At 46.8% G+C, this 112589-nt stretch overlaps 1 protein-coding gene across 2 annotated transcripts; it reads left to right on the top strand.

Annotated features, from left to right (window-relative positions):
- The first annotated feature begins 44458 nt into the window (after positions 1 to 44458).
- Positions 44459 to 110059, top strand: KLF7 (Kruppel like factor 7). Of its 2 annotated transcripts, XR_005105764.1 has the most exons (5): positions 44459 to 44876; positions 75043 to 75655; positions 94007 to 94130; positions 101869 to 102263; positions 102907 to 110059. XR_005105764.1 is itself a non-coding variant. In XM_037397625.1 (4 exons), the coding sequence occupies exons 1-4, from the start codon at positions 44775 to 44777 to the stop codon at positions 101918 to 101920; spliced, it is 891 nt and encodes a 296-aa protein (XP_037253522.1). In that variant the 5' UTR covers positions 44459 to 44774; the 3' UTR covers positions 101921 to 110059. The 2 variants fall into 2 exon arrangements, 1 of the variants encoding a protein (XP_037253522.1); XM_037397625.1 differs by having other exon boundaries at positions 101869 to 110059.
- The last annotated feature ends 2530 nt before the right edge of the window (positions 110060 to 112589 follow it).

Raw genomic sequence — 112589 nt, 5'->3', positions numbered from 1 at the left:
AACTCCAGAATTGTCTTAAGCAAACATTTATCTTGCAAAGCAATGGCCGTTGTTAAAGACTCCGGGGATGGATGTTTAGGAAAACGAGCCCATTTGAGTGCGGTGCTGGAAATGAGGATGTTCTCAATAATTTTTTCCTCAGGTTAACAGTTTCCAAATAAGCAGGTGAAATGGTCTGAGGTGATTAAAGCAATAGAGAAGATTAGTTTTGTTATATATAATCACCTTTGCTTCTCTTTTATGTGTGGAGTGATTTTCTCAGCAGGATGTGTTATCTATTTTAGGGAACGCTAGCCTTTTTCCTTTTTACCTTTTTAAAAAATGTAAATCAGCTTTTTAATCTTTTTGTGTCGATTTGATAGACGGCAATAGCAACTCTGTCTGGTAGTAGTTTCCCCCTTCCCCAAGTACTTCTTTGCCTTTAATTGCCTTAATTGTTCTAATTTGAATAAATCTGGGATCACACCTTGGCTTGTGGAAATTTGTGGAGGACCTGCAGTGTCCTGCCAGGAGCTGCTCCTGCAGACCCCTGTCAGCTCCAGGCAGCCAGAGGGTACAAAAGCCGGAGCTCCTCTCGGATGGGTTACGGCTTCACCTCAGCTCTGTTTCACTCCTGCTCCTGCAGGGAGTGGGCACCTCCTCCTTCCCCCTGGCTGTCCCCATCTTCTCAAAGAGATGAAGTTTTGTGTTGAATGAGGCAACTCCCAGAATACACGTGTGGGTTTTTTCATCAATAAAACTTTTTCCAGAGGTAGATGCGGTGCTGGGACTCTCACTTCTGCAGGATTTCCTCTCCCTGTGCCCTAGAGGAGCTCACTGATTTAAAATCCTTATTTTAAGTGGTGCAAAGCAGCAGCAGCCTCTTTCAACAGCGCTTGGCTCCGCTGCCCTCAGCCCTCTCCCCACCTTGGGGGTAGGACGCGGCTGCCTGTACGGGGCCACTCCTGTCCAAACCCCTGCACTGCCGGCTGTCTCAAGGACCTGTGGATGCGGAGCTGCCGCTCCCCTTCGGATTACAGCCAGAAAGAAGGAAAAGTTGTAATTTGGCATCCTCATGCATTTTATTGGTGAGCCGAGATAATTTCACCCTGGTAAAATACGTCTCTCCAACAATCCCCGAGCCTCAGTGGGGCATCCTTGCTGAAAGACACAATGTAGAGAAATGCCTCCATCAATATGGGATGCGTTCATGATGGCACATGAGCTGATACAGCCTGTCAGGTACACGACGGGGTGGAGAAGAACCTGAGAAATTATTTCATATAGACCACTTGGAAAACAGTCCCTGGAGCAGCCCGGATGAGAAGGGCTCCCTTGGGAGAGCTGGGTAAAGAATATTCATCTGTCAGGGATGTCTTGAGGAGAAGGTGGAGATGGCCCCAGCCCTAACAGAGGGACCTGCGGACAGGGATGTATCCCTACGTGTGGGATGCTGCCCACACTGGGAAGCTCCGAAATCAAGGAAGAGGTAGAGAGGGAATTTATTTCCAAGGAAATTGTGCCCAGAAGGCACAGGGCAGCCCAGCAAGTCGGTCATCCTCACTCATCCCAACCCAAGAGCTGCCAGGGTGGAGGGGGGATGCTCTTTTGATTAAGCTGCCACAGAGGCACTTGCCAGCTCTGGGGTCACTGCCTGCTTTTATAGAAAAGTTAAGTGTTATTGGGAAATAAAGAAGGAAAATGCTAGATGATTATCAGGGAGGAAAAAAGGTTACAGTAAAAAAGGGAATTAAGAGGAGAATAACAAGTTGACCATTATTAGGGAGGGAGATGCAAAGAGATAAGGGGTGGGGGTGGGGGAACAAACATCTAGTACAGTATATTAGACTTCAGCGAGGATGTAAGTATAAAATGCTCCACAAGTCCTGTAATTGAGAAAATCCATCAAATGTCCTGACAGCTGTTCCAGCATTTCCAGAAGCGATAAAACTTGAATTTATTTCACTTCTGGAAAGGGGGCAGTATCACCTTCTGGCGGCTTTAATGAAATGCCATAAAATTTGAGGAAAAACTGTGCTGTAAAGTAATAAAAAAGGGCAGTCAGCAGTGGGTTGTTTGCTGAAATGCTGTTGGAGGGGCTGCGGCAGGGCTGACCTGCCCCAAGAGCCACGGCACCCACCGCGCAGCCCCAGCCCCAGCCCCGCGGCTGGCGTGCCCGCAGGCGGCCAGGGCAGAGCCGGCACGGCGGGGGCTTGGCCCGGGCTGGGGGGCACGGAGCCCACGGGGCATCCAGCCCGTGCCAAGGCGCAGGCAGGGCTGTAGGAGACCTGGAAGAGGCTCGTGCGGCTCCCACGCGCAGCCAGCCCGTGCTGGCACCCCTGCTCGGAGCAGAGGGCTGCAAAGTGTGGCCACCGAGGATATGGTTTTAATTTGGGTTTTTTTGTTTAACTGTAGCGTTGGGTGACAGGAGGAAAGGTCATCACTGCAGAATGTCTCCCCTCACGCGGGAGCTGCTAAGCGGTGAGCTTGTTTTCCTATTTAATTTGTTAATTGAAACTAAATTTGTAATACAACATTTAACTTATTCCAGACTCTGTAATTTAGCCCTAATTTGTTGGCAGGAGAGCATACCTTTCGCATACATTTTTCTTTCTGGCTCACCGTCATCTCTCACATAATTGCTGAGACGGTTTCCTTCCATTGCCTAATTTTGTGTAAATGCCGCAGGCACCCTGGGATCCAGCATTACTACCCCCAGCTGGCAAATATTATGGATCTAGGTAATATGTTTAAACAAGAGTGGGAGGAGACATCTAAAAATAGAAGAGAGGGAAGGAGCGGCACTGGCCGTGAGCGAGGAGCCCCCTCCTCCCCCCCGCTGCTGGCAGGTGCTGGGAGCTGGGGTTACTGGTGACACCTCGCTTCCCCGGAGTGACACAAGGGGAAAGCGGCCGTGAAAGCAGCGCAAGGGCCACCAGTTTGCTCCCAATTAGTGCTTAGTAATGTGAACTCCTCCATGCCAGACAAAAAGCTTGGGGTGAGGCCACAGGGACGATGTGGCTAACACGTGTCCCAGCCACCACAACCAGTAGGACACTCCGTAACGCTGGTCTGGGCTCCATCACCCCCAGTGCCGCTGACTGTGGCTGTGGCCGCTGCTGCATTTCTGCCAGCATCGCTCGCTCTCGGACACCTCCTGTGATTGATGACCTTTTTTGGGAGTAACTGGGACAGCTGTACAGGGTGAGAAGTCCATACTTTGGTCCGACTGTGGTTTCCAGCAGCTTGGCTGGAGGATGAACTACGGGAGTCACGTGGGAGTGGGAGACTGCAGGAGGGGGCTCAAAGCGAGGAAGCATCTAATGGCCAGAGTGCATGAGGGGGGGCTGCTCGTGCTTTGCAGCACGCCAAATGCTCCCCACTGCCAACCAGAAAATAAAGGAAGACAAAAAAGGGTGGTCTGTGAAAGGACTGTGAAATTCCTAAGCGGGCTTGTCTTTTCACACACACCGGTGCATACTGGCCAGATCAGAGAGGCTGAGCCCTGCTGATAACCTGCGTGCTTTATTCCGTGTTCTCTCCGCTGCTTGCAGAGGTGTTGAAATGAGCAAGGGAAACAACAGCTCCAGCCCACAACGAGAATCCCGACGGGCGACAGGCAGGCCAGCTCTCTCGCCGCGCACTAAAAGCCGCGCACTGTGTGAGGGGGACCAGGGCTGGCCCACGGCATCCGACCGGGCGTCACAGCTGCTGCCTGGATTGCTCGTGGAGAAGAGCTGTTTCCACAATAAGTACTCCGAGGCAGCCCATGACTTCCCGCGGGAGTTATTTGAGTGTAAGGGGGGATTTCTCCAGACTTCCGTGACGGTGCATTAGGGGCTGATAATAAAACACCCTTGGGCGTGAGCGGGGCAGAGCTCACCCCCTTCGGCGAGGGACGGCGCTGGCGTGGCACCGCACCAGGGGAAAATCTGGCTCCTGCCCAGCCGTGGGAAGGATCCTTCTGATTAACCCAAAGTCCAGATTTCTGCGTGAAGGTTCCCATGGCAACCGGGCTGCAAAGATTAAATATTTAAAAATATGGAAGCGATGCTGGCGTGCGAAGCAAATGCAAGAACTTTGGGACAAGCGGCATCTCCGTGCTCCATCCATGCGGCTGGGTTGTGGCCCACGCTGGTGTTTTGCAGCCCTGCCACTGCCACCAAGGCTTCCACAGGCTGGGAGCAGCCTCCCTGCCCATCACCCTGCCTGCTGGCATCTGTGGGACATTTCTCCCCTTTCCACATGATTTTCCACAACAGAAACTGCAGGGCATGAGGCTGGCCACTCCTGGCAATTGCTCCTGTGGCTACCAGTGCTCCTTAGCAAACGAGTGGGTGGGGAATGCAGTTTAAGTGAAAACCGAACGTTCCCCAGGCCAATGCCCAGTGAAATGTTATTTGTGGAGAACTTCAAAGCCATTCCCAGTAATGTGGGGTGGGGGGAGCCAACCAAAGAGCACTGCTGTTCATTTTACAACTGCTGGAAAGTGCAGTTTAGTGAAAAGCAAATGCTCTGTGGGAAGCGATCACTTTAATAATATTTTGATGGAAAGTTTTGAATCCACTAGACATGAGTAATCTGTTTTGACCTCCTTCTTTTGCTTCTGACATGCTGCTTTACCTGAAGTGCATCGCTCTGGTGGCGCTGGCACTGCTCGCTGCAGTAAGCTCACTCCAGCTCCAGCGGTACCCATCCTACAGCAAACCAAAAAAATACCGCTTACAGCAATGCAGGATCTTCACCAGGATTGCACATTTCAAGCTTAAGGTGGTCACCTCTTTTCCCACCCGTCATAATTGGTTGGTACAGCGACTGAGTAATAGCAGTAATACTAAAGAAAGGTGGTGCCGGCATCCGGGCATCCGCAGAGAGGTACAGATGGCCTCTCCAGACACAGCGGAGCTTTAACGGCATCACAGTTTCAGCTCCCATCTCTGGAAAAGAGATATCTAATTTCTGAAATCACTGGAAAGTTAGGGAAGTTGAGTTTTTAATGGCACCCACCATACCTATATCCATGTTTAACATTTCAGCCTTGTCTCTAAGGTAAAGTGAGGCTCATTAGAGCCCTTTTCTAATTAGCTGCTGCAAACAGATTTTCTTTTATAAATGCCTGAATGTAAAGTTATTTGTGTACCTAATTTCTTTTTTATGTTACATTTATTTTTAAGTGTAATTCACTACGGCTTAACATTTGTAATTCTTGCAGGGGCATTACAACCAACGATGCACATTTATTACAACCCCTTCAATTGCTACATTTTATTTCCATATGCTTTTGAATTGCTATTGAGCTTGTTTTGTGTTCTTCCCATCGTTAAAGTGTATTTTTTTATTGTACATAAATGGTAAATAATTGATACCTGCCATATGGTGCTAATCATCCTGCCAGCCCTATGTCTCCACCCTGTCCTTTCATTCTTTGCTAACTCTCCCCCATCAGCTTCTCTCCTTTCTTTCCCAGTTTTCTCCACAACTTCACCCCTTTGCACTCCAGAGGTGCGCCTGCAGTGATGCAGTGCTGAGAAACGCACTGCCCTTCACCTCCACTCAGCCCAAACCCTCCTCTTCCTCCCTGACACCTTTCAGGGGAGGTGATCCACCCGGGAATGCTCATCCTGCCCCCTCTCCCCAAGGCCCCCTCATCCCCACAGTCCCATCACCCCACTCATCCCAACTGGTCCTATCACCCAGGGACCAGAGCCCACTCTGCCCCAACACCTCTGGGCTTTGCTGCACGACTCCTGCTGTGCCTTGTTACTCTTGCAAGGGCAGCACCCTTGCCAGCTTTTCCTCCTGTGTTAGCAGTGTGTACAGACATACGAGATACGAACACTGAGCCGCAGGGCTGAGCTTCTCTCAGTATAGACTGTGCTGGAAAAAAGTACCCAGGGCATTACGGTAGTTAATGGCAGCAAACCTCAAGTGCTGGCAGCTCCAGAGAGAAGCAATGAGCTAGAAGCCACGGTGACATGACCACCTCCTGCCCTGTCAGGAAACAAAACAGAGTCCCTCCAACCCCTGAGGTTGCTCAGCAGTGAGTTACGTGGGCTACATAGGCTAAAAAACACATTTGCAAGTATCTGGTTGCCAAAGCCAAAGCAGGGAAAGCCCAGAGCTCCCTACAACCAGAGCAGGCTTTCCATGAGCACAGAAATGTCTTTCTCTTAGCCTGAATTAAATCTTTCTAGACATAAAAAAACCACCCTTGGAGACAGATCCTTGGGATGGAGAATTTCTGTCTAAATGGTTAAAAGGTCAGGTTGCTGAACTGTGAGTGACCAAAAGCAAGGTTTTGTAATGGGAAGTGCTGGGGAACATTAGTAGCCAGCATTATTACCAGTCCAGCCAACAATAAAAGCTTGTGCTGCGCAGATATGTGACCATCCGTGCTGAGCTAATTGTTGATAAAATCCTCGGAGTTATAATTAGCCCCGGAGGGACTCCTCATGCTGCTAAACTGAAGCGCATGCCCCCCTGTTTGCAGGGGGGAGCTGCAGGGCAGGGTGGTGGCCCAGCGTCCCCAGGGCGCAGGGTGGGACCGGTTGGTGCAGACCCTGTGGGGCAGCACCAGCCTTGGAGGAGGGGAGGATGGGGATGCTTGGCAGGGTTGGGAATAAACGAGCCAGGGCTTCACTCTGTCCCCTCTTTCCCACCTTTCCACGTGATGGCCAAAATGGGCTGTTATATGACAGTTTTGCCATTCTGCCCTTGCCAGAGCACAAGCCCTCCCACTGCCTTTAGAGCCTGCAGGACAAGGTTCTGGGATGCTGTGCCGGTCCATCTGCCCATCTGTCTGTCCTGAGAGCACTGTATGCTGGGCACAGCTGTGCAACTGCTCCTCTCTGCTCTGGGCAGCATCGTGGATGCAGATGTGTGGCTACATGTGGTGCCCAACCCCTCCAGCAGCCCTGGCACAGCCCTGGCAGTGTCCCTGGGGATGGAGCAGCCATGGCCTCAGTTCCCCGGTGGGGCAGGTACCAATGGCACTTCTGTGGATGATGGGCTTTTTGCCTCTCCCTCCATGCATACGTGTGGGCAAGCTGGGCTGATCTCCCTGCAAAACCAAAGTCTGCACGGCCGTGGCAGGTGCCAGCCTGGGGGAGCACCAGGGGATGGGGCTCTGCGGTGGCAAAGAGGGGCAGCAAAGGAGACATGGGTGGGAGGGAGGAGGTGCGAGGAGAGCAGTGGGATGTGGCAGAAGAAGGGGACAAAGGTGCGGAAGGTGTGTGTGCCAGTGCTGGGGCTCAGGTAACCCGAGTTCTGCGAAGGGGAGGTTGCTGCTGGCCGTGGGTCGGAGGCAGCGATGTTTGCCTCTGAATATTGATGAAAGATAGTTCTAGGAGATGGGAATTAGCTGAAGGCTAAAGGCATCCCTCCTGATGGACTGATGTCTGCAGCGTGTTTAGTAATGAACCCGAGCTCCCTTCCCTACGGCCTGTGTTGTAGTGCACAGGGAACAGCCCTACTGGATGTGCCTTGAGCAACTAATTCCCAGAGAGATGCAGATGGCCTTTGCTCTGTCCTGAAACCCCCTTTTTGGCAATCTTGCTTCACCGGGGGACTCACTGATCAATAATTAAAACAAGGGATAATTAAAAACTCATGAAAACCTTCTCTGAGACCTCGAAGTGAAATATATCAGCTTCTCCACTAGCTACACTGCTTGTCCTGATTTTGCAACTCTCCCAAGCATGGTGATCCGACCGTGACATCTTGCTGCTGCGGAAAGCCGGAGATGACAGCCTCTGGGAGCAGCAGTCGCCAGCAGCTCCCTCTGGGGCTCTGATGCATTTCCAGCATCGGTTGCATCATTTGCAGTGTGGCTGCATGCAGGGGTGTGCTCACGTGTGTGCTTGCCAGCTTTTGTTTGGAAGACAGGGCAGTTTTAGCTACTGGCATCCAGCAGAAACTGGAGGCCCTGGGTCCCCTTGCAGCTGAGCAAAGCACCCCCCAGATATGAGCAAGTAAATGTGACCGTAAGAGTTCAAAGTCTACTGAAATCCCACCATGAGGGAGGAAGACTAAAGGTGTTTTACCTGTTTGCTGCCAGGTAAAAGGTGACTGTTGTAAGAATTGAACCTGTGAGCTGGGCGTTTTTTTGTGCATTAATAAATCTAGGGGTGATAATAAAATGGCAGTTTTCCTACAGAAAACACAGACTTTTCCCAGGCACCTAAATGTTAAAACACGTCGAGCAGACTTTGAACCCGGAGTGCCACCCGCTCCCTCTGGCAGAGCTGAGCCCCTCTGCCTAGGGACACTTTCCTGGGTACATTCAGGCCTCTGAAACACTCCAGCTAAATGGCATTTGTTAGCTTGAGGGAATGTCTTTAGAGAAAAAAGCAGTGTGCTGGAACCAGGTGCCACCAACGTGTGATTAATAGCGAGTGGTGGGGTCTGCACTCGCCAGTGGGGGGACAGAAATGCTCTTTCCCTCCCAGATGTCTTTGGCACAAGCCTTGGCAGCTCTTTCTAAGCTTTTCCTGAAAACTAGCTGTCTTGTGGGACTAAAAACCACTGCTGCATCAACAGCTGCGCTTAGGGGAGCAGGTGAGACGCAGCCCTGACATTTCCAGTCTGTCCAAGCAAGACAGCTCCTGACCTTAGCTTTGCCTGGATGCTAATGCTGCCACCAGACCACATACCCCACATCCCCCGGCACACAGGGGAGCAAGATGCAGGGCAAGGGGGCTTCCACCCTCCTCCATCCACCTGGCCACAAGCCCATCCCCGCAGGTCCCTGCCATGGGAACCCGGGTCCCCGGGGACACATCTGTGCTGCCCTGCAGCCTCCGCATCCCTGCAGGCCACGAGCATCCGAGGAGATGGCTGCTGCTGCCAAGGCTGTCAGTGCCCAGAGCTGGCACCGCGGCCGTAGACGCGTCCAAATCCTCCCACGCTGCCAGCAAGGCGGCGAGGCTGGCAGCGGTACCCGCCGGCTTCGTGCGCGCCGCCACGGCGTTCGCGGGGGAAGAGCCTGGTGGCTCCCAGGCCTGAAATTTCTCACTCGTGTCTGATGGGCTAATTATTATTGATTGACATTTTTGGAGTTTTCAGGGCACTTTGGGGGAAGAGCAGAGTGTGGGAAGAGGAATATGTTGACAACTTTTTCACATAATCCTTTCCAGCCCCCTCATTTTTCAGTCAGTCATGGAATGTATCCAAGTATCTGGGATTTTAATGAAATTAAAAGCAAGCAGACCCAAAAAACCTTTGAAAAGCACAAGAAAAAACAAATGGCAGTTTCCCTCCTCTCCAGCCCCTGTGCCACATGGTGGGGATGGACATCTGAGGGGGCCTGGTGGTGATGCGGGGAGGCTGCCTTGGCCCTTGCTCCTGGCCCCACACCAGGGCAGCTCTCCCAGCCCCGTGGTGCCCTGTGGCCAACCTGCTTGGGTGGTCAAGTGGCATTTGGTGTGAGCACCTTCCCCTCCCTCCATGGCCTGCTACCAGGTCCTGCAAGAAGGAGCATTTATATGACTGTCCTCTGCGCACACCAAGAGATGCACGGCATCCTCAGTCCTTTTACAAGGGAGGGTGGTTTTGGTCCAGCATCCCTACGCACTGAGCTGTCTTAAGCAAGGTTTTGAGAGCCACAGCTGGTGGTGTGTATTTATCCTAAGCCCTGAGTGAAACCCCACTGGGAGCTGCACCTCAGCACATGCTGTTCAGGATCCCCAGAAGGCTTCAAGCAGGTTTATTGCAGGAAAAAAAAAGCTCTTTGTATTAATAAGTAACAATCTACTTTAGCTTAACTGAACTGAAGCAAGCAATTTGTATTGCACGTGCTATAACGATGCAGATAAAAGTGGTTACAAGGGACAAATGATTGCATACTGGATGCATGAGCATCGACACGTGCTACATCTACCTCAGCGGCTCTAAATGCATTCGCACAAGTTTAACCGTCGCTGCTGGAGGTAACTCTCAGATTATATTGTGTACGATGCAAATCAGTGTACAGTAAATACCTAATTAGCAAGCTGGATTTTAAAGTGGCATCAAATTTTCCTTGGAAATGGCAACCCAAACTGCCTGCGTGGCTGGGAGGCATCACTGCACCCTCACTGCCACGACTGCTGGTGCTGGGCAGAGCCGGCACGGCAATATCTCCGAAAGCCGCTCCCACTGCATGTTAATACTGCTAAGGTACAATCCAGACACAGCTGGAGCTCTGGCTCCTACGAGACATTCAAACCTCAGCCTGCAAACACATACTCTTTGTATTTTCCCCGGGCAGCTTGCTTAGCCTTTAGGCTTCCTGGGTTTTGAATTGACTCTGCCTTTTGAGTGGGAGTTTTAAGAAAAAAAACCCAGCAGGTTGAAAGCAAAGGACCCGGCTGTGCTGACTAACCATTTTGATTTAAGGCGAATGTGGGAAATACCGCGGGGAGAAGCGAAGCCTCCGCTTTGTGAGCGGCGCATCGGCAGTCAGCAGCGCCCGCTTAAAATGGATCCCAATACCTGCCGTCCTCAGTTTAAGATTATTAATGTTACTTAACCTAAACAAGACTGGACAGGAGGATTTTCCCCCAGCATGGATTAGTAAGTCAGGAGAAAAACGAAATTCAGCAGAAATCCTCTTAGTAATTTTTATCAGGCGTAGATTTTCACATCTGAATCTCAGCTGCCAATTTGCATGGATAATCTCAGATTAGCTTTACTCTGCCGTTCACTTATTTGTTCCCCCCTCCTAAATAAGCACACTTTTGCAGTGACAAAGGAGACAAACAATTCTTTAGGAGAACGGCTGTGACACCTAAATAATAATGTTAAGAAAGTCCATCTAAAAACGAGCAGCTCGGCACTTTTGGCTCCCCCCTCCTCACCATGCATTATTCATAGTAGACAACAGGACCGAATGTGTACGCTCCCTGTGCAATTACCAGGAGAACATATTCAAAGACATATGCTAGTGCTTCTTAGTGAAAGGAGATGTGCAAGCACCCATTATTTACTAGGCACTGTTACAAAATCTGCAAGTTTGACTCCAAGGTTGCAGCTTAATTGACTCCCCCTGGTAGCTCTTGTCATCCATCTAATTCAAGCCACGCAAAAGCCTGGCTGTTGTTTTGTGTGCGTAAAATACACTGGCTGCTTTGGCACATGCTGGTAAAAAAAATGTGGTTTGCATCAATTAACCTTTTTTCTAGCAAGGAGAGTGGCTGAATGACAGGGCATCTGAGAAGTATGTGAAACTTCAGCACTTCACTCAAAGCAAATCATCACTGAGGTCGTCTGTGTTATCATCATGGCTGCCTTTGGCCCTGCTCCTCCTGAGCACAGAAGCCTCGATAAGGATCATCTGCTCAGTTTATTGCCTTCTTGATCTAATAAATATATTTCCTGTGAGAAAACCCTTCTGTGGGATTTATTTAAATCAGCCTCCCAAAATTCATCTCTGCAAACTTCCTTCCTCTTCCTCCCACACTGGTTTTCTCTGCGTGCCATAAGCTGTAAGGATCCGTGCAGTGATTCCGTTCTGTATCCCCTTCCCAGGCAGGCAGTAACCTCTGTGCACATGGAAATAATTTTCCTCTGATCACCCAGACCAGTCTAGCTCTTCTTCTCCCCAACATGCATCCCCTGGCAACGCGTGCCCCTTTAGAAATGACGCACAGAGGGGCGGTGGGATAGAGGCACCACCAAAAGCACCAGAGCAGGGTACCTTACTCTGTCCCCTGTCACAGCCCAGATGAAGAGACGTGCAGTCAGTTATTGTCAGCAGAGGTGTTTGACACGGGTTGTACAACCACTGCCGGAACAAAGAGCCATGAGAGGGAGGGGGAGGCTGGCAGATAACTAATGGGGGTAAAAGCCACCTCCCCCAGTGCCTCAAAGCTTTGGTTTGCGGGCTCTGAACATTCCCAGGAAGCTGCCCCATGCCCCGGGGCTGCCGTGGGTGGGGGTGAGGGCTGCACCCCACCGGGCACCAGACCCCTCCTGCCCCAGCTGGCGATGGGGGGGTGACCAGTCAGCGATGCCCGGGCACAGGCACAGCCTGCCCCGAAGCGCATTGCTTTGGCACTGACCCACCGGCTGGGCAGGAGCTTGCGGGGCGTGGGTGGGTTGATATTAATAAACAGGGATGGCAAAACTTTCCTGGTAGGGGACTGGTGCTGACAGGCATCACTGAAACGAAAGAGAGCAGCCAAGTTATTGTAGGGCAGCTGCCTGTGCTGGGTGCTGGTGTGCTTTAGGCAGCTACTCCAGCCGGGAAAGGGCTCTGCAGCAGCGCAAGGACCAGACCTGACCGGGATGGGCTTTCCCATGTGCCGCTGAGGGATGTGCCGTGGCATCTTGAGGCTGGGAGCTGCAGCAGGGCCAGCAGCAAAGCGCACCATGTTTCACTGCTGCACCTTGCCGTAATTTACCCACAGCTTGTCTCCCCTTTGTCCCCCTGTTCAGTCTCACACCAAATGGAGTTTCCCCCAGGGCTGCCGTCTGCCAGGGAAGCCGTTCGCTGGTGGTGCCATCCCTGGTGGTGCCATCCACTGGCGATGCCAGTGCGGCAGAGGCCAGGCAGCACACAGCACCTGGCTGTCTCCACGCAGGACTCTGGAAAAAAGCAGCAGCAGACGATGTGCTGAGGATGTGCGGGCATGGGAACGCAGCACCTCTTTCCTTTCCAAGTGGGAATGCCCCAAGAAAAGAAGGTCAACAGTCATACCAAGGTTTGGGATGACAGTATCATACTGTTCCCTAACTAGTCAAATAAACATAAGAATCTGTATGGAAGCGCTCATCCTAATTTTGAATAAGTACAAGATCAATTAATTAGGCATGTTTTGGAGAACTTGTGTGAAATATATACACTTTTTTTACGCAGCCCTGTTCTGCAGCTCTTTGGGAGGTACAGCATCGCTTCCAGCTTGCCTAGACTGGGAGGAGCGACAGAAGTGACGATCTGGTGGGCTTTCCACGTAAATCCTTAATGTAGACGTGCTGCAGCACCGCAAAAGGGAATTGACTTCACTGCAAATGAAGGAAGGCCTTAAGTGCTTTGTTGAACAGCAGCCGAGCTCTTTGGTAATGAACAACAGTGACAAAAGAAATAAAGAAGCAAGCCGTGATAGCCTGATGTGGTTGCAGTGGAGTAGCTGTTCCGACGGTTGTTGGCGTGTGAGATGACAAGTGAATACAATCTATCTCTGCACATTGCTGCAGTCTTTCACCAGAGGCTACTTTAAAAACCTTGAAGACTTGGCAATTAAGAGGACCTCTAATTGAAACAGAACAACACTAGCATTTTAATTGCCATGCGGCTCCCCTCCAGAGCATCGTGGTCTAGCAGAAATCCAAGATTTCTACAAGCAGGTTTAAAAACAGGTTTTTCAAATCTTACAGAAGCCACGCCATGCATGTGCTTTGCCTCAAGAGTGGTTTGTGTCCATGGGGAAGGGATTAATTACTTCACAACACCAGGGCCACAGGTAGGGGTAGAAAAGACATGCTGCTGCAACGGGTGACACTTGCCCTGGAAACTGTCACGCTGGAGTACATGGAAACCAACTCCAAGCGGTGGGCAATTTAAAATGCATTAACATGCTCTGAAGCCCAGAGCTGAGCCTTCTTAAAACAAACCACTGGGTGCTAATGATTAGTGGCTGGACAGGGGCAGGGAAAACCCACCGGTGTTGCACAAACTGGGATGATGTTGCTCTGATGTGCCCTGTGGAGGTGTTGCAGAAGTTCAAGTTGTATCAAAGAACTGAACAGAACCAGTGTTCGGATATTCCTCCCCATTACCCTTCGGTTCGGTGGCACCGACACAGAGGTCGTCAAGGAAGGGGCATTCATTTCTCCTACAGCTGGGAAGATGCTTAGGGTGATAGTAAATGGGATTACAGCAGCAGCCTCACTCCAGCACAGAGCAACAGTAACACTGCGTGGACATGGACCCTTCGAGGGAAGGAGGGAGATGCTGGGCGTGCTGGGAGCCGTGGCAGCATCCCCTGTGGTGGGTGCCAGGGCCCGTGCTGGGCAGGAGCTGCTGGCATATGCATGTTGTAATATATTAATACACTTTTATAATTCCTTTCATTTCTGAGAGTCCCAAGACATGCCACAGCAGATAATCCTGCTGATTAGCCAAATCAAAGCTTTGTGAGCAAAACCTGCACACTATTCAGGGAGCTGCACAATATGAAATCGATGTATTGAAAGAGCACTCTCCACGGCAAGTGCTGCTCGTTCACAGCCCCCGTCCGCTTCCCATTTCAAGGTAAGTGACATCGAAAGAATGGTCGTGGTGTTGTTTTCCATTGCTAATTATCTGCTGGTCCTGGACTGGATGGCACTCGAGACATAAAAGATGCCATCTCTTTCCCAGGAAGATGAGAACCAATGCACAGAGGGAAAACCAAGGCCAGGAGACGAAGTTTCTGCTGCGCAGTCTGTGCCAGACACCAAACCTGGGCTGAAGCTGCAAATGGGTTTTAGGAACAAGTCTGCAAAAAATGGTGAGCAGGTGCCTGGCACGCGCGGGAGAGGAAACACAGAACAACGGATGAAGAATAAAGTTTTTTTCCTCTACCCAAAGCAGTATCCGGAATCTTAATCTAAAATCTGAAGCCAAACCCCATGCTGGGAGCTTGTGGTTCACCCCTTATTTTTGCAGAAAATCCCAGCATCAGGTGCTCCCGCCTGCAGTTGGTTTCCACTGCATGTTTCAAAACCAGGTCCTGGTCCTGCTCGAGGGGAAGCAGGCAGCAAGGGCGATGCCGTGGGAGCAGCATCCCCAGGCAGGACCCCTGACAGCCTCCCCTTTTCAGCACCCAGGGAGGGACACCACTAGCACCCTTGTTTTCATCCCCCTGGCCCTGGCAGCACCGCAGCAGCCTGATGCTCTGCCGTGGGCAGGGCTACCTACCTATTAGATAATTGACCGTATCCCCTGCCAAGGCAGGAGGCAGTCTCCTGACAGAGGCTGTAACAGATATTAAACGTACTGCTCTTGATCTCAGCAAAAAAAGGCCACTGGAGTAATTTTTTTTTAACCCGCTAAGTAAAAGCTTTCTAGCTAATATTAATAGGTTTTATCTGATGGAAATGGTACATTCATCATAGAAGGGCTTTTCTTTTTTTTTTCTCTCCCATTAAACTTTCGAAGAAATGTTTTAATTTTTTTAAGCTGTCATTGATTTTTTTTGTAAGCAAAAATGGACATGTTCAAGCAGAAAAAAAATCCATTTCATTGCAAACCAATCTTCATTTAGGAAAAGATTTCAACATACAATTTCCAATTTGGTGTCATCGCATCCTCCTTGTCCCACTATTACGCAGGTCAAATTACACAGGAGATTGATAAAAGTACAAAAAACTTGTTTTAGCGGTAATTGGAACTTTTATATTTATTTCCAGACAGTTTTGCCTTGCCGCTTTCCTCTTTTTCCATCAGCCCAAGAGACTAACAGCCCTAGGTAGCCGCATGTTCATGCCAAGCCCATCCCAGGGAGGTTTGTCCCTCTCCCTATTCCCATTTCTAAACGACCTTCTCAACCAGACACGGAGTAAGACCCACATTCAGGTCAGCAGGCACCAGCACCAGCACCACGGGTGACAGCCAGCAAGTAATGCCCCTGTTAAAACCAGTCCCCTTGCTGAAATGCTCCTTGTCCCATGCTCCCAAGAGCCTTGGTGCCCTCAGCTCCCACCTGCCCGGCTGGGGTTGTGCAAGGTGAGGAGTGGGACGGGGGCAGTGGGCAACAGACCTCCAGCAGGGTCCTGCTCTCTCCGGCATGGAAACACGGGGTCACCAGCATGGCAAGCTGCTCTGTTTGCCCAGATAATGTCACCTGCCAGGCTTTCGGACATTGCAACAGCCCCTTGGTGCCAGTAAATACTGGCATTGCCAGCGCTGCCAACACTGCACCTTTGAGCCCCGCGTGCCTTGTGGCCTCATTAGCCCCAAATTACGTACATCCAGGGCCATGCACCAGCCAGCTACCCCCTGCCAGCTCAGCACCTCTACCTGCAGCCTCGGGTGTATTTTGCAGTTGTCTCCGTTTGGTACAAACTGAAGGAAAAGAGGGAAAAGGTGAAAAGCAAGGAAACGGTCTCCCGCATTGTTCTGTCTCCAAAGGAGGGAGGGAAGCTGCTGCTACAGCCCGCAGGGGCACCGTCTGCCGTGAGTCAGCAACCAGCCAGATTTACTGCCAATTGATTAAATTAACATTTGTTATAAGCCAGGGAAGGGAGGAAGGGGGGGGGAGAAATCCTCTTCACAGCTCTTGAATTATTTATGCCCTGGAAGCCTCCATGCGGTGCTCAGGGCAGGCAGCAGCGACTCAAGGGTGGTACAGGGTGTGCAAGATGCACCGCTCCAGAAGGCATTTTCCTCACTTTCTTTTGGCTATTAGCTCTGTCTTCGCAATAAAGGCGTAACGGATGGTAGTAAAGCACCGCTGTACTTCTGATGCCCTCCAATAAGTCTTCGCTGACTGGTGCAGGAGCAAGGGCAGGTTTACGTGGACAGGGGCAGGCAGGACTGGCTTTGCTCTGCTCCCCTGGCAGGGAGCCAGGAACGGGAAAAAAAAAAAAACCAAACCAAGTTGAATTCCCACCAATTAGATGTGATATTTTTTTCCTAGGTGCTGATAATGAATCTGGATGGAGTCAGCTGGATGCTCTTAGATCTCAGCGAAACCTGCTCCCACGTGCAGTGCATGTGATGCGAGGCGCTCGGTTTGGGACTGGGCTCGTGTCGCTCCACAGGGGCTGTCTGGGCTCAGCGTGTGCCTGGCGGGGACAGGCAGAAAATGTGGTGGCACTGCTGAGAGACATGTTACATGGGCAACGCCGGAGTGGGCTGGACCTGCCAGGAGAAAACATCCACGCAAATCTGGGTACACAAGTTGCCAAGCCAGTGAGGAGCGGGAGCTTTCGTTCTTGTGGCTCACATTAGGTTTTGGAGGCAGCCAGCCCTGATGCAAGACCACAGCCTTGACCATGGTGGCCATCTATCTGCAGAGTTGGCAGCTGGCCCAAGTGAGAAATAAGGCGACTCTTCCCTTTCTCCTACAGCCCCATATCCTCACGCAAACACCGTCAGGATGCGTTCCCTTTCCGCTGGCTGACCTGCTGTATGGGGATGATGCCATCAGCCCCTCAAGCCCCCGTGGAGTGACAGGTGAGAAGTGCGCTCCCTGCAGGGATGGGGACACACGGGGGGACAGGATAGCAGAGGAAGGAAAGGAAAAGCCACCAAGGTGCGAGGGCAGCAGCAGGGGTGACCCCAGGAGCAGTGCCACCCCCTGTCCTCACCAAGCCTTCCCGAAGCCCAGCCATTGTGCCTTCACAGGGTCTCACCCCACAGCCCGTGCTGGCACATGGGGGCTCCCTGGCCCCCCATAGCTCTGCACAGTGTCCCCCACCCTCCTGAGCCCCAGGCTGCCGTGCAGCTCCCTGGCATCAGCAGGGCAGCCAGCGCGCCTGTACTAGGGAATAAATTTAGGTATTTAAATTTCTCGTTACAGTCTGCCATCAAATATTCATAGTAATAGATAAACGAGGAGAGGAGGGGCAAGCCTATTGCACAAGGGCTGAAAAGGGAAATAACTTTTTACAACCAGCCAATTAAGTTATAAATCCGGATACATCCAGGATTTATTTAACACGAGCTCTGGATGAGAGCGTGCTGCAGTCGCTGGGGGAAGCTGCAGCTGCGAGCAAGGGCAGGAGGTGTGCAGTTTGTCCAGCCCTGGAACGAGAGCTGGAGGAGGTGGTAAGAGGAGTGGGTGGTCAATGAGGAGGGGACCCTGGTGTCGGGGGTATGGGAAGAAGTCAGCAAGGAAATCGAGGAAAGGCCCCCCTGCACCACCTGCGAGGGGATACAGGAGTGCATGGCGGGGGGGGGTGGCAGCAGGGCTGATGCCCAGTGAGCCAGAGCACCAGGCAGGTCTCTCTCCTCTCACTGCCCAGCTTCGTCCAGCCTGCAGGATGCTGTCAACCTACCTGCTGGGATTTAAGCTGAGGGCTCTGGTTGCTACCACAGCACAAGATGAAGAAGGTAGCAAAAGCTGAGAGGTGGGCTCAGGCCACTGAGCACCTTTCCACAGGTGCCTGAAGGGCCATTGCCCGAGGACCATTTCCCACCACCATCTGCTGGGAGGCAATAGGTCTCTCTCCCCAATTCCTGCTGTGAGAAACAGCCCTGCTGTCCCAGTTTGCAATGATGTGGCTTGAAATATTGCAAGAAAAAAACCGCATCCTTGACATGAAGGGATGAGATGTGGCACTAGGGAGGGACCATGTCCCGGTTTTGACTGGGATACAGTTAATTTTCTTCTTAGTAGCTGGTACAATGCTGTGTTTTGCATTTAGTATGTGAATAATGTTGATAACACACTGATTTTTTAGTTGTGGCTAAGTAGGGCTTACCTTAAGTCAAGGACTTTTCAGTTCCCCGTGCTCTGCCAGTGAGGAGGTGCACAAGGAGCTGGGAGGGAGGCAGAGCCAGGACAGCTGGCCCCAACTAGCCACAGGGATATTCCACACCACAGAACGTCATGCTCAGTATATAATGTGGGGGCAGCTGGCCAGGAGGGGCTGACGGCTGCTCGGGGACTGGCTGGGCATCGGTCAGTGTGTGGTGAGCAATTGTATTGTGCTCTTTTGTTTTTCTTGGGTTTTATCCCTCTCTCCCTCTTCATTACCTCCCTTTTCATTACTACTACCACTACTACTACTACTGTTACTGCTACTACTACTACAATTATTATTATTATTTTAATTATTATTGTTATTATTATTATTATCCTTATTATTATAATATTTTACTCTATTTCAATTATCAAACTGTTCTTATCTCAACCCATGGGTTTTACCTTTTTTCCCCATTTTTCTCCCGGTCCCCCCAGAGGAGGGGAGGAGTGAGTGAGTGGCTGGTACTTAGTACCCAGCTGGAATTAAACCACTACAGACCACACCTGCTGGCACCAGCCATAAGATGCCTGGGCAGCCCCGCTGGTCCCAACTGCACCATGGGGATGGTTTGGGTTTTCCTTGCCCTCCAAGCGGCTGCTCAGTCTGAGCTCAGCCTCCAGTGCCTGGCGAGACACGGGCGAGGAGCTGTTTCAGCAAATTTCAGTTTCAGAGAGCAGGCGGCGCGCAGAGGGAGCTGCCTGCTGCCCTGCTTGCTGAACCGCTGGCAGGCACAGGTGCCCAGCAGGCTCACAGCAGCCCCAGAGGTCATCAGTAGATTTTCCCCATCACTGATAGGAAAGGGGGTGGGGGGTGGGAAGGCTGTTGTCTTGTTGCACACCCCTTCCCCAGAGCCCTCTCCCCATCCCTGCTTTCCCCCAGTGGCTATGCCTGCTGTGGGGGCACCGCCTGGTGCAGGAGTTCCGCAGCAAGGGGGGTGTCTTTGCAAAGCTTATTTCTGTGCAAGGATTTTCTCTCAGCCAGGCCAGGATTTTCCTAACCCCCAAAGGCCCGGCACCGTAAAGGTCAGGGCATATCTCAGCAGAGCAGCGCATCCGGCACGATGAGCGGATGCCTGGACCCCTCTCCCAGGAGCCGGTGCAGATTCCCAGACAATATCACTTTATGAAGCTCCAGGTTTTCTGCATCCCAGGGAGCAGAGCTGTCAGGGAGGGCCAGAGGCATGCCAAAGGGAGTTTGGTCGCTGATGAAGTTTCCAGTCATATTCTATTTTAATGCTGAGATCCTCCATTTGTTCAATTCTTAAAGGAGACCCACAAAGGAAAGCACAATTTGGGCTCATGCCCAGTGTTTGCTTCCCTGTGCTGAATAAAAAGACCTGGAAGTAGGTATTTTTATAAAGCTACTTTTTGGCATTGGAAATGTGGATCCTTGCTCTACCTCAAGACTCTGGGGAGGCAAAAGGACTCGCATATGGTGCGGTTACAGAAATGATAATGATGTGAGCTGAGCTGCTGAGAGGTGACTGGAGCAGGCTGTTTGCTGTCCAGTGTTTCTGTTTGTTTTGTTATTAACATTACTTAATTTCAATGACCAACTGACATTTTAGATAAAAAGCCCTTACTAAAGCCTCAGCATCATTCCCCCTGCTATGGTATACTTTCTGTGGCCTCATCCTCCATCTGCTTCTGCAAAACATAGACTATCACGTCCATCAGCTAAAACAGCAAACAGGAAAAATCTTTTAGGAAATATATTTTAGGAAAACAGCTTTTCCCCTTCCAGGACTTTTGTCATACAGAAAAGATACCTACAAGACAGCAATCTAAATAGGGAAACCCCAGTCCCAGGCCCCAGGTGCCCCCAGGCTGCCCTGGCTGCACAGGGCTCTTTGCTCTTCCACAAGCTGTGGGCGAAGGTGAGTGCTGTCCCCCCGTGAACACATCCCTTCCTCAGCACAGCCACCCCCTGCATCCCATTTTGGGGCAGGATTCGTGCTTGTCCCCCTATGGGAGTCCACTGCTGCGAAGCCTGTACATCTTTGTGCCAGCTTTTGTCTCAATCTGTGTGCATGTCTTTGGAGCTGCATCCCTGTCACCTCTGCACGGACACCCCCACCCCTCTCCTCCTTATTTCCAGAGTCACTGTTAACAGCTGGGGTCATTGCTGACCCCGGGCATGTGCCTATACAGCTGACAGTAAAAAACACTCAGGGAATTTAACCACTAATAGAAGACCACTCCCCATGGGGCTGACACCACTCTCCAACGCATTGAGGTTTTCCTTGTCATGCCCCTGCCTTTTCCAGTCCGTGCTGCTGGGCCAAGGCTCCTGCAGCCCTTGGCTCAGGGTGGAGCGTGCCAGGGGCTGGCAGGCAGGAGGGCAGTGGCGCAGGGCTGGGGACGCTGCTGCAGCTCTGCCTCTGCTGAGTCACGGCCGCCGGACGCTCTGCAAGTCCCTCTGTTTCCTACGCCGCTGGAAAGGTACCAAAAGCATTAGCATTGCGAGCCCAATCTCTGCAAGATAAGACAGCCTGATCCTCACGGTAGCTCCTGTTGCTGCCCATGGTTCCCTTCCCTGTGTCCTCCAGCCACCCGTCTTGCCCTGGTCAGGCAGACTCCCTTCTGTGCGCGCTGCATGCCCCATGTTGAAAGCAATATGTTTGGGCCTTCTCCAAAAAAAGCCTCCAGACCTGGTAAGCTGCTGCCATAGCTTATTTACAGGCTGCTGCTCCCCCCCCCCCCCCCGTGCCTCTGTCCTCCCGCAAGCACAGTGATGGCTCCCGCCTTTCTGCCCCATCCCATGGCACTGCCCAGCTGTGGGCATCACTATGTCCATGCAAGGGCCAGACAGACGCCAAAGTGGCCTTCAGCAATACGACAGACTCAGATGCTGGCCCTTTGTCAACACTTGCAAGCACAGGGGAGGCGAAGGCTGGGAGGTACTGGCCTGCCCTGCACCCTGGGAGGCTCACAGCCCATGAGCTCTCCTTCCCTTCAGCCACAGACAACTGATTTTTGGGCCCTGTGCCTCCATTTCCCTGCCTGGGACCCAGACATGCATCCCTTTCTCTCCAGGCTGCTGTGACAATGGCTGTGTTTAAAGACTGAGGTTCCTGGACACTATAGCAACGGGGCCATAAAAATACTTAGGGCTGAGCCACTCTTTGTTTGGGGTTTCTGGAGCTCTGGTATGACTGATGAGCTCTCACCAGACCAAAACCATCTTAAGCAGTCTCTGCCGGGGCCAGGCTCCTCTTGACGTCAGTAGGATTTGGACCAGGGCCCATCTTTCAGAGGAGGCGAAGCCAAAGCTGCTTTTAAACCATGCTGCTTCTGCTGACGGCAGTGAGGATGGAGCGGGGTGCAGGTCCACAGTGGCCCCGGCAGGGCCCTCCAGGGATACAGCTCAACCAGATCCACTCACTTTGGCTGGCTGGTCCCATCCACCTTGTTGCCCCTGAGACCTCAGGGCTCCTGGTGTGGGCAGCGGCCCTGCTGTGCTCCCTGGCCTGAGAGCCCCAGCTGTTGCATGGGAAGATGGGGCTTCCTCTACTCAGCTCCTCAAGCAACACCCATCATCCTTTCACATCTTCCTTCCCAGCAAGGTTTCCTGAGGGGACAATGTTATTGCTACCAGGATCTGTGGACACCTGGGGACTGAGGGGACCAGTTCTGGTTGACATTTGTGCTGTGGGAGAAGCTGGAGAGACTGATCACAAAACCCCATCATCCCAAAGATGTCTCAAAGGCAATACTGCAAATGCCAAATAACCAGGAGTTCAGGTTGTCCCAGGGGGTCTCCCCTCCCTTTTGGGCATCTCAGCATCTCCCTCCCAGGCTGGGTCCTTACTGCACCGTCAGAGACAAGGTGAAGGTCTGCAGAATAAAAGCAATTCCTTCATGGCCCATCACGTCTCCTCCCCAGCTTGCCCTCCCTGTGCCCTGGGGATCCTGCCTCCGGCTCCTGCTCTCCCATTTTTGGTTTATACAGGGGCCTCTCCGGGCTCTCCCTCACCCAGAGGCTCCCGGGGCCATCGGGCCACCAGCCAGTCCCCTGGGCTGCCAGAGGGGCAGCGGGTGTCTGGGAAGGGCCCCAGGCTGCAGCGGGGAGCCCAGCACCAGGTCCATGGGAAGGGAGCACTCCTCTCCCAGCAAGGCAGCATCCCCAAAGAGGCGTGTGTCCATATTCCCAGTGCTCACTTTTGCTGTCCCCAAGCAGCAGGACTGCCTGTCCCCCAGTCCCGAGGTGCTGGGGCTCAGAGCACCCCGGTCCCCCATCACCTGGGCAGAGACCATGCCAGCCGCAGTGTGCAAGGGGCCCGTGCCGCCCCTCTGCCCTGGCTGTCTTCCCCTGGGAAGGAGGGCACGATGGCAGGGGAAGGGGGCAGGGGGGCATGAGATGCCCATCCAAAGACAGGATCCAGCCAGGACAGGCGCTCGGAGCTGCGCTTCAGGCATGCTCCCCATGCCCGGGGACAGGCAGAGCCTTGCTGAGGCTCCAGCCCCGCTGCTCCAGGCACCCCGCGTGAACCGGCGCTTGCCAGCGGCAGAGCTCATCTGGGCACGGGTTCCCAGCACACACTGCCCAGGCTGCCGGCTTCGGCTCTGGGCTTGCCACCTGCCCGGGGTCCTGCTCCGGGCTGGAGGGTCCTGGGCAGGACGGCAGTGTAATTAACTGCTAATCTTCCTCCTCCCTGGATTTGTTCATCTCCGCCAAGTCTCCCTGCTGCTGCTTCCAGGCATTTCATTGTCTCCCGGCTCCTTCCTGCTCACCGGCTTCTGTCCCAGGGCTGCTCTCCGAATCCACCAAAGCTGCTTCTTGGGTCTTACACTAATTTTAAGAAAGGTTCTTCCTTACCCTGGCGATTTTGCTAGTGTCTCTGTCAAAGCTGCCTTTGAGAGCTTTGCTACTCGTGCTCACTAATAATTTAGTGTTTGGGTTCTGCATGGCTTCCTACTGTTCTGGCTCCACCGGTCTCCCTCTTGCTTCACTCATCTTCTTCCTCACACAGGTTGGGAGCAGGAGCCAGTTAATATTTGATTTCCCTCCTGACTGCTGTGTCTGGGAGGCATCGGGGGATCAGCTACAGCCACCCAAGGAGGGAGCAGGAGCCCCCCTAGAGCTACTCGCAGCCCTCCCAGATGTCTCACTTTGCTGCCTTTGTGCCTCATTATGCCCCATCCCCTCATCCCTCCCCACACCCACCCCCTGAAGGTCTGTTCTCCCTGTTGATAATCCATTATCTACATTTAATGCCTCGCTGACGTCCTCCCCTTTGTCTGATGGTGAAACCCTGACCAGATGTGAAGCTTCTTCTGTTACTAATGGCAAATCCTTTTGCAATGGCAGGTTGGAAAATGGGGAAACTGTTTTCATGAAATAAAAATTGAAACACTGGACTCATTTTCATTCTGTGGGCCTCACAAAGGAACAGGTTTTGTTTGGCATTATTTCTGCCTTTTTACAGAAAATCACTCCTTAGAACTGTGGCTCAGAAGATGGGTTTGGATTGTCAGCACTCGTGCTGCTAAGCCTCTCCTTTCCTGTTCTGGTGTAGTTACTATGGCTCTCATGGTCCACTTGCCTCTGATAAAAAAAAAATATATAAAAAATGCAAATGTTCTGTTATGTGTTCAGACCTCAGAAAACTGAGGTCACCAGTAACACTTCCAGAAACACGTCTGCCCTCTGTGCGTGCTGAGCATGCCTGTGTGGATGTGTAGATGGGCTCCAGGAAGGGGGTGAAGTGCGGCTCAGAGGAAGGTCTCCAGTTAACCCTCAAACTGTGTTTTTATCATTTGGCATCATTCCCAGAGTCCTTCTGCAAACTTTCTTGCTGCTATAGTAAGGCGCTAGGCTGTCCCATAGTGCCACCCCCATGCAAAGTCACCCTCATCCAAACTACTACTAAAATACAGCAGCACTGGCTGCTACGGAGCAGCAGAGCTTTACAGCAGCAGCAGAGCTGCGGTACCCAAACAAAGCCCTTGAGAGCCTGCAGACGGATCCATGCCACACCGGAGCAGCATCTGAATGGAGACCCTCAAGCTGGAGGGATGCAGCTAAGGCATCAGCACGTGCCCCTTTCTGGTGAGCCACCACTAGCACAGCACTTTGGCCTTGCATTTGGGCTGTGTGTGCTGGGATCTGCATTGTCTTTTTTTTTGCTGAGACAGGTGGTAAGAGGAGATCCTGGACCACAGGAACCCCAAGCACTGCCAGCAAGCTGGGAGAGAACTGTCCTCCTGACCAAATGCTTATTCCCATCACTACAGATGCGCCTGTCTATGTTTTTCCTTCAGATGCAAGCATTCATTTTTGCAGCTAGTCAGAAATTCACTGACAAATACCAGCCTGAAATGTTTCATCTCCTGTTCAATGAACTGTCACTGAACCAAAAAAAAAGGATCCACAAGGACATGCCTGGGCTCCTGGTGGGTCTGCCCAGAGCCAGGATTTGAGGAGCCTCCCAGATTCAGTCATGACATTCTTCCAGTTGAGGGGAAATCTAGCTAGTGTTTGTTTCAGCCTAATTCAGAAGGATTTTTTGCTCTTAATTTCTGGACGCAACAGCATACCCTGTGAACTGGAAAGCCTGTGCACCAGCAAAGCTGTGTGTTAGACCCATGGAGGTTCTTGTGTCTCGTCACTTGGGATGAAGAAGTCGATGAACTCATCTGACACCCCAAAGAGCTGAAATGATAAACAGAACATGCAAACCACAGACATGCAGGCAGCGTGAACACTGACGCTGCCCAAGAGATTCAAGCAGGAGCTGGTGCAGCAAAGGCGCCAGGTTGTGACTATGAAGATGTCCTAGGGCAAGAAGAGCAGGCAGACAGAAAAGCTGTGAGGGACAGCTGCGGGGAAGCACGAGAGCAAACTGGCAAAGTGGGCTGAGGAAAAGAGAAGAGAGGGAGAGGTGGGGGGCCACACACCAGCAAAACCAGCCTTGGAGTCAAAAGCAAAGACATTTTTCCCAACGCAATTTTTCCCAGGTGCAAGGAAACATTTCTTTGTGAAGGTAGAGGTCGGCAGCAGACGTGTTTCCCCTCACCACTGCTTTCTCTTTCCAGGGCTGGGAGCCGACCAGGCACCGCCTTTGGTGCTCCCCAGCACCACCAAGGAGACACGGCCATACAAAGAGAGACGGACTTCAGTGAAGCCATGGTTCACTGCCCCCCCAGCTAAACACTTTTGACCTGGGAGGAAAAAACGCTGGGAATGGTGACAGCACCTTTGCCTGGCTTTTACCCTGAAGCTGAAGGCAACAGCAACTAATGCAGTGATGGGAACAACCAGGGCAGCCCCTCCTTTGCCTGCCATCCCTTCAGTCCCCTCACCTTGGCTCACAGCTGTGTTTTGCCCTTAACAGCAGGGCTGGTGGGTCTCACAAGGGCAGACAGGCGCTGCTGGCTGCACAGTGTGAGCAGGAGATGCTCTTTGCTCCACTCATTTTTTTTTCCTTCCCGTGGTTTGTTCGTCGTTTTTTTTCCCCTGGAAGCTTTTGCTGCGGAGGTGCCCTCCCAGTCAACTGGAGCAGAGCCATCCTGCATGCAGCAGTGCCACCAGCTCAGGGCACACACTGGGCATTGCTCCACCACTGCAGAGTGAAATAAAAGTAGGGCAGGAAAGTAGGTTTGACAGAGCCAAGGACTGGACTTGTCACCTCATTTGCCATCGCTCTGGGAACCAAAAACTGCCAGCGCCAGCCAGCAAGTGGGACAGGCAGCTGCCGGCATGCCAGGCAGAGCGAGCAGCCCGTGCCCTCCCGAAGCCATGGCACTGTACGCAGCCTTGCTCTGCACCTGCCTCTGGCAAAGGCTGAAGATCTCCGTGGGGATGATTCAGGTCTTGCAGGTTCCCCAGCCACCGGCTGCACTCGCCTGATTGATAACTGAAGCAAACGCCAGAGGCCAGGGTGAAGGCACTAATTGCAAATACCCACTGCTTCCACTGGAGTGGCAGGACAGTGCTCTGCCAGCCAGCACGGTGCCTCTCCTCGCTGCAGGGGTCTGCCACCGGCACAGAAACCACCGCATGGGGCCCCCAAATACTTGACTTTGCCTTAAATTTGTGAGCCAGAAAATCACCCCCCATGCTGCTGCCTGCTGCAGCAGAAGGTGTGCTTCTTTGTTTAAGACGTTTTCTAATGGACGTGCTGCAGAGCCACCACATGCGTTTTTGCGATGCCCACTCCAAAAGTCCTCAGAACATTTGGGCACCCTGGTGCACTGACCTCTGGGATGGGACTAGACTCCAGGTCCGGGCAGCAGGAAGGATTTCTAATGGCCGAGGCAGAAGGGCTCGTGCTGGCACGCAGCAGCTTTCTGGGAAGCTGCCTGTGATAAACCCCATGTAAGGGTGGGAAGATTCAGGGCTTGCGACCTCCAAAGCAACTCAGCCCACAGAGACCACGGCTGTATTTTGGCAAGCAGATCGCTTCCGCCTGAGGTGGGGGTGGCAGCGGCTGGGGCTGGGCAGGCAGGAGCAGGATGAAGCCCTCACTCCCCACAGCAGCTGGGGCAGGCAGCCCAAGAAACAGGGATGTAACCGGCACCTATTGCAACCCCTGTCCCTGGCTGCCCCTCTGCCTGCGCGTCCCCCTGCGCAGCCGCTGGTGCAACTTTTCAGGGGCTAAAACCAGTGCTGCTCCCTCCTCGCTCCCAGCTAATTGCTTTAATGCATCCCGAGGTGCTTGCCCTGCCTCCCTCCCACCAGCGGCTCATCATTTATTCACAGGGCTGAAACACCCCGAGCAGCATCCCGCTGGCCGTCACGCTGCGGGGGGCTGATGCGGGGCGGCTGGCCGGCCACGGAGAAGAATGACATCATTTTCGTGTTGGAAGCCAGGCGCGCAGGGCTGGGGGAAAGGCTTAGCCCACTTATCTTCCGACATACACCTACAATTTTCCCTTTCAATCTCCTTCCAATCTGGCTACTCCCACGTGAGTTACTAATATAGGACACGCAACGGGGCTTCTCCCCGCCTGGCCTAACTTCATCTATTTGACTAATTAGCTTGGTTTCGCTGAGGGGGTGTGGGGGTAGAGAGGGGGAGAAGGGATGAAAAGGGAGGGGGGGGGGATCTTGTCCGAAATCCATCCATTGCTCCATCTTCCCTAACCCCTACGCTGGGCAAGCTGAGCACAGCTCCACTGACATTGGCTGGCAGGACCCGCTGCGGGGCTGGTGCTCGGTGGCTCTAACGCCACAGCCAATGCCCTGCAAAACCCTGGGGCACACTGGTCCCTTCCCACCTGCCCTGCCAAAATACCTGCCCACAGCAGCAGCCCCGCAGGTGCTGGGGCAATATTGCCCCTGCCCCGGGGAAACGAGAGTCCCCAGCTGGCTGGCAAGGCAGGGTGGGAGGGGAGAGGGGCAAGCAGCGGAGGGGTTACTAATTTGTTTTCCGCCTGCCCCGTCCTGCAGCAGGTCCGGGACAGACAGGGTGTTTGGGGGACACCTCTCCCTGGGAGGGAGTCCCTGACCTCCCAGCGCTGGGACCCACCAGCACCGTAACTACCTGCAGCCGGACCCATGGCATGTGAGAAGCTTTACGAGCTGTTTGGCGGGGAATGAGTGGTTAATTACCATGTGCCACCGCTGTTAACCTCTGCAAATAAGTCTAATTATCACAGATTAATGAACAGAGCCCAGGCACATCCGAGGAGCTGTCGCTGAGGGTCTTTCCGGGGCCACATTTCATTATCTTTCCGAGAGACACCATCCTGCCTCCCCCACTGCCCCCCCGCAGCCATGCACCCTACTGATGCTCCAGCTGGTCCCTGAAGAAACGCAGCCCCACAGCTCCTGCACTGCTGCAGCAGCAGAGGAACCCCGAGGGGTGCGCCAGGGAAGGCATGAAATCGGGGTCCCTGACAACTCACAGACCTCATCACACAGACATCAGCATCCTACAGGGATGCTCACACATCAGGGCCATCTCCTCACACAGGGTTGTGCCTACCCCAGAGGCTCTAGTTTTGCAGGTAAAAAATCATACAAGATCATCCAGTCTCATCTGAGAAATGAAATAAAATAAAATAAAATAGAATAGAATAAAATAAATTAGAATAAAATAAAATAAAATAGAATAAAATAAAATACCTAAAGCATGTCATTAGCTCTTGTGGTTGCAGGGAAAAGCTTGAGTGAATCTCACTGGCTGAGAAAGCAAAGGAAAAAGAAACCAGTTACTGATTATTTTTTTAAAAAGCCCACTCCTTCACCCTCACCACCTTATGAGAGCCCGTGGCTGGGCAGAGGGGAGCCCTGGCACCCACCGTGGGATGGACAGCAGCATAGGCAGCCACCTCGCCAGGCACAGCTGTGGGACCAGGCTGAAGATGGCAGGAATGGCAGGAGGCTGGGGATGGTACAGGATGCAGCCTCAAAGCAAGAAACATTAATAAATGATATGATTTTATGATCACGTCAGGAAAGCTTACACTTCCAGCATTAAAATAAATAATGAAATTTCTCTTTTTTTTAGCTATTCTGTCTCATTTTCAGCACTTGCTGAATGGCTGATGCTTTGCTATGGTTACTTACCCAGCACTCAAGAGCATCCTTTCAGATTTTAACCAATTAGCCCATGCTCACTTCGACGAGCACTGCTACAACACATGCACATGACTGCCGTACTGAGGCTCACATGCCAGCAAATCAATAGGGCTTTTTTTCACTACCCTGCCTGAATTTAAGAAGTTGCTAGCCCTGACTTTACATGGTTTGATGCTGGGAGGGGTTTGCCAGTGGAGGAAGGAAATTCTCACACGGGGATGTGCTACCTTTGCAACTTGTGTCTTGGTTGCAAAGACCCACCCTTGGCTACATCAGGATCAAATGTGTCCCATTGCCTGTCTCGTGGTGGTTTCGCTGCCAAGCAGCACAAACGCGTCCCCGGCTCTGACACGCTGTCATGGGGAGAAAACCAGCAGATGCAGAGGAAGCTGAATGGGCAAATGAATGTTAAAGTAATTGGAGCTACCATTTCAGACTTGATGAATATGTTGCTCAAATTACAGCTCTGCCTTGAAAACAAAACAAAACAAAAGCCCCAATGAATGTAACATTAATTTAATAATAGTGCAACTTGTAAATAATGTAACACTCATTTAAATGGTTGCTCATGCAAGATCTCTTGAGAGGAGAGTAAGGGACTTTATAATGTTGGAGCCGGGATGACACATGTTCCGTAAAACACGATGTTTTATTCATCAGCTCCCCCCCCCAAAGCTGGCAGGGCAGTGGGGTCGGGGTGGAGGTGCTTGCAGGCAGCCCCCAGCCCTGTCACTGGCCGTACATATGCCCCCTCCTCCTCACCAGTCTCTTGGCTTCCCCCAGCACTGTCCCACCTTGTGCCTGGGCACTAGCAGCTCCTCCGGGGCTTCGCCAGCCCACAGCCCATCTCCCCCATCCTGCAGACATCTGCGACACCCACATATCTCAGGCACCTGTCCTCCCTTCACTGCAGCATTCATTTAAATGTTCTCTTAACCCTCTACCATGAGGTGGAATTAAATTAACAGATGCAGTCCAGGGCCAAGCCAGTAATCACCATCAAACCCAGAGAAAACCAAAGCAGAGATACCCAATTCGACTCTTTGTCCCTTCCATTTTTTTAAGTTGCCCTTTTCCTCCCTCTTTTTACTGCTGTGAGAGCCTATTACCAGTGTCTACAACTTCCTTTCACCAAGGACCTCTGGGTTTTTCCCTGCTTGCTTCCTCTGCTTTATTTATTGACATATTCAATAATTCAGAGAAATCTTATTTTAAATGCACAGGGCAGAACTCGCCCCCAGGTTTAAAAAACAAATCCTGTCACGTTTGGCAAACAGCTGCATACAGAAGGCAGACATCAAACATATATATCCAAATACGTAAATTCAAAGAATCAATAGATACAGCATATTCTTTATTTTCATTCTTCATCCAGAAATAAAAGCTTGTGTATAACATTATCATAATATTGCCGTATTGATTTCCTTGCAGTAAGGAGCATCCTACGAGATGTGCCCCAGGAATAAGCTTTCCTCCTGGAGTGAAGGTCAGCTTGCTGCCACAGGGACTATTCTTACATGACCAAAAATGCTTGATGGAGAGCTGATTTGCAGGGCTGGGCTCTAACCCAGCACAACCACTCTTCCTGCTCCTCCTCGACCCAGGAGGCACCCAAGAGCCAGCTAAGGGAAGCCCTTACACATGGGGCTTTCAGAGTGAGTCCCATGGCACCTAAATGCTCCCCCAGCAAAGACCTGGGGTCTGAGCTGGTGACGCGAGGGCTGAAGCCTGCAGATTGGCACCCGCCATTCTTTTGCCCCCCCCGTCTATATTGATCCTGTGCACTACATTTATTCTGCTCCAACGTGCTATTTGGAAGGTTACCTCTCCTCTTTCACAACCTGTACTAGACTTATTTTTCGCTTCTCTGGTGCCCACCACATTACACAACCTCACAGCTGACCAGTGCTCCCCAGCCATCACCTGCCATGTAACTGCCCAGGTTTGTTTGTTGATAATTGAGAAAGAAATGTAAACGCACTGCGATGATTAAGATATACACAGCTGGTGTCACCAGAAACAGGAAAAAGGAGCAAACACAGAGCATGTATGAGAGAAGCCCGTGCTGTTTCATACTGACTTATCCAGGACCATTAGCCTCCTGATGATGCCAAAGGCAAAGAGGCTGCATCGCAAAACCGCTGGGCTGTGCCTCTGGGATTTCTTCATGCATTATCATTTTCATCTTGCTGCTGTTGGTTATAAAATAAATGTGTACATCGATACAGCAGTGGCAAGCAAGCATCTGTTTTGAAAAGACACTGGCATTGTCTTATAAATGTCAGCAGCTGAACAGCAGTGGGCTGTGTCACCTGCTACCGCTTCTATTGCTTCCCTTTTATTAAAAATACATATTGACAATAAAAGCTGCAGCTAAAAAAAAAAAAAAAAAAAGCCGCTCCCTCCCCAGAAGAAAGACCTTGCTCTGCTCTTCTTGAAAAATCTTTAAACATGTGCCCTGCGAAATGACCTTACACATCTTCTCCCCTCCTGTGAATGCCATTGAAGTACGCTTTGAAAATCAGGCAGTAAAAAGTGAGGCTCCTATAAGCGGTTTAATAGCGGTGCTTCTCGCAGCCACTGCAGCAGCAAACGTTTTGAGCTTTCTACGATACTGCATTTTGTCCAACCTGCCCTGCTCCCGGCCAGGCAGTGCCATGCATGCACGTGTGGTCAGTGCCCACAGCTGCACGGCACATGGCCCCCCGCTCTGTCCCTGCAAGCGCTGCAGGGGCGCTGGGTGCGCATGGGGCTCGTGCCACAGGTGGCCGGGATGGACACAGTCCGACACCAATGCCTGATGCTTCTTGCTGAAATCCAGGGGCACTGAGCGTGGAGGGCTTTACTACCATGGCAGGCAGGAGCCAGGCTGGAGCTGCTCCCAAAGGCTTTTGCTTAATGCTCTGGGTGCAGGTAGTAAGGAGAGGTCAGAAGCAGTGCAGATCTGGAGGGGATTTATCACAGCTGACTGGAGCACTGTGGACGGCACTGCTATAATTTTACTATGATATCAGCTTAAATTATTTTTTTCCTTTTTGGTAGATGGATTAACTCTTAATTGAGAATGATTTGTAAAAGTGGCAACGCCTTTCCTTTCTAAGTAATACAGGAGAGAGAATTTAGAAAAGTGTCCCATGAAAGCAAACGGGCTTTATTTCAACAGTCCTGGCTAAAACCTCACTGTTTGAGTTCCTGACTCTTTTTTTACTGCTTTCCTTCACCAGGCATCTCAAGGAAAAAAGAGCAGCGACGTTTTAGGAGGGTGACTTACTGTACACAGCCCACTGGGTGCTTCAGACTGTCACACATATTGTGGGCTTGCCATGGAGATGCTGTTAAACAGATAATAGTGATGCCTGCAGTTCACATCCTTTACACCTCTGTATCAGGGAACCAGAAAGGTGCAAGTCCCGACACCTTCACAGAAACCCCAAAGAAAATACATTATTCAGGAACACGAGCATGTGAACACCACCACATAAATGTCAATCGCTGCGCACCCTAAACATCGGCCATTTGTAAACTATCTGACTGCAAGTCAAATTGTTTTATGGTTAGAGGAGCATTTAATATACTATGAACAGTTTAAAGTTAGCATTTCATATTCAGAGTGATTAATGACACCATATTGTATTTCAATTACTATGAGATACTTCCCTGTAATAAACGATGACAATAATATTCACATTAAGTCAATAAAAAGCATCTTCAAAGTGTGATGTATAAATGCCATTATCGCAGCCCAATGTGAAAGCATCATACAACAAGTTAGCAACACTGATAACAGAAACCCTAGCACCCAAAGGTAGGTTCATGTGAGGCAGAGGTACTGCCCTCTTGCTCGGGAAGCGGTACCAGCTTCTCCACTACTTCTAGGTAAAACTTCATAAACTCCAGCCTGGGAGCTGATGAGATGGGGACTGCAAGCATGGACATCCTACGGCCAATTCCTAGGCACTACTGCTGATAAGAGCTACACAACAGGCCACACCAAAGCCTTTCATGTTCTCTTCTTCCACGTGAAACCTCATTAACTGAGATGGGAAATTATTTTTGCGCATACTGTTTTAACCTGCTTGCTTTCTTTTTAATTGCTAGCACTGATTAAACTTGAGTACCCTACAGACTAGAAACAGCTGCCTTCCACAGTCTCACACCTAGAATATAGTTGCATTCCCCATCAAGAAGTGGAAAAATGGGGGGGAGAGGGGAATTCAAACCAAGAAAATATTTCATTTCAATGAACAGTGAATTGTTATGCCTCGTCATTTAATTTAATTTTGTTTCATTTGACTAAAATAAAAAGACACTTGGCTTAGATGTCAAAACACAAAAGCATATCTAAAAATTGAGATACAGTATTAAATATCATCTTGAAAAAGATGTTAAATTAATAACTGCTATGAACAGTGTATTTATAGCTAGCAGAAAATATAGTAAAATGAGAAGGTGGAAGTAAAACATTTTTGCATCATGGAAATGACAACTCTGTCTGTCAAAACAAGACATTTCACCATTATCAAAACAAAACAGAAAAGCCCAAATGATTCACTTTGACTTTCCTGTTGAAATTTATGTCCAGATTGGCACATCCTCACAAAATGCCTCAATTTCAAAAAAAGCTGCATGTTCTTCAGACGAGAATTCACTTCTGCTGGAGACCCTTGCAGCTGCTCCTGCTGAAAGGCTTGGGAGAGCAGGTTCCTCTGGTCACACCTGGCACCACTGTCCCTCTGGTTAAGGATCTGGACCCCTTGCCTGAGACCCACACACTCCCTCTGACCAGTGGAGGCTGGACTCAACAGTCCCCATTTCTAAGGTAAAACATAAGTGATCTCGTCTCCCTGCTCCAGAAAAGGCAAGGCTCACCCTTTTGGTACTACCACAGAGAAGCAACGGGCAATAATATTCACATTAAGTCAATAACACTGGTATTTCACAAAACTCTACAAGATTTATTTTTTTTTTAAAAAAGAACAGAGATACAGAAAATAAAACTTTTGTTTTGCAAGTCAGTTTTAACCCACCTGATGTGGAGATTGCAGGAGAGTGAGGAGATCTTGCAGGGAACCATTATCCATAGATCACTGCCTGGGCAGACCATAATGTAACGGCCTCTCCCAAGATATTAGAGGCAACCGTTTCAATAAGCATTTGTCCTGCAATGGATTGCAAGACAAATGGTGATGCCCCTCCAGACTCCCACCGGTCTAGCAGGGAGGACACGGTCCTTGGGCAGCAGGCCCTGAGGGGACAGGAGCCCCTGGCCCCACTGTGGTGGCCTGGATGGTGAGGACCGTGATGGTGCTTGTCGCACAGGCTGGGCCTCGCCTTCCAGGGCTTCCCCATGCAGCTGTACCCATGGTGGCTGGTGCCCTTTTCAGGCTGGGTGGCTGTAGCTGCCCACCACGGCCATGGACATGTTGCTTCTGCAGTCCTGCATGGAGATGCCTCCACCAACATGCTCTGCAAAGCACTGCTGAGCTACCCGGTACCCTGCACCACAGCCACACAACTGCGGCCCTGCGCTCCAGACTGCCTCTGCACCATTTTATAAATCCCTGACTTTATGACCAGTGGCTTTTATTAAAACAAACACTTAGACCCAGCTAGAGACCCCAGCACTGCCTCCTGGTGCCACAGCAACCAAGGTCTGTGTTGGTCCTGCACAGGCACACGGGGTGTCCAAATGGGTTAAGCTGAGGACAGGCTGTATTGAAACTCTCCCATGATGCCTGCTCATTTGGGGGCTTGGAGGATCTTCACCCAGTTTCCTGCAGCTAGAGAGTGCTACACCTGGGGACATGCACCGTGACAGCCATAAGGATCATCTCACCACAGTAACGTCAATGTAATTTTATCAACTGTCTCCTCTGCTCTGAACAAGAAAAATACTAGCTGCTTCAACAAGCCTGTATTTAAGGTTTTGTTTCCAAAGATTGCTTTATTTTGTATTCCTGTGGAAATTACCGGTAGAAAACAAAGAAACTTCCATAGTTTATCAGTCCTAATCCAATTAATGCTAATAACATAGGTCACTAATAATACTAAGTAGCTCTCTTCCAACACAAATCAGACTTGTACTGCTTATTGTACAGCTGAGAGATGGAGGCAGATGTAGCAGTAAATCGCAAGCTGAGTCTCCAGGTCAAACCAGGCCATGCTCTGCCCCTCACTTTTGGAGTTTCATATTATTCATTTCTTTGAGACATGTGTTCTTACTTAAGCCAATGGGAAATTTGCCACTGACTTCAAAGGAACCCGGAGCGAGCTCCCGCAGCAGTCGCTCTCCTTACGAAGATGGACTGTGCATCCCCAGTTTTGCCACAGCACGAGCAATCCCACCAGCTTATAAAGTCACGGTCCCATTTAAAACACAAGTGCTGGGTGAAAGTTTTGGTAGGAATGCTCTGCTAACCTTCATCATGGCAACTTATGAAAAAAACACCCAAATTTGTGCAGAATACAGCAAATAGGTTCATAAAAATTATTAAAAAAATATACATGCGTACTGTAGTGGCTCTGCCCAGAAAGGGGTTAGTCATTGTTTCTCAGGGTGCTCTCTGCAGCAAGACTACATGCTTGAAAAATGCAAGAGGGCAGGGGTTCAGCTCCCACAGTCAGCCTGCCCAGGTGGCCCCTGGTGAGCTGGGGTCTACCTAGAGTGCAGGAGCCAAAGGATGGGAGGTTTGTGGCCAGGAGTTTTCCTTCTCATCTGAACAGAAGAGGGCTCATTCCCCAGCAGAGCTGACAGCAAGGGCAAGGCAGTGTTGTACATCACCTGTCCAGGCCATGCAAGCCCTTGCGACTCCCCTGTCAAAAAACCAGTAATGCCTTTGTGCATTGTCATGGAGAAAAACTGATGTCAGAGACCAAGGCAGATGCTGGCCCACACACCTGCTTCCAAGAATTTGCAAGAGTTTTGGAAGAGACATGTGTCTCCCTCTTTCTTTGTTCCTCCAAGGCTTCACCTGTCTCTCAACTCCTGGTTTCAGAAATCAGCAGGGATCCATCAGACACGACAGGCACCTGCCTTCTGCTTGGCAAAGCTCTGTCAGGAATGATGACACCCAGTACCTCTACCATCGGCCACCCACAAACCAGGTCTCAAGGCAGGGTGTTGCAGAGCAACACTTAGATCTTCTTAGCTGCCACTTGGCACTTGTGTGACCTCTTAATTTCTTTCTTCAGAAAGAACAACCTCCCAGTTCACCTCTGCAGGCAACCTCCACTTTATAAAATTATTCGCCCCCAAACCTTGTAAAAAATCCTGTAACATTCCCCGCGGCTTTAATAGCAATAACACTGTTGGCAGGAATTGCTATGGGTAGAAAGGGTAGGGATGACAAGCTGCTGGCCGCCCTGCTAAGCACTGCCCCAGCGGAAAGCACAGCTCAGTAGAGCTCCCTTGACTCCCAAATTGAGGTGGGCAGCTAGGAGTCTTCTCAAGCTACCAAGGGCTCGGAGGGAGCAGATATGATAGTCACAGGCCAATCCCTGCACATTAATGTGCAATTTCAGAGGAGATGGGTTTTATTCTGGGTTCTAACTTGCTTTGTGGCTTTGAGCTAAGCTTTATCTCTTTCACATTTAACCCATGAGCTTTTGTGTCGTGCAACCAACACCTCAAGATTAATGGAGCACTCTTGGTGCTAATGCCCTTCTACCAGCAGCTAGGTATCCTTCTGACCCAGTGATGCAGTGTGCAACACGAGCTGAACAGGTATGAGATGCTCTGCCGAGTGCTGCTCATGCTATAGACAGAGCCAGGTACACCCTCAAGGGGAATCAAAGCCAAAGAACAAAGACTGTGGTGGGAGAGAGGCCCCAAAGACTGACTGCCCCTCTTGAACAACATTCATTTTCCTTCAGCAGTCCACAGTTGCCGAACAGACAAGGGCTGAGGCCCCAGGAGAGCTCAGTGGTGAGCTATTTTGTTTTTTACAGCCTATGTCTGCAGGGCTCAGTTCAAAGGTCTGTCTTCAAGCAGGGTGAGGGCTTAAGAGAGAGAGAAGCCCTAGAGGTGCAGCCAGCATTGGCATGGGAACAGCAGTCCCCAAAGAGATGCTCTGTAGAGGGGGAAATGCTGTGATACCCAGGTGATGTCCCTGTGTCATGCCAGCAGAGCAAGCAGAGCCCAACTGATAAACCAGAGCAGGGACTCTGGCCTGCGGCTGAGTTGGCTCCAGTCTCTTTGTATGAAGCCTGGCCACTGCTGTGTGGTATGTGTGTGCTTGTGCCAAGCCAGGTATTTTATTCTTCATGCATCTCTGCTGGGGAACCTGAAAAGCTGGCCAGCAGGCAAGCAGCACAGCCAGGACACACACATGCACCCATCATGACTTGTTCTGACAAGTGAGCTCAGAGCCTCAGCTTGCTTCCCTGCACTCCATCATTTCCTTATTAATTCACACATCTGTACCTGACTGTGAGAGCCACGTCTTCAGCAGCTTCTCATAAGTAACAGGACTAACAGAGAACCCCCAAGACAATGTGAAAACAGCACAGCGAGAGAGTCTTGCAGCTTCCAGCTGAAGACAGGCTTAGCTTTCAATGCATTGCATTTCCTTCATCTGTGAAAAATTGAGGGAGAAAAACCCAGCAGCGCTGCTCTAACCCCTGCTTTCTGGAGAGCCCTCTCCTTCCCACAGGTACCAAGTGCTGTTGGTGTTTGCTGTGCTGCTGCAGAAGAGCCACACACAGCAAGTCCTCTTTGTTGCGTGTGCTACCTGTGCTGCGATGCCATCTCTTCTTAAAAGGACTCTTGCTGGCTAAAGCCAAAACAAACCAACACTTTGCCCAGAGTAACGTGTGTAATAACACAAGCCAGTCCCCAGTTACCATCTGCCGAACTATGCCAATATTCTCCTATTTTATTGTAAGGTTTCCTATAAATTACCCAAGTGCAATCCAACTCAGTCATTAAAAGGCCACTAATCCAGAGACGCAGAACATAAATGTGTATTTATCATGTCTGCTGACAGCAGCACAGCATCTCTCAAGGCTGCTGGGACCCCCTTCCCAGGCCACCCTCCAGCAGCATTGATGCACTGCTAGCAACAGCAGCCCAGAAAGATCTACAAAGTGGACACTTTGTGTGGAAGCCCTAAGAGTCCAGCCTGAGCCCAAGACTCAGAGGTCTTCCTTGCAGCTCATTATTATTTATTATTTGTACTGTAGAAGTACCTGAGAGCCTACTAATATGATCAGAGACTGTTTATGTCAGATGCTGAACACCAACAGAATAGCAATGATAACTGCCCTTGCCAAGAGGTTCAGAAACGTACAGATCACTTTGGGCAGAAGGGAGGACTCAAAAGACAGCAGAGGGAGCGCTTAGATCCAGATGGGTTCAGAGCTCTCAGTGGGGCCCAAAGGAAATGGCGTGTCCCACTGGTAACACTGGGGTTGTACCTGTGTGCTTCTGGAAGCTTTGACCCATCACCATACTGCTCTGGGTGTAACTGCAGTGCTTTCCAGGACAGCACTGCTTTGTGTTCTGGCTTTGAAAACTGGGAGACAGAGATCGATCCTAATGCAAACAGCCACAGCCATAAGGTAAAAAATGATTGCAAGAAATATGAAAACCCTAGAGCACGTGAACAAACCACAGCAGATAAAGACTCCTTCCCCAAAGTGAAAACTCAGTCCTGTTACATGCTGTGTGTGCTCGGTGCCTTTTCAGGACATGGGGTCAAAAGCCTCCAGGTCAGATCAGGATCAGGCCTGTTCAGCTCTGATTTCTAAATTTCCCTTGAAGCATCAGGCTTTGTTTTTTGTCTCAGCCCTGAGAACTCAGCTGGCTAACGTTGCTGCTTCAGGAATGGCATGTCCTGCTTTCCCACCAAACATCTTCTCCGTCTGGCCAGCAATCAACTTGCAAAGTCCACCGAGACTTTCGGATGCCCTGAGCTATGATTATGGGTTAAACCTATTCATCTGTAATCCTGGAGGGTGCTCATTAGCTGCCCTGCAATTAAACCCATTGCAATGTCCACAGGGCATTGATTTGAAAGGGAAAGGGAGCCAAATGGTGCCTGTTTTTAGGAAGGAGGGGAGGCACAGGAACCTGCTGTGCCACACTCTGGTGTCCGTTTCCATCACTGCGGATCTGGGGAGCAGCTTGTGACTCACAGGAGGCCAGGAGGCACCTCCACCCACGCAGGCCCAGCATGGAGATCCTACCACACAGCGTGTCCCATCCAGGCAGAGCCAAGTGCCAGTGAGGGTGATGGCTGAGAGCTACAGCCATGCTGCTCCCCGGTTCGGAGACAGGAAGGGAAACCACCTCTGTCCCCTGTGCCCTTGGGATGCTGCTCGTGGGCTGCACCTGCCACAAGAAAGCATGAAACACTGAACTACCCTCCAGGTCACTGAAATGCTGCTGTGCAGGGATGTGAGAAGGATGTGGGGCCAACAGTAGAGGCCTTTCTTCAGGAAACTGAGGTCTGAGGAGGAGGTACGTGGTTGGGAGGGTGAGAGGTATCCAGCTGGAGGGGCAACAGGGGATGTTCAGGGCCTGCAGAGAGATGCTTCACACTGGGAAAGGAAGTTGTCTCCCTTTCGGCTGCTTGATATTTGTTGGGATTTTGGTTGTCGTCAGATGTGGACATGGGTACAGATGCACAGACACATTTGGGTATCAGGAAGTGGCAACTCTAAACAGCAGGGTGGCTTTTGAGCTCTCCCACTGTGCCTCTGGCAGCCTCTTCCAGCCATGCCACCTGGCCATAAACCACCACCATGAGTCCTCCACTCCCTGGCAATAGCTTTCTGCATCCACTCCTGGAGAGGGTGCAGCTGCAAATCCAAGCACGCTCCAGCGGGCTTCTCAGTGCTCTTCCTCCCCTTTGATCTTTGCAAAGCTTTACCACCAGTGGCAACCTCAACCCTACCAACCTGCAGGCACAGGCACAGCCTCTTCCTCTCCAGGAGGAACACTGAAGAACCATCTCATCTGAACATCCCCATCACAAGCTGCAAGCACAGAAAAGCTGTATTAACTTTTGATCTGAGATGGGGGAGAAGTGATGCAGCTGGCAGTGTAACATGCAGATGTGATGGTAAAAGAAACTGATAGCCTGGACACCTGGACCAACTTGTCTCTGCAGGAGAAATTGCTTTAGCACTTTTGTTGACTACACAGAAACCATAGGGTTTAAAACGGCATCATGAGCTGTGCACAGAGGATGTCTGTAGCTGTTTCACTGGTACCAAAGGAGGCGTATCCAGTGAAATGTTTGAACTACAAACTGATATACTACCCGATGGCTTTATGGCACCTTGTCACTGCCCAAACCAGAGCAGTGAAACACAAACCCAGCACCCCAAAGTCCCCTGCAAATCAGCCTTCCCTGTTAGGTCCTCACTACGTACCCCTCCCCATTGCTTCTGGGGGCAGTGGGGCTGGGAATATCACAAGAGAAAGCAACCAGAGCAACCAAAATTGTGATTCTGTGCACACCACTGGCTTGTAGGGACCCAGCAACTGCAGGGGGTCATTCTGCACTGCCAGCTTGGAGGGAGTAGAACAGCTTGTTGCCAGAGCTCCTGTGGCAGGCAATGAGAAATTCAAGCTCATCCCAGAAAACAGTGAAGTCACCTTTTCTCTTTCTCTAGAAAAGCAGAAGGAACAAGGAAATATTTTCTTTCCTTTCACTAGGACTAAGCACCCCCATTGCCCCTTGATGCCAAAAATACAACCCCTTCTTCTTCCCAGGTGCCAAGACCTATTGGTGCTATTGCACAACCAGCCATACCACCACCCTGCATCTTCCCCACATTTCAGAAGGTCACAGGAATGATGAAGTTTGGGGTCAGCCTAAAAAGTCCTCCCCCCACCCAGGCTATTCTCTTTACCCATTGCAGGACAAATCTGTGCTATGGCCAAAATGCCTGTCCTTACTCCCTGCAGGTCCAGCCTGCACCCTTTGCCTGAATTTTTGTGTAGTCCTCTGTGCCCTTGAGCCCAGCTGTGTAGCAGTGGGGAGGTATGGCTCCTCCTCCAAATCTGATTGCATTGCTCTCTGTGATGGGTGGCGTGGTTGGGCCGGAGCAGGGAAAGTGGCTATCTGCCAAGAGTAAGGTCAGTACAGCCTGGGAAAAAAGAGAGCACTGGGCAGAAATTGCCTTCGGCTACCTCTGGGTTAGCGCAGGTAGATGCTACCTCAGGTGCTGGGCTGACAGCATTATACCCAGCATATCACCACATTCATTTTTTGTACAGACTCTTCTATTTCTTCCAAGTGACAACCCCATTCTGCTTTCTCGACTGACCTCCAAAGCAGAATATCCAAGACAATAAAAATACAATGTCTGCCTGGAAACCACCCAGGCAAGCAGCCAGATCTGTAGCCCAGCTCTTCACCTCAAGGCTCAGAGCCAAAATCCTGCCCTCAGACACAATTCCTCCTGAAGCCAGCCAGAGCAGCAGACCAGCATCTGCTCACCGGATCTGGCCATCAGTTACAGTGCAACGTGGGCAGAGTCCGGGCTCTTCGCTGGTGTCAAGCTCCACAGCTAAGAACAACCTTCACCCTGAGGGTGGAAAAGTTGCTGTCCCTACCGAACATGCGTTCAGCAGAAAGTTCAAACCAGACAAGTAGAAAGATTTTAATTTATTCAAATAAGAGCTGCTCAGTAGCAAGCAGAGGTGACTCCCATGGCAGAGGGGACTCTGGGCTGCCTGTATACACCAAGCTTTGCAACAAACCAAAGCGTGAGCAACCCACAGCTTGCACAGGCCAGGTCTCCTCTCATGCCAGTGTTAGAGGAGAGCTTGGACATCAGAGCACTAAACTTTCCACGTATTAAAATGGTAATTATGCTAAGCAAGGCCAGAAGTATAGCACCAAAGTGTTTTTCAGCCACAGGAATTACAGAATTTGAAGACAAAAATGCAAGTTTAAGTAGCTCATACCATAAACCTTCACTGCTTTTGTCCTGTATTTCCCTGCCTAGGTCAGAAAAAGCCTCTGCATATGCATATGGCCTTGTTCTGACAAGCTCTTAAAGATAAATGCTTATTGAAAGCTTTTTCTGAAACAGGTGTTTTTTACATAACCCTCTCAGGATGGGAGCTGTGTTATGATATCCAAGCGCTGCTTCTTTCCAGCTCCGACCACCTTAGTCCATTTCTCTCCTCTCCTGTCTTTAAGTTTTCCCTTCCCAAGGTGCCCAGGAATGGTGTTGCTTTGCCAGATTGAGGCATGCTTGGAATCGGTAACGATGGTCTGTAATACCTCTCCAGCAGTGTTTGCTGCACTAACTAACCTTCCCTCTCATCTTCCCACTAAAACATACATTTATGGGTGTATTTATGAGAAAGAGCAGTTTATTATTCACATCCAGCCTCACACCTAGCTTTTCTGCTAAGCTAAGGGTGCTGGAGATGCTCCTGTTGGAGACAACCTAAGGCTCCGTAGGTGAAGGCTGTGAAACAGGCATTGTTTATACAAGCAGCTCACAGGAGACAATCATCTTCAAGTGAGCTGCCCCTGGATCGTCAAGACCTGCAGCCTCAGGGCCAAAGCCTGAGCAACAGCCTCCACAACCCACCCAGCTGCTTCTGCAATGCAAACACCCAAAGTGTGTTTTTGCAGAGGTGAGATCATTTATTTGAGAAAACCACCTGTGCCCAGCCTCTCATGACGACTGCAGCTCCTTCAGCAACTGCTTCATTTCCCCCTTTCCCTCTAGATTTTGACTCCTCAAACTAGAGCGTGCTGCTTACTCTGCGTTATTCTAAACTCACGGCAGCATTGCTTGCCAGCACCTAAACAAATTTGGGGTTGGTGCAGCCATCGTCCTTTAGATGTTTATTTTGAGAAGCTTTCTTCAAACATGGCTTTCAAAATTGTTAATGTGGTCCCAGTCTTGGAAAAGGCAATTTGTCTTCATCACCAAGAAAACACACCATTAGCACTGATGAGTTTTGCTGCCTCATACTTTCACATCAGAGTGGGACACCTGGGATGAGATGTGCATGTACTTGTGGCATTACACCAATTTATACCAGCTGAGCCCTGGCCCAGGCACCCTTACCTGGTTACAGAAGGATGACAATAGCAAGCAGAGACATTTTAGTCACTTAAGAAAAGTGTGATGCAACTACTCTAAAACCAGATAATTTTACCCTCCCCGGCAGCACCTGCTTGCCCCAATACCCAGTTCAGCTCACACTTGGTGACAACCCACCACAAAGGGGCACCAGGGCAGTGTTTGTTCAGCAGCCTGGAGGCTAGACAGAGCCCTGGCAGTGCAACTGATGGGACTATAGGACCCTCCAAATTCAAGAGCAACAAAGAGAGCTTATTTCTTCTATTACTGGACTTCCCTGCCCCCCCCCATCATCTTTAAGTGAGCACACTCGGTTTTGCAATCCTGCCAAAATGAGAAATGCAACTGTGCCCAGCGCCAGAGCAACTTTGGGGAAGCTTTGCATTGCACTAACCATTTAAGGTCAAACAGCCCATTAGCCAACCGACACTAACATCCAGAGTGCTCACAGCTAAATCTGGTTAAATGCCATGGTAGATGCCTTAATGAGCACACAAGCATTTCTGGAGGTAGCCTGGGCAGAGCAATGCTGAGGGCTGCCCATGCAGCCTCAGAAGCTGGGCTGCTGTGCTCTCCATGTGTGGGCACCAAGCACATGCTGCTCCCGCTCCGCGGGCACTCCCGCTCCAGTGCCTTCCAACACCCTCACCAGCCAGGCGTCTCTCCCCAGCCACCTGTGACTGGGTGAATAGAAAGTGCTTTTCTTGGCCCGGCCACCCCCAGGCCCTGGTACTCCAGTGCCAGTGGCGGGACAGAAGCTCCGCACGCACGGGATGGGCAGGCACCGCGCGGCCCCTTCCTTAGCGCGGCGCGGACCGGGACAGCCCCCCCCCCAGGCCAACCAGCCCCTCAAAAGCAGCGGTCCATCCGCCGAAACCGGCAACCGCGGCCGGGCCGCGGCGCACTAACACCGCCGCGCCTCATCCCGCCGCACTACACCGCTGTTGCGCGCTCCGCCGCCCTCTTATATAGCGCCCTAAAAATAGCTCGCCGCGCACCGCCTTGCGGGCCGCGGGGAGGAGGCGGGAGCCGCGCTGCCGACCAATCGGCACCGCCGACGGCGACACGGCACCGCCTCCCGCACCCCGAGCGGCGCTGCCATTGGGCGGCAGTGACTTCAGGCGCGCCGCGGACCCGCCCCTCCCGCCCCGCCGTTTACCCTACATGGTCTCGCGCTGCCTGAGTGGGCCGCGCGGCTGCGCGCTGAGGCGGGGGGGGGGAGGGGGAGGGGGAGGGGGAGGGGGGGTGCCGGGGGCGGGGCGGCCGTGAGGCGGCCGTGAGGCGGCGGTGGCGGCCGCGGGCGGGGGGGGGGTGGGGGGGGTTCCTAGGCCGGGTTTGCCGAGGGAGGGTGAGAGGAAAACGGGGAGGGGGATGTGGTCACCCGAAAATAAAGAGGGGAGGGGGCAGGGGAGGGCGGGCGCGAGCGCGCATGGCCGCGGCGCGGGGCTGCGCGGTGCGCGGCGGCGGGGACGTGCCCCGGTGCGGCGGCCGCGGGGTGCTCGGTGCGCGCCGGCGCCTCCCGTCCTCGGCCCGGCCCCCGGCCCTCGCGTCCCTCCGCGCTGATCCTCAACCTCTCTCTCTCTCTCTCCTCTCTCTCTCTCCCTCTCTCTCTCTCTCTCTCAAGTGTGACTGAAACAAAACAAAGCCAAAGGGACGCTGGAACTATCATTGGTTGATTTTCCTCCTCCTTTTTTTTTTTTTATGATCAAAAACAACCCCCCACCCGAGCAAACAAATACACACAAAAGCAGAAAGAAAGGGTCTTGCTCAGCAGCAGCATGGATGTCTTGGCTAGTTATAGTATATTCCAGGAACTCCAGCTTGTCCACGACACCGGCTACTTCTCAGCTTTGCCATCCTTGGAGGAAAACTGGCAGCAGGTGAATCGTTTAAATTACTCCTGTAAATCTCTTAAGCGCAGACAGTCGATGCATTGGGGCTGCATTTCTGACTTTATTTCATTTTTGTTCTTTAATTCAGGGTTGGGTTTGGGTTTTTTTTTTCTTTTTTCTTTTTTTTTTCCGCGTGGGTAGACCTTTCAATCTCTGTATTTTTTGCCATGACAAACTGAGCAGTCCATTCAAATCTGTCCGCCTTCAGCCCTTTTTGAGCACACTCGGCAGCACCTGAGATCCAGTGGCATTCTTCAGGGTTTTGTTTTTATGATGACTACTATTTTGATTTTATTTTTGGGCTTTGATTTTTTTGTTATTGTTGTTCTTTTAAACAAGGCTGATTCCTTCCAGCCAGTGCTGAACAACTGGCAGCTGGTGGAAATGGAATAGATCATTCTTATTTTCAGGTAATTAGTATACGTCAATAAAAATTGTAGCTTAAATCAGAGGTGGGGGGTGGGCAGGTGTGTAGAAGCACTAGCAAAAGCTTTAAGGCTAAATTCTGTAACTAGGGAGGTGACTTATTTTTCCTTTTTGGTTTTTTTTTTTTTTTTTTTTATTATTTAGAAGGTGGGGAGAAACACACACTTCTTGCTGTATCTTAAAACAATGATACCCTAGGCTGGTTCCAGTCAACCAGAGTGTTTTGAGGCACTGTAGGGTTAATATGCAGACAGAATTAGGATGAAGATGGAAATCAAGTATTATGAATGCATTAAAGTGATGACTGGTGGCGTGAATAAATAAGACCAAGGAGAAGAGTAGGTTACAGAGAAAAGAGTTGTATAAAATGAACTATGAGGCCAAATGCATAGATCTATAAATAGTTATCAGCTGGGATACTGAGGAAAAAGCCAAGGCAGGATTTCTTGTTATGGCAGGACATTGTGAGACAATCCTGTTTCTTGGTGTGATTTTTCTGGCAGAGGTGATATGCGAGGTGAAATTCTGGAAACTAGTGTCTCTTTAAAGGAAAAAAAAAATCCGCTGGTGGGTAAGAATAGTGGAGTGTGGCTGGGATGACATGTGGTGCTAATGCAGTGCACGGACCCGTGGTACTATTGGTATAAGAATAACGAGCCACTGGATTTTATCTTGCCAACATTCACCTTAGTCTTGGCTGGCATAAGGGTCTCCAGTAAGTGACAGCTTGGGGTGTTCATTTAATTTTTCCTTAGAAGCGTGTATGGGGAGAAACATGGATGGTAGTGCTTCAGGAGAACACTCGGGCTGTAGCATTGTCATCCAGCTGGACCGGGGCTGGATCTTTAAAGGTTTACCCTAATAAAATTGTTTTGGCTTCAGCTTTGTGCGTGCATGTGCACACACAGGAGTGATTTATAGACAGCTACAGTGTGAACACATTCAGGATTTAATTTGCAAAATGACCAATCCAACTTTGCTTTATCCTCTGAGGGGGAGGGGATGCTTTTTGTTATTAATATTCAGCTTGCACATCCATGATGGTCACATCTGCTTTCCTTTTATATTTGTAACATGCTAATTAAACTGAAGAGGTTAATATAATTTCATTTTAAAAATTAATTTTGTAGCATCATTGTTGGGTTGGTTGCATATTCAGTTGCACATTAGTAACAGTCCAGACAGTCCAAAGCGGGATAATCTGTTGACATAGCCAGCATGCTTTAGGCAGTACTGTGTGTGATACTCTATCTCCTGCTGCCTTCTTTTATGCTTAGAAGAGTGGCAGTTTGTTTTATACAGTACAATGTGCCTACCCAAGCCCACTGTTACCATTGCAGAATTTGGACTTGCACTCTCCTGGTTAAACCCCACTGATTCTCCACGTATCTTTGAAAAGAGAAGTTGAAAATAATGTGTTACATATTCCCTTATCCCCCACAAATCCTCCAACCAGTCCATGATGTTTCATAATACATCCTGTATTTACAGTTTGTTTTTATTCCCCTGTTGCTGCCTGGACTCTCCTTGCAAACAACAGGCAGCAAAACATGTATCAGTGGTGGGAGCAGCTGAAGCTGGCTGTACAGAGCATGCTGTCACGCAGGCTTGGCAGACCCACTGACACAGAGACCCCAATTTCGTTCTTCTGAATCACTTGCAGATGTAGACAGGCCTTGGGGATTTTTTTATATTAGGCAAACTATAGCAACTTTGGGACAAAGGATGTGTGTGCATGTGTGTGTGTTTCTAAAGGTATCCCTTAAAACTGTCGGGGATCCCTTAAAACCCCAGGGAAGAGACCTGACAGGGCAGCAGCTTACCCACGGGAAGCATCAGAATTGGGAAGCGGCAGCTTTAATTTTGTGTGAAAACACTTGAATGGGTCTTGCCTCTGCTCCTATGAAGAGCTCTGATGCCGTACCCGAGCTCCACAGAGGCTTCAGAGCAGTGCTTCTCCCAGCAGCAAAGCAGCACCCCAGGAGATTACTTCAGTCTCTTAAAAAGGGGGAAGTAGTTGTGTGGGTTAAGATCAGGCTTCCTTATCATGTTGTGAGCTCCAGTTGTGTTGTGATTAGTAGCTACTAGTGCTTGATGTGGTGAGGGAGGTTAGTCCGTGCCAGTTCCAGCTCCTAGAAACGGTGTCTACTGTGATACCATAAAAGATGCATTTACCCTACTGAAAATCAGAGCACACCTTGGGGTGACAGTGTTGACACAGTCCTGTCTTCCCCTGAGTTTGGACCATGCTTTTGAAGCTGCTGGTTGAGGACTACACAGCTGGGGCAGTTGCTCATGTTTCCAATTGTGAAACACCCATCACTCACAGAGGGCACTGACAGCACAGGCAGGTTGCTAAATGCTTGCATGCAGTCAGCTGATCTCTCCCTTTTTTCCTTCCCACTGCAAGAGAAATGTGAGCAAGTTTGGTGTCTGTTCTGACAATTAGCACTGGAGTTGAATGAGAGCAACCCAGCAATATGTACAAAACAAACAGATTTTATGTAGGAAGAGATTGTCATCTCTTGTGTAGGCTTTTTTTTTTTAGGAGGAAAAAATACAAACAAAAAAATCCTCACTCCACCTTGGACATAGTTTACGTTGTAAAAGTGGAAATACCAGAAGTGGAAGCTGGAACTGAATCTGTGATGTGTATCACGTTATTTTAAAACACATGTTTGGATGGGAGGGCTTGGGTTTTCGGCAGCAAAAGCTTAGCTTCACTATGTCCGCTTTGGGCGTACTCCTTCAGGCAAAACACTTTTGAGGTCAGGAGGATTTTTTCTTGGAGTGGGGAGGTCAGAGTCTAGTGAGTAATTCATAGCACAACTGCATCAGGAGAGAGAGAACTTTCTTTAGTCTTTGTTTAGCTTTTCCAGCAGTGTTGAGCTGCCACGGCACTGGGAGAGATTAAAGGAAGAGGTGGGCTTTGTGCATCGGAAAATGAAGCGTTTGCTGTATGTCAGCTGGCTGGTATCTCAGCATCTGTGTGTTTTTGCCTGGTGTTTCATCCTGGCTCTGATTGAACTGTCCTAGTTGCTCTGTCCCTGCGAGCTGACTCTGCAGTTCAGCACCAGGGTGCGGGGAGATTCCAGCACCTGCGTGGCTGCTGTGATGCAGCGGGAGGACCTCTGGCCACATATGCCATTGCTTGGGGGTAGCTGTCTGATGTGGCATCCCCGGGATTGGAAACAGACTGCTGGGAGAGACAGCACGAGGCTGAAGAGCACCTCGTTACTCTGCAGAGGAAGGAAGTGGGTAGGAGGCTGTTTCTCAGGGAGGCGACTGTGAGGAGCACAGCGCGTGCAGCTGCACGTGGTCCCACTCTCAGTGTGCCAGGCTGTAAAGGGGGAGAGCAAGGCTGAGAGCTGGGAAGGGCTGGAGATGGGGCTTCAGTCTGTTCTTCCTGCCGGGCCTTCACAATGTTATTGGGGGGGGGGCGGGGGGGTGTCACTAAAAGATCAGTGTGCAGAAGGCATCTTTTGTAGTCAGATGTGTCTTCCTAGGGGTAACATTTAAAATCATCCCTATTCTCCTCCAAAGGCCCCTTGAAGGACTCTGGACTCATCATCCTTGTGTGGAGAAGGGCTCTCTGATCAGGAGGCATTTGGGGGCTCTCTTCATATTCTGTGGGGGCCACAGGGCAGCCTCTAGCATGGCAGTTGCTGTAATGTCAGAGCACGGGAGCACAAAGAGCAGGGAGATGCACAGGGTCACCATGTGTGTAGCTGAGGCAGGTGTACAAAATCAGCAGGGTGTAGGTGCCAAACCCTGGCTTATGCTAAAAGAGCCAGCCTTTCCCACATGTGTCATTAGGCAGAACAGGTCTAATTGTCTAATTGGCTGGCAGAAGTGGAAATGGCATTATATTGTTTGCATGATAACAGTTGCCGGATAACATTTCCTCTTGCCTTGGCTGACCCAGCTGCTCTCAGCTGCAGCAAACAATGATCCTTCCAAGGAAGATGCACGTTTCCTGTAAAGCATAGGATCAAGGAAGCCTTTGTTTCACTCTTGACTCTGTCATGGAGCCTTGTTTGCATATTTTTAATCAATCCTTCAAGCCTCAGTTTTCCTCTTTCTGAAATCACTGACAACAATGATGCTAACACATGGTCTCTGCAGGGCTTGGGAGGCTGAATTTTGACCCATTCTGGCAAAGGGCTTTGAGATCCCTGTGCTGTGAGAGAGCAGAGTATCCCGAAGTGACTAATCTAGCAGAACTCTTACATCTTAATGCTGACTTCTGCTTGGCAGACAGGGTCATTTTCAGGCCTATAGGAAAAATTTCCACTGCTACTGGAAAGGAATAAATCACACCGGAGAACATTCCTGCCTCTCCATGCTCTCCATTGTTCTAGTTTAATGGCATAGTTGGCCACTACATAAACTAAACCATCTCTTTTAATATTGCTATTTCATCTTGGTTCCAGTCACAGTGTAACACATTTCTTAAGTGCTTATAGTACATCATACCTCTTGAGAATAACTTGCAGAAATGGTTGACTTCCAAGAACAGCCACATGTGTAATGCAGTGTATTTCAGACTCTGACTGCCGCTCCATTTATGCTTGCAGGCTTTCTGCTTGCTCCATGTGCTGAACGCGTGCTCCTGTCACCTTACAGAAAGAGACGGAGAAAGAGAGGAAAGACAAACTTGAAACTGCTCCCTCTATTGTTTCATGATTCCTTAATTACAGAATCTGTTGTTATAAGTGATTATTTCTTGGCATTAGGGAAGTGTAGAGCCCCACAATCCATGTTACATGTCTTAAACCAGCTGATTATGGGTGTGACTTGTGTCAAGTGATTTTGAAATGGGGTAAATACCTTTAAGCAATACATACATAACTGTAATGTGGGTACTCAACTAGAAAATACTTTCTTACTTGCTTGGGATGCTTAAACCCTCCATCCCCCAAGCCCACACATATCTGTATGTCCTATTGAATAGGCGATGTGTAGATTAGAGTAGGCTACATAAAAATCATGATCTGTAGCTAGTCTGCAATGTAATACTTCCATGTGGAAATGGCAGAAGGTCTCCAGTTCCAGGCAGTAATTTCACATTTAAACTCTCCAGGATGGAGGCAAATGGTATCTTCTGGATATTGTTGTATTTTCTGAGGCCTTGTCAAATGACTCTCCACTGAGAAAAACCCAGTGTGTTGCTTCTCCATTCTGCATTGAGAAACATGTTATAGAGAAGTGAGAAGGAAACTGCTTCTGTTTGACTCTGTAGCCGCATATGAACTACCTTGATTGCAATTGTCCTTACAAGACAAAGGGATTTTGCTCACTGGCTGAGCAGCACTGGTGTTCAGTACATTAAGCAATGGCATAATAGTACATCTCATCTCCTGTCAAGTTTGTCACATTCTGCAGAGGGAAGAAAAATGTTCAGTTTTGATCACCCCACTCAAAACCTCATAGAAAGTGATCCACAGGAATTGTAATTGGTGGCGGTTTTCCTTTTTGATGGTAAACCTGAATTCTGGAGAGTTAATAAAGGTGTTTTCAAGAATGGTGCTGAGTCCTTCTTTCCTTTCTGTTTCCTTGGACTCTCAAGTGCCTCCTACCTGTTCCCTTATGTATTCATCTATAATGCCCTCACTCCTTCCACACTCCCAGCAACACTCAGGAGCTGGGAGTGCCGTTTTTGTAGTGTCTTTCAGGCTCAAGTTGCAGGAATCACCCTCCTGAATTGCTGCATTTCTTCTCCCCACAGGTCTTCTTTGTACTATGGGTGATTCTGCCTTGGTCTAAGTGAATCTGGATTCACTTGAACTGCAGGTTTCAACTGATTCTGTAGCAAACAAACAAAAGAAACCTGCCAGGGAAAGAGCCTCCCCTCCTCCCAAATTTTCCTGGGTAGAGAACAGGTTTGGAGTACAGATGTTAACACAGGTGTATTCCTGAGCTTGATGCTGTTGTATTTGAGACCATCCCAGTTTTCTTCCATTGGCTTCAGTCTTGATAGGTGCTACACATGTTTTGAGTGTCTGAGTTTGGTACTCACTTGGCTGGGTGTCCTTCCCAGCGTTGCCACTTTGAGTTTAAAAAATCATGTGCCTGGTTCACAAGACACCGAGATTGTCTTTAAAGTCACAGACTTTCTTTTTTTCAGTTCGATGTTCCTTTTACTTTCCTTGCTTCTGAGCCACTTAAGGTTTTTTTTATTGTCTTTTATTCTCAAAAATAAACCCCTGAGGTTTCCAACACTTACTTGATTTCAGCAGCATTACGAAAATGCCACCATTGTGACATTTTCAGAGCTGTCAGTACAGAGATAGGTGTGTACATCAGAAAAAAGCCGGCGTATTGCTGTGTTCACCAGGCTGTATTTGCCATCCTTGCTCTGGCAGCAGCTGGCAAGGAAGGCTGCCTCGCTGTTCAGATTGTAAGGGTGCCTGTGCGAGCAGAGTTATGTCTCATTTCCTTTCTTAGAAGAAGTCATTTCAGCCTTTAATACTGAAAGATAGTTAGACATCTTGGATTTAATCAGGACACCAAACCTTTGCTTCTCAGTTCTTCAGGTACAGGATGAGCTGGCAGCTCTTCCGTTCTCATAGGGCCGCTGGGAGGATTTGTACCAGGGGTTTGCGGTACTCGGGCACGGCGGCTGGGGCAGGAGAGGGTTGCGCTGGGCTGGGGGGAGATGGGCTGCCAGCCCCTCCGAAGCTGCCGGCCCAAATCCTGCCCCACGGGCTGATAGGTGCTGAAAGTGCAGGACAGCTCCTGTGCAGGGAGCCCTCAGCGGGGTGCAGCGTCACCTCTCCAAAAAAATGGAATTAACGATCTGAAAGGTAAGCTTAAATCCCCCTTTCCAGAAGTCTGTGTTGTCTTAGAGACAACGTGTGCGTAGCATTAATTCGAAGTCTTCTCTAGATTTTTAAAAGGTGTTGGAGTTGGGTGCAGGGAGGTCAGGCAGGAAGGAATGGCATTTTTTTTGTTTAAAAGGTTTAATATATCAGCTCTGATATATTAAGCTGCTCTGATGCTCTTAATCCTTTTAAAGCAGGTACCCATCCTCTCCATGTTCCTACATGTGAAGGATCCTTTCCAATCCAGAGTGTTTCCGCTCACTGCAACTGTGTATTCATTAGATGTGTTCTTGTTTGGAGAGCTATTAAGTTCGTGTGGTATACCTTACAACATACACTAAAGACTCTGAGTCATTTATGCACAGACTGCATATTAATGCTTGCTGAAGGTCCAGCAGGCATACTTATTTAAGTCTCATAATGGTTTTGAACATGGTGTTTATAGGCCATGTCTCACATGTCCAAATCCTCTTGGTTATTTCCCAGCATTGTGGACCTGAGTGCAAAGCTGGGATTTAAATCATGCGTGGGGGTCAACAGCTCCTATTCTGCAAGGGATAGAGAAGTAGGCAGTGACACAGTCAAGCTGGGGAGACAGCGTGATTGATGGGGAAGGATGCAAAGGAGAAGGACGCTGGCTTGCGAGAGGCATTTTTGAGACATTCCAATTAGTGTCCTGATTCACAAATCCTGCCTTTAAACCTGCAGCCACTGAAGGTCAGTTTTTCAGGGACACTGACATAGGGTTGATGTTTGACCGTGATGGACCTTTGTAAACCAACATGTTCTGACAGTAACTGCAATCAATGGAAGTATCTCCATCTATATAATTTAAAAAGCCCTAGAAGCAGGGTTTATGATTTTTGGACAGGGTCGGCTTGCCCACCTGCTGCCTTTGCAGCTCTTGTGCTGCAGCTTTCTTCTCGTGCAACTGAAGTGACTGGAAATCAAAGTGAAAATGACTGTTTGGATTGTGCAGTAAGGAAAAATGCATGTGGCATGACAAGTAAATTAGATTTTTAAAATGCTTTCACTGCTAATAGGCTACTGTGCTGTTAGGCATTTGGTTTTAATCCTGACTCTGGAGTGGGCAAAGTTCACTGTCAAGCATAACGAAAGTTCTTTGTTTTGTAAACATTTGCAATTTTTGCTGACTTGTCTGCACTCCAGCCCAGGAGGGGAATCAGCATTGTGCTGAATTGCTCCGTGCTTGTGGGGGTGAAGTAGGGGACTGCCTTTAGTTGCCTGCTTTTATTCTCCACCAGGGCTGGATGGAAAACAAAGATTCCAGCCAGAAGAGGTCATGGCAAAAATGTTCAGAGGGTGGAAGAGTGGGAGGGGTGAGAGGTGCTCCTGTCTGCCTGCTTTTTGCACCCAAAATGGACACTGGCCACATCACAGCGCTTAGGTGTGATGTTAGAGACCCAGATCTGAGTCACTGCTTTGCTTGATTCTGGTCTGCCCTTGCAGATTACATCTTGGATGTGTGAAATTTCAGTGGATAACATGGTGGCTCCAAACGAAATGTATTCCAGTAAAATACTTTAGACAAAGCATTTGGAGAATCTTTGGTAGAAATATTTCAACCAGTTTTGCAGGCCCTGTTTTTGGTGTGAGAGACTTGGTTTGGCTAACATCTTGGGCTTTTGTTGTCAAATGCCTTCTGTTTCAGGGCTTGGGCCCCTAAAACTCAGTTAATTTTCCCCAGCTATTGGCAATTTGGCTAGTAAAAGGTATCCAGAGTCTGCATTCCTGGGACTCTTGCATCTTTTGAGAACTGCAGCCACAACCCTATGTGATGCCGTAAGCAATGTCTGGATACTTCTTGTCTCTAACCTGGGTGCCTGCTCTCCCTCCCTCTGGGCAAGGGTCTGGCAAGGCATGTTATTGCACGAGATGCACAAGAGTGTTGCAATCACACTTTTTCCTTAGATCCTTGCAACTGCTGGTCACTTCTCTCTCCTCTGCTCAGCTGCAGCCAGCAAGGTGCCGTGCAGGTTTCTTTGCAAGGACTCTGTGCACTCACCCTCCCCTAGCACCTTTGGCTTACTGCTGGGTCTGAGGTGCCCCACATCCCGGGGTGCAGGGTGAGGTGAGTAGCTCAGGGGCTTTATTCTGTTCCTCTGGCTGCACAGCAGTTTGAAGGGTGCCAGCCCTGCAGAGCTTGCTGCCTGCTTCAAGCTGGTGAAAAGTGCTAAATAATCCTGGTGTGGGGCTTGTTTTTTTCTTTTCTTTCTTTTGGCCTCTCCTGTCAGCCTGGAAAATTTATGCTGCTCTGAAGAAAACATTCCACTCATCTGCAAGCTACTACAGCTGCCGTGTGAGTAATAAAGTATGGAAAGGAGGAAGGGAGAGGGGAGAAGAAAGATGGGAGCTGGTGTTTCATATGGAAAGCATCAGGCCAGGAGTGGCTTTGTTTCCGACACGTGGACAGTGGAGAGGCTGCATTTGCTGCTCAATGGAAAATTGATGGCAGTGAAAAGAAACCTCCCTTATTAGTGACTAGATCAGATGGGGATGAACTTCAGTATCTCTTGCTTTTATTTTTAAATTTGTCCACAATTTAAAATAATAAGGAAGAAGCAAAGGACACTGTTCTGACTGATTTGAGAATACAGCCAGTTTGGGCAAAGTGGCTTTTTTCTGTCTCCATCTGATGCTGCTGTCCTAGTTCACTGGTGGTGTCACAGTCCTCCTCAGCTGTGCCAGCACCTCAGAGTGGTTGCGAACATCTGAAGGTTGCTGTAAATCAGGTTCTTAGCAAGGTGCATGTTCCTTCTCTTTGCCTTTGGTTTCTGATCTTTTGGGATAGTGTGAAGTCAGGTTTGTAAGCTTTCTGCACAATGAACAGGAGCTTGGTTTTGGTGCTGAGAAAGATGGTTCTGATGCAACCAGAAGCCTCTGAGAGTTGGGGCTTTAAGAAACATGTGAAAGAGCAGTGGGAGTTGGAGTCAAATAGAGTAAAGGGTGTTTCTGTCTGATCAGACCAGAGGAAGGAAGCACTTACAGTTTTGGAGGTCTCCAGTATCTTGGAAGAAGAGGCAGACTGCTGTAAGTGCTGATGTGACCCAGTGAAAGAGCTTGTAAGGTGTTCTCTTGCAGGTTTGAGAATTTCGGGGTAAATAGATGCCTCCTGGGGTAGTTTCCTACTGTCTACCGCAGGAAAACAGGGTAGACTTCTCTTAGCAGCACATCCCTTAGCTCTCCTGTGTTTTTCAAGTGAAAAGAAAGAGTGTGTATACATTGTTTGAAAACAGAAGGGCCTTGTTTAATCTGTGATTTTTTTTCTGGAAGGAATGAGTCTTTGGTGTTTGATTGTACAGTTAAGGTCAGGAGAGGCTTTCCTATTTCTTCCGTTGATTATAGGATGAAACCTTCCCAGACACAGGCTGAAATCTCTGTCTCCAGTGCTTCCCTGGATGAAGATGTTTGCTTGAATCAGTGCCTCAGGAGCTGGGGTGATTTGGGGGTTAAAGAAAGTAATGCGGGGGCCTTGCTCTGCTCCATTTGTGTGCCTCCAGAACAGCCTGGTCCCATGGCACCACATTGTACAGCACCATGCTGTACTTCTGAGTTGGCTGCAAAGCTCATGCTTTCTCTTCAGACAGCCCTGATTTTCTACTCACTCAAGACAGTTTTGTGTTTTCCAAGAGTGACTCCTTTATTAATCTTTCTTGGATGCTGGTAAATGAGTTTCAGGGTACTCAGCTGAAATACTCTGCTGAGTGTGCCGAGCTCATTTTGGGCTTTCAGAGCTTTGGTGGTTTGTTTAAAATGCGAATAAGCCTCAGTTGTTTGAGGGAGAACAGAAGAATGCCAGTGCAGTTACTTTCTGGTGTGAAGGGCTTGGTAGATGGGTGACTTCCCAGCACAGTTTCTCAGTGCTGAGAGGAATGGTAGGTGCACAGAGCCCTGCAAAGGCTGCATTGGGTTTTCTTTTTCTGACATGAGAAAATCATTTTACCTTTTTTTGAAGGAAATATTTGAGGGAGAGCAAGGGAAACAAGGTGTGGGTGGTTTCATACTCTCAGAGACCTCCTGGCACATGTGACTTTCAGAAGATGCTGAATACTTATCTTCCAAGTCCTGAGTGCCTGTCAAGCTGGACATTGAGTGGATACCCTAGGTTGAAGAGGCCTCCTCACTGGGACTGTCTCACATGGATTATCTTCATGCAGTGAGAGCTGTATCAGCTGCAAGGCCTTGTAAGTCAGTCAGTGTTCTGTTTGAGCAAGCTGCATCTCTGGTCAGATGTTGCACTGTGGTATAAGATGGGAATTTCTGTCTCCTTTCCATTTCTTCATGTTTAAGTGGAAAAGGTCAAGGAAACCTTTGACATTCAGTTCTGAATGTTTTTTCTCTTTGTAAATGGGAAGAATAGTACCCACATCACGTTGGAGATTTCACATCAGTCAGTGAGTCACATCCTGGGCTGATGCAAACTGATGCAGATCTGCCAAAGTCACAGTGGTGATATGCGGATTTACACTGGCCTCATGTCCATGAAGTTACTTGACACCTTGAAGGAGACTGGTCTACACAAATCCCAGGTCTTGTCAGGATGTGGAATAAATATCAGGATGTGGGCAGAAAACAGCACACCCATTTTAATGATTTGATTAAAACAATACTGCTGCTCTATGGCTCTCGTAAATGTATTTCCAGTGGTGTTGGGGGAAGGAGATACTCTCAAGTGCCATAATGAGAGAGTACATTTTTTAAAATGTTGCACAATAGGCCACTAAGTTGTGCTCTAGCTATATTGGCTTATTTCTGTTTTATAGTGAGCATAGCCTTAGGCATCCTATAAATACCATTTCTCTCCCCACCTTCAGCTAATAAATAATAGAAACTGTGCCGGAAAGAAATTTTCTTTCCGTGAAAGAGTGGGAGGTCCTGAGCTGCCCTCTATAAAACAAAGGATGTAGCATGATTTGCTTTCTTTGGTTTTTGGAATGAAGAAAATGTGGGGGTGGGAGGGAATGAGAAGGTGTTTCTAAGCGCTAAATGTGCTTCCCCAACACTGTAAGGTAGGATGATGTCTGGTGTGGGCATTGCTTCCCCCAGGACAGTAATACCCATCTGTGAAATGAAGACAGATGAGAGAGGTTTCTGAACAGTCTCAATGCATGGGAAGAAGGAAGGATCCCATTCTGATTTACCCTCGGGCTTTCACATCCAGCAGTGGAAACCAACCTGAAAGTGGGTGTAAATGAGCATCTGAAGGAGCCCTTTGTGTAATTCAGTGGGCTGTGTTGTCCAGGGGTCAGACTGAGTTATCAGAATGGCCCTTTCTGACCTTAAAATCTGCTTCTGAGTCAGTCCTCTCTGAGACCTTTTTGGTCTGTTTTAATGATGTCAAAAAGCTGTAGGGTAAATGTAAGTCATGAAGGGTCCCTGCATGTGCACATACGGCGGCCAGATACATTTCATTTTGAGACTCCATGACATACATACTGTGTATCAGGTTGGAAATGTGTCTCAGAGGATAGAACAGGTTTGTGGAGGTGGGGGCTTCCTCCTGCGCTGACTAGAATCAAAAGCAAGTCCATGTCATGTCATGTCATGTCACGTCATGTCATGGAGAGGGTGTGGGGACATATTCTGACTGCAGTTTGGCCACTAAGGTCAGAGGGGAGTCAGGGAAGACCTTGTGTTCAGCAATGGGGCCTTACTGGTTAATTTTGAAGTCAAATGAGATTCAAGAGCAGGCATTTTCAGTCACCATCATCATCCAGGAACTGTGTATATAAGCAGATCTGGTCCAGAAGCAAATAAGCCTGGAAATTAGCACTGTTAGATCATAAAATTCTGCCCAGGTGCCATTTCTTATTGTATGCCTCAGTGCTGCTTTCCAGTCTCATTTGAAATCCACCTAGCATGAAGCCCTGCTTTCCTTGGAAGCATGTACCTAATTTAGGGGAGGAGTATCTAACAGGCTGTTGTGCCTCCAACCTGAGTAATTCTTCCCCTTCTTATATCCTCTCTCTTCTCCATGAGCAAGTCTATTTCTTTATTTGGGTTCACCCTCTTCATAGCTGCATGGTCTGTGATGCTTTTCCCCCCCTTTATCGATATTAACTCTTTCAAGGATTTTTATCTAAATGTAAAATGAGACCCCTGCTCGTTGACTGGAGATTATAATACCGACTGTGGAACAGATGTGATAAATAGTAATAAATGTGCTTGTCCCTTTCAATTTTGTCATACTTTCCATCTCAGTGTGCCTTCCAGTTTTGCTGTATATCAGATGCTAAGAATGTGTCCTCAAAGCTATATCGGTCTTCTCTGTGTCTTTTCTGTTCTAGGTCTCTTTTCAGCCTTACTGGATCTCTGCTTTGTACTGAGTATGAGTGTTGTGTTGATGTTTCTTCCATAAATGCATTAATTTGTCTTTTTCCAAATTCAATCTCAAGGATTTATTTCCTGCCCCTGCGTGGTTTTCTTTATATACTGCCTCTGTCTCTGCTGGCATCACATGAAAATTTAGCATTTCCTCCTTAAGGCCTTTTCCCTGCTTTTCTTCACAATGAAAGCTTTTTATCAGTTTCGTTAGTTTTCCAATTTGTTTTTATTAAGCATGTTTTTATAGTGATGGCTGCGATCCATCAGAGTAAACAGAAACAAAAAAATTTACGCCAAATTTTTTTTGTTTGTTTAAGGAAACAGATCAGACTTTAAACGGGATGAAGTCAAATTGGGGCTGATGACTTGGTGGTAGGTGGTTCTAAGTGCTGGCTATTGACAGAGAGTCGTGGAAGATCTCAGCATTTTGAAGAGCCTAAAAACACAATACAACTGTGGGCTTGAAAATCATGTGGTGGTATTAGTATCTGGAGGAGTAGGGTTGCTGTGAGTTGCTGCCCTTTGTTTGGGAAACAGTATCTATGTGCTGGTTAGTTAGTTAGTTAGTTGAAGACCACTGGTTTTGTCATTGATGGATGCGAGGTGGGTGTTTAACCTGGATCAAGGGTAAAGGACCCTTGAATTTTGGTGCACACCCAGCACGCCTCTGCCCTTCTCTTCAGCAAAGGGGAGCTGCTCTGACGCAGGTAGGGAGCAGGCCTGCCTGAAACACTGCAGGGTCAGTGGCAGGGTCCCACCACCATCCCTCTGGAGGTCCCCACCTCTCCCACCACCCACCTCAGTGGGTGGCTGTGGTGGCCTTGAGCAGGGTGGCTCCCTGCCACCCTGTCCCCGCCATCTTAAAGGGGGATTTGCCAAAGCTGCTAACGTAAGGCTAAGGAGTCTGCCAGAGCTGGGGGGAGCATTAGCTGCTCTGTGCTGCAAGGCACTGGTCAATTCGCTTGGTGGGTCACCCCAGGCTTTGGACCTTCCTGCTGTTTGTCTGCTGTGCTGCTTTTAACCATCTCTGCTCCTTTGAGTCAGCTTGGGCTTGCTTGCACAGCAAATATTTTCCTGGTGTTTCAGAAGGTGGGTGATTCCCTTTCCTTCCTGTGGAGGAGAAAAGCTGCTTGTCCCATACAGGGTGTGCTGAGGTTGTAACAGAGCAGCGGGGCCTCGTCAAATAGCAGTGAGATGCACAGCTGGCTGTGGGCAGCAGGGCTCTGCTGTTTTTGCTTAGTTCTGCCTCTGAAAACTTCTCACAGAAACTGTCATCTTTCTCCCCTTTATTCAGCAAACTCTTAAGCTGTGGGTATCCCTGAGGGGATTTTGTGTGGAACATGAAGACTGTAAAAAAACAGGTCCTAAACCATGTGCTGTTGCTAATGATCCTGCAGACCAGCACTTTAAGAGCAGAATTTTTTAACAGAAATTAAGGACTGAAAACAAAGAAATTAAGGACTGAAAACAAAGAAAGGACCTGCTACAATGAGGCACCACGTTGCACCATACATACAACTTGATGGTGTGATTGTGCTGGTCTTCATCCTGGGTGTATTCTTCCATCTAATGACTTTCTGGAAGAGTTGAAAACAGAGAGGTATGCAGAAAATCCACTGTCCATCCAGATGTTAATCAGTACAAAAGTCAAAGTTCAGAAATAAAATATGAGGAAATTGTGGGAAAGCAGTACTCTCTGTGCCTACCTCTATTTCAGTACCAGAGATTGTGCCAGCAAATTTGTGCAGTATGGAGCAGCAAAAATCCTCAGCAGTCTCCCAATAAGTCAGAGAACCTGACAACTACAGTCTTGGAAGCAAAACGTACAAGTTGCCTTTTTGAAGCTCGAGTTTTCCAAGAGCAGTGACCAAGCTCCGAGCTGTTTCAGCAGAGAAAAATGCATACCCTTTCATCCAAAACCCAGAGGTTTAGAGCATTCAGATGTCTGTTTGATTTGATGGTTGGGCTTAGAACAGATAAGATGCTTCACAGCCATTGCCCCTAGAGAGCAGGGAAGCTGTAGCACACCCATTTTACATTTTACATGGGAAACTGGGGCACCCAAGAGCTCCGTTGTCGGAGAGAGGAAGTAAGAGCAGAGTTTGAAAAGGATACCAGATCTCTGATCTCCATTTTAATTAAGTTGTTTCTGCAGTTGTCTTCCCTGGCAGTTTAACTGGTAGAATGTGGTCTGGTGGAGGAATTTTTGGCTGCAAACTTGACAGGAGTGTTTTTCTGGGCCAGATCCTTGCTTAGTGTAAATTAAGATGACTCCACTAGCTATGATTGCGGTGCTAGCGATTTACTCCTCCCTCTGAGAGTTTGCCCCAGGTTTGCAGGCAGTGGGCAGGTGGGCAGTGTCACATAATACGTTCTTTTTAATTTTAGTCTGTCTAGACACTTCTGCAGCACCCCATTCTGGGAAGACTACGCCAGCAGCTCTGGAGCAGCACCACGTTTTTCTGGTGAGAAACGCTTAGCAGACAGTGTGGAGGTGGCCTGGTGTGCTCAAACTCAGCGTTTCAGCCCCCTGGTGCAGGGTTTGGCTTTGATAGTCTCGGTGTTTTTTGGTGGAGAGATGGCAGAAGGGCTTCATGGCAGGATTTCTTCCCTGTGGACAAGGAGTGAGTCTGTCATTTTCCCTGGGTTTGGCGATGTGTTGTCCCAGCTGAGTGCTGGAGAAAGATGGCTGTTGCCGATGCAGCATTTCTGTGGTAGTTTTTCTTTCCAGCAATGGATGACACACCTCTCTTTGTGGCTAAAAAGGTCTTTCTCCTGGTTTTAAAGGCCATTTGCTAGTCTTGTGTTTATTATTACAGTCAGTCCTTCCTGCCATGCTGTCGGTATTTACCACACAGCCTTTAGTTTCTCTGCTATATTTTCTGTCATGCTGAGTCACCTGGCATAGGGGTGGTACCTCCGTAGCATTTTTCAAACTTGTCATGAGGCACACACAGGACCTAGTTTTTACAAAATCCTCAGATTTGCTGTTTGTGGTTAAGCAGGTCATTAGCTAGGACTGTTTTTCTTCCCCTTCCATTCTTTTACCAATTCCCAAGTTATTCACCAAGATTGTCTGAACTGTTTTTGTCAAGAGCCAAATGCAGGAAGGCTATGACTCTGGCTGGGGCAGCGATATATACCCTGTAACTAGCATTACTTCTGCCTGAATCCAAAAGCATGTAACCGAACCCCCTAATCCTCCTAGCCATTTTACAAAATTTTCTAACCATAAAGTCCTACCTTCTGTTGTTAACCACCTACATTTATGTGTCTGTGCCCAGCCCCTAAAAGGAAGTGGCTTCATGGCTGCAGAAAACAGCAGAAGATGGGGATCCTGCAGTCATTAAAACAGCATTTCTTTTTGAGAAAACCATAAAGCAGGCACTATTTCTGGGATTCTACCTGAGCTTGATCAATACTAATGAAGCAGAGCTCTCCCCAAAAAGCAGCTTGCATGGCAATGGGTAAGAGATTCTTTGTGCAATCTTAATGATTTTGAGAGAGACGTTTCCCCTGTGAATTGCTGTAGGAGTTTGCACCCCTTCCCCCACATTCAGCAGAGGGAAGAACATATGACTATCCTCATGTAAGGTAGCGCAGTGTTAATAATGCTGCTGTATTGATCAAACCGGACTACTTTGTCACCAGGGACATCAGGGAGGATTATTCTGACTTCTAAGGCTGTGCCTCCTAAAGTGTGTTTTCCAGTCTTTTCCCTAGGCGAAGGGTGTGTTGTGCTTTTTGTCTTAGCCTGCAGGAGCAACGCTTTCAAAAGATTTCATGGTGTTCCACCATCCGCTGTCTCTATCATTGTTGCTCTCAGGGCTCCCACCTCATTCCCACTCAGAGCTGGACTGTCTCAAGTTCAAAAATGCATTGCGGTGAGATCCAGTTGTTTGCCCTTGGAAGGTGCCTGGAGGAGCAGCTGCTGGCTGCTGGAATGTGGATAAACACAGGGTGACGGGAACAGGAGAGGCTTCCTCTTTGCTTAGAAAGTGAGCAAAACATCAGTAAGGAGGCAGCGTAGAAGGAAAAACATGTGCAGGGTGGTTTTGTTCCCTCCGCCGGCTGATATTCATGACCTTGTTAAAAAGATCAGTCTGCTTCAGAGACTGCATGTGGTCATTTTTAAGTGTAGGGAGAAACCAAATGTGGCTTTTATTTTTCCATCTGATAAATTGCCAATTGCAGGTTTTACTTACAGAACACTCTGAGTAGTCTGAGAAGAACACGATCACCTTGATATTATATTTATGAGTAAAAATGGTATGAGGCACAGAAAGCTCTTAGCTCTCATGTAAAGAAGACTTTTAATGCAGTTTTTGCTTCCAGGAATGCATCATTACTCGTAGCAGGGAAGGGACACATTAGCAAGCTTGACAGGAGGACTGAAATGCCTCGGGGCACTCAGGGGCTTGCAGGGGCAATTTGACATCGTGCTTCTTTGACAGGTGTCACAAGCTTGGTGCTGGATAGTGATGGGACATCTGCAGAGTAGGGAAGGGTTAGAGACATTTGAAATGGAGGAAAACACCTGAACCTTGCTCTGATGATGGTGGGAGCACCTCCGGGGCTCTCTGAGCAGACCCCACGTGTTCAGAAGTGCTGTGATTTGTTCTGCAGGGGCTCAGAGTGGCAACTAAGTCATGAGTCATGTCTGGAAAATTCTGTCCTGAATGTGTAGGCTACCAATAGTGCCAGCCGTAGCTAAAGCAGCACGGTTTGAGTGCATTTCTCTCCCTTTTTGAGTCCCAGTTCCTGGACTGCTGGGTCTGAAGGAGATCCCTTCAGCAGCCCTGGCCACCACAAGGCATTTTGGCTCTTGCTTCAGCTCTGAAATCATGCAACTGCTTGGGAAGCACAACAGCTTGGGAAGTGCAACCACTTGGGAAGCGGAGCTGGCTGGAGGCAAAGCAGCAAAATGCTCCCAGGAATGTTCCCTGTGAAGCAGAGACTCAGCCTGTGGTCTCCTCCTCTCCCAGCATAAAGGTTACCTTCATATGTTTATAACCAAAATAAAATTGCTGCTCCTGAAAGCTGTAATTTGTATTTGGGGGAACATAATATTTGTGTTTAGCTATTACGGGGATTGTACCAAAGCACAGTGACAGAGATCTGAAGTGTTTGGGATGATGATAGCTGGCAACAGACTCCACCTTTGGGGGCTACTAAAAACAATTTAGTTAAGCAGTATCGATTGTAAACAAAATGCCAGGGAAGATTGGTTGTACTGTGAGGAAGAGGACCCCCCTCCTGCAGTGGGAGAGGCTGTCCTTCCTCAGTTCCTCCTCTTCTCCTTCCCACAAATCAAGCCAAGAGAGCCTGGCCACAGTCTTCCAAGCCGTGACACTGGAGACTTCCATCCCATCTCAGAAAGACAATAGAGGGAAGGAATGGTATACAGCCAACACACGGAGGCCGTCTTATCTTGGGAGATGTTGCATAGGCATAAATAGAGTGGAAAAGGGAAATCGGGGAAAACAGGACACTTAAGGTAAACTAACTACATTTTTTAATGTCTGAGTTGGAAATACGCCAGATAACATGTCCACTGTTGGGATTACAATGGCTACAATATGTTTCCTCTTTTCCTTGTTGGTAAGTGGGATTTGTTTGTTTCCTTTCTGGAGAGTGGTGAGGGACCGCAGTCAGTTCCTTGTAGTGCGTGTTTGGTAGTGAGCTGGAGCTGTCTATGGCAGTGTAATGGGTAAGGCTGTAGGGCTGTGAACGTGACATCTTCCAGTTCCTTGCGTCATCATTTGGGCCTTTTTGTCTCAGGGAAAAACGCAGTGTGGAGTTTCATTTGGTTTACTCATGGGGGATGCTTATGGATGGGGCCGGAAAGCCAAAGGCCTCACTTAAAGCCTCTCCGCAGCGTGGGTGCAGGCAGAAGGGATGCTAGAAGCCTTGCCAGCAGAGAGATGCCTTCATCTGGTGTCATCTCTGCAAGGTGATGCTGGGTGTTGCATTTGGTGATGTACCTGGCATTAATTTGGGAACCCTCCCAATTAATTTTAGGGGGAAAAGTGCCAAGGTAAACTTGAAGCAGGGTCTGGTGGTTTTGCACAGTATTCTCCAATACATTTCCAGGGATATTTTTCCAGGAGAAACAGAAGGTTTAACAGAGAGCGTGGAAGGGGACAGTGACTTGGCTTGACTGTGAGGCTTCTGCCCAAGTAAAGAGGGTTGTCAAGGAGATGCAGCATGAAGAAACAAGAGAAGGAAAGGGTGCTTGTAGGCAAAGATAGGCTGAGAAGAAGAGCCTCTTTGAGATCCTGGAGTCAGTCAGATTGCTGAGCAGGGCTCACACAGGTCCTGTCCCATCCTCCACCTCCTTCAGGAAGGGCAGAGCTTCTCCTGGCCTCTGTTTCTGCTGATGCTTCATCACAGCCCCCAGCCCCTGCTTTTTACCAGCCTGTTTAGAGTAACAAAGTACCACCCTTTGGGCCTTTCTGCACTGTAGTCTCTGCACACTTGGGACTCTGCAGGTACCCTACAGGGCATCTCTGAAGGCATGTCACGATGGCTTATCATATAATTTGCTCCTCTAACAAAAGGCAGTCTTGTGCACAGAAGCATCTTGAATTAACCGTGGTGGCTGCTTAGATGCTGGGAAGTCGCCGTATCTTCCAGGAACACCAAGACATTGCATTCCTTCTAGGCTATTTTCTGTCTGCTTTGCTATTAATAACTTTGTCCTGAAATAGCACTTTCATATTGCAGCATATTAAAATCCATAACAACTGGGTGGGTGTCCACAGTCAACAGACCGAAGAAAGTGAGCCAGCGCAAGAGCCGTGGTTGTGTAAATTGGCTCACAGAGGTGTGCTGACTCTGAGCAGCTGGTGAGCTGACCTGCTGGGCTTTCTCAAGTCAATAAATGGCAGGGCTCTTAATGGGATCTCCCAGCTTCCTGTGCCATGCTGCAGCTGGTAGCCGTACAGCCTGCTGGAAATTGTGCTGACACATGGCTGATCTCGTGATCCTTTCAGGAGGAGTGAGCAGTGCGTGTTTGTAGCCCCGTACAGTTCTGACAGCACACCTTGAGTTGCCGATGATATCCACAAAACACCCTGCCGGATCGACTTTTTGTTTGATCTAATGTGTTTTGGGGATACAGGTCTCCTCAGATGCCTGCAGGCAGCTGTCTGGGATGCTGCTGAGCAGCTGGGACAGTACTGGCAGGCACTTTACCAATGTGCTCTAGCAAATTGCTTTTAAAGAGGACCATGCTGCTTTTATTAGGGAGTGTAGAAGCCCAAGTGCACTGCCTGTGAGATTTGAGGCTGATCAAAATCCCTGGTGGCTAGGGTTTTGGAAAAAGAACCTTGGCAGAGCAGCATAGAAAAGAAAAGAAATGGAAAAACACAATTGGCTTTAGGGGAGCATCCTTTGGAGGGCACCTGGCTTTTGGGGGAGAGGCAAGTTTACCTGCAGTGGGACATTCAAGCATGAAGGCTGTTGTTTCTGTGCATAGATGATGAAAACTTTGGCCTAGAAGTGGCACAAACCATTTTTGTGAATACCTCCATACAGACTGCCCAAATAAAAATAATAAAAAAGGGGGAAAAAAGAAAGAAAAACAAGTATCAGGATGTCTGAAGTTGGTGTTGTTTTTAAATTCTTCCCATTTTTCCATTTGGGTCACATTGTTCCTAGTAAAGTAGGCAAGATTTGTAATATAAAATAACCAGCTCCAGCCGTCAAAGAACATGTCAAATTCTGCTTCACATAAGCCACAAAATTAAATGGTGCTAATCAAGAGCAAAATTTCATGGAGTTTGAGTGTTGGCAAGGTCCTCAGCTGATGTAAACAGGAACCATGAAATCAGGGCTGCGCTGTGCTGATTTACCCCAGCTGAGAATCTGGTTGTGCTTCCCATCACTTTGTTTTTAGTCTGAGGTTTTTTTTTCTGAGTGCAATGGTGAAACTCATCTTGTCTTTTCTTTTCCTTGCCCAGACTGGCATATTTATCACAGTAGCAGATGCATCTTCTTGCTCTTGTAAGATAACAAATTGCCCAAATTATTTAAAAAAAAAAAAGAAGAAGAAAAAAGCAGCAAATGGCTTTTTGTAAATGTGCTTGGACAGGTCACGTTAAAGTTTAAACTTCAGCCAAACAGCCTACTGCTCCCTGCGTGGCTGGAGGTGCACTTTGGTCCTATATGTTTATTATAATTTAGAAATGTTATAAATGCTTTTATATTCTTTTTTGTTCTGCCCTTGTTCTACAACACATTCCCCTCCTTCCTCCTGCTTCCTGTTTCCCAGACAGGTCCCCACCTCTTCCTCCCCACAGCCAAAAATAATACAAAAGGGAACACACAAAAGGCTTTTTGAGCCACGAGATGTGATAATGAATGGGCATCATGTACAGGGTAGATACAGTCGTCCCAGTGCAAAAAATGTTGATAGCACAAAATCGAGATGAGGAATTGTATGGTTTTGGGTTAGGAATTCAGTGTTATGCATCCTCTTGTTTAATATGTTTTTAGGTCAGAGCAGAAGAGATGACTCACAACCCAGGACTCTTATGAAACATACCGTATGTTGAGTGTATTGATCACTTCTCCAGGTTTGATTTAATAAGCTAATTGTGAAGAATTGTGCTTATGAATGTGCTGTTGCCTGAGAGTGCACGAACACAACTGGTGTGTACGTTTGTGTTGTCGGATGCTAAGGAGGAAATGTTAAGCTGTTGCTGGATGTTAATGAAACATCTCCAAAGAGTACATTTTTTCATTCATGATCCTATTCAGAGTAATTACAAGGAACCCAATTCTGCTGTGTAACCCCACTGCAATACTTTGTAAGGATGAATCTTAATTGAGGATCGAGACCTAAAATATTGCTCTGCTTTGTACATTCCACAGCCATCAGCATTTGCTCTTGCATATCCATTTCCTGTGAGAAGTTTACCACACTCTGGGGCATGCTTTGAACCTGATCCTTTGATTTCAGTGGGAGCTACGACTGGCAATTCAAGGAGCTAATTGTGCCTTTTTCTATTTATGATGCTAAATTAAAGCTGGTTCCAAACCAGACAGCAACACGTGAAATACACACTTCATGGAGTTTGGAGAAAAGTTTGCAGTGAGGGCCACTGGCCAGCTCATTCAAAGCCATTCAAGGTTGTTATATAAATAAATTATCTCTTCAGAAAGATTTTGAAACACACTTAGGTTACCTATATATCATTTCTCAAATTACATGGCTACTTGCCGTCTGGACTCATGGCAGCATGCAGGGCAAGTGCTGGTGCGCAAGCACACATGGGTTTTATCATATTTTCATACTAGCACAATGGGCTGCCTGCACTTTTGAATTCTTGATTTGGCTATCCTTAATCCTTTGCTGACATTGATGCTATTTTTTGTTGTTGTGGCTGGTTGCAGATATTTTTTCTATCTTTATTAAACAGTCAAAAAACAACAAAAGCCCTCCAAAGCCCTGGTTCAGTGTTTGCAGATTTCTTTCATCCTTTTTTTTTTTTTTTTTAATCTAGATGCCTATCAAATTCAGCCACGCTTAGCTGCAGTCCTTTGTTCAATATCTCACAACCAGTGCACTGAAATTCTGTATGCTTAGAGCCCAAATACCACAGATTTTTAGTGAACAGATTTAACTTGTCCATTTAAAAGAATATTTGGTAGATAAGATATATTTCATTATCACTAAGTTTGGGAGCAAATCTTGATTTTTGACTCCTTGATTTTTAACTCCTTGGAGTTATGGGTTCAGACACTTTCTGTTTGAAACGTTAGTTTTACCACCTATTTCTGCTGGTGAAAATTTATGACAAAATTGGTTTTGATCCTTTGAGCTTTAGGGGCTGATTAAAATCTTTGATAACCCTGGTTGCATCATGCCCCAGAGCAACAGGAAAATGGCTTGTGTTTATATGAAGGTAGTGATTCTGTCGTAAGTAAATCAGTTGAATTTTTTTACCTTAAAATGTATCTTTTCTGAATGTGGTTGAGGCTTCTGATTTCAGCACCATTTATGCTCTGAAGAAAAATGCTGTGGAGAACATCCAGGGAGAAGGCCATCTGGGTCATGGTGGGAGAGTGTTCATTGAGAGTGCTGTTGTGCATGAATAACAGTGAATGGGCTGGTTTGGCTAAATACATTTCCTGGAAAGTTCATTCTTTGGGCTGAGACCAAGGGGGAAAATGGGCACAGGCCATTATTATATTGAAGAAATTTGCTAACAGGGGCTTGAGTCCTGTGTAGCATACTTAAGCGTTAATAGAGCTGTCCATTGTAGACTCTGGGGGCTGGTGAGGCCCATCCAGCCAGTGTTGGAGTGGACTAGCCTGGCAGCTCAGGCGTATGGTGAAGTTACCACAGGAAAACAAGTCTTTGCCTATCAGATTGTCTTTGCTGACTATCTGTGTGCTGCTTTTTGCTTTTGGCAAAAGCCTGTTTGTTGAGTATATAGTTAACTTGATTTGCTTCACATATACAAGAGATTAGGAACATGCATGCAGATTTTTACCACGAGTTAGCTGTCGTTAAGTGTCATCATCTTGTACCTGAAAAGTGGTTTTAGCTGTCTTTTTTTTTCCCCGTGAACTATGTAATACATAGTGAGGTGTGCTGGCACATGACTAAGAGTTTTGTCTTAAATCTTTTGCAATAGAAATTATTAGCTATTGCCTGAAACTTTTTCTTACTATTCATTCATTTCAGACTGTGGTTTTCACATTTTCCCAAGTGTATTTTGCAAAACTACTTATTTTAATACTAAAATTCTGTTTATTTTATGCTGTCCCAAATGCTAAGCTTCTGATGTGCTACAGCTTTTTGACAACTAGCAACTGCCCAACAGAGGCTGCCAAGAGGAAAAGCTGGAGGTTTTGGCAGCTGGGTGGGAACAGATGACAGTCTTGGAATAGATGGGCAAGAGTATTGGGTTTTGTTGTTGTTCAGGAAGTAATGAAGGCTTTTTGCAGTGGAAAGAAGATGCGTCTTTCAAACCTTGTTTTAGAGTTAAGGACAAAAATAGCATGGCATTTCAGGGAGGGCAGGTGAGTTTTGAATCTCTTATTCCTCCTCAGGGCTGCCCCACAATACCCAGTTCAATATCTACCTCTGGCATCAGCAATGCAACTGCCACTGTAGCTCAAAGCTTTCGCTGTTCTGCTGAAGAATGAAATACTGATGCCGTGTGCTGGACCTGGTGCCACTGTTTGCTGTGAGCTTGAGTGAACTGTGGTGGCACTGACCTTAGAATTAGTGTTTTGGGTTGCCTTCAGGTTGGTGATGCTTTCTCTTCCTTTGCAGTCTTAATTTAAAGATGAGGCTCCTTTTTTACATGACAGTGGAAAGCAATGGGGTCATGATGGAGGCTGGAATTTGACCTTCACTATTGCATGTATAATTCCACTTTGCTCATATAAATTATGCTGCAAAGAGAGTCCTTACAAGTACTGTAAACTAGTAGATCAGACCTGCTTGTCAACCACATTCAACATTTTCATTCTCTGTCACAGCCTGATCTAACTTAATTAGGTTTTGGATAACTTCCAAGATCGGTGCTTGATGTCCAATTATATCTGCAGTGAAATGGCACTTAGAAGTAACTAGCACTTCCAGATAAGAACTTCCCATGATCTGCTAGAAAAATCCAAATCAAGATGTTACAAAATACCTCAGCATCAATAAAACAGAGAAACCTAGTGAACATGTTGATAAGGTGTCTTCCCTGACTTTCTGTCCTTGAATAATTTTAAGTATTTGGGCTTTGTTTTATCTTTGGCAGAATTTTGATGTTGCCACATAGTCTTCAGCTGTGCAAAATGCCCAGGAGTCTGAGTGCTGTAAAGACTTCACAGCATAGGCAGGTGCTTCTGAAGTGATCTGTGATTTTTCAAGAGCCTGTACGTATGGATCAAATCCTGATACATAATGTGGCTGCCGATCAAGACCAGTTCTTTGCAGTTCATTGGAGCAAGTTTACGTTTATATGCCGGGAACTGAGAGTTCGTGTTAGGTCATCAGTTGGAATTAGGTTTACCAGAGCTGTCTGAACCTGAACCCAGATGCCAAACTTGTGTCCCGGCAGAGGCCTCTGGCCTACGGGCATATCTTTCCCCCATCATTCTCTAAAGGGGAGACAGAGACATCAGGTACCTGCACTTCCTTGAGGCTTGGCACATTGATGGCAGTGGTGGTCCCAGTTAGAGCCTTCCTGCTGGTTGCTCTTGGGGGAGAGTGGAGTCAAACATCAGCATCCTGAGTGGTGACTCCAGCTCCTTTGTATCTGGATTTTGAACATTCTGCGTTGCACTTTAACCTCAACAGCTGGCAAGCAGCCTGAAACTTAGGCTCTCTGAGCCAAACCAAGTACCTGCAAGAGGGTTTTGTCTTCTTGTTGCATTTAGTAGCAGCACTGTCTTGATTTCTGCTGGCTGCAGAATTAGGTGAGTGCTAAGCTCTGCTGAAAATGGTACACATGTATCACATCTCTACTATCGGAGGCACACACTGGGTTTCTCCTGCTTTATATTTCATAGCGGTGAGCATACTCAATGTGTTTGGTAAATAATCTTTACTTTCACTAGATGGGCTTTAGATGTGCTCCAGAGGTAAGAATAAGGTAGATTAGAGGTCATACTTTTCTGAATTGACAGACATACTGAACACTGAATTTCCCTGCATCAGTGCTACTGCAGACTTTGAAAGGACAAGAAGTAGGTCCTTACCAGGCATAGGACAGCACTACAGTGGCTGTCTTCTGCTGTCTGAAGGATCTGGTGCTGCGCATGGAAGTGTCGTGGTGTGCAGTTTACATGTATTCTGCTGCTGTATGTGCCTCAGAGGACTGAGATGGTAGTATAATGTGGGGAGCAAAGGGGTGTTGAGTTACCGCCGTGTAGGCAGGAAACACACATAGTTTCTTGCAGGTGGTGGAAATGTGTTGCTGCTGGGAAAGTACGCCTTTTTGCAATTGTATCCAAAATTGTAAAATTAGACTGAGGCCTTGTGGACATTGTCCACATGCCAGACTGCCATCCTTTTCTAGCTGGCTTTCTGCAAGTATGTGGGGTCTCGCAAAGTCACATCCTATTATTTGTCAGCCATGAATCATCATTTCTTTTAACTGGCTAAATTGAGGCACAAGGTGCAAGGAGAATGACCCTTGTTAATGGGGGCAGATGGGTTGAAGTAGTGGGTCACTTTTTATCCTTAGCCTGTGAAACCGGCTTGACAGCAAACAGCACTTATGGATCTTCTCATGTTCCTGAAGGGGGCCGTTGTCTTCTTCCCATTGCAGTTTTTGAAGTCTTTATTGCTGTAAATCCTACAGGCACTGGGGAAGAAAGTTTAATACCCACCAAGTTGCCTGCAATGTAGCAAACAAAGAAGAATCAAAACTTAATGTCACATGTGACATGTATTACATCCATTACACAGAGTCTCCCCCCTCATGCGTGAGTGGTTAAGGAGAAGCTGGACATCCAACAGAACTATGACAAAAGCATGACAATAGCAGTTTGCTCCTGTTTTAAGTATCCTTGGACCATTTTCCTACCAGGCTGGCAGTGGAAGTCGGAGATCTGCAGGAGTTCACCATCATCTGAATCCAACAGTTTGGGTTCGTATGCCTGTGGATAGCGGTCAATATCCTGCTGCTCGCACAAAACATTGGTAGTTTTGATGCGCTTGCTAGCAAATAACTTTGTGGAAATGGAGATCAGAAGAACTCTCATGCCCCTCCTGATGGTCCACTGGCCTGGAGTGGGGACCTTAGTGGTCTCAACCTGACTGGTTTCTCCAGGTCAGAGCTCAAGACGAAGGGCTTAGCTGACCTAAAAATTGTCTTGCCAGGGCAGGAGTGAAGAAAGCAGGCTGGTTTCAAAACCCTGCCTCACCGCTCCCTGGATGATTTGGGCCAGGAGAAGGGAAGGTCGCGTAAGGTACTTGGCAGGAGCCGGGACGTACATATGGGGGAAGACGCTTTGTTTCTGCCGGCAATTGCCTGCTCTGGCAAATGCAGCAGCAGGTAGGGCCCTGGCGGGGGGTAGAGGAAGGGCTGCAGCCGAAACCCCTCGCCAGGCTTTGTCTGCCATGCAGATTAGGTGGAGGGCTTTTCTGGCTGGCGTTGCTAGGCTTTTCTCCCCTATTGACTTTGTGGAGAGGCTGAGGGGGGGTGGGAGGGAGGGACTGTATTATATTGTTTCTTTGAGTTGTTTTTTTCCCCCCTCTATGGGGAGATGGGCTTGATCCACTGGTTTTGGATTTCAGAGGCAGAAGGCAAGACATGACCAGCTGGTGTCTTGAAATGGCACAGGTGCAATGGCTGCGGGAGGGGGGAGCCAGGAATAATTACAGGTTTCTGAAGCATCAGGCTTTGCCTGAAAAGGGCTCATCGAGAAACTGCTTTTTATGGAAAATTAATGGTGAAGCTGGAAAAAACTGTCAGGCCCACTATTGTTGTTGTGGGGTAGTGATGCCTTAAAGGAGCAGCACCTCCTGCTCCACTCTCCTCCCCTCCACGGGCAGCCTGGAGCCGGCACACAGCTTTCTGATCCCACAACAATTGAAATTTCATGTCACTGTCATCAGATTTAATGGCCTTGAGTCCCTGTCTCTCTCACCCCCTGCCCCCCCCCTGCCTTCCACCCCCAATTTGTGATTATGCTTGCCTCTTTCCTTTGGAAGCCTTGTATTTGTTAGGCCCCTAAACCTCTTTCTGCCCCACTGGGTGAATGCTAAGTGGACCAGAAAGCCCAAATTACATGATGTGGGGAATTCAAAAGCACCGCCTCTCCTGGTGGTGGGGGTTATTCCTGAAAGACTGTAGGGCATGTTGGAAAGCTGCTCCCCAAACTTGTTAGGTTTCGTCTAGAATCCACCCCAGCTAAAGCCATTCCTCACGGCCCCAGAAATGCACTTTAAAAAGAAAACAAGGGTTGCTTAAGGCAAGTACTAACCAATAAGTGTCCCACCTTCAGGCCTGTGTACAGACACATCGTATAGACAGTGTCATCCCTCTGAAAATAACGCACATGCTAAAGTATAGCACATCTCACTTGCATATATTGCCATTCTATTGCTTTTTGTTCAAGTCCACCTCTACAGCTCAGGTCTATAATCAACTGTTATTTTAAAAAGAAACAACAGATGACTGTCTGGCAAATTCTGTTGTGAATTCTGGAACTCATCCCACCATGTTGTATCTGCAACCAGCAGTGCTGCTTCCTGGATGCATTGAAAGTGTTGTCTTGCATTACCTGGCAGCTCTTGGAGAGCTGTGAGTTGGGCCTCTTTACAGTCCTGTAGATGGGATCTTTGTACCCAGAAGGCAGGAGTCTCTGTCTCTCCCGCAGTCATAGAAAACTTTTGTTTCTTGATCAAGTACTGGACTCTCCAGGTTGAGATGTAGTTGGGTCACCAGCTCCCATAGGCTTTTGTCTAAAATCCCTTTCTTAATATCTCTAGAAGGGTTCTCTGAGGAGTGTTTTTTAGAGGTTTCTAAAAAGTATTAGAATGTCTCTTTCTTCAAGTCCTGTAAAATCACAGTGGTGATATTAAACCAGCTAGCCTTTCAGGCAGCAAGAAATGAAAAATAGCACTAATAAACTCCATTAAAAGCTCCTGAAACTACAGCAAATGGTTTTCTATAAACAATAAAAGTTTATAATGTTGGTTATGGAGAACACTGGGCAGCGTGTCGGTGCCTGGAGGCTTTATTGGGGCTAACTCAGGGCACCTCATAATAAGGTACATTCAAGTAGGAGGTTCACCCCATCCTCATGCCGATGATCACTGCTGTGGAGATGCAGGAACACGTTTTTATGTGGCAGCCTCTTTGACTGGAACTTCACCTACTTTTTAATAAGGTGCATGTGCGTGTGTTTGTGTGCAAGTCTCGTGTCTCGTTTGGAAGCCACATTTGACCAGAGTGCCAAAAACCCTCTAAAACTGGCAGTAGGTCCGTTTTTTCTGTCACATCTTTCCTTCTCTCGGGCCCTTTAAAAAAGCTGTGGTGTCACTGGAAGTTCTCTATCTCCTATCTTAAAATGCTACGCTTCAGAATTGTGCCGTTTTAGGAACAGACGGCCCCAGCCAACTACACTGAGTTAAATTTGGAGTGAAATTTAGTGTTTGCGAAGGAATAGGAAGCAGTTCTTTGGAGAGGTGACTTTATTTGTATGTGGCCAGGCAGTGGGGCCATTAGGATAGTTTCATATGGAAGTGACTGCTGGCCAGGTTACACTTAAAATTGGGAAGGCCCTGGTATCCATGGGGCAATGTACAGACTTTCTTGAAAATGTAGTAGATGCTTTCTGTTGTATCTTGACTTCTACCATAATTTCTCCTACTGTTTGTGGATATTCCCATACTGTGTCTTGGAGGAGCATCAAACAAGTGCCAAATCCTCATGTCTCCCAAAATGTGACAATTTCATGAGAAGGTGCTGGCATGCATGGGTAATGTCTCTGAATGGCTCTGGACCACGTTGTTCTCCTGCCCTAGGTGGGAGCTATGCTGTAATCTCTTTCTAACAGTAGTTTCTCTCCCTCCCTTCTCCCTTCCCCTCCTGCAGACATGCCTGGAGTTGGAGCGATACCTTCAGACTGAACCACGGAAGATCTCTGAGACCTTTGGTGAGGATTTGGACTGCTTCCTTCATGCCTCCTCAGGCTCAGATGCAGAGGACAATATCCGACGACTGGATCCCATCCTTCTACCAGTGGAGACAAGTACGTGTGACAAAAGTGCCAACATGGACATTATCCTCTCACGGGACAAGCTGCTGTCTGAGACATGCCTCAGCTTGCAGTCTACCAGCTCTTCCACAGAAGGCTACACAGCTGTCAACCAGGCCCAACTCAATGCAGTAACCTCATTAACGCCCCCTTCCTCTCCGGAGCTCAGCCGCCACCTTGTAAAAACCTCACAGACTCTCTCATCGGTGGATGGCACGGTGACGTTGAAACTGGTGGCCAAGAAAACTTCACTCGGCTCCGTGAAAGTGGGTGTAGCAACAGCAACCGCGGGGACGATAAAAAGCGGGCAAAGTGACAGTGAACAAGGAGGTACAGGGGCAGACGCATCCCCAGAAAACAAGAAGAGGGTTCATCGCTGTCAATTTAATGGGTGCCGGAAGGTTTATACAAAGAGCTCCCACTTAAAGGCTCACCAGAGGACTCATACAGGTACTTACGTAGGATGCTTCTTTCATCTTGTCCTCCGCCACCTAACTGTAACCATCTCCTTTTATTCTCATTTAGAAAAGAAAAAAAAATAATCTCTTCTGAAAGTCCAAGCTTCTGTCTATGAAACAGGGCTGTGGAAAAATATGGTAGGCCAGCAAATGTACCCATTATTCAACAGAACAGAGTTCACTGTCTACCATTAACCTGTTGGGTTTTCGTACGTCTTGTGGGGCTTGATGCAAAGTAATTTTAGAATATCTAAGCGATGTGGATGTATCATGCATGTTAAAACTGTGGGCATGCCAGTTTGGGTTTTCGGCACTCATTTCCCCAAGACAACTTTTAAAATGTTAATTTTAGTCAAGTGTTAATTGCTTCAAATAGAAAATAGCGTGGGTAGGTTTTTGTTGCCTTTTGTATAGGGGAAAGATAAAAATGTATTTCAGATCTGAGATATGTGGTTTAGGAGTAATGTGTGCATGAGGGAGCATGTGTGTACATCCAGACGTGTAGGTACTGAGATGCACGTACCCTTGAGATACTTACGATCTTGGACTTCTCTGGTGATAAAATGCAGTGAGAACAAATGAAAGAATGACACGGAGTTTGAAAGGAATAGTGCAGGTAGAGAAGGAGTAGGAAGTATGGAAAGATGTCAGGCTGTTGTTTTGGGTAGTATTTACTCATGTTGCATGTAAGCTCTGCTGTATAAGCTTCTTGAAGCATACCGAATTGGCTTAGGTTGGGCTGTTCAGGATCCCCGCTCTCCTGTCATTTCTTCATTGTCCCCAATAGCTTTTCAGTTGGTATTCATTGGCAGTAATAGCCGTGCAGTTTGTGTGCGTTGCTGCTTTGTTCTAAGCTTCACATGTGATGAGAGATGATAAATTCCCATTAGCACTGTCTTATCATGTGATTATTCTTGTTTCCAGAAGGATTGCTGTAATCAGTTTTCTCAATTTTACTGTAAAATGTGTGGTCTCTTACGATAACTGTACATTTAATTCATGATCTTATCATGCAGGCAGATTCCTAGAAGCGAGGTTGTTCTTGCAAGGTAGAAAATAACACGTTGGACCAGCGCAGTAAATCAAACAAATATGTGGGTTGTTAAGAGCGCTGCATCCATCAAATACTAGGCAGCCCTGTAAAAGTTACACAGTCTGAAGTATAAATCATATTAAGACATAAAAGGCATTGGTTTTGATCTTTTTATATGGGCTTTCTAGTGCTTTTACTGGGAATAGCCACCTTACCAGGAGTGACCTCACTTGTGATCCAGTGATTTGAAAGCCAGTTAAAGTAGTGCAGTCATTTTAAAATCTGCAACAACATGGTCAGGAGGCTTCTTGCAGTGCTGCTGTGAGGCTGGCCCCCTCCGGGGCTGTCCGGGGGACATCCCAGCCAAGGCCTTCCAGCAGGTGACAGGGCTCCCATGAAGGCACAAATACAGAGCATGAGAGTCATTGACACGGTGGTCTTACCTGTTCGGATGTGACCCCTGCATTCCTCCTCGAGCTGGAAGTGGTGGGTCTTACACAGCTTTTCCTGATGTTAGCCAGGGGCGTGACGCAATCACCTAGGAAGGGTGAACCTGTGGAGTTTTTCTGGCTTTTTCACCCGGTAGGTGGGGATGTGGACCAGGAGTCCTGAGAGAACTTGCAAATCCCACTACTCTTTCAACACCGCTACACTTTGGAGTCAAAACATTGCAACATTTTGCATGCTTTTGAACCCAGCCTTAGGTCTGGTTGAATTTTGGAATCTTGAGGTGAAAACCTTTCCCCTCAGTAACATCAATGTGTGAAACCTTATGTTTTACTGTTAATACGTGATGAGAAACATTTCTCCCTGGCCCTGTGATACTTTGTTGAATAGCCTTAGACTGTACCTAGTGCCATTGATGTGTATGTGTCTGCCCATCCACAGCAGTGCTCAACAGGGTGAGAAAGACAAGTCCACCTTTGCTGGCAGATGGGGAAGACCTGTATCAGATGGTGAGGCTGCAGCTGCCTGGGTGCATTGCCCGCACCTCCCGCTCCCAGCACGTTACCTACCGGGTTCAGCTACTCCTCTGATCTTGCCAGTTAAACTGTCAGTGGTTTCACCAGCCCCTAAACTATTTACTAGTGTATGGGAGTGTTCCTGTTTTCGTCCACCAAGTCCTCAGCAGATAGCTTCGGTTGTTAGGAAGACAAAGGATAAGAACGAATACAAACCTGGGTGAGGAGCTGTCCTGTCTCTGCAGCAATATAACCACCTTGCGCCTGACCATGTCCTAGCTGTGCACGGCTGTGTAGAAAGCATGTCTGCATTTTGCGATGAGGACTGGATGTAGCCTTGTTGTTAAAATACATCTTTGGTGCAGAACCTGGAGCAGGTAGGCACCTGGCTCCCATTTATCTCTGTAGAAAGCAGATTGTGTAAACAGCTTTGAATATTTACATCTTGGGAGCAGTCTGAGCGGATCGTGGGGAGGGGTGTGATGGGCTTACCTAACTAGCTTAGTTGAGTCCAAAGCACAGAGTCATTCAGAGCTCTTCGTCCTGTTTAAGTGCTCTGTTCCATTAAAAAAACACTGACCACTGGATGCCTTAAATCAGAGCTGGTACAATCAAGACATTAAATCTGTTCATGCTGACCTCTGCAGTGGGGTTTCCCTGGTAGAAGAGAGGGACAGAGCGGAATAGCTATGGAAATTTGGGACTGAATTATAAATGGCAGGGCTGCATCCTTTCCCATGCACACCTTCAGGGCTAGGGACAAGGACCCTTCTCCTCCATCGGTGCTTTGTTTTTTTCACGCCTGAGCTGAGTGTGCTGTGGGTTGCAAATGCATCCAGCAGTGCCAATGGATAGTAGCCACTTGGCTTAGTCAGGGACTGAGCCAGAGGGTCTGAAATGATTGTGAGATATTTTCCTTTGGCTGGTAGTTTGTTAGTATGTCATGCAAGAGCAGTCTGCCAGCGTGGGCTCTGTGTAGAAAGGTGTGAGTGCCCTGACAGACACAGAGCTCTCAGTGTGGCGTTCACAGGCAGGGAGGCAGATGCAGGCTGGTCACCCAGCTTGCACGTGCGAAGTCCGCTTGCTGGATCAAAGGGATTTACTGCAGTGCATGAAAACAAGAAAACCATGGGCTGGGGAGCTGGCGGGTGCAAGGCGGCAGAAGGAGGTTGCATTCCTTTTGTTCGTATGTAAGACTGACCAGACAGATGCTGGCTGGTGTTCTTCGCTGCTGCATGATGAGCCAGGCTGGGCTGGAGGCAATACAGACTGACAGCAGCTTTTTAGACTGGAGATGATCTTCTCTTAGCACTTTACTTTGCTGGGTAGCCCAGAGACACTCAAATCCCACCTTGCCCTTGGTGCATCCCCGTCCCCCACATTATTTTCCTGCATCTCATTCACAAGAGAATGAGGACAGCGTTTTAAGGCCCACCAGTGGTTGAACTGGTTATGAAACCACCTTCTGGATGACCTTTGGAGAGGGAAAAACAATCATCTGTGTGGGAGAGAATTTAATCAGGAAGGGAAAGGGAAAAACATTGTCTGGATGGAAAGGGAAATGAAAGTATTTGACTGAGCTCAAAGTAAGCTGGAGCATCTAAAGCGAAGGGTGTGTAAAGTTGCCAAGAGCAGTGGTGGGACTGACTGTCAGAGGGCAGTAAAGAAGCCACTCAGGGGAGAAATAGCAGCTGGGCCTGTAAACAGGAGGAAAAGGTGAGCTGTAGGTTTGGAAAGACCGTGCTGCCAATGTGAGGATGAGGTAAAAACATCTAAAGAAGGAGCCACCAGGACTGGCACGGTAATCCAACCTTAGCACATTCTCTCACAGTTATTCATGGAGCAGACATCAGTGCAAACAATGACATTTTGTATCTTTTGCGAGACAGAAATTTTCCTCCAGCCTTCACACATGCATGGAGGTGAATTGCCAGTGTAATGGAGAATGAAGAGGGAAGGCATTTGAATGAGCCAAAATCCATGTATAGTCATCAGTACTTCCTAAATTAGAAAACGGGATATCGCTGGCAAGTGTCTGGATAAGTCTAAGGGTCGGCTGGCCTGTGACCTGTGGAAAGATTAGTCATGGGGCATGGCTGTGTCTCCCAGATCAAAGACCTCTGGAGGAGATTTCTACCTCCTGACAAAACCATTCACATCAGCCTTCCTTGCAGTATAGGGGAGGGCATGCTTGGCATGGGCAGCTTTCTGGCCAGAGGTAAGCATCACAGATAAACTGACCAGGAAATCCTGAAGATTCAGATAGTGATAACAAATGACCTATAGAGGGTTCTGCTGGGGTTTGCATTTTATGAGTTCTTTTCTTCATCCATCTAAAACCAGGATCTGATACAACCTAAGCTCAAGCCTGAGAAACAGCAGGACGGCACCTCACATCTTTGGGTTTCTAAAGTCTAAACAAGTGGGAAATACCCATGTAAATTGATGTTACGAATCTACATGTGATCTTAAGATAGCACATATTTATTTCACAGTCAGGACATCTTGTTTTAAATTACATAGTTCTTTGATCCAAAGTGCTGGGTGAGAGTAACTAAAACAAACAAATCCACCCTGCAGAAAAACAAATCACTACATTTGCAAGAAAAAGATGAGAGACACAAGAGATTAGAAAGAGCATTAATGAACAGGAAGGGTTTTGAGATGGAATTTAAAACAACAGAGAGGAGCATTCCCAAAGTGTTGGAGATAGAAGAGGCAATGTCCAGAATTTGGAAATGATTGGAAAAGACCAAACTGAGGAGAGTAAGCTGGATGATAGATAAATAATAATAATAATAATAATAAAAAGGAATAGTAGAAAAAATAAAGACTATCTGTGTCAGTGATACCACATGAATGTGAAGCTACGTTGCTTTATTGTATTAGTGTGATAGCACCTGTGAACAGAAAGTCAGTGAAGAGAAAGAAAAATCAAATAGCCAAGCACAGTACCAATTCTGCAGGATGCAAGATTTTGTATAATGACTTAGGGGAAAGAATTTGGGAGAACAGTATAGATAGCGTAAGAGAAATGACAGCCAAAACCCAATATTTTTTGTACAGAGACCCATGGCTTCATAGCAAGTCCCCAGTGTGCAGGGCTGCAGCCCAGCAAGGAGACACAGAAGGACATAGAGGATGCTGAAGCTCCCACGGCAGCAGCTGTAGCAATGGGTGGATTTGCCACTGGAAACAAGAACAAGGGAATTGAGGGAGGAGGGGGGTGTGAGGAAGACCTTCATTCCGGGCTGGATTTGTTTTGGGGTACAGTTGCGTTGCTAAATTGGAAAGATACGTTTTGTTGTGGGTGGGGCTGGGATTTTTTGAAATTTTATGGGTAAAAGCATAACAAGAGTTTATCAAAGCTGATTAAAATAAGCCCAGCCTGATCATGAGCTCTTTAAAATTGTCTGGTTTTGAAGCCTTTTAGCCATTTTGCAAGTTTGGAGGGGAGTGTTGTGATTTCAATGTGGAGGGCCAGAGCCTCACTTCATTATTACAGCAAGAGCTTAGGCTGAGGAAATAAGCTTCGTGAACCTCCCAGGTGGCAGGAGGACAGGCCCTGCCAAAAGCAGCCTCTGCCATTTAAAACACCAGTTTTAAATGTGGTGTTCATCCATTGCTTAGTTGCCAATACCTGAATTCTCAGTCCCATGTTTCTGCTCCACCATTTGCCAAATCAATAGCACAGGACAGTCTTACTGTTTGGGTTTGAAAATGTAAATAGGTATTGTTTGTTTGTTTGTTTGCCATGTGAGATGAGTTTTGGCACAAGCGAAACCTACAAAGTGATGTTTGCTGTCTGTTCAGCAGCTGCAGGAGGGAGAGTGCAGGCACCTCTAAGTGTTGTGGCAGGCTGCCTCAGTAAGGCACGGAGGAGCCACCTCTGGTTTGTCATCTGGTGTTTTCTTTATACCCGTCCACCCCTGAGCCCCCATAAGTTACCTGGCAAGGGGGAAAATGATGGGGGTCACAGAGAAAGACTCAAATTAAAACCCTTCAACTTGTCTTCTGCCAATTTCCCTTTGTGTTGCTGCTGTCCCATGCTGGATCCAACTGGCAGGTTGATGGCGAGAAGCTGTGATTTTCTTGTCCATTTTTTGAAAGCACTGGCACTTCTGAAATATTTGAGGTCACACCAGGCCTGACAGAGATGTGTGCTCAGATACGCTGTTTTAGGCTAAGGTGGGCTTGCTGGATGGGGTGGGTCTGAGCGGACTGGGAGAGCTGAAGTGCTCTGTGAAGGAAAAGCCAAGTGTGCTACCTCTCCTCTCAAAAGCAGGTGCTGGGTCAGGCTCTTCCTAAGCAGTGTGGGCATCTGAGTCTGGGTCACACCTGGGTGAGCAGGCAGCAGCCTGGATGGGCCGCTCCTAATCCAGAGCCTACCTTTCACACCCCATGCAGACATGGTCCCACACACCTACATACTACCAGCAGCAACTTGCAAGCAGGAGCAGATGAACTGCAAGGCTTCGTGGAAGCAGACCTAAATACAGCAGAGGCATCCATGCTTCTGTCAAGGGCAGCAGGGTCCCGAATAAAACCGCCTATGTCATGGTGCCCGCTGTATCGTACAGACCACCTGTGGGTAGGAGGACAGCCAGGCCTGCATTAGCACTAGGAATAATGGCTGAAAAAAATTACTTAAAGATAGCTAAAGGGCAAGCTTATGATGCAGAGAGTGCAGGGTAGATTTAATGAACGAAATTGTCACTTTTGAGAAAGTGTATTTGTGTCTTCAGAAAACTTCTAACACCGCTCTCAAAAGCCAGTTGGTTACCACATGTCAAGTGTTGAATGGTGATGTGCTGCAGTAGAGTGAAATGAATGAAAGACAGGGATGTCAAGTGAGGGCAGTTTCAAAGACCACTGCAGCCATTTCAGAAAGGGGAGGACGAAATACTGCGTGGGACTTGCTTTATCAACAGGTCTCTGAGAGTGACCAAAACCTTAGTGTCACTGCAGAACCAAAATCTTTCCATTGGTCAGCTTTATACATGATCAGAAGGTTTAAAAGAATTAAAACCTTTAAAACATTGCAGGCCAGTTTGCAATCCCACAGTCTCCATTTGCAGATAGGCACCCAAATGCTGTGGTAGGCAGATTTGCTCCTAAAGATGTCTGGCCTTCAAGACCCAAGACTGAAAACTGGGGCTGCAAAAGCTGAACACTGAAAAAACATTTGCAGGCGTGTTACCTAAGGTAATGATGACAAGCATGTGTTTCGAGATAAAAGCTGATCCCCAGCTGAGTTCTGAAAGAAAGGTGTCCTCACTGTATGGCAGTGCACATTCAGAGGCTTAGCAGGGATTTATGCCTTCCTCCCGTTACGTCTGGACTCTTACCACTGACAGAGAGAACTTAACAGATTACTTAGACAATTTCGCAATGTCATTCTAGTTTTTTATGATGACCATAAGCGATCATTAGTGCACTAGAAGCTTGTATTAGTTCTTGGAAATGGATGTTACAAAAATACAGGCATGCACATCTGCACGTACTTGTGTTCAATATGTAACTGCATGGAAATGTATTACGGTTAATTTTGCATAAACTTCCATTTGGGCGTCTTCTTGTTGGTCACCTGTAACTTTGCAAAGCTTTTCCTTCTTCAGAGTGAATTTTTCCACGTTTGATCTTTTTCCAGCGTGATTACTGTTTGTTATTTTAGAAGTTGGAGGAAAAATACTTGTGTTTTAGGAGAATGTGGCATGCGTGTTTGGGAGGGGCCGGGAGAAAAGTGCTGCCTTCAGTGTTACAAGTTTACCTAAAAACTTGGCCTGTGTAATGGAAAATAGTTTTTTAGTAGGAGACTTCTATCTCTGAATTTCTCGATAAAAATTAACTTGAACGGACTAAGCTATAGTCTGTTGTAAACTGACTTTCATATGTGTGGCACAGGTGACAGAATTTTATTATTAATTCTGTGCAAACCCCACAGAACCCTGAAAGTGATTCTTTTCCTGGGCTTGCTTTGGCTTTGAATATGTGTTGGGAAATGTGTTTCATCCAAAAAACCTCTTTATTTTTTAAAATTTCTCCCTGAAGATGCAGGGTCACCCAGCAACGTAATGTCATAATACATTTGTGTCCTTTTGTAGTTACACTCATCTGGCAGCATGAATGACCTGGGTGGTTTCCAGCCGGGTGCTTATACCTCCCTTAGAGCTAAGGATGGATAATCGTATGTGCCTTTTTCAAAATCCCGATGAGGAAACTTCCTAGCCAGTAAAATTAATTGTCTTTACTCGCTGCCTTGTGCTCTAGAGACCAGGCTGCTTGGTTCACCAAGGTTTGCCCAGCAGTGTTGCCAAGAGCTTTTTACAGAGCCCTGCTCAGCGTGAAGCAAGGAGCTCCTGCTCTGCTGAGCACAGCCTGCCGCCTCCAGCCCCAGGACGGGGAGAAAGCAATGGGAAGGATGGGATCTCCCTCAGAAACATCACATGCCCGCCACCGTGTACGTAGCCCTGCCCTGACACCAGGGCAGCCTTCACTGGGAGAGCTTGCCACTGTATTTTAAGCCCCAGCACACGATTTCCCGTCCGCCTCCACTCCCAAATCCAATCCAATATCTGAATGAATGAAAGCATCCTGGGTCTTCCGTCCTTCTTTTTGTTGTTGACAAAACTGGAAAACAGAGAGGAATGTGTGTTATCTTCCCTTTGTGTTTTGTCCTTGTGCTGTCTCTGCCAGTCTGCATCATTGTTTTTTTTTTGTAATCTTTCTCTGATTTTTCAGTGGCAAAAGGAAGAAAATAAAGTGATATGTAAATGGTGAAAAACATCCGCACTGTAATACTTTGAATAAGCAAACCCCCACATTCATTAACAAAAACATAAAGCAAAACCATTTTAAATGTTAGCATTTGGAAAAGGGGATGTCTGTTCTTCTTAATTATTTTTTTGTTGTTGGTTCTCGTCTGTGATACATGTGTCTTATATTTTGCCTGGAGTATTTGCCTTTATATTTTGCCTGGAATTTCTCAAAAACTCTTGGCTTAAAGTGCAGGTGTCCAAAGAGCATGTCTTTGATACGCTGCTCCGGATTATGTAAATATGCGCCACGTCCCATAAAGGGCTGTCTTCATTGTTCACCCTGTGGGATATCTTATAAAAACAAAGGCAAAAAATATATCTCGGGGTCCTAGAAAAATCTGACCCAGTGAACTGCTGAATTTTTTTCCTTTTTCTTCTGTTCCTTCGTTTGCTGCTACCTTGCCTTGCATCTTTGAGCTCACAGAGCTCCACTGAATCTGAAACTAAAAGCCCTTATTAGAGGAGATTTTTTTTAAAGTTCTTGCTGCTCCTCTGGGGACTGAAGTAATGGCAGCTTGAAGCAGTGGAGAATGTGTAATTAGGGCAAACAGCAATGCCTTGCATGATGGGGAGAAGCAGGAGGAGAGGAGGGGAAGCGTGCAACAGCCCGGCATGCACAGGCTGTTACTAGGAGACCCCGGCACTAAATGCATGAGATGCAGGGTGCTAATGGGCCAGCCCGCCTGGGTACCAACCCGCCCTGCTGCACAGCTGCTTCTGCCCCCCTGTTGCCAAGCAACTCCATCCTTATTTTTTGGGGCTTTTTCTTTTTATTTTACCACCCTGCCCCACCCCCACCCCCCTTATTCTGAAGGCTTAATTGGGTAGTTCTGCTGCCGGTGTTGCTGCTGGGTGCCCGCCTGGGCCTGCTGCTCTGCTGCTGTCCCCAAGGCCTGGGGCTGGGAGAGGGTACGCTAGTAATTAATGGCGCAGAAGCACAGATTAGGTGCCCAGGCTGGTGCTGGTGTCTGTCCCCTGGCCCTGCTCCTTGCCATCCAGGAGCTTCCTTCTGAGAGGAGTTGCAGAGAAGGGGTTGGAAAAGGGAGCAGCGTTTCTAAGGCTTTATCATTCTCGACAGTAGTCTTGCACAGACCTAGGGGGATAAAGCATGGCGTTCCTCCCCACTTCAGCGCTCAATATGTATGGCAGTGGGTATTTGTTAAATGTGTCCTCTTAAGTAGAGTAGGAAATGGAAAATTTCCATTTCTTTGCATGTTGCTACATGCTTCGCTTTTCTCTGCTTTTCAGCTAGGCAAGTGGGCTTTGTGGATGTGTGTTAGGGGGGTGTGTGTGTGTAAGATGTAAGATAATGCTGCAAAAATTAATTTCTTTTTGTGTCCTGAACGGCTACATGCTGAAGACTGCTGCTGGCTTGGTAGACAAGCTTTGGCAAGGCCCTTAGGGACTAATCTGGGGCTTTGAGGTTGTGTAGAAAGACTGATTGGACACTGGGTCTGGTTCTTAACCTCTTTTCCCCCATCTCTAATATAGACATGATCAGAGCCATCTCTGTATAAGGCCACTGCTGACCTTTTCGGATGAAAGGAGCTGTATTTGTACATTGTTCATGGAAATGTACTGCTTTTACACTTGATCATCCCTGCCCGTCTAAAAATAGGTACAACCTTCCCACATTGTGTATTTCACAATCCTGTCACATTCCTCTTCTGCCCTGTACTGTCTCCTGCCAGCTTTTCTCTTGTGCTTTGTCACCCTTTCAAAGGCTTTTCCATCTTTCCAGCAGGTGGCAAAACTGTGAATAAAATACCCTTTTTTCTTTTTTCTCTTTTTGGGTAGAAAGCGTTGGTGAGCCACTTAAGCACTGACCACTGCCCTCCCTTGCATTCCTTTGTAATAATAAAAATAATAATTAGGCTTTCTATTCGCCAACAAAAATCAATTAGGAGTATATTGAGGAATGATAGGCTCAGAAAACTATCTGAAATTGATTTTTGTAATTAGTTTTACTGGTTGATGGGTTGCGTGCACATACGCTTAGATGTTAGCATTGATCTCCAGAGGATGTGTGTATTAAATATCCTGTTCTTTCTTTTTGCTGAAAAAACTAACTTATTAATCTTAAAAAGAGGGTGATGGTGTTGTGCGCTGAGCTGTAGCTGCTCCCTAGCTTTTCTGTAACCTCACCGGTAGAGCAGCTGCCCGAGCCATGTGATGGTAACTTGCTGAATCTAGTGTGAAAGTGAGGATATTTAACAAGCAGCAGATCTTGGGCTGCTCCTCTTCTGTGCCTCATATTTGACGAAGCGTGTGTATGTAATGAGGGAGGACAGGCACGGGTGTTAAGGAGGCCTGTCCGGTTAGATGTCATTTTTTCAGGAGTCCTTAAAACCCGATGTTCTTCTACAACATGCTTCTATTAAATATCACATCGCTCTTTCCATAGGAAGAGAGGAGTGACCAGTATCATTTTCTGTTGTGCCATGTGCTGCGTGCTGATGTTCAGCTAATTGAAAGAATTATGGCTCGGCTTCATTGGTATGCTGTGTATATAGCTTGTAAAGCTCTCAGGGACCCTTGGAGATGGAGAGTGCTACATAAATATAAAATACTGTTAATGTGATGTTCCACATTAGGTGTCCCATTGTGCTGTGGCGGACTTCCGTAATAAACTGCAAAGCAAATACGAATGCCTGCCTGGCATTCCTCTGCAAGGTGATCTGGGAGCCTGCTTCTCACCAAAAACCTCACCGGCTCCTAGCATTTTTGTACAACTTCTGGCAGCACCGACAACATCCTCATGGGCACCAGCATCTGAAGGATGCCTTGGGTCATCCCACAGTGACACCACTGCTCCCTGCGACGTCATGGTGCCAGTTACCAGACTGGGAACAGCAAGTCCCAAAAGGATTTCTCAGAAAAGGTGGTGAGGAAAGTTATTAAAACACTCTCTCAAAAAGCCGGTGGCACTATTTGAGTCTTCACACATTTCTTTGCACAGCTCAGGCCCCCAGAGCTTCCTCATAGGAGAAATCCAGGCAAGAAAACTTGCATTTCATTCCTTTTTCAGTTGTAATTTGCTGTTTGTCTGGTTCTCCAGAAACACCAATTTTGGAGCAAGCACAGCTAAAGCTGTCTTTCAATGCATATTTTTAGACATTGAGGCTTTTAAAACTAGTTTCATTTTGAATAGTTTTTAAATCACATATTTTAAAAAGGAAGGAAATTATTTATGTTTCTTTCATAAAACATTTTTTTGAGGGATCCTGAAACTATACGTGACCAATTCACAGCGAATTAGAACACATGGTGATTTTTAAGGGGGTGTTTCTGTTGTTTTCTTAAAGACACTTCTTGCATGCTAGTTTCTTGTAGTTATGCAACATGATATTAAGGAGCTCTTAAAACGTAGTACAACAAATGTCTTATTTAAATGTCCTTCAAAATGTGCATACAGGCCGGATTGGGGGTTTTCCCCTCAGTTTCTTTAAGCATTTTTAGCTAAATCAGTCATACTGACAACAGAAGTCGCATGACTGCACCACGTTTTAGCACAGAGAGGTATCAGCAAGGGTTTTGACAGTGATTCTCCTCTGAAGTTCATTGGAGGACTAGGGGCTAAAACTACTTGATTATTTTACTAAGTGCACTGTAATCAATGTATGTTTGTGGTGTGTTATTTAAGATGGGGTGCAGCAGAGGGGTAAGGAAAAAGATACAGGTGGATTGGATAGTCATAATATCTTTGTTTACTTTTAATTCTGTAAAGATACGGGGTGAAATTGAAGCCTTAGTGGGCATTTTCCCAATTACTTTGATGGAGCCAGGATTTCAACCCACAGCATTGCCAGCTCTGTGATCTTATCGTTGCACATCCCCAAATCTGGAGGGTTTCCTTCTTACAGTCCCTGCTCTTGAAATCCAGGGAATAGCGAGCAAACTCCTTTCCCTGTATTTCATAATGAGTATTTCTAGCCTGCAGGGTTGCAAAGAGAAGTTTAAAATCATGGCCCTAGGTTAGCTACAAAGCAGAAGGCAAATCTCTAAACATTGTTGTTTTCTCCTTTAAAATCTCATTATTTCTATGGGACACTGGACTCGTGACCTTTTAATCTTTGGGGTTGGTAATAAATAATGCAGACATAAAAGCTATAATATGCCCAGCGTCCATTGTGTGCTGTAGTTTTGTGATCATGACAGTGTCCTCAGCTGATCTTGGTTATGTGCCTCTGCGTCCTGCAAGCTAGTCTTTCTACTAATCACTCTTGTCGAAGCGGTCACTGTGAGATGCCTGTAGCAAACGCTGCCTTACTCTTTGTACAAAAGAAATATCCCCTGGACCTAGAGGGTATCTGTGTGTGGGATGTAGATGGCAAGGACAGGGGGTCTCTGGATTTTGAGAAGAGACAGCGTCCCCGCTGCTGTGTTTTGTGAGGGAGTATTTATTGTGAAGGCTTGTATAGGGTTTACAATCCAAGTATGTGTTGGAGAGAAAACCTGATGTTCTCTGTTTTGTGCCTGGAGAGCAAAGATAACAGCTGCCTGCAGCTGAGCTGCCTGCTTCGCTTCCTGTACCATCAAAAGAGAGAAATTCACCTCTGATTCTATTCTGGCTGGGGTCTGATGTGTCACACAGCACATGCCTTTGCCTCTCCATTAACTTGAAAAGAGCCATAGGTGGCTTTTTCAGATGATGGCTTTCGATATCTAAAGTTGCATGAGATGAAACTCGCCAAGGCTGCCCGAGGCTGGGAAATGGAGGGAGAAGTCCCAAGGACCAGTGCGGTGTCTCCATCACAGAACCAGCTCAGCTCTATCAATCACATTTTGCCCGGAACCTGCTGTGTGTTTACCATAGTAGTACTGCTGGGATTGTGTGCTCGGCTCTTCCATATTTTCAAATTATAAATTTTTGGCCTTCAAGAGAAAGCTATAGCAATAATTTGTTTATTTTTGTAACTAGATGCCTAATATTTAGAGTCTTGCATTTGACTTGGTCACCAGAGGAATAGTGACCTGATTTAAGGGCTGCCAAAGTCTGATGTTTTTTTGTTATGACTCATAAATTCTAACTTCACTATTGCATATTTCCCATAAATCTGCAAAGGTCTTTGTCTTCCAGTTACCAGATTGGACCAGTCTGGCTGAATTAAAGAGGATGGAGGGCCAGACTGTACTGAGGTGTGCTTTGGAGGTACTTTAGAAGCAGAGCTAGGTTGTGTGAGGTGCCATAAACAGAAGTAGAACAGAGAGCCTATTCGCTAAGCATCCCAGTCTCAGGGTATGAAAATACGCACGAGGAAGATGAGAAGATTAAAATGAGCTATGGACAGCAGGACAGAGCCACAATGAAAAGAGGCTGCTTCATGGAAGTACGCAGTAATGATGGACTGAAACCCTAAATCGTACCTAAAGGGCTGATAATGTTTTTGTACCACTAACCTGTCTGATGATAAGGTCCTTCTAGATCAGTAAGTTTCAGCACAGTGCACTGTGGGCTTGCCGACATGCGCAGGCTGCTTCTTGGGATCCTCAGCAGGCAGCTAAGGATGTGTCTGTGTGAGTGTTTTCAGGTGATCAAGCATCCCCTTCTGAGGTGAGCATTCCGGCTGCCCCATTCACTGTGCTTTGGTTCAGCCTGGCCAGAGTGCAAACTGGGTTTGGGATGGCCTGTCCCAGGAGGTGCTCTGCAAGTGCACAGCTGGCACAGTTCACTTACGGATGGGTTCAGGCCATAGGACCAGGCAGTGCTAGCCAGAAATAACACCCTGCAAACGTACGCAGTGTGGATGTTGGGTCCTGCATACCCACTGTTTCACTCTACAGCTCGCCTTTACTGTGCTGCACAGCTGTCTGATGCACATGTTGCTCCAGGAAACTGCAAAGTGGTCAGTAAGCTTGAAATCACTAAGTAGCAGTCTCTACCTCCCAGGGAAAAAATTAGAAAAAGCTGAAATCCACTGCTCTGGGTTGGTTGTAGAAGATTTGTCATAAGGAAATGGTGCATTGTTTTAATGCTAGTGCTTATCTCAGAGAATTGCATAATTCACTGCTTGAATGTATGTCTGCATTACTGGCTGCCTGCCCTTCCCAGGTGTGTTTGTGGATGTGTGAAAGCTGAACCAGCCCCACAGTGTGGAGCATGTTCTGAACTGAAACAGCTGAGTATTTAACAGCTGCATATCTGGGTATCGGCTTCTTTTCAGATGGGCATTGGCTGCTCTGTTCAGTGCATTTGTATAAATGTGGATTTGTGGATTTGTTTAAGCACCGCACAGATCCTTGTGTTGAGTAAAGGTGACTTAAGGAATAGAAGCTCCTTCTTGGGAGTGGCTCACAGGCATGAGTTTTAAGCGCAGTTATTAATTTTGAGGAATCAGAGCCTGAAAAGTCAGTGTGGCACAGTTCCGTGATGTTCCTATTTTTAATTGGATTTTGAAGCTTATAATTAATTTGTTAAAAAGGGGGAGATCCTGGCCCTGTAAAAGTGAGTGGGAGTATTGCCATTGCTTTCAGTAGAGGAGGATTTCACCATCGATCCTTTTATTCTTGCTAATCCTCTGCAACAACATAAGAGCAGCCTGGCACATGGAAAGGGTCCTTCCCATTCCTTCTCCCTCCCATTGCCAGTAGTGAGGTAGGAGGACCCTCCCCCGCTTCTCCATTCCCATCCTTCCTACATATGTGCACCTTGGCAAGATACACTTGCATTTCATCTTCTGGTAAGGTGAAAGCAGCCATTAAAGAAGCAGATTGTTCTTAGACTGCATGTGCAGAGATGCAAAGGTCTCTCTCTCTTCCTGCCCTCTCGTGGTTTTGAGTTGCTGCAGGAGGGCAGGATATCTAACCTCTTTGAGGTCTCTGGGTCAAGGAGCCAGCTGACATGGCTTTAAAGGTCACTGTGCTCCTTTGCATTTATCTTGTGCTATGCAGAGCACTGTATGCCAGCATGCTGTCTGGAGCACAAAGAGGTACTGTCTGACATTTTGTGGAATGGGGCTTGGGTCACAGAGGAGAAGCATGTGAAAACAAAACTCAGCTCAGGGCTGTGCAAGGCCAGACCAGGAACACTTGAGAGAGGAGCCCCTGCAGCAAGTAACTGAGATATGTGGCATCCCTGTGCTTGGCATTTCTGTCTTTCATAACTTATATATAGCACTGTACATTTTCAAAGCTCTTGATAAATGTTAACAAGCCAAACTCAGCTTCAGTCCTAATAGTTTCACAGAAAGCCCCGGATGTTTTTCCTTCACCCTTCTGCTCTGTAGGTGACAGTATCCTTCAGAGTGGCTGTACCTGCCAGATCTGGCTGAGCAGTCATCTGTGTTTGCAGTGTGTAGCAAACTTGTGCTGCGAGGCATTTTGTCTGCCTTGCTGTCTCCGCTCTAAGGTAGGCACTAGAGAGCGTCAGAGAACTGAGGAAACTGAATTACCATCGAGGCTTGTTTACTGACAGCTTTTAAAAATAATGCATGAACTGTTCAGACAAAGCCAGTGCACCATCACAGACATGACCAGAGCTGGGGAAATCCCTTTTCCCTGGGAAGGGAAGAGCAGTTGCAGTGTGCCAGGTAGGATGTCAAGTACTGGGTGGGGGAGAGAGCACTGCAGTTATCTGGGCCAGCACTGGTGACAGTGTTTGAATTACAGTTGAGTAACCAGCCAGAAACAAGACGCCAGCACTTTGCTCGCTAACAAGAAGTTTCTTGCTCCCCCCCCCTCCCCCTCCCCCCCGCGAAGAAATCCTATTCAAAGAACAAAAGGCAAGTCAGCAGAGATGACCAGGCAGGCACAATCTAAGTGGGGTAGTGTTATTGCTGGCTCAGTCCATTGTCCTGTTGGGCATTTTCCCATGGTGGACTGTGGCACACAACAGAGACATCCAGGCTGGCCTTTCTGCACTCAGGGACTGAGGGACAAATGGATATTTTGGTGAAGTCTTGCCGGCTGCTCCCCCCCCTTCATTGCTTCACCCCAATGAATCCTTTAATTGAGCTACTGAGCCAAAGAAACTTCTCAGAGGCCAGCAAAATAGCTCAATTCCAGTTAACGTCTCAGCCCACTCTGTTGTTCTCCCTGGGGCGGATGACCACTGTGCAGCAGAGCTGCCTATGCAATAAGTCCACAGAAACTCACCAGAGAACAGCTTTTTTTCCATGTATTTTGCTGCAGTTCTCTTGCCCTTTTCACTTTTCTTGCTCTTTTGGCCTCTCCAGTTTGTCACCTTGAAATACATAGGTCTCCCATAATCAGATCTCACTCCTTTACTTGCTGAATAGGCATGCTAAATATAGAAATCTGCATTTCTGCACTGAGAAATTGGTCTGCTGTGGCCAAGTGATTGTTTCACGTGACTCCATAGAGAGGTCATACAGACTGCAACTTCACTTTGGTCAGTGGTGGGTTTTTTAAGATCACGTTCTTAGCAATTGTAAGAACAAATAAATAAGTAATAATCCCTTCTCTGTTTGTAACTCCCAGCTTAGAAGCTTGGTAGTGAAACTGATTTCTTGACTGCATTTTATTTCAACTCCTTCCTCTCCCAATGCATCTATACGGTGCTGACTGCATGGGGAATAGTGACGTGGAGTTTATATAGGAATAGATGCACTGGAGCATTTGTTCTGGGGGGAGATTATAAATTTGCATGCACACAAATGCATGTGCACCGAATAAGAGAAGGGGAGGCATGAGACCTTGGAATTCTTCATCAGAAGGTGTTAATGACTCCACAGATGTTACACCATAGCAAACTTTGCTTTGCAGAGACTGGTTTGCGTTAGAAGACAGGCAGATATGAACAGAGCAGACCAGAATCTCTCCTGTTTTATCACTATACTGTTTCACTGCCTTCAGTGGTACAGTTAATATTTTGGGGCAGAAGAACAACTGATAAAGGTGCAGTGCAAAAAGCCTGAAGGAACACCTGATTTAAAGAAGAAAACATTTCTCTTCTTGCACTCGCTGTCCTGACGCATGATTCCTTTGAACCAAGGAACAGTTTCTGTTGCCCAAAGCAACTAAAGAAGGTGCAGTCCTAGGGAGTAGCGGGCATGAAAGCTTGAGGTGAATGGATATGAGTCTGGCCATACAAGGGGTAAATGGCACCTGAGGTAAAGCATGTGACGCAGTGGCGGTGGCCACTCTGGAGTGGTGCACGCCTGCAGTGTGTTCAGGTGTTAGTACAGCCACTCACAGGTACCACAGTAATTCATCTGGCAAGGGTAGAGTGAACTGTAAAGCTGACTGAAAATCAGGCTCCAGCCACACAGCAGCACAGGCATTTGGGAACATTCTGAGGGCTTCTTTGAAGAGTAATTGACTGGTTTTGTTAGAAATGGGAAATAAGGTTGTGCAAGAATTTTAGCAGCAGTAAAATTTGGGCTGGATGCATCCGCAGTACAATGCATCACAAGCCCTAAGTTTGTTTTCCATCCCACACTGGCCATGAATTGTTTGATGGGCTAACCTGCCCGAGTGGGACAGAGACAAGGTGGGAGGACACAGGGCTTGCAAGTTGAGTGCTCCATAATCCTGCTGCCACGCTGACTGTTCTCTCCTCCCCTCTGCAGGTGAGAAGCCTTACAAGTGCTCGTGGGAAGGGTGCGAGTGGCGTTTTGCACGGAGCGACGAGCTCACAAGGCATTACAGAAAGCACACGGGTGCAAAGCCCTTTAAATGCAACCATTGTGACAGGTAATGCAGCCTTCGAACACGGTGTTCAAGCAACATGTGGACTTTGTGAGCGGCATGGAGCCACCAGCTCCTTGAGACAAGAGACCTGGCTTCTAGCACAGGGGGCCCTTCTGGCCTCCTGACCCACTGCCTCAATCCCCGAGCCAAGGAGGGGCCCTTCACTCTGCCCATGTCCTCTCTGCCTCGGTGGCCAGGCAGGCTGGCAGAGGGGGAATACTTCCTAAGCAGCCTAAGGTGTTTCCAGCCCACAGCACAAAGATGTGGGACCAGGCGTTAAGTCTCACTGAAGCCTGCCAGTGTCTGTTGTGGGCACAAGATTCAGTCCATAGGGCAGCTCTGTTAATGTTGTTAAAGCAGAGAAGACATCCAGAGGGTCCTAGACCACTTCAGTGATGGACCTCTCAACAAAGCATCTCCACAGCTTTCCGTCTGCTGGTCCTATGAGCCTGCTGCCCGCAAAAAGGCAGAGCTCCCGCTGTTTGCTCTGCTTCATGGACTACCCCAAGCACTACTGCTGGCTGCCTGAATTTTGGCAGAGTGGGCCTCACAAATACATGGGTGTACAAATAGCGGGGATGGGGAGTGTGTGTGGCTGTTGTGCCACAGGTGCCCCAAACCTATACGAAACCTCTAGGAAAAAAGCACTTAATTTCTATATATGATCTGATCATTGTCTTCTCTTACCACTGAGTCCAGGGCTCTGTGGTTCCCCAGATGTAACAGGAGAATCAAAAAAAGACAGAAAAGGGCATAATTTTCAAAAGCACAAGAGTGATATAGACACATTTACAATTCAAGTTCATGGGGTTGTTTTGTGTAGGATCAGTGATCTCTGCACATTCCTGCTAATTAGTGAATCTTTTCCTACAGTTTTAAAACTGACCCTTGACATCTGTTTGACATGGGAAATACTCTGAACCTTCATTCTCTGTGGGCCCAGATTTGAAAGCCTGATAGGTGCCCAGAGTCAGGGTTCCTGAAGAGCCTGTCATGCAGCGGTCCTCTGGGCACTCAGAAATGAGGGGCCAGTTTTGCCTGGTGGTGCTGAGCATCCAGCCGCTCCCAGCGTGAGACGTGGTTGCTGCTGCTCACTACCAATTCCTTTTTGCAGTCCTCACGCTTTAGCTGCTTGAATGAACAATGAGCTCGTCTGAAAAATCTGGTCATCCTTGCTTGGTGCTGAGTGGTTTTGAAAGCTGGGTTCTTTGAATTTAGAAACAAAACCAAAAGAACCTCCCCCTCCTCATCTCCAATCCCAATTGATAACAAATTAGGGTGGAGCAAAAGCAATTACCCCTATAATGACTCTTGACAGCACTGACAGGATCGAACAATGAGCACTTCTCCCCCTCACACCCTTCCAGTTGGAGATTGGCAGTGCCCTGGGTGAAACCTCGATCCACTATTGAGTAATCAAATAATGTGCTTGCATCTGAACATGTTATCCAGCTAATCCTATTTATATATATTTTTTAAAGAGGCTTAAGAAAATTACCCATCTTTTTAATGCAGCACTAAGGTTCTCTGCTCTGATAAGGAAATGTTTTGTAATACAATAAAGGCTCTAGGAAGCCTCTGGGTACACCAGACCAGCAGAGAACATGCGTGGAGAGAGGATGTGTGGGACATAAACAAGGGACCCCATCCTTTTATGGGAAGGAAATTTGATCATTTTCACATCCTGCCTTTCCAAGAGCTTCATCTCCTTAAGTGCTTTTCTGCCCTTGTCTCCCCTCTTCCCATCCCCCTTCCCCCATGGAGGACTTCCTTTTGGATTATCTTTTGTTTTATCCCTGGATTATCTTTGGTTTGCTCAGAATGAGGGGCAGGATAAACCAAGTAGGGACCTCTGGAGTTCTGCTTGTGTATCAGCATCTCTGTGAAGGAGAACAGTTACGTCCTCTGTAAATGTAAGGCATTGCTTTTCCTCTTCTTTCCTCTGAAGAGCATCCTGGCCCCCCTGCCCACCACCTGCCCACCACCCCTACACAGCTCCAGGTTTCTGTGTCAGGACAGACAATATTTTTAGCAGAGATCTAAAGAAAGAGCATTTTCAGCTCCCCAGTCTCTTTCAGCCCTTTAAGTATTCATTCTTCTCCCTCTACATACTATCCCTTCCTACCTAGTTTTTTTTTTTTCTTTGACAGCCAACTCAGTCACTGCAGTCAAGAGATATGTTCCTGCAGTCATCTAATGCATTTTCTGCTCCTCAGCTGAATCTGTAGATGAAGAAAACATATTTATTAGTAAGTTAAAAGTGCTGGAGATTGTGCAGTGTTGAACTCCATGCACATACCATCTGTCTGTGGTGGTAGGAGACAGATTTGTCTTTACTTTCCTAGTCAGTTGTTGCAAGCTGGTAGAGTGATACTGCCTGTTCTTTTGGCCCATTCTGCCATATCACTATTGTTCCTTCTTTTCTCATTCACAAATCTCTCTACTACCACCTATTGCAGGTATCACCTCAAGCAAGCACTGAAACATGTGCCTAAATCTGTCCTTAACTATTTAGGCAGACTTTCAATGTTAAAGACACCCCTTCCTGAGCCAAGGTTCCCAGCTGGAGAATAGTTTCTCCCTAATTGAACTGCTACCCTTTATTGCACCCACCATTATTGACAGGAGCTGTGGTCACTCCCTTAGACATCCTGGCTTGCTAAACTTTAAGGAGCCTTTTGGAGCTTTTAACAACACTGACACAGCACAAAACATGTGCCTGTTGTTCAGAGGCTATAACTTGGCAATCAGAGCATGAAAGTGGTGATTCACGTAGCAAAGAAGGGGAATCTTGTGTGCACAGTCTGGCTGCAATTCTCTTCCTAGGCTGTTTTCAGATGCGTTTGTGTCTCTGACCTTCTGGCTGACATCAAAAGGTTATTCATATCCTCTGTGTACAGGTCAATTTTAAAACAACAGAGATAAGATGTGATACTCTCCTGCTGTCCCAGCCCTATCCCAACACCGTGCAGCCCACAGATCACATTGTTAGTTATAGCTGGCAAACTACCACTGGTTTGAGAAGCACCATATGTACTGCAAATGGTGTGTGGTTTGGTGGCAGCAGGGGAGAAAGCAGAATCAGCTAAAGTGGTGTGGAACGCAGTGTACAAGTCCCTAGTGCCTTCAGACACCAGGGATGTGCTGGTTATTAGCATTCCCCAGAATTTTGCTCTTCAGAAACACAGACTAGGGTTATGTTCCTCACACAGTGCAAGCCCTCAGCACTCCGAGGGGTAGAGGATGACAGGTAGTTGCTTGTTCTGCATAAATGTGTTTAGGAGACAGCAGCATAGTGCCAGACTGTTGGGGTATATATTCCTCTGTGTGTGTGTGTGTGCATGTACATGCACACGTGGTTTCCTTTTTGAAAGCAAGCTAACAGCATATTTAGCTGGAATGAACACATCCCACAGTGGAGAACCCACAGCTGGTAAGAAAGATGGCTGAGCAATAGTTTCTCTTCTCATTGTAGTTGCCTTCCCTCTTACTCCTGCAGAGGCTTGAGTGCCAAGCAATACCTTGTTGCTAAGGAGATAGAGCAAAAAGAGAAAAGAAGGCATCGTGTTTGGGAGCAAGAAATTTATGTATCACGCAACACTGTATGACTTTCAGAATTAGGGTATCTTTTCAAGCATAAACTGTCCTTTCTAAGAAGAGCTGGACTCGGGGTGGGACGATGGGGAAGATTGAGATGGGCCCATGTACAATATTCAGAGCTGATCTGGAACTGGAAGAGGTGTAGAGCCAGCAGTGTGGAGCAAGGTCTTGTCTCACAGGCAGGACTGGAGACCAGCAAGCTGCTATTTCTTAATTTGGGAAGAAAGGAATTTCCCCTGACAGTTTATCCTGTGAAGCCTCCTCCACTGCTGCCTGTAGTTGTACAAGGGAAAAAAAAAACGTGTCCACTAATCAATAGCTTTTTTTGACAGTGGGATTTAGCTGCAAAATTTTGTAGGGACTGTTTTACTATTGAAAATAAATGTCCACATCCACCAGCCTTACCAAAAGATAGAACTAACCAAACTGGTCAGCAGAATGTGGAGAATTAGTATTGTCCCATTTTATTAGCTGTAAACTAGCAAATACGGTATCATTTTATTAGCTATAAAAATATTCCAGGGCTGAAAAATACACTAGAAGCTAATACAGTGGTTTCTGGTGTGAAACAATGTATTGAATCAATGTTTTTAACAGATCTTGCTGTGCTGTGACTCAGCATACTTTTTCCTGGGTTGCATCTATACTAGAGACAATTGGAGAGGAAAAGCCATGCTTGGGTGGTGGTCTTATGACTAGTCCTAGACTGAAGTGCCAGCTGGTGCATGTCTTTTTGGCAGCCACTCAAGCTGTTGTTTTGTTTTGGCAGCCCTTGTAGCCCGAGCATGCTGCTTTCTCAGTTTAGACTGAGGAGAGAGATGTTGGTCCAAGGGTGTATTTTGGCACCCTAGGGCTAGAAAATTCTAGCTGTGCTGAGCCTGCTGTGTTGAAAGCCAAGTGCCCATTGTCAGATTCTTGTCTGTCTCACTGTGCTTCATGTAGGAGCTTGGAGGAATGCAGCATCCATCCTATTTTCAAGTCTTTCTTTTGAATTTTTGCCACTCTGAAGGTATTGACCCCCCTTGTAAGCTGCTACAAATCAGTAGAGGACAGCTGATTGAGCACAGCTATGCCTATCCACAGAAGATGACTGTCTACCTTTTCTTGCAAAACTTGCCTTTTTATGAGTTTCCTTTGTCTTAAAAATGTACCTCTTGATCACTGATCTCTGTGTGTAGATGCAGGTAGATTGCCCGTGATGGGGAATAATGCCAGCAGGACAGAAAAGATCCCCTAACTATTTAAAATCTCTTCATTTTTATAGTGCTTCTCTTTCTTAGCCTTTCTCTGCTTAGGGTGTTTATCCTCTGGGTATTTGCCTTTAGACTGAGTGTTCTTTTTTTTTATCTTTGAGTTTTGGCTTTTTTTTGCTGAGTAGTAGTTTAATTTGTTCTTTTACCTTCTTTCTGAAAAATATGAAATACTCAGCTACTGCTTTTTTGGAAATACATTCAGTTCCCATGTATGAGCTATCCAGATTCTCACAATAAGCCATTTGGATATTCTTCAGACCAGTATCGGTGGCTCTTTTATATTCTAAATCTGTGGGGCAGTGAAAAGACATTCCAGACAACTCAGTTTTGGAAGTATCTTTTCCTGATGCCCTCGAAGCCTACAAAAGCATTTTATTCAAAAGCCACAGATATGTGGGTTTTGTGTGATATTTATAATAGATTTTTTTGCTGTTAGTGAAAATAAACAAGCCAGTGTCTTGTGGCTTAGGGTGGAAAGAAGGCAAGCCAAGATTTGCAGGGAACTTGGAAACCTCCCATATTATAGTGCTCAAGTTGAAGTATCTAGTAGAAGTTTAATTTCTAAGAGTGTCTGAGTCCTGCCGCTCTGACAGTCAGGCTCCGTTTTAGGGCTTTGGGGTAGGCAGCCAGAACCACTGCCCACTTGTCCTGCGGTTTGCTCTCTGGTGCCACACGTATGTTTAATGACACTGTGATAGTGGATGTGAAATGGGTTGGTGCTTTCAATCCCATTTCTAATGGGTATGAAGTTGAAAAAATATTCTTGCTTATTGGCAGTCCTGATAAAATGGGGTATATATTGAATGACAGGGAAGGAAGGCACTCGTTCTCCTGAGAACTTACTCCCCTGATCACTCTGACAATATCTTGGTGTGAAGTGCCTGAATTTGGGCTGCTGTGAGTGCTGCTGTGAGCGCCCTGCAGCACGGCTACTACAAGGCAGCTGTTCTAGAATAGTAATTCCTGACTGACTCTTGGTGGTGTTGCTCTTCTCCTGGAGTAAGTCTGGTTTATTCTGATTATTTTAACCCACTTCCCAAGTGGATTAAGTCATTTCAGAAGAAGGCAGTCATAAGCCTTTAGAGAGGGAGTTAATCAAGAATAGATACTTCATTTCAAATTCATGCCCTACCTTATTCTCAATTAACTTCATGTTTAGACCAGCCCTTAAACTCAACTAGTTCTCTAGGGTTGCCACTCTAAGTCCATCTCATCAGCATCCATCTACATGCTCAGAATATCAAAACATTAAGTTTCCTTATGAGATGGAGAAAAATGGCTTTGTGGATAAAGAACAGAAGTTGAAAGCTTAATTCCTGGCATATTTTTTTTCTGGTTTTACCACATTTGTTGTGTCATTTACAATTTCTTTGCCTTCTCTGTCTCTCAGTTTTCGCTCTTACAAAATAGGGATAATACCTCATCTTCTCTCAACATCCTTCAGGGAGATAGCATTCATGAACATCCACATATTACCACCCAGATTCCCAGCAGAGAGAAAGGGAAAGATGTGTGGGCTGATGGATTGTCATCTCCAAATTCTGAACCAGCTTTCATAGAATCATAGAATCATTTAGGTTGGAAAAGAGTTTCAAGATCATAGAGTCCAACTGTAAACTTAACACTGCCAAGTCCACCACTAAACCATGTCCCTAAGCACCACTTCTCCACATCTTTAAATACCTCCAGGGACAGTAACTCAACCACTTCCCTGGGCAGCCTTTTACAATGACTGACAACCCTTTCAGTGAAGAAATTTTTCCTAATATCCAATTTAAGCCTGCCCTGGTGCAACTTGAGGCTGTTTCCCCTTGTCCCATTGCATGTTACTTGGGAGAAGAGACTGACCCCACCTGCCTACAGCCTCCTGTCAGGTAGCTGTGGAGAGCATGGAGGTCCCCCTGAGTCTTCTCTTCTCCAGACTGAACAGTCCCAGTTCCCTCAGCTGCTCCTCATAACACTTGCCCTCCAGACCCTTCCCCAGCTCCATTGCCCTTCTCTGGACACGCTCAGCACCCCTACATCCCTCTTGTGGTGAGGGGCCCAAAACTGAACACGGCATTCGAGGTGCAGCCTCACCAGTGCCAGGTACAGGGGAACAATCACTGCCCTGGCCCTGCTGGCCATGCTGTTTCCGATACGAGCCAAGATGCTGTTGGCCCCCCTTATCTAGGGAGTTTTACAGAAGACAACAGAGACTTTTAAGAGCAGTAAGTATTTGGCTCAATGAAGTTGCATTGTTTTTCATTTTTGTATTTCAATAGCATATTGGACTGTAATTACACTAAAGTGCATCTGACATAAGCAAAAATGACATCTTTTTTTCCAATATACTTTTTCATTGCGGATGGTAAACATGCAAAACTAAAACGAGACAAATGTAATTCTAAAAGTTTTCCTTCCAGTTTGGAGCTGGAAATGAGAATTCAGCTCTCAAAACTGGCATCATACCTCTGTGCTTGTTGCAGGTTCTGGGCATTTGAGAAAGGTGGTGTTTTTTTAAACTGGCGTTGCTGAGTACTTGAGCAAAACTGACTTGTTTTATTTCATTTTTTTACATGCACACACACGCTTACACAAAATACTTGATTTTATACTGCAGGTGCATACATGAGTGCTCTTCCCTGATGTTTGATGCAGTGAAAGCAGAGAGAGGGAGGGGAACAGAGAAAGAAGAGTAGCCTATTTAGCTGCCAAAGAGCCAGGATATTGGCCATCTGTGGTCACAGAGGTCAATCACACAGGGTTTGGTGGCAAACCATGCTTAATACAAGAGATGTCTCTAAACTTGGATATATATTTTCTCCTGTACATAAGGAGGAAGGAGCAGGAACCTTGTTTTCCCAAATCCTGTATTTATTTGATTTCCCACTTCCTTTATTTTGCAGGTGTTTTTCCAGGTCTGATCACCTCGCCCTCCACATGAAGAGACACATCTAAATATCAATCAGTTTGGTATGGATGTCATCTGAGCTAAGTGTTGTGAGATGAAAGTGGAACTCAAGTTACAATGTGCTACCTTGCAGGAGAAAGAACTTGATCACATGTAATCCTCTGTACAGAGACCACAGGCTCACACTGTCATGCACCCAATTATACTTCAATACGTACATTGGTTCTTCATGCCTTGCCCCAGCTGGATGGGAGAAGATGCAGGCGAGGAAGTGGTATAGAGGTGAAGTCAATGAGAAGGAACAATTGCTTACAGTACTTCGTCTCTCTTGGATTTGTCTCCTGTTTCTGCCAATGGAAATCAGAGAAAACAGAGGAGGCTTCCCTGCAGGTGGACGGCAGTAGGAGGGGCTTATTTAACTTGCTTCTCAGTGCAACTCAATAGGAGAATATGTCGTCTTGAAGTTGCATATTTGTAGCACTAACTTTCTTTTTAAATAGATGGGGGGAAAACAATGACCTAGAAAACCAAATCCCAGTTTGGTAGCCAAAATTAACCTCTTGGTTCGTTTGTTCTTTGTCTGAGAATTCCTAATGTTCAGTGCGTCAGACTTCTCACAGACAGTTTGACCTGTCTTGGTTTTGGTTCTTCTTCCTAGAACTGAGCTATTGAGATCCTTTTAAGTCAATACCAGTGGCCTTAATGGCAGTAGACTGTGGAGTGACACTTGTGACACAAATATCCTCGTTCTGGCCTGAGTTTATGTAGACTTCACGGAGGACTATATTTTTGTTGGTTGTTTTTATTTTAATTTTTATTTTGGCTATTGCACAATGTATGCACTAGGGACTCTGGAAGCTGCTGCCATGATGGCTAAGTGGCCAAGGGATAAACCCCTGAGAAACAGCACCTAATATCTCTGTAGGCCTCACCTTACTGCCATAGCTAGGACTTCTTGTTTATTTGCTGAACAAAAAACTTTAAAAGCTTATTTGGAAGCTTAAACATTTTTTCTCTTTTCTTCACGAACAAGTGATCTTCAGAACTCCTTGTCTTCACCTGGATATCGGTCTGGGACTGGCCACACAGGCATGACTACAGGATTCCTTCCACATCATGTGAGCATGTTAGCCACAACCCACAGTGACTTAGTGATGAATTTTGTTGCTTTTTCTTGCTGTTCTTCTATTAACCAATTTAAAATATTAGACTTTTGTTTGCGTAAAGAGCACCTGCAGACTTTAATTTAAAGCTAATGTTTGTTGAGCATCTTACAAAAAAAAACCCAAGCCAAAAATCCTACTCCAGTGTCTTGAGTGGGAAATCGAGAACCTCTTCCAAGTACAGTGGCTTCACTCAGCGTTAGCCTTTTAAAGTCCTCCTTTTCCATTCATCAAGTTGATGCTGTAGCCCACTCCTAAATGAAAAAATGTAACAGTGTGAACGGTGAAGGAAGGGTTGGAATTTACATACAGCAGTGAGGCTTTTCCAAATGATTGTCTAAAGTATTATTAACCTAGAGGTCCATTTTGGCCTACTCTGTGAACCATCAAGAAGTGGAGGTCTCATGCTCACCTTGTCAATCCTATTGATAATTTGATTTTGTTGGCTCAAAGTGGATTAAAGTCTTCATTACAAAAGAAAAACAAAAACATCTATCTTACCGTAACTTGCATTTGAAACTATTTGGCACTGGCCCTGACTCCAAAGACTGCATTTAGGACCATAAAAATGGCCTATGCAAGCAGGCAGGTGGTCATTAGGTTGTATATTTTGTATATTCTGGGACCATCCCAAGATGTGTCTAGAAATGAAACAAAACAGCACGTGGTCCACAAATGGTTGCTGCTCTTTTATACTGTATTAGCCAACTGCCCTTCTTTGACTGTTTTGACTCATTGACTGTTAAATATTTCCCTTAATTTGTGTATTGGGAGGTAAAACTGTACTCTTGGGGGAAAAGAGAAAACAAGAAACTCGATAGATGTTTAAGAGCCGTCACCGGGATCCTTGGCACTTGAATTCTCAGCATTTTACAACCTTTGGTTCCAGTGAGAGATTGAATTTACTCAAAAGATGCTGAATTTCCTCACAGTTTTCACAAAACACTGTGACTGTCGACTGAACACTTTGGGGACAGGGGGGAAATACGATGTCTGGCCCATATGGCATGAAATATGGACCAAAATCTAACCATCTTTTAGGGACAATGATGTAACATTCATAATAAAAGCATGAGAGAGAGCAAGAGAGAGAGTGAAAGAAAGACAGAGAGAAAGAGAGAGAGAACGGAAATTGAGTTTATTCCAAAGATTTAAAACTAACTATACTCTATATGTGTATATATATATGCTTATATATATATGTATACATTTAAAAATTGCGGAGCACTGCTTGCTGACAATCTCGTATTTCTCTAGTTCTGTATTTGCATACTTTTTATGGCCATTCCACCCAGTTGTTCCACTGGGACTGAGGGCCCTAGAATCCAATTTGTGTTGGAATATATAGAGCATCCTGCCAGATGTCTAATGGGAACTGAAACCTCAGCTGTGTGAAACTGTAGAGCATCCAGTCAGTGCATTAGATTAACAAAAGGATAAGAGAATCCTAGACTTCCATTACTGTCGTGTCCTACAGTGTGTGCTCTCAAACCCACCACTATGATACTCATTGGCTGTGAACCTGCATAAATATCCTCCTTTGACCTCTGAACACAACTGCCTTTAGACATGCTATTACTAGTCTAAAAACCTTAATTATTAAGTGACAGTTTAAGTACCAGACTCTATTGAAAATGGAAAAAATCAAGCAAGATTGTTTATTTACTTCCAGTTGTCATTTATGTATGGTCTTGTTGACATCTTATTTAAATATGGTAGGACAAGGGCCCCATGGAAAAAAAACATGCTGAAATGTCTGATTATTTTGTTCTAGAGGCAGGCCTACCTCTAAGTCATGGATCCAAATAGCCTAAAAAATTAGAGAAAAGAGGAATAAGAGACTTAACCAGATTTGAGATTTCTCAGGCTCCCTCTGTGGCAGGTTTTGAACTCTGAAGCCAAATTTTGATGTTTGGGACCATCTCTTCTGTTTGTAAACAGAGATATTTTTCAACTGTGTACATGGTGTCCTTAGTCAATCTCTGGACTTCGGTTTTTGGGTGCTTATATACAAGTGTCTTAGTCATTACTAACATTTTGAACCACAGCTGGTATTTGTAGGAGTTGGAAAGACATAATTAGTGACACATTCCAGGATTCGTTTTTTACAGTAAGTTTTGTTTCTTTGCAGATTTTTAAGCTGTGCCCTTCAAACTTGTGTAATCTGTTACAGCTGGAACCTTTTTGGGCCCTGTGTCTCCTTCCTAAAGTTGTACAGTTGTCCTCTATTTGTAAACTATGAGTAGAAACAGACTAATGAGGAAAGGCTAAACCTCTCTGTAAGGCTTCTTGGAAGCAAGCTGAGGATTGGGTTATCCAGCTGTAGAAAGGAGAAGCTTAACTTTGTTTCCTTCATGCTTGTTTTATGCCTATTTGCAAAAGAGAAGCCTTTATAAGAAAGTCAGATTGTGATTTCCAAGGCCATGGAACTGTAGGATGAGAACAAATTGAGACAAAAATCTCACAAATACTGTACACAGAAGAAGCAACTAAAGCAAATGTGAGTTTTTGTGAAGAGCTGAATAATATTTTGGAGCAGAGCAGTCAATCATAGAATCATGCAGGTGAGAAGGGGCCTCCAGAGGCCATCTTGGCCGATCTCCAGCTAGAGCTGGTTGCTCAGGGCCATATCCAGCTGTGTTTTAAATATCCCCAAGAATGGAAATTCAACAACCTGTCTGTGCAAGCTGGTCCAATATTTCACCACTCTTATGGTTTAAAAAAAATAATTAAAAAAAATCCATGTGTCATGTAGGAATTTTCTGTGTTCCAGCTTGTTTTCATTGCCTCTTCCACTGTGCACCTCCAAGAGTCTAGCTTCTTCTCTGCACCCTCTGTTAGGTATGTGTAGACAGCAATAAGATCTACCCTTACTCTCTTCTTCCTAAGATTGGACCATGTCTCTCAGCCTCTCTTCATCCATCACGTGTTCCAGAACCTGGTCTCCATGGTGGCTGTCTTTTAGACTTGCTCCAATATGTCAGTAATTTTCTTATAACGGGGAGATCAAAACCAGACAGAATATTCCAGATCAAGATGTGCTTCATATGTTACAATGTTGATATAATTCATTTATTCTGGATTTTTCCATTATCCAGTTAAGACGAGCTATACTGTATGACAAGATTCTATTTTGAAAACTAACTTACGAAAAATCATTTAGGAAGTACCAGTATAAAGATTTTTCTAATCAGATTTGTTGTGTCTGTGTATAAAAACATGGTTATAGAAATGTGCTTTCTCTACTGCCGTCTTGAGGCCTGGCATGCAAAATTCTGTTTTACCAACTTAATCATTGCTGGTTTACCTTCAACTAAAAAAATGTATCATTTTAGTTGTACAGTATCAATTACAAAGACACATGATGCTGTTATTTTAGTTACTTTTTAGACCAAAACAACACTTCGGTGTGTCTTTGTTCTGTTTGTTTTCCCCCTTAGAGCAACCTAAAATATGACATGTATTTCATAAAGATTGGTCTAACAGAAAAGGGCATTCCAGAGTCCAGAGTATTTTTCATTATCTTAGAGTTGTTCTTTTTCAATACCCAGTACTCAGTCTAGAAAATTATATTACCTGGATAAAATGGCAAGTGAAGAAGAGAAGGGATGGACTGAAATCCTAGATTCTTTCAATGGCTTGGACGAGGCCCTGAGCAGTCTGATCTAACTAAACTGTTTTTTAGACAGAGGGTTAAATTAGGTGCCCTCCAGAGGTACCTTCCAACATTAATTTTTCTGTGTTTCTATGATTCATTTCAGAGCTCTCACTGATTAAATGTGTACTTTAAATAGTTCTTCCCAGGCTTGTGCTGGTGGAACAGACTGTAGGACAGGTCTGTAAGGTTTCTCTCAAACTCTGAGAGTTTCATCCTTATTAAACTTTATAAGGCTTCTTCATGAAGAACACTTAGGAGGAAATCTTAAAAAAAACAAACCCAAACCCTTAGCAAACCAGCCTGAAGCAATATCAGATCATGAGATACGCTGCAGCTGCAGGGACCAACCAGATACTATGGAAACAAGTTTGCTAGCCTGGAAGACCCATATGATGTCTCAAAAATGGTTTCCAGGACCTGAAACCTAAGCTAACGTATATTTCTATAAAGGTGAAAATAAAATTATTGGGTTTTTTCATTCATTCTTAGTTTCCTCAGACTTTTGGAATTGGGTTTACTGTTTTTTTAGGTTAGCACACTTTCACTTAATACTTGGAAAGCACTGACCAAACACAAATGGGGAAGAAGAACCTGAATGCAAGAGGAGCCCCCAGGTCCTTGCTTTTGGAACTGTTTTAACTTCAGGAGTAAAAAGACAACTAATCACTAAGGGTGTATGGCTCAAATGGGAGTTGATCAATATGATAGTTGCAGTGACTGAGTGTACCTTACCTCTGACCTTTCTGATATCTACAGAGTCAGGCTTTCTCGCTCATTTTTACCTGGCCCTAGACAATTTGGGCTTTTTAGCTGTCTCTAATACAAAGGTTGCTCCTCCTCTTTAACATAGTTTGTTTATCTGTGTACAAAAGAGGTCATAATTGGTGCTTTTGACAAAACTGATGAAAATCCAATTTGCTTAAGTGTTTCCTTTTCTCTGCCTGTTCCCTTAATGTATGTCAAAACCTATAAATCTAAAAAATTAAAAAGAGGAAAGATTTGTAAATAATTTCATGTTACTAGGCCAGCACCCAGTGGATCAAGGGCTTTTATTCTTGATTTCATTCAGGACTTGGCACATCCTATCATTCCATCTAGTAAGACTGTTTTTAAGCTTTCATATCCTGGGTGACGCCTCTAACCCAACAATCTTTTAAAGTACTTTTTGCTGATTTCAGATTGAATTGCACTTGCAAAGATCCCCACATTTTGCAAAGAACAAAAAACAATGCTTGACAATAACTCTATTTAACTCTGTCTTGAAAAATGAAAATTATTTCCTCCCAAGATAGTACAACTACTCATTGACAAATCTTGCCTGTCTTTCATTAGCATTAAATCTACGCCTTCCTGAATGATCCTTTCCAGATCAAGGTTGGATATTCTTCTTACTTTTGTCACATTTGAGTCTCTTTTTATTGATAGTTTAGGGTGGACTACGGCAGTCTTTCTCCTCCACAGCTCTGCGCTGGCTTCAGTGGCAAGATTTAGCATTGTAGAACTGTAGAATCCAGCCTACCATGTACTAAGATGTGTCTTGTAAAGCTGAGACTTTCCTCCTCCCGTAGAGGAAGAAGTCCAAGACATACTTGTGCTATATAAGTTATATATATAATGATAGAGTTGTATATATAAATTATATACATAAAAATGTGGAGACGGGGGGATAGGCTGGCTTTATCACCTCAAGAATGGGTTTCCCTACCTGAAAATTTTCAAATGCAGGCATCATTTTTCAAACAGGATTTTATAATTTTCCTTAATGCTTGTTAATGGCATTTTTGGTGTAATAATTGAAGTTGGAACTCTTCACGATTTTCAAAATGAAAGCTTTGATGATTTTTTTTAAGTGCTTTGGTCCTAACTTCTGTATACTGCCAGGAAACATTTTCTCCACCCTGTCTCTGTGTGGGTGTGGATGTACAACAGTATACTGTATATACCTACACAGAAGAGGAAACTGAGCTACTGACTTACAGTTTGTAGTAGCCAACCGTGCCTATTGCTTTGATTTAGGGAGGGCACTTGCTGTTGCCATTGCATTTTAGGAATCATGTCAGCTTCTGTAGAAGAACTTTCAACATTGCTGGAAAATACATGTTGCTGTGTACCGTGAATGAGTAGGCTGCAAATGTGGGGATTGGGAGGGGAAGTGGGAAGGGTTGTGCGTGTGAGGGCTTAGCACGTACACACTAAAAGCGAGCTAAAATGGACAGAAAGGTGACAGTTTTAGCCTTTATTGTTGGGCTTTCGGGGAAATGAAAAGCTAGCACGCAGTCCCTGGAAGGCCTGATGGCTGAAGGGCTGATCTTTATATTTTGCAACATACATTTTACCCACCGCTCTGTATTTTAAACCCCAGGCCTGTCAGATTCTGGAAGTAGATCAAAACACTGGTTTAAACACTACTTTTGTTACCAAGGCCATGTCTCTACCAGGGAAGTTGCCCTGTATTAAAATACCAATCTAGTTGCAATCACTTTGTAGCTGCACCTATTAACTTGATTGCCTGGACTGAGTTTGCATTAGCATCCTGTGCAGTTAAGCTGAAGTGTAGGAAATGCTTCAAGCAATTAAGATACCTCTACAGGAAGGTTCTTGCACCAACGTAAGTACCTAATTTTGAAATCACTGCATATAAACCATGACAACTTTTCTCTTAGAAACAAGGCCTTAGTTTAGCATGTCTACTCATCTAGTTGAAAAAATAATAATGCAGTCTGAGATTTTTTTTCTTGCTTTGCAAAGTGGCCTGTTTTCTTTCTTGTCCTTTGAAACCTTTCTTGCTCTCTACTACACATTAGTTTTTTGTTTGGGGGATATTTTTTTTTAGCAACAACAACAACAAAAAGTATGAATGCTCCTATTTAAAAAAAAAAAACAAAAACAAAACAAACAACATTGCTTGAAGGACTTTCATTTTGCACTATAATTTTTCTTTTACCAGATGTGTCTGACAAGTGCATTTTGGAGATGCCCTCGGTCACGTTCTCTCAGGCCTACTCTGGTATTTCTAATATATCACGGAAGTACCCAATCTTGTAGCCCTCAGTTCTGCCTTTTTTTGACATTTTATTTTTTTTAAGCTTTTTATATATATATATATATAAATATATTACTTTGTCAGTTTTTTTGCTGTACAAAAAGTCTTAAGATTTAAAAATATTATTTGTATTATATGATGGTGGTATGTTAATGTTACAAAATTATTAATGAAGAAAAAATTTATTTTTGTTACTGGTCTGTTTCATAATTCTTTTTTAAATTGGTATATTGTAAGATATCTATGCAAAAATGTTATGTGACGCATTTTTATTTAAGAATGTAATATGTGTAATAAACAGTAGAATGTGTTTGGCCCAACAGTGTTTAGTGTGCCTTGTATATTATTTCTTTATAAAAACTGTGAAGAGTGAAATGGCTTTTGAGTATCAGTTAAGGCTATGGTTCTGTAAACGGTTACTGACACAAAATATGTAACTTCTAAGTATGCTTTAGCTTATCAGAATCATATTTTTGGATTTAAATGATTTCTTTTTCTTTAATGTATTTTATAACAGTTGAAGTGTCACTTATATTCATGCCATATCACATGTTACTTTTGGAAAAGATGCTCAGGAAGGAAGTTCTTATTCTTAAACGCCGACCAGACTTGGCTTGTAATACTGCTTCTGTTGGTGTCAGTGACTTCTGGTATTTGACAGTTTACACTGGTTGAAGATTTCAGCCACTATTATTTTTGTAAAAGACACAGAGAACACTTGTATTGCATTTTCGATACATTTTGTTGGTCGGTGGTCAAAACAGGACTAGACTTTGAGGCTCCTGAGCACTAGTGCTATGCTCTAGTCCATGTATCAAGAGTGCAGTATTGTTCTCTTTCCCTGGTCTCAGTCATTTAGTCTCCCTCTTTAATGTCTGCAGAGTTGCAAGCACAGTTGAATCCACCTGGATGCTCAAGTACTAAAAAGTATTTAGGCAGTAAAACCAGTAATTATGAGCACAATCACTTTGCAGTGTCACGGCATAAAATGAAATTACTTCTTCAAGTCAAGCTAGTATCCCTTTACGTTTTTGCTGTCTTGTGTTCACGCACTGCAGCAACCTCAATGGGCATTGCATATGAATGTCCTGTAGGGCTCGTCTGATGCCAGCTTGCTAGGTTTTATTTCTGGGACAATATGCCTCACTTTCCCTGTTGGGAAACCTGCTAGGACTGTTTATGTCAGACAGACAGAGGGTAGGGTTTCCCTCCTGACATCTGCGTCTAGAAGCCAGATGACCATTCTAACGTGCTGATTTATACTCCCTCTGTAGCTAATGAAGAGACACATACCCAGATGTGACTCACTCCAGGGGATGAGTTGAATGCAAAAGGAGCTGAGGTGACATCAAGCATTTCTGGAAAGCCACATGGTAAGTTGGAAGACGAAAGTTCCAGTGATGTCCAAGCCTGCTCTGGTCACTCAGGTTGTAACAGATGTTTAGTGATGGACATAATTTGCATTGTTTGGATGTATGCTAATGAATGCTCTTGAGCACAGGAAAAGGGCTCAGTACAGGTCAAAATGTTGGGCTTGTGTTCCAGAAAGTCAAAACCACACAGTGCTCTTGCTGCTTCAGTGTGGCCATGATACCTTGGTGTCTTACAGAGTGTGAGGCAGCCAGTTGTTACAGAGTTTTTGGCATCCTACCATGAAAATACAGGCTGAAAAAAAAAATGGTTTCTCTTGTAGATTGAAGTACTTGTATGAAGTAGGTATGAATGAAGTTATGTATGACACAGAATTCTTTCTGAAAATAGAATTTATAGCTTTTTTTCTTGTAAAGACAAGGTCCAGGTTCCTTCACCTTCTCTCTTCCTTGAAAACCTCTGGAAGCTTTTAGCATCTTGCCTGCCTTGAGCTTTTTGACAGTTACATGTCTATATGTCTAGGTAAAGATACTTCTAGCATAAATTAGTCCTCTGCTCTCCACCTGTGAGAGGGACTTCCAGAGAGTTCTGGAACAACCCCGTTTTGAAGGAAACTTTGGGGCAACTTCTTTGGCCTGTATTCAACTGGCATGAATTGGAGGGAGGATTATCATTTACAAGTAAACATATAACCAGTTTGTTTTCCAGGAACTTCCAGAAAATACAATACATTACTATAATACACTTTGTCTTAGAAGCAAGTAGGTTATTAATCTGCAGGAATAGCTGTCAGACACTTCCCCAGCCTGGAGGCCAGAGAAAAGAGATACTGTGAAAGAACTTCTGTCTGAAATTGTTCAGGTAGCACATGGTCACGCACCTTGAGCAACTCCCACTGTCAGGGTGCAGAGTTCTCTAAGGAAAGAAAAATGTATTCATTTCTAGGGTTAGACTACGCATAAGACCATCCTGTGGAGCTCATCTGATGCAAACTCATTGTGTCCAAACTTTGTGTGACTTTTCAGACACAGTTCCTCTCCTTCAAATGCATCTCAGCTGAAGCAGAGAAGGGCTGAAGAGTCCTCACCCCCTTCTGAGGCTGTAGGAGGCTGAGCGAGCACTGTCTAGGCATGACTGCAGCACGTGCTATCTGGTGGGCAGCTTACTCTAGCACATGAGGTTGCCATAGGCATTAGTTTCCTCAAGTATCTTCTTTTCCAAGCTACTTCAGCTGAGAAAAAGCCTTCCCATGAAACTTACAAATGTAAGTTTTTCTCCACACACACCCCTTTTTAAATTATTTTTGCTTTACCTCACCTTTTCCTAGTGAGAGTAAATAATGAGAGCAGAATTAAAAGTGAATGAAAGTGAGGGTTTGCCACCAGAATTATGCTATTTTAAAGCTTTTTACAAATATCTGTAATACTTCTGAGTTTAATTAAGTTTGAAATATGTCACTCAGTTTTGATAAGAAGTAAATA

The sequence above is a fragment of the Falco rusticolus genome, chromosome 8 (genome assembly GCF_015220075.1).
Source record: "Falco rusticolus isolate bFalRus1 chromosome 8, bFalRus1.pri, whole genome shotgun sequence".
Lineage (NCBI taxonomy): Eukaryota > Metazoa > Chordata > Aves > Falconiformes > Falconidae > Falco > Falco rusticolus.
Note: the sequence above shows the minus strand (reverse complement) of the source record. Positions and strands in the feature narration are given on the sequence as shown.

What these genes read in the sequence shown, in the direction of transcription:
- KLF7 (XM_037397625.1), top strand. Translation starts at nt 44,775, where the DNA reads ATGGATGTCTTGGCTAGTTATAGTATATTCCAGGAACTCCAGCTTGTC. An exon ending in TGGAGGAAAACTGGCAGCAG is followed by an intron (nt 44,877 to 75,042) that starts GTGAATCGTTTA and finishes CCCCTCCTGCAG; the next exon opens with ACATGCCTGGAGTTGGAGCG. An exon ending in TCACCAGAGGACTCATACAG is followed by an intron (nt 75,656 to 94,006) that starts GTACTTACGTAG and finishes TCCCCTCTGCAG; the next exon opens with GTGAGAAGCCTTACAAGTGC.